The sequence below is a fragment of the Plectropomus leopardus genome, chromosome 16 (genome assembly GCF_026936395.1).
Source record: "Plectropomus leopardus strain MGB_pleo_1.0 chromosome 16, ASM2693639v1, whole genome shotgun sequence".
In the NCBI taxonomy this organism is placed as follows: domain Eukaryota; kingdom Metazoa; phylum Chordata; class Actinopteri; order Perciformes; family Serranidae; genus Plectropomus; species Plectropomus leopardus.
The window spans coordinates 8,305,774-8,430,328 of NC_142191.1; the positions used below are offsets into that span (position 1 = coordinate 8,305,774).

The window sequence follows — 124,555 nt, forward strand, 5'->3', positions numbered from 1 at the left end:
CTGCTTAAAACCTCATTAAATTACATGACAAAACACGCCATAGCATAGAAAGTTGCAAAAATGGCTAAAACCAACATAATATGGCATGTCGAAAAAATGACCCAAAAAGCAAGGCTATAGTATGGCAAAAATGTCAAAAAATGACATGTCCCAAAAACAGCTGAAAACTGCTCAAAACCTCTTTAAATAGCGTGCTGAAACACGCCATAGCATAGAAAGTTGCAAAAATGGCTGAAACCAACATAATATGGCATGTCGAAAAAATGACCCAAAAAGCAAGGCTATAGTATGACAAAAATGTCAAAAAATGACATGTCCCAAAAACAGATGAAAACTGCTTAAAACCTCTTTAAATTACGTGAGAAAACACGCCATAGTATAGAAAGTTGCAAAAATGGCTGAAAACGACATAATATGGCATGTCGAAAAAAATGACCCAAAAAGCAAGGCTATAGTATGGCAAAAATGTCAAAAAATGACATGTCCCAAAAACAGACGAAAACTGCTTAAAACCTCATTAAATTACGTGACAAAACACGCCATAGCATAGAGAGTTGCAAAATGGCTAAAAACAACATAATATGGCATGTCAAAAAATGAGCAAAAAACCAAGGCTATAGTAAGGCAAAAATGTCAAAAAATGACACGTCCCAAAAACAGCTGAAAACTGCTTAAAACCTCTTTAAATTACGTGAGAAAACACGCCATAGTATAGAAAGTTGCAAAAATGGCTAAAACCAACATAATATGGCATGTCAAAAAATTGACCCAAAAAGCAAGGCTATAGTATGGCAAAAATGTCAAAAAATGACATGTCCCAAAAACAGCTGAAAACTGCTCAAAACCTCATTAAATTACGTGACAAAACACGCCATAGCATAGAAAGTTGCAAAAATGGCTGAAAACGACATAATATGGCATGTCGAAAAAAAATGACCCAAAAAGCAAGGCTATAGTATGGCAAAAATGTCAAAAATGACATGTCCCAAAAACAGACGAAAACTGCTTAAAACCTCATTAAATTACGTGACAAAACACGCCATAGCATAGAGAGTTGCAAAAAGGGCTAAAACCAACATAATATGGCATGCCAAAAAAATGACCCAACAAGCAAGGCTATAGTATGGCAAAAATGTCAAAAACTGACATGTCCAAAAAACAGATGAAAACTGCTTAAAACCTCATTAAATTGCGTGCCGAGACATGCCATAGTATAGAGAGTTGCAAAAATGGCTAAAATCAACATAATATGGCATGTCGAAGAAATGACCCAACAAGCAAGGCCATAGTCGCATTTTCATCATTTTTTCGACATGCATGATGTTTTTGGCTTTGTTATTTCAACGTTTTATACTATAACTTTTCTGGACATGCTATTTTATGTGGTTTTAGGCTCTTTTTCTGATATGTCATTTTTCGGCATTGTTTTGACATAGTATACTATGATGTTTTCTTTCTTTTTTTCAACAGTGTATACTGTGATATGTGTCGAACTCTTTCATTGTTGGGACACCAGCCAAGAATTGAAACTCGCATTCAGATCCTAATCAAAGCTGCTCTTTTCCCCCGAAGGAAATGAACCCCTTCATGACCATGCAACAGGCCGCACCCTGACTAATGAGCATGTTTAACATGTTCATGAAACAGCAGCAGCAGCCATTTGAACCACTATGGACAGGAAACCACATGCTGAGGGATGGAAATTCTCCAGCTGCAGGAGGAGGAAGCTTCTACCTGAACATGACACACCAAGCAGGAGTAGGAAGTTTCTACCCACCCCAAGGCCAGCCAATTAGGAGAGATGGAAACTGGAGAGAGGGATGAAACGACGGACTTCCAGATAAAAGAAGAACAGATCACTGTGTGCTTTTGGTGATTTTGCTTTATCTTGCTTACACTCTGTGTTGTAGGGTATATGTAACTCCTGTACTGAGGTAACTGGTGCTTTTGAACTAAGCTTTTGACATTGTTATCTTTGAATAAAGCCTGCCTTGAGCAGTTTTAACCTTTTTCTACCATCCCTGCTTGTTTGCCTTATCATCATTCTCAGAATGTAGTGATTCGCTAAAAAACACAAAAACAAGACAAAAAAAGAAATGAGTGGCTGGACATAGGCAAATGTTTGGTTTGGTAATAGGATTTGGGCAATAAAAATGACAGAAAATGCAAAAAATGTAAAAAAAAATTACATGTCCCCAAAACAAGTTAAAACGGCATAAAAACCCATGCCGAGACAAGCCATAGAGTATACTGTTGCAAAAGGGGCTAAAAACGAAATAATATGGCATGTCAAAAAAAATGACCCAAAAAGCAAGACTATAGTATGGTAAAAATGTCAAAAAATGACATTTCCCAAAAACAGCTGAAAACTGCTCAAAACCTCTTTAAATAGCGTGCTGAAACACGCCATAGAATAGAAAGTTGCAAAAATTGCTGAAAACGACATAATATGATATGTCGAAAAAATGACCCAAAAAGCAAGGCTATAGTAAGGCAAAAATGTCAAAAAATGACACGTCCCAAAAACAGATGAAAACTGCTTAAAACCTCATTAAATTGTGTGCCCAGACACGCCATAGTATAGAGAGTTGCAAAAATGGCTGAAAACGACATAATATGGCATGTCAAAAAAAATGACCAAAAAAGCAAGGCTATAGTATGGCAAAAACGTGAAAAAATGACATGTCCCAAAAACAGATGAAAACTGCTTAAAACCTCATTAAATTGCGTGAGAAAACACGCCATAGTATAGAAAGTTGCAAAAATGGCTGAAAACGACATAATATGGCATGTCGAAAAAAATGACCAAAAAACCAAGGCTATAGTAAGGCAAAAATGTCAAAAAATGACATGTCCCAAAAACAGATGAAAACTGCTTAAAATGTCATTAAATTGCATGACAAAACACGCCATAGCATAGAAAGTTGCAAAAATGGCTAAAACCAACATAATATGGCATGTCAAAAAATTGACCCAAAAAGCAAGGCTATAGTATGGCAAAAATGTCAAAAAATGACATGTCCCAAAAACTGCTGAAAACTGCTTAAAACTTCATTAAATTGCGTGCCAAGACACGCCATAGTATAGAAAGTTGCAAAAAGGGCTAAAACCAACATAATATGGCATGTCAAAAAATTGACCCAAAAAGGAAGGCTATAGTATGGCAAAAATGTCAAAAAATGACATGTCCCAAAAACAGCTGAAAACTGCTCAAAACCTCATTAAATTACGTGACAAAACACGCCATAGCATAGAAAGTTGCAAAAATGGCTGAAAACGACATAATATGGCATGTAAAAAAAAAATGACCAAAAAAGCAAGGCTATAGTAAGGCAAAAATGTCAAAAAATGACATGTCCCAAAAACAGCTGAAAACTGCTCAAAACCTCTTTAAATAGCGTGCTGAAACACGCCATAGCATAGAGAGTTGCAAAAATGGCTAAAACCAACATAATATGGCATGTCGAAAAAATGACCAAAAAAGCAAGGCTATAGTAAGGTAAAAATGTCAAAAAATGACACGTCCCAAAAACAGATGAAAACTGCTTAAAACCTCATTAAATTGCGTGCCCAGACACGCCATAGCATAGAAAGTTGCAAAAATGGCTGAAAACGACATAATATGGCATGTCGAAAAAAAATGACCAAAAACCAAGGCTATAGTAAGGCAAAAATGTTAAAAAATGACATGTCCCAAAAACAGCTGAAAACTGCTCAAAACCTCATTAAATAGCGTGCTGAAACACGCCATAGCATAGAGAGTTGCAAAAATGGCTAAAATGAACATAATATGGCATGTCGAAAAAAAATGAGCCAAAAAGCAAGGCTATAGTAAGGCAAAAATGTCAAAAAATGACACGTCCCAAAAACAGATGAAAACTGCTTAAAACCTCATTAAATTGCGTGACAAAACACGCCATAGTATAGAAAGTTGCAAAAATGGCTCAAAACAACATGATATGGCATGTCGAAAAAATGACCCAAAAAGCAAGGCTATAGTAAGGCAAAAATGTCAAAAAATGACATTTCCCAAAAACAGCTGAAAACTGCTCAAAACCTCTTTAAATAGCGTGCTGAAACACGCCATAGAATAGAAAGTTGCAAAAATGGCTGAAAACAACATAATATGGCATGTTGAAAAAAATGACCAAAAAAGCAAGGCTATAGTAAGGCAAAAATGTCAAAAAATGACACGTCCCAAAAACAGCTGAAAACTGTTTAAAACCTCTTTAAATAGCGTGCTGAAACACGCCATAGAATAGAAAGTTGCAAAAATTGCTGAAAACGACATAATATGATATGTCGAAAAAATGACCAAAAAAGCAAGGCTATAGTAAGGCAAAAATGTCAAAAAATGACACGTCCCAAAAACAGCTGAAAACTGTTTAAAACCTCATTAAATAGCGTGCTGAAACACGCCATAGCATAGAGAGTTGCAAAATGGCTAAAACCAACATAATATGGCATGTTGAAAAAAATGACCCAAAAAGCAAGGCTATAGTAAGGCAAAAATGTCAAAAAATGACATGTCCCAAAAACAACTGAAAACTGCTCAAAACCTCATTAAATTGCGTACCCAGACACGCCATAGTATAGAGAGTTGCAAAAATGGCTAAAATGAACATAATATGGCATGTCGAAAAAAAATGAGCCAAAAAGCAAGGCTATAGTATGGCAAAAATGTCAAAAAATGACACGTCCCAAAAATAGATGGAAAATGCTTAAAACCTCATTAAATTGCGTGCCCAGACACGCCATAGCATAGAAAGTTGCAAAAATGGCTGAAAACAACATGATATGGCATGTCGAAAAAATGACCAAAAAAGCAAGGCTATAGTATGGCAAAAACGTGAAAAAATGACATGTCCCAAAAACAACTGAAAACTGCTCAAAACCTCATTTAATAGCGTGCTGAAACACGCCATAGCATAGAGAGTTGCAAAAATGGCTAAAACCAACATAATATGGCATGTCGAAAAAAAATGACCAAAAAAGCAAGGCTATAGTAAGGTAAAAATGTCAAAAAATGACATGTCCCAAAAACAGATGAAAACTGCTTAAAACCTCATTAAATTGCGTGCCCAGACACGCCATAGCATAGAAAGTTGCAAAAATGGCTGAAAACGACATAATATGGCATGTCAAAAAAAATGACCAAAAAGCAAGGCTATAGTAAGGCAAAAATGTCAAAAATGACATGTCCCAAAAACAGCTGAAAACTGCTCAAAACCTCTTTAAATAGCGTGCTGAAACACGCAATAGCATAGAAGGTTGCAAAAATGGCTGAAAACAACATGATATGGCATGTCGAAAAAATGACCCAAAAAGCAAGGCTATAGTAAGGCAAAAATGTCAAAAAATGACATTTCCCAAAAACAGCTGAAAACTGCTCAAAACCTCATTTAATAGCGTGCTGAAACACGCCATAGCATAGAGAGTTGCAAAAATGGCTAAAACCAACATAATATGGCATGTCGAAAAAAAATGACCAAAAAAGCAAGGCTATAGTAAGGTAAAAATGTCAAAAAATGACACGTCCCAAAAACAGATGAAAACTGCTTAAAACCTCATTAAATTGCGTGCCCAGACACGCCATAGCATAGAAAGTTGCAAAAATGGCTGAAAACGACATAATATGGCATGTCAAAAAAAATGACCAAAAAAGCAAGGCTATAGTATGGCAAAAACGTGAAAAAATGACATGTCCCAAAAACAGCTGAAAACTGCTCAAAACCTCATTAAATAGCGTGCTGAAACACGCAATAGCATAGAAGGTTGCAAAAATGGCTGAAAACGACAAAATATGGCATGTCGAAAAAAAAATGACCCAAAAACCAAGGCTATAGTATGGCAAAAATGTCAAAAAATGACATGTCCCAAAAACAGCTGAAAACTGCTCAAAACCTCATTAAATAGCATGCTGAAACACGCCATAGCATAGAGAGTTGCAAAAATGGCTAAAACCAACATAATATGGCATGTCGAAAAAAATGACCAAAAAAGCAAGGCTATAGTAAGGCAAAAATGTCAAAAAATGACACGTCCCAAAAACAGATGAAAACTGTTTAAAACCTCATTAAATTGCGTGCCCAGACACGCCATAGTATAGAGAGTTGCAAAAATGGCTAAAATGAACATAATATGGCATGTCGAAAAAAAATGAGCCAAAAAGCAAGGCTATAGTATGGCAAAAATGTCAAAAAATGACACGTCCCAAAAATAGATGGAAAATGCTTAAAACCTCATTAAATTGCATGCCCAGACACGCCATAGCATAGAAAGTTGCAAAAATGGCTGAAAACGACATAATATGGCATGTCAAAAAAAATGACCAAAAAAGCAAGGCTATAGTATGGCAAAAACGTGAAAAAATGACATGTCCCAAAAACAGCTGAAAACTGCTCAAAACCTCATTAAATAGCGTGCTGAAACACGCCATAGCATAGAGAGTTGCAAAAATGGCTAAAACCAACATAATATGGCATGTTGAAAAAAAATGAGCCAAAAAGCAAGGCTATAGTAAGGCAAAAATGTCAAAAAATGACATGTCCCAAAAACAACTGAAAACTGCTCAAAACCTCTTTAAATAGCGTGCTGAAACACGCCATAGAATAGAAAGTTGCAAAAATATCTGAAAACGACATAATACGGCATGTCAAAAAAATGACCAAAAAAGCAAGGCTATAGTATGGCAAAAATGTCAAAAAATGACATGTCCCAAAAACAGATGGAAAATGCTTAAAACCTCATTAAATTGCGTGCCCAGACACGCTATAGCATAGAAAGTTGCAAAAATGGCTGAAAACGACATAATATGGCATGTTGAAAAAAATGACCAAAAAAGCAAGGCTATAGTAAGGCAAAAATGTCAAAAAATGACATGTCCCAAAAACAGCTGAAAACTGCTCAAAACCTCATTAAATAGCGTGCTGAAACATGCCATAGCATAGAGAGTTGCAAAAATGGCTAAAACCAACATAATATGGCATGTCGAAAAAAAATGACCAAAAAAGCAAGGCTATAGTAAGGTAAAAATGTCAAAAAATGACATGTCCCAAAAACAACTGAAAACTGCTCAAAACCTCTTTAAATAGCGTGCTGAAACACGCAATAGCATAGAAGGTTGCAAAAATGGCTGAAAACAACATAATATGGCATGTCAAAAAAAAATTACCCAAAAACCAAGGCTATAGTAAGGCAAAAATGTCAAAAAATGACACGTCCCAAAAACAGCTGAAAACTGTTTAAAACCTCATTAAATTGCGTGCCCAGACACGCCATAGTATAGAGAGTTGCAAAAATGGCTAAAATGAACATAATATGGCATGTCGAAAAAAAATGAGCCAAAAAGCAAGGCTATAGTAAGGCAAAAATGTCAAAAAATGACACGTCCCAAAAACAGATGAAAACTGCTTAAAACCTCATTAAATTGCGTGACAAAACACGCCATAGTATAGAAAGTTGCAAAAATGGCTCAAAACAACATGATATGGCATGTCGAAAAAATGACCAAAAAAGCAAGGCTATAGTATGGCAAAAACGTGAAAAAATGACATGTCCCAAAAACAGCTGAAAACTGGTCAAAACCTCTTTAAATAGCGTGCTGAAACACGCCATAGCATCGAAAGTTGCAAAAATAGCTCAAAACAACATGATATGGCATGTCGAAAAAATGACCCAAAAAGCAAGGCTATAGTAAGGCAAAAATGTCAAAAAATGACATTTCCCAAAAACAGCTGAAAACTGCTCAAAACCTCTTTAAATAGCGTGCTGAAACACGCCATAGCATAGAGAGTTGCAAAAATGGCTAAAACCAACATAATATGGCATGTTGAAAAAAAATGACCAAAAAAGCAAGGCTATAGTAAGGTAAAATGTCAAAATGACGTCCCAAAAACAGATGAAAACTGCTTAAAACCTCATTAAATCGCGTGCCCAGACACGCCATAGCATAGAAAGTGGCAAAACTGGCTGAAAACGACATAATATGGCATGTCGAAAAAATGACCAAAAAAGCAAGGCTATAGTATGGCAAAAATGTCAAAAAATGACATGTCCCAAAAACAGCTGAAAACTGCTTAAAACCTCTTTAAATAGCGTGCTGAAACACGCAATAGCATAGAAAGCTGTAAAAACGTCTAAAAACAACATGATATGGCATGTCGAAAAAATGACCCAAAAAGCAAGGCTATAGTAAGGCAAAAATGTCAAAAAATGACATGTCCCAAAAACAGCTGAAAACTGCTCAAAACCTCTTTAAATAGCGTGCTGAAACACGCCATAGAATAGAAAGTTGCAAAAATTGCTGAAAACGACATAATATGGCATGTCAAAAAAATGACCAAAAAAGCAAGGCTATAGTATGGCAAAAATGTAAAAAAATGACATGTCCCAAAAACAGCTGAAAACTGCTCAAAACCTCATTAAATAGCATGCTGAAACACGCCATAGCATAGAGAGTTGCAAAAATGGCTAAAACCAACATAATATGGCATGTCAAAAAATTGACCCAAAAAGCAAGGCTATAGTAAGGCAAAAATGTCAAAAAATGACACGTCCCAAAAACAGCTGAAAACTGTTTAAAACCTCATTAAATTGCGTGCCCAGACACGCCATAGCATAGAAAGTTGCAAAAATGGCTGAAAACAACATAATATGGCATGTTGAAAAAAATGCCCCAAAAGCAAGGCTATAGTATGGCAAAAATGTCAAAAAATGACACGTCCCAAAAATAGATGGAAAATGCTTAAAACCTCATTAAATTGCATGCCCAGACACGCCATAGCATAGAAAGTTGCAAAAATGGCTGAAAACGACATAATATGGCATGTCAAAAAAAATGACCAAAAAAGCAAGGCTATAGTATGGCAAAAACGTGAAAAAATGACATGTCCCAAAAACAGCTGAAAACTGCTCAAAACCTCATTAAATAGCGTGCTGAAACACGCCATAGCATAGAGAGTTGCAAAAATGGCTAAAACCAACATAATATGGCATGTTGAAAAAAAATGACCAAAAAAGCAAGGCTATAGTAAGGTAAAAATGTAAAAAAAATGACACGTCCCAAAAACAGATGAAAACTGCTTAAAACCTCATTAAATTGCGTGCCCAGACACGCCATAGCATAGAAAGTGGCAAAACTGGCTGAAAACGACATAATATGGCATGTCAAAAAAAATGACCAAAAAAGCAAGGCTATAGTATGGCAAAAAGCATTGAAAAATGACATGTCCCAAAAACAGCTGAAAACTGCTCAAAACCTCTTTAAATAGCGTGCTGAAACACGCAATAGCATAGAAGGTTGCAAAAATGGCTGAAAACAACATGATATGGCATGTCGAAAAAATGACCCAAAAAGCAAGGCTATAGTATGGCAAAAATGTCAAAAAATGACATGTCCCAAAAACAGCTGAAAACTGCTCAAAACCTCATTAAATAGCATGCTGAAACACGCCATAGCATAGAGAGTTGCAAAAATGGCTAAAACCAACATAATATGGCATGTCGAAAAAAATGACCAAAAAAGCAAGGCTATAGTAAGGCAAAAATGTCAAAAAATGACACGTCCCAAAAACAGATGAAAACTGTTTAAAACCTCATTAAATTGCGTGCCCAGACACGCCATAGTATAGAGAGTTGCAAAAATGGCTAAAATGAACATAATATGGCATGTCGAAAAAAAATGAGCCAAAAAGCAAGGCTATAGTATGGCAAAAATGTCAAAAAATGACACGTCCCAAAAATAGATGGAAAATGCTTAAAACCTCATTAAATTGCATGCCCAGACACGCCATAGCATAGAAAGTTGCAAAAATGGCTGAAAACGACATAATATGGCATGTCAAAAAAAATGACCAAAAAAGCAAGGCTATAGTATGGCAAAAACGTGAAAAAATGACATGTCCCAAAAACAGCTGAAAACTGCTCAAAACCTCATTAAATAGCGTGCTGAAACACGCCATAGCATAGAGAGTTGCAAAAATGGCTAAAACCAACATAATATGGCATGTTGAAAAAAAATGACCAAAAAAGCAAGGCTATAGTAAGGTAAAAATGTAAAAAAATGACACGTCCCAAAAACAGATGAAAACTGCTTAAAACCTCATTAAATCGCGTGCCCAGACACGCCATAGCATAGAAAGTGGCAAAACTGGCTGAAAACGACATAATATGGCATGTCAAAAAAAATGACCAAAAAAGCAAGGCTATAGTATGGCAAAAACGTGAAAAAATGACATGTCCCAAAAACAGCTGAAAACTGCTCAAAACCTCTTTAAATAGCGTGCTGAAACACGCAATAGCATAGAAGGTTGCAAAAATGGCTGAAAACAACATGATATGGCATGTCGAAAAAATGACCCAAAAAGCAAGGCTATAGTAAGGCAAAAATGTCAAAAAATGACATGTCCCAAAAACAGCTGAAAACTGCTCAAAACTTCTTTAAATAGCGTGCTGAAACACGCCATAGAATAGAAAGTTGCAAAAATAGCTGAAAATGACATAATATGGCATGTCAAAAAAATGACCAAAAAAGCAAGGCTATAGTATGGCAAAAATGTAAAAAAATGACATGTCCCAAAAACAGCTGAAAACTGCTCAAAACCTCATTAAATAGCATGCTGAAACACGCCATAGCATAGAGAGTTGCAAAAATGGCTAAAACCAACATAATATGGCATGTCGAAAAAAATGACCAAAAAAGCAAGGCTATAGTAAGGCAAAAATGTCAAAAAATGACACATCCCAAAAACAGATGAAAACTGTTTAAAACCTCATTAAATTGCGTGCCCAGACACGCCATAGTATAGAGAGTTGCAAAAATGGCTAAAATGAACATAATATGGCATGTCGAAAAAAAATGAGCCAAAAAGCAAGGCTATAGTATGGCAAAAATGTCAAAAAATGACACGTCCCAAAAATAGATGGAAAATGCTTAAAACCTCATTAAATTGCATGCCCAGACACGCCATAGCATAGAAAGTTGCAAAAATGGCTGAAAACGACATAATATGGCATGTCAAAAAAAATGACCAAAAAAGCAAGGCTATAGTATGGCAAAAACGTGAAAAAATGACATGTCCCAAAAACAGCTGAAAACTGCTCAAAACCTCATTAAATAGCGTGCTGAAACACGCCATAGCATAGAGAGTTGCAAAAATGGCTAAAACCAACATAATATGGCATGTTGAAAAAAAATGACCAAAAAAGCAAGGCTATAGTAAGGTAAAATGTCAAAAATGACACGTCCCAAAAACAGATGAAAACTGCTTAAAACCTCATTAAATTGCGTGCCCAGACACGCCATAGCATAGAAAGTGGCAAAACTGGCTGAAAACGACATAATATGGCATGTCAAAAAAAATGACCAAAAAAGCAAGGCTATAGTATGGCAAAAACGTGAAAAAATGACATGTCCCAAAAACAGCTGAAAACTGCTCAAAACCTCTTTAAATAGCGTGCTGAAACACGCAATAGCATAGAAGGTTGCAAAAATGGCTGAAAACAACATGATATGGCATGTCGAAAAAATGACCCAAAAAGCAAGGCTATAGTATGGCAAAAATGTCAAAAAATGACATGTCCCAAAAACAGCTGAAAACTGCTCAAAACCTCATTAAATAGCATGCTGAAACACGCCATAGCATAGAGAGTTGCAAAAATGGCTAAAACCAACATAATATGGCATGTCGAAAAAAATGACCAAAAAAGCAAGGCTATAGTAAGGCAAAAATGTCAAAAAATGACACGTCCCAAAAACAGATGAAAACTGTTTAAAACCTCATTAAATTGCGTGCCCAGACACGCCATAGTATAGAGAGTTGCAAAAATGGCTAAAATGAACATAATATGGCATGTCGAAAAAAAATGAGCCAAAAAGCAAGGCTATAGTATGGCAAAAATGTCAAAAAATGACACGTCCCAAAAATAGATGGAAAATGCTTAAAACCTCATTAAATTGCATGCCCAGACACGCCATAGCATAGAAAGTTGCAAAAATGGCTGAAAACGACATAATATGGCATGTCAAAAAAAATGACCAAAAAAGCAAGGCTATAGTATGGCAAAAAGCATTGAAAAATGACATGTCCCAAAAACAGCTGAAAACTGCTCAAAACCTCATTAAATAGCGTGCTGAAACACGCCATAGCATAGAGAGTTGCAAAAATGGCTAAAACCAACATAATATGGCATGTCGAAAAAATGACCCAAAAAGCAAGGCTATAGTAAGGCAAAAATGTCAAAAAATGACACGTCCCAAAAATAGATGGAAAATGCTTAAAACCTCATTAAATTGCATGCAGAGACACGCCATAGCATAGAAAGTTTCAAAAATGTCTGAAAATGACATAATATGATATGTCTAAAAAATGACCAAAAAACAAAGGCTATAGTATGGCAAAAATGTCAAAAAATGACATGTCCCAAAAACAGCTGAAAACTGCTCAAAACCTCTTTAAATAGCGTGCTGAAACACGACATAGCATAGAAGGTTGCAAAAATGGCTGAAAACAACATAATATGGCATGTCAAAAAAAATGACCAAAAAAGCAAGGCTATAGTAAGGCAAAAATGTCAAAAAATGACATGTCCCAAAAACAGCTGAAAACTGCTCAAAACCTCATTTAATAGCGTGCTGAAACACGCCATAGCATAGAGAGTTGCAAAAATGGCTAAAACCAACATAATATGGCATGTCGAAAAAAAATGACCAAAAAAGCAAGGCTATAGTATGGCAAAAATGTCAAAAAATGACATGTCCCAAAAACAGATGGAAAATGCTTAAAACCTCATTAAATTGCGTGCCCAGACACGCCATAGCATAGAAAGTTGCAAAAATGGCTGAAAACGACATAATATGGCATGTTGAAAAAAATGACCAAAAAAGCAAGGCTATAGTATGGCAAAAATGTCAAAAAATGACATGTCCCAAAAACAGCTGAAAACTGCTCAAAACCTCATTAAATAGCGTGCTGAAACACGCCATAGCATAGAAAGCTGAAGAAACAGCTAAAAACATCATAATATGGCATGTCGAAAAAAGTATGCAAGAAGCAAGGCTATAGTATGGAAAATTTATAAAAAAAAAATAACAGCATGCAGAGGCATATTATAACACACAGTGGTGAAAAAACATCCAAAAACGGACAGATACCCCATAAAATAGTTTGTGGAAAAAATGACAAAGCAAGGCTATAGTATGGCAAAAATGGTGAAAATTGGCATATCCTAAAAACAGCTGAAAACCACTTAGTATAGCATGTATAGGTATATTATAGCACACAGTGGTGAAAAAACATCCAAAACAACCAGAATGCCCTATAAAATAGCACATGGAAAAATGACCAAAGAAGCAAGGCTATAGTATGGCAAAAAATGTCAAAATATAACATGTCCCCAAAACAGCTGAAAACCACTTAGTATAACATGAAGAGTCATGTTATAGTATACAATGTTGAAAAAAATCTCCAAATATTGTCTGAAAACCCAAAAATAGCTTGTCAAAGAAATGACCAAAGAAGCAAGCATGGAGAAAAATGTCAAAATATGAAATTTTCCAAAATCAGCTGAAAACCTCTTAGTACAGCATGTAGAGGATTGTTATAGTAAACAATGTTGAAAACCCAAAGAAACCCCAAAAAATAGCATGTCGAAAATTGACCAAAGAAGCAAGGCTATAGCGTGGCAAAAATGGCGAAAACTGACATGTCCAAAAAACAGCTGAAAAATACTTAGTGTAGCATGTAGAGGCATGTTATAGTATAGAATGGTGAAAAAGCATCCAAAAACGAAAAGAAACCCCAAAAATTAGTATTGTGAAAAAATGACCAAAGAAGCAAGGCTATTGTATGGCAAAAAATGTCAAAATATGACAATTCCTACAAACAGCTGAAAATCAATTTAGTATAGAATGTAACAGTATACAATTTCAAAAAACACCTAAACATGGCTAAAAATAACCCACAAAATACCACGTTGAAAAAAAATACAGAAAATGCCATATTATAGTATGGAGAAAAATGTCAAAATATGGCAGGTCCAAAAAACAGCTGAAAACTATACAATGTCGAAAAAACATCCAAAATCGGACAAAAGGGCTGCTTGATGGAAAATAAGAGTATTTAGGAGCTAAACAGACAGGTAGTTCATTAATTTTTAATCCATTTCACTTGTATAGACACAAAGTTTTCCTGTTTACATTTTTATCACCTTTTTATCACTGCCACTCTTAAACTTTTTTTTTTATCAATTATGCATTCTTTGTCTTTACCTTTTTGTGATCAATTATAGGTATTTAATGGGGAGGTATCTCCATAAGCAAATTTTGGCTTCTAAACTCTCTTGCACAATGTTTCAGTTGTTTCATTTCTTTTTTTTGTCATTTTTCCTTCTTTTTTACATGTTTATGTGCAAATAAACAAAAAATATTTCCGAGGCGAGATTAAATGCCTCTTAGTTACCAGAATGAGAGTCCTGCCGGTGAAGACTTTTCGAGAGGTTGAGGTTTCTCTGTGAGCCGTCATTGTTCACGTTGAAAGCTGCTCTTACTCCCCTCAGCACAGTATTTGAGTCTGTGTAGAAGAAAAACAATAAGGTTAAGACCAATAATCAATCATCCTACTTATCCACTTTCAATTACATTCGATCTTGACTGGGTCAGCTGTAACTACATTACATAAACATCATGCAAGCTGTTAGTTAAGTACATTAGAGACCTGAACATCTCTGGTGATTTCCATCCTGATGACAAAGCAAATTTAACTCTTAGTTGTCCTTGCCTTTAGAGGAGAGTGGCTTTTTGTTGAAGAATATTGATTTTACTTTTCAAGACGTGAAGCTTAATATCATTATTCCTCTTCATTAAAGTTTCAGGTCAACTGTGACTTAATCACATCACAACTAATGCCATGTACTCTGGCCGTTTAATCCCGTTCTTCTTTCTGAGTGTGTGTGAGTCATCGCTTGATCTCTCTATAATGCCCATCTGAGATGTAGGTCATCTCAAGTGCTGCTGGGCTTGTGGCTCACCCATTGCACTCTGGCCCTCAATGCAATGTGGCAACACACAGGCCTGTGGGATACGGATGCACGGGGAGTTTTTATATCACAGCATGGTCGAGTAAAGCTGTCGTTCCATATGCGTGTTTGTGTTTCAGCTCTGCTGGCGTTGCGTGGGAAAATCGGGTTTATAAATAGCACGGCGGTATAGAAGTCTAAAGAACTGTGTATGGACTGGTGTATGATATGAATGTGTCATCTTGGATTGATCACAGAGTGATAAATCACTTTTTCTCTATTCCTTTAACCTGAACCTCTTCATGATCTAAGTTTTTATTTAGAAACAACAAAGAGGAATGTATCAGAAACACACACACATACACAAATGGACAAAAAAAATAATTTTATACCCAGCATCCCACCTAACCATCACAAGACAAAAGAAGGATCACACAGTGGAGGATCATACAGTGGGGGTAGTTAGAGAAAATGTTCAATGAGCTCAAAGGGCGCCATCTATTCCAGTAAAGATTACTGCTTCCCACTCACAACCAAAATACCTAAGAAGAAAAGACTCTTTCGGAAACTCTTTTTTTGCCACACGTTAGATAAATCGGTTAAACCAAACCAGTAAGGAAGTAAGGAAACAAATCTGCAATAGCTGCAACTACAAACCTTAGTGCCCCCTTTAGCTAATGTGCATGACCACAAACACACACCCTCACTCACACAGGGGGAGGTTTTATAGTCATGCAAAAATTTAGCATCCTAGGGCAAAAACTGTGGTTGCCAAAGAGTGGGGAATTTATTTGTGGAGTGACCAAGCAACTGAGTGAGCTACAGAGCTTCTGTTTGCAGCTAAACATTGATAGCAATGAAACACAACACAGTTAACGTAGGAATAAACATTAAGTCAAACATGCAAGATCACAAGACAATAAAAAGGCAATATCGACTTTTTGACTGGAAATGTCAGTTGATCCACCACTTTAGTCCAGACTGAAAAATCCCAATAACTATCGGAAAAATTCCAATTAAAGTCTGTATAATCATTTGTGATCCTCAGAGGATGTTTTCTTTGGTCTTTCTTTTCTCTTAGGCCTCCATTTGTGGCTCAGAGGGGGATATATCAACAACTATCAGATGGATTGTCATGAAATTTTCTGCAGATATTCAAGATACTTGGAGAATAAATTCAAATAACTTGGTGATCTATCTAAATACCTACAAAACTAACTGCACTCCATCAGACTCAGTCAGGTGACGTACAGACCAGGGCCCCAGTCACAGCACTGTGCTTTAAAGCCAGTTTAACATTGTGGCCAACACCGTAAAAAGACTTTTTCTCAATGGTTTATATTATGAAAGAGACATTTATAAATCAATGGATATTTATTTTTTGAGCATCACAACCTCCTCAAAAAGACTCCTTTCTCTATCAGGATACTATCAAGGGATGCATGACAGTGGATTTTTTTTTTTGCATCTGATGTATAACAACACGTTTATCCGATTAACAATACAGCATAGATATATCCACTTTTTTCCTACCTAATTTTAGCAATCAAAGTCTCTTCTGTATTGAAATTAACATCTTATATTATGCATATTCTTATCTTGATGGCCTACCAGTAGATTAAGACATAAAATACAATGTTATTCATTTATGATATTCACTCATTGTGCAAAACAAGAAAAAGCATGTTTGCTGATTGCGATAGTTTACTTTGAAGCGAATATCAGCTGATACAGATGACGTGCCGATATTATCATGCATTCTTGATGTAATACTTTTGGTCCAATAACCTTCTGAAGTCTAAAAGAGCCACATGATTAATGGTTTTATCCCCATTCAAGTCAGTGGAGCGCTAAACTGGAAGTTAGCCGCTCAGACGCCAAAAGTCTCTAGTGGGCAGATCTGGTTCATTTCATAACAGGGAAACAGAACTTTTTTAGTTTCCTTTGAAACGGAGCAGCTTTCCAGAAATGAACGAGTCCTTGCTTCTAACGCTGTATCCAGTTCTCTTTATACATCAATGATAAAGTACGACAAAGCCCGCTTACAGCAGGAGGGAAGGGAGGTTGATGGGTCTAACAAACACAGGACATTTACCCAGGAGACTGGTGTTTGTGCCTCTGTGTGAAACCAAAGAAAACGTTATGTTATTTGAATGACGTGCCATCGCACATATGTCACGTGAGATATGCTGACAACAAAAATATTTATTTAAAGGCTAACCATGATCTTTATTTCTAAATGTAGTTTGTAGTTTTTGTTCAACTGCAATGGTTTCACAACCACATGTTCAAACTGCGACATTAATGGTCAAATACAAGCAATTCTGTTGATCAACGCCAAAGCAGCTGATTTTGGAAACGCCCCGAGGTGTCTTTTAAGCCATATGACCAGTTACGTGGTCATATGGCTTAAAGGACTTGCTTAAAATACACTGTTCTCTGTTTTAAAGCCTCAGTTACAAATTTAACTCTGTGGTTTCATGACATAGATACAGTCGTGAAGGATTTCTCTGTATAAAGAGATAGCATCTTTGCCCCTTTTGTTTATTTACCTGCAAACAGACACAAAAAGCCAAACACGCACGCACACCTCTACACACACACACACACACACAGACCTGTAAAGTCAATACCACAGCAGCAAACGGTATGCACAGTCAACTCTTTGCTCCGACCTTCCTTCACATTCAATTATTGCTGAATGAAAGGCTTAGTGCAAAACACAGATGCACAAACACACAGCGCACTTCATTTCCTCATGTGGGGTTGCCATGGTAACCAAGCACATCTGGGGCAGCGGGTGGGGTGTGTGTCCCCGGTGTTTGCATGCCTCTCTGGTTTAAGTGTATCAGTGTGTGCGAGCGCAGTGATCTCTGACCTTATCATTCTGAATCTCGTCGGACGATCTTATCTCTGTGACGAGGAGCCGGGAGACGGAGGACGAGGACGAGAGGGCGAGGAGGGAAGAACAGGTGTGAAGGGAAGGGGAGAACAGCGGAGATGAGTGCCCAAAGTGACAGATGAAGGTGTTGTCCCTGGCGTCTCGTGTTGATTGCTGTCCCTCCTGAGACAGGATAAAAAAACACACCTGTTTCAGATTGAGATGGGATTCATCTGAAAAATCAAGCAGATAAGAGTGTTTGTGTGTGTGTGTGTGTGTGTGTGTGTGTGTGTGTGTGTGTGTGTGTGTGTGTGTGTGTGTGTGTGTGTGTGTGTTTGGTGAATGCCAGAGAGGAAGCAATTACGAACATAATTGTTGTTCACTGCACAGTAATTAGGATTACTGGAGGACAGAGACAGATGGACAAGGACAAAGAGAGCAGCATCAGATAGTTTTCGTCCCCGCCAATGAAAATCAAGTTTTTAACACCTCTATGTGGTGTTTTCTTTATGCTACAAGACTAGGGATTAGTCAACCGATGATATTTCAGGGCCGATACCAATGGGGATTAATAGTCATTGATGAGACCAATAACTGATATTTGGAGACAATATGCATTTACAAAAAAAAGTAAAATCTTTGTCGATATTTAGAATTTGGAATATAACAAACTTCAACACAAAGCTTTGTTTAAATGCCTATAGCAAATGTTTGAAACTGAAACTTTCAACATCATATACAGCAAGTTCCCAGCAACTTTTTTTATCAAGTCAAGTGACAATTATTAAATAAGATATTCGTCTTTTTTTTTTTTCTTTTTTGTTGTTTTTTCTTTTTAATTTTTGTATGTGGATCATGTGGCTTTGTTAGTTTGTTTGTAAATGTTAATTTTTCTTGATGCAAACTAATTTTTTTTGTCAAAATAACACCTTAATTTCAATAATTCATCACAGAAAAAACTTGTGCTTGTTTCAAAGAATACTGATTTTTTCCCCAATCAAAGCTCACATTGCATTTACTTTGACAGCATGAAAAAGCCTATTGATTAACACATTAAATCTCACATTTGATTAAATTCTTTACGACCAGTTATTGCCGATTAATTGTCATCAACCCTATCATCTAACATTTGCAAAACATTATTAGCTGTTTGATGATGTAGTCAAGCAGAAGGCTATGGGTTACTGTCGAAGGCCTGAGGGGTCGGACACGGAGGCGGAGGCTGATTTGCATGTTCACAGGTCCCTGCATGCTAAATAAACCAAAACCAAGCAGTAGCTTTGCCCAGGGGCCACTTTTGTAAAAAGAGAGAAAGCCAAAGGACATTATAATAATTTATAATATAATAAATAAACATTATAAATAAATGGTATTGTCTCCTAGAAATTTTTTTTTGTTTACAAACCAGCTCTAATTTGATGCTTTTTATGCACTCCGGCATCTTATTTCTTTAAACTTCCAATGTGATTCTGTTTATTTTAATTGCAAATTAGAAAATCGGTGGGCCATCCAGCGCCGTGTTTAGCCTACAGGCAACAAGTTTGTGGTGTAGAGTTACATCTCAGATATATTCAGGTATTAAGGGATTTTTTTCCCATGGAAAACCATCTAAATATGTAATTCTGATAAATAGATTAGTTTTTTGGGGATCTGATCAATGCCCCAGTTGTTTCACAACAAGGACACTTTGTAAGGTTTTACATTTTTGTTTCTATTTCAACTCAAGCTGCACTATTTCAAATTCTATTTTACTGTGATTGACAGTGCAAACGTTAAATATTAAAAGCAAAGCAGACAGAAATCTATCATTTCTATGCAAACGCTCTTTGCAGCTGTACTCTCGCTCAAACTGTTGTGCTCGCTGCAGATTGCTGATTGCCAGCAGCGTGTCTGCAGCTGATTAGAGCTGCTGTTTTTCAAAACTTTAAAGCCATCACACACAACAACTTTGTGCAGTTATCAGTGAACGGATGCTGCTGAAGATGCTGCTCCGAGTGAGGAGTCTGGAGGGTGAAAAAAGCAAAACGAAGAGTCAAAAACAAAAGGAAAGCTTCAGCACAGTGACCAGGGCCTTAATCACAACAATGCAGATTTCAAAAACCTTCTGCTGATACTGGAAGTGAATGTAAAGCACTTTTTTTCAGTGCTTAATCAAGTCATTTATGTAACTGTAAACTATTTTTAATTCACTTTGAAGGAGTCCCACCTGCCTAGTAGCATGTGTGTGTGCGTGTCGCCAGATGGTAGTCTGTACTGCAGGGATATTCAACTTGCTTTGCTTGGGGGCTATTTTTGCAAAATGACAGGACAACAGGGGCCAGTCGCAGCAGCCCCACACATTTCTCGGATTTTATGACATTTCTTGATATTAGGACGTTTCTTGGATTTTAGGATGTTCCCAGGATTTTAGAATATTTGTAGGATTATAGGAATTTTTTGGATTGTAGAACAATTACTGGCTTTTTTCTAGGATTTTAGGATGTTTCTCGGATTTAAGGACATTTTTTAGGATTAAAAGATTTTTCTCTGATTTTAGGATTTAAAGATGTTTCCGGGATTTTAGGACATTTCCATGTTTTTTTTCTTTTAAAATTATTTTAAAATTGTTTTAAAAATTGGATTTTATTACATTTCTTTCATTTCATTTCATTTCTCTTAGGACGTGTCTCCGATTTTAGGATGTTTCTAGCACACTTCTATAGATGTCAGGACTTTTTTAAGATTTAAGAATGTTTCAGGAAATTTTTGATTATTTTAGGATGTTTCCAGGATTTTAGGACAATTGCTGGCTCTTTTTTTCCCTAGGATTTAGGGACATTTCCATGATTTTTTCTTTTAAATTTTTTTAGGACATTTCTTGGATTTTATTACATTTCTTTCATTACATTTCATTTCCCCTAGGACGTTTCTCAGATTTAAGGATTTTTTTTAGGATTTAAGGACATTTTTTAGGATTTAAAGATCTTTCTCCAATTTTAGGACATTTTCAGGATGTTAGGACTTTTCCAGGGTTTTGTATGTTTTCTGAATTTAAGGACATTTGCAGATGTTTCTCAGTTTTAAAGATGTTTCCAGGATTTTAGCACATTTCCATGATTTTTTTTTTCTAGAGCTGTTTAGGATGTTTATTGGATTTTATGAAATTTCTGGATGTAAGGACGTCTTGGATTTTAGGATGTTTCTAGGATTTTAGGAATTAAATGGGTTTTAAGAATGCTTCTCAGATTTTATGACATTTCTGTGATTTTAGGATGTTTCCAGGATTTTAGCATGTTTCTCAGCTTTAAGGATGTTTCCAGGATTTTAAAATATTTGTAAAATTTTCGGAAAGTTTCTTGGATGTTAGGACAATTACAGGGTTTTTTTTCTAGGAATTTAGGACGTTATCAGATTAAAGGATAATTTTTAGAATTTAAGGATATTTTTTTTAAGGGTTTAAGTATCTTTCTCCGATGTAAGGACGTTTCCAGGATTGTAGGATGTTTCTTGGATTTAAGGACGTTTACAGGTTTTTTGTTTTGTTGTTTTTTTATTTCTAGGATTTTAAAATACTTCTTGGATTTTGGAGCACTTCCGTGATTTTTTTTCATAGAATTTTACAACGTTTCTGGGATTTTAGGACATTTCTAGGATTTTAAGTCTTTAGGGGTTTAGCTAGGACCTCTATTTTGATGCTGTTTTATTTGCGTAGCGCCATCAAATAAACAGTTACAAATCAAATGCGCACCGTCATTTTTTAACCATCAGTCTAACGTTACTGTCACGTAAACAGACTGAATTAAACGCATTGAAACAAGTGAAAAAATCAACGTACCAACAGCGTCTCTGAGCGTTTCTACACACTGATGCCACCCTCTGCATGCCGCCTGCGCTTTCTGACACTCACACAGAGACTGTGTACAATCGGCAAAAGGGTTGCGGTATTTGCTTGTTTGTTTGTTTTTTAAGCACAACATTTTTCTCGCCGTGAATATAATCCACCGTCCGTCGGTGTTTACCACCTGTATGACCCGGAAGCGCAAATCCGCCTCAAAATTCACCTAATTGCAGCTCAGCGCTGCCGTCTGGTGACACTCCGCGAGTTACCTCATTCATGTTTTTAGGGCAGGGGTGTCCTATCTTTATTTATTTATTTATATATTTATTTGAGGGCCACATTAGATCATGTGAAAATACTGCTACAGTTACAGCTGCTTCTCGCATCAGGTGGGTTATTAAAAAAAAAACAAATAAAGCAATATATTTTTGAAAACACATGGAGTCACTTTAGGAATTATGTGAAGGATTTAGATCTGTCATATGATCAAGGGATTAACTAATTTTTGAGGAGCATACAGATTTTGTGCCTGTGTAAATTATGTACTTAATTGTTTTTTGTCTGTTAAATATGTCTCAATTCAGCAGTTATTGAAATGATGGTACTACATTTTGTATTGATTACCAGTTTTAACACATATGAGGAGCATTTTGTTTCTGATTTTATTTTTATTTTTTGTTTTATCTTTTATTCTTCATTCTGTGTTATGTCACAACTACATGTTTTGTGTTATGTGGTTGCAAAGATGTATTTTAAAATATGGAAAATCTAAATAAAAATATTTTGGGGAAAAAATCATACAAATGAGACAAACAACTGTTTCATTTTTCAGTGAGTAAAAATTTGCTGTTGACTTTTTATTTCTTTGCTTTAGGGCTGTGCTTTTGCAAGAATCTGGCAGTACAATAAATACTACGTTATGATTCAATATGTTAGGATATATTGCAATACTGTAGGCAAGCTGATATACTGTTGTTTTTTTAAAAAAAAATGAAGGAAAACTGTCATAAAGACCACTCCACCAGAGGCGTAAAATTCAAGGAGAAAGACACAGAATATGTTGTTGGGTCTGAATTATATGACTGAAGACAGATTACAGCACTGCTGCCAGTCAGGGCTTTAAACACAACACATGTAAACCAGTAATTTAAAAATCAACACTGTATTGATTCTCACTTTACATAAAAAAAATATATGTTCTCTTCCCAAATTAACCCTTTGACACCTGGTTTGACATCACTTTTCTTGTGCTGCATTCAGACGTCTTTCAAAAGTATTTAAACATTTGAGCTCTAAGCAAATTGCTTTGATTTATTTTGAAAGCACAGGGAAAATGGTAATAAGGAACTTGGCGAAAAATGTCCCACAAACTACAAGAAATTAGTAGATTTAGAAAATGATTTCTAAAAAATGTCAAGAACTGTATTCATAACTACTAGCTATAATGATATATTTTAAATTATGTTTACAGAATTACTATTTAAAAAAAATCCCCAGATCATTTCCTTGTTGATTTTTGGGTTGTTTGTTTTTTTAAGCTTTTTTGTTGTTGTTTGGACTGTTTTGTTTGTTTTTCATTGATTTTCAGGTAATTCTCTTTAATAATTTCTCACTAATTTCTGGGTCATTTCTTCTTAGGTCTGCTCATGGCCTTCTTCTCGTGTTTTTGAAATAAATAAAGCCAGTTTGCTAAGGTTTCAAAGAGTTAAACCTATAATGGGATGAGAAATTGATATACAAACGGTCAACTTGGGAGGTAAAGTAAAACAACATTTTCCTCCTCTGTCATCAATTGTTGCTAGAATTTTTTTAAAGTTGAAAGCTGCCCAGGAATAAATTGAAAATTTTGAAAGTAGAAATGAAAGATATTGCCCTTAAAAAACTTTGAATGATTACGAGAGAAAAAGGAAATGACAAGCAGAGACAGCAGCTGATATTTGCTGATACTTAATGTGCATGCGCTGCGTGGGCGGGAATGTTTGGGTACATTTGCAAGTGTGTGTCTTGCTAATAGGAGCAAAATCTTTGACCAGCTTTTTATAAATCTGTGCCTTTTTTCCCCTGATTGAGCGAGCAGAGCGAGGAAGGATTATTATTTCAGATTTAATCTTTCATGCCTGTAAATGAAATGTAACTCAAACTGCTTCAAAGACTACAAGCGCGTACACAAAATGTCTCTTGTGTTTCTCTCAGTTTTTGCTCGTTATTTACACATGTATTTGTGCACAATCACACCCACATGCCCGGTCAGATGTTCATGGAGAGCAATTTGCTGGTGACATTTCCCTGCGGCGTAATTTGCAGCGATTATTAACTCTGAGTCAACATAAATCTCAGTCTGCTTCCTCTTTGTACGTCACCTGTTCCCAGTGACTGCGCACATCAAGCCTAAATCAAAGTGCATCATTTATATCTCAGGCTCAGAACAAACAACTATAGCTAATTTATTATAAATCATTCATTCTTTACATTTCTACCAAACAGGTTTTTTGATTAGATTTCTGCCTTCCAGGCAGCGCCATAAAAATTACTCTGCAAAATAAGACTTGCTTCAAATAAAGCAATCTATCACAGTGAACATGCATCTTTTTTAAATGTTTCGTCGGTGTTACATTATCATGATTTGTGGCTGTGGCTGCAGGGATCATTTAAAACTGAAAGCAGCATATACGCAAAAAAAAAAAGTTTCTTATATTAATTTGGAGGCAGTTATACGTTCACTTTGACGGATTATATCTGCAAGTTGATCTTAATGTTGTGCTGAAACCAAGGCGGCCCTGAAGGTAGAGAAGTCAATACAGTGATGTTAAGTTTACTCGATTTGTAGTTAATGGACTAAAACAAAGTTCATTATGGTCCTTTAATCTGTTTCTGCGGCTCAGTAACAAACAGTGTGACTCTGGTTTTTCCTCTCTGTGTTTACACACTCACTAATTATCCAATCTAAGCTTTGATGAGTAGACAATTAATGTAATTCATGCAGTTTGTATAATTGTTTGTATAGTTGTACGTGATTTAACTAAAAAATAAAAAATAAAAATAAAACCTCTATGCCCCTAATTTTCTGGCAGGTGAGTTACAGTTTACAGTGGACCAAAATGCTTCAGCGGATACAAGAAAACCAGAGAGTCCGTCCTGTAGTGTCAGGGAGCTCGGATAATAAAGAATAAAGTAATAGTATTAGTAGAACTAACAAACACACTAGAATTTTCTTTTTTTTTGACATACTGGGTCATTGCAGCTCACACACTACTCATGCTAAATATCCAGATGCATTATTTAAAATATAAATTACAAACTATACATCAGCGCTTGTGTTTCAGACCTGGCTGACAGCAGGTGTTTGTCACAGCAAATTAGCAGAAAATGGCTTTTAAAGGTAATTTAGAAAGTGTTAATACAGTTTGTCAAACAGTCTGTGGTTTACAATGCTGACAGACAGAGTGGTTTATCACAGCTGCAGGCTGTAATGAAGGATAATTGGATAACTGTGCCCTATGTGTATTAGTGTTAATTTTTCAGAAGCTGATACCACAATGTAAAAATGTATGTGTGAATGTCTTGAATTTAAAATGTTAAAGTTCTGATCCAACGACATTTCGGGAGTGTTTAATTTCAATATCTTGTATCCTGTTTTAGACCGAGCATCAGCATGCGTCTCAGGTGATCTGATCACAACTGGATAGCACTAAATAAAGGTCTAAATCTTTGCAGTTGCAGTTTGATGGATATTGTTTGAAACAGATTGGGACTAACTTATGTAAACATGTGATATTTGATTTAAAAAAAAAAAGACATGATTGGATGTGATATAAGAATGCAAAGAAAGTGATTTTTCTAAGGTTTGCAAGCCTGTCATAGTTTGTTTGTTTGCATAGATTTTGCAAGGTCCCATGAATTGAATTTAGCCAAGACCTGAACTTAGAGGTGGGGCGAGATGGGTGGAATGACCCAAAAGGATTATGTGCTGATTCATGACTTTTTCTGCGTTTTTTGTTGTTGTTGTTGTTGTTGCTGTTTTGGTTTTACCAGTTTGATGAGTTTCATATCATCAGTTAGAGACTAATAGAAATAAGAGACATAACCCCATGTCTAAAAATGTTTTAGGACTCATGGCTCAATTTGTGTGTCAAAATTTCATAACATAATTAATTCTTTGACAATTACTTTCTTCGTTGTCAGTTTTATGGTTGACACTAACGTTTTTGCTCTGAAATGTAAATTTGGCACTACAGAAAACATCAATGAGAGCATCTAATGCGAGTTGTTAGCCCTTTATTCCATTAATTTGACTGCTGAATATTTATGGAGCCCATGATAGGACAGCATGTATGTTCCTCCTTCAAAGAGAGAAATGATTCATTAAAGCAGAATATTCCAGGTGTTTACTGTCCATCAAACCTTGAAGGTTTTATCACAAGAGCTTCCTCTCCCTGCAGGATGAGGCAGAGCGTGCCACCTCAAACATCAGTGATGAGTGTGTGAAAGTCATCTGAAAATGAGGAAGCCAGAGTGTAATTAAAGGTGCACTACACTGTTTTTTTTTTCACATGAAGGTCAGCTCTTTGCAGCTTGCAGCTGTTTAATGCCATCTGTTTTGAACTTTGAAATTAACCTTCATGATGTCATCAGGGTTATCTCATTTTTCCAGGCTCCAGTGATGCACAGGTCAGGATTTTTTAACACTTGCACCCCCCTGATATTTATGTGAATTTGCTTCCACCCAACGTGTAAACGCATGTTGTTGATCAACCACCCGAACCTGAACCACAAAACCACCAACTTTATGCTTTATAATAGCACAACCGTCAGACCGGGGACAAGGAGATAAAGACTGAAGCAGCATTTCTCTTAAAGCAAGCTTGGTGCTGGAAGTTTTCTATTTCACAAATAATGGGAGGAATTTTTATGAAATATTATCTGTGTTCATTGAATGGACACATATATGATAATGCAATTTTAAAAATAAATATTACACAAGCCTACTTTATTAAGGCAACTCGTAAAGAGCACCAGTGACAAAATCAGTTTGACCGCACTGCTCTAAGGACTCCTTTAACCCTTTGAAACCTAAACGAATTGCCTTGATTTTTTTTAATCATTTTTTCCAAAAACATAAGAAGGTGACAACTTGAAAAAATAGCCCAACAATTAGGAAATTATAAGCAAAATTTTACAAAAAGTAACTTTGGTAACAAATAAATTAGAAAATGAGCCAAAAAGAGAAGATTTAAAAATAAACAAATAAGTGAAGAACAAAAAAATCAACTGAAAATAAGAAAGAAATAAAAAAGTAAATGCATATGTATATTTTAAAAGAAAACTACCTGAAAATAAATGCTAAAAATTAAATCAAATAATAAATACATTTTCTTAAACATATTTACAAAGATATATTTTCTACTTGACTTTCAATTTTTTTGTGTGTTTTTCTTAAGAATAGTTTTCTTCTCATTTATTCTGCGTGACATGTTTCCCTCACTAAAGCTTCAGAGGTTTAAATATTTGTGAAAGGCATCTGAACAAGAGGTTTCAAAGGGTTAAGAAGAAATTTTTGTTTTGAGGTTAGTTTTATCATACCGGCTTTCTAGCTTAAATTAAAAAACACAGTCAGACACACTGATTACGTTGTGCTGAGCTGTCAAAATTCAGAACAACTAATGTGACAATTTTAAACTTCTTTTGGCATTTAAAAAAATAAAACAATGAAAAAATACAAAAAATGACCAAACTTGGTCAGCGTCCACATGCAGCATGCCTCTGTATGATGTGTTGTGAAGTGTGTGTGTGTGTGTGCGCACGTTGGTGTGTGTTTGTGTTTGCGCCCTCTGAAGCCCACAGGGTTGTTCTCTGCTTTTGCTCTGAAAGACAAAATATCCTTTTTTTACTTTCTACCCTCTTTTCTCTTTCTATTTTAGTCTCAGTTCCATCTGGCACCATCTGCCTTTCTGAACACATGTATCTGTGTGTGTGTGTGTGTGTGTGCAAGCGCGTATAAAACAAAGTGAGTGAGTGGGCTCTATATTCTGTGTCTGGACAGCTGACTATATTTATCCCCTCACTTTCTGCTCTTGTTAGCGCCAAATGTGCACAACACAAACTGTAATGATAATAAAATAAAATCATCTCACCGTGGCCGTGGGCTGAGAGCTGGCAATTATCACAATAATAATTTTAAGAAACTGAAGTGCTGGCAGCGGGAGAGGGAGGGAGAGCCATTCTTTGTGTTGAAGAGCCTCGGCTGCAAGGTGACTCAAACATGACTGGAATATGAACAAGCTTATCCCCCCTCCTCCCCCGCGCACCCACATACAGATACACAGCATCTATTAGGAGGAATGATGCTCGCTCTCTGTCATTCAGGGGAACAGCACAAATTACAGCTCTCTTTTAACGCTGTGGGAACCCACATTATTTTCAGCTGAACAAATATGTGTTTGGCTGATTTAATACAGTAATTAGAATCCGTGTGATACTGGGATTTTTTATACTTCAGGCCATTTATCTGAATAACAGTATTTTTTAACACTGAAGTAAACAGCAATACGGACAAAAATGATTTTCCAGTCATATTTTTTCATATTTTTTAGCTACCTTTTTTCTTTCCCATTTGCAAGTAAATAACCTACATCTCTGTAACCACACAAAACATTCAGAACATCATATATGAGCAAACGACTATTTGCTATGTAAAGATAAAGTGGAGTAATGACGTCCTGACTCACCCTTTAACCTCCTGCTCAACAGTTTGTCAGACCACATTTTGATATCTAAATGGAAAATGTGTTGAATTTAACTCAGTCTGATTGAGTCATCTCTACCACTCAGCTTAGGTTTGTTACGCTAAAAAAAATCCATCCATCCAGACATGAAGGCTCTGTGTGGTGGGATGTTCAAAGGTAGGCATATTTATTTGTCATATTATAGTTTTAGAGGTCTTAATAAACAGACTTATGTAACTTTATACAAAAATAAAAATCTAAAAGACCATTTGCTAAGATATAAGTAAACTTCTGATCATTTATTCTTGTTTAATGATACGTTAAATGCTATCCTTTATAAATATACGGTGAAAAAAATTCAAAACTATGATTGGTAAAACAATAATAAATTAGAATTTTTGTTAAATAAAAGAAGATGGATACTAAATTTCATGTTTTTTTTAATCATTTCTGAGACATCAAAGTACTGCAATGGAAAATATTCATGGAAATAATACTAATACTGGTAATACTACTAATTACAGTGTCACAAATTATATATGTTTGCATACCAATAATACTATACTTCTAATACTAATTTTATATATTAGATGTGACTGAACTAAATTAAAAATACATATAATAAAAATAGTGAAAACTTGTGGAGATATATATTTTTTGATAATTAAATATTCTTTCTTTGGGAAAAAAAAATAAAATAATGTAAAACATCTAGAGACAATTTACACGATCGATTTATATGAATACATGTTGCAAATTATCCTTCGGCTTTCTTGAATGGTCAGTGCAAATTTCAGTGCATTCCAGTGAAAAGAAAAGAAAGAAATTTGTGAGACTTAGAATAAAATCACAAAAATGATTAAATTTAGCTCCAGAGACAAAATTTGAAAAATGGATGTCTACAAAAGTATTTGAAGTAGAGCTACAGGATATAGCATGGTGTTATGAATGTAATATCTAACTTCACATAATTTTTGCATGGAAAATCCATGAAATGAACTGGGAGGTCTGGCTGGGATGGTAAGGAATGACCCTTCTACAGTCGCTGATGCCAGAATTTATAAGGTGGAGAAATCCTGAGTTCCCAAGTAAAGTATAGTCTTTAATATGAAATCTGACATCATTTTTATGTTGAAATCTCTAAAGGTCTCTGCACACCTGAATGTGTGACAGGTGCATCGGAGGAGAGAGCAATCTAAAGACAAAGAGAGGAACTCCTGCACACTGTCCCGTTTATAGCTTACATGTTTGAAAAAAACGGCGTTTCGATCGAGCAGACCTTCATCAGCTACGATGGCAGCATCAGATCATTTCTACATATACACAAACAGAGACGGCCGTCACCTGCCAGTACTTTGTACCATCAGCCAAGCAACAGAGTTCATTTTTTTCCCCATAGACCACAATCTCAGATTATCTCAAATCCCAAGCATCAGAATAACTGAAGCAAACATATCATTCAGCATCTATTCAGTCAGCAAAAAGCTCCTCCAGGCCAGAGACAAAACACAACCAAATGTAAGAGGTTTGTTAAACATCTCTTGGATGGTTGAAATCTAAAATCTGCCAGCTCTGTAACTCTGACATGAAACATAACATCCACATTAACAGAGAGACGTGACTCAGAGGGCAAATTCCAAGAGTCGAGACGATGCTATCTGTCCTCGGATTGTTTCTATGACACTGGACAGGCGATTACAAAACCGTCCTGTGTCCCCCTCGGCCCAGTCTCCGGTCACATCGCCACGCCTCTGACAGTCTCAGTTGGCAAGCTGTTAATTCGAAGTAAACTCTACTCGAAACACTCTGAATCTGAGCCCATCATGACACTTTCTTTTATCACATAAGGTCAGCTGATGACTAAATCCCAGTTATTAGATATGCAGCATTACTCCACATGATTCAACAGATTCTCTCACTACGAGGAAAGCTGTGAAACGAAGGAGCTGGCGGGATTTCACGATGGTAACACGATGGTAAGACCCCGTTTCACACAGTTCACACTGACTTTTTCATCATTTATTTAAAGGACCGATGTGTAACATTTAGTGGGATATACTTTATCTATAACTATACTCAAGTAAAGCACAAATACTTACGTACACTACTTGAGTAAATGCACTTAGTTACAGTCCACCAATGACAATTCACTGCCAGACGCCACTAAATACCCCCAAATTTTACTCACTTTACTTTTAAAGGTGAATCTTGGTGTGAGAAGTACAAAAACTGCAACACTGCACCTTTTATTTATATGTGTATTGTATTTTTACTCACCATGAGTCCCAGTACTGCTGGTACAGCAGGTACGAGGCCGCCTTCATCACTTCTGCTTCAGAGCTCCTAACTGTCTGCAGAAGGGAGAGGAAGGTCATTAACGTTTGTTAAATGTTTCATTTTACTCAGTGTCTGAAAATCTGTGTGATTTCTATTTTTATTTTTTTATTTATTTATTTTTTTTACTTTGACTTTTTGGGTGTGAAACAAATCATGGATCCAAAACAACAAAAGAAAATCACTCACTGTCCACTTATCTGCCTCGCACTGGCCTTTAGGAGTCAGTTTACAGACTTTCTCTTCATTTATTTAAGTGATCTCAATGTGGGAAAGAAAGCAAAAGAAAAAGTACAAAAACAGCAACAATGTGCCTTTTAGTTATGTGTGTGTTGTATGTTTATTCACCATGAGTCCCAGTGCTGCTGATGCAGCAGATACAAGGCCGCCTCCATCACCTCTGCTTTAGGCCTCCTAAATGTCTGCAGAAAGAAGAGGAAGGTACTTTCTGTTTGTCATTACTGTTTTTGCTTTTAATTTTCTCATAAAATCACAAATTTATTTATCGTAAAATTACAATTTTGTCTTGTAAAATCCAGACTTTATTCTCATAATATAACAAATTTATCCTCATAAAATTACAACTTTTTTTGTAAAATTGCGACTCTTTTCTCGTATTATTATCACTTTATTCTTGTAATATTACAAGTTCATGCTCATACATACTTTTTTCATGTAAAACTATGACTTCATTCTCGAAACATTATGACTTTTTTGCTTAAAATTATTACAATTTTATTTTTTAAAATTATGGCTTCATGTTTGTAATATTATGACTTTATTGTCGAAATCTAACCTTTTTAGTTTCTTTTTGCCCCTAATCACTCACTGTCCTCCTATCTGCCTCAAGCTGATCTCAACGAAGGGAAACAAGCAGAAGAAAAAGTACAAAGAGAGAAACACTGTGCCTTTCAGTTACGTGTGTGTGTGTGTGTGTGTGTTGTATGTTTACTCACCATGAGTCCCAGTGCTGCTGCTGCAACAGGTTCGAGGCCGCCTTCAGCACTTCTGCTTTAGACCTCCTTAACGTCTGCAGAGGGAAGAGGAAGATCATTAATGAAAACAGCCAATAGTAAATAGAAAATTGGGGATGCAGCATTTGTCAGTTCCGCCCCAAATCTCTGGGACACACTACCTAAAGATATCAGAGAAGCGAACTCGCTAAATATTTTTAAAAGAAAACTAAAATTTATCTCTTCACGTTAGCTTTTAACTAGCTCTAACTTGGCTGCTTTGTATTCTGCTTTGTCCTTGCATACTGCTGCACAGCTTTAAGATGCTCTATTTTCCTTGATTTTATGCATTTTATCTACTCTATTTTTAGGCTTATTTTATTAATAATGTCAGATCGTTAAATTTTATTTATCTTATTTTCCATTTTATGTTATGCATTCTGTGAAATAAATTTCTGTCCTTATTTTATTTTACTTTTACTAGTATCATCAAGTAGATTTTATTGATTTGCTGATGCATGTCTTTTTGGCTTTTATGTTTTTTTCTTGTAAAGCATGTTGGGCTGCATTTCTTGTATGAAAGATGCTATACAAATGTAGTTTATTAATATTATTATTACTGTGCATGTTAGTTTGTCAAATGTGTCATTATGCTTAATGTGTGAATATCTGCATATCTTGTGTTTTTTTTTGGGGGGGGGGTGAAACAGCTCCTGGATCCAAAACAACAAATGAATATCACTCACTGTCCTCCTATCTGCCTCCCGTTGGCATGACTTTGCCCACAGACCACAAACTGCACCAGGATCATTAACTCACCTCCTCTCCTGTCTGCATGCGGAGCGTCATGTGATACTGTCCTTGTTTTCAGAGTTCCAGTGAAACCAATTATCCACAGGGCAAAATACAGTTGACAAGTCCTCCCGGAGTTTGTCCCACCCAAACACGTCCAGCACAGACAGCAGGAGAGGGAGGTGTCAGGGTGAAATCATCTGTGTAAAAAAACACCCTGAGGGAGGTGGAATTACCTGTAACCCACTAAAACAGCACACGTGGAGAATTTAAAGTGATGTACTCACACAAGAGTCATGTCATACTCACCACTCTGAGCCTCTTTTAAAAACAGAAACAGCAGCTTAATTCACCAATTCATTCCAGCAGATCCACTCTTAAACCTACTGACTTCCTGCACATATTTTCACAATAAAAGAGCAAACATAGTGGACACAGTATGTCAGGTATCAACCTTTTTTAAATATAACATTTACCTAAATTTATGACACTTTTTTGACAGTTCATCTTTTTCTTATTCAAGCGTTCGTATTTTCCAAAATTGTTACTGCTTTACCTATTTCTCACCCAAAATGTCTTCAGAAAAATATTTCAGTGCATTATTGGCTGTAATACAAGAATTTTCTGAGGATGGTGAAGGAAAGACCCATCAGCGAGTACTGTAAGAGAGACATTGAGGCGGGGCATGCCTTCTCTGCCCAGGGAAATGCGAAGAACAAAAATGAATAAAATTAATATAAATTAAAATCATAAAAATGAAACAATAATACAAATAAAATTTAAAAAAAAAAACTAACCAAAACAATAATAATAACTTTTTAGAGCACCTTACAAAGCAAAGCAAAAGCAGAAATGGCAGAAACTGGATACTCAGAGGCCAATACAACAACAAAAAGCCAGATAGTCCCATCGAACACATGGAAGACAAAACAAGGTAGAGTTAAGACAAAATTAAAACAAGCTTGGGGACAAATAATGCAAGATGCAAGACACAAAACGTCAATATAAAATAATACATACAAAAAGACGAAAAACAATAAAAGCAAAAATAAATAAATAAAAAACAAATAGAATAGCACAAAATTAAAGGAAATAAAATGAATAAAAATAAATAAAAATAAAACATCACATAAAAGCAAGTCTATAAAATGGGTATAAAATTTAGATTGAATTCTCAACTGTGGAACGGCCAGAAGGGCCCCGCCTGGCTCAATGCATTCTGGTAGTTGTAGGTTTTCTACCTATTGAGCAGAAGCATCCTTTTCCAAATTTGAAAGTCTTTGCACCTTTTTACTGCAGAGGCTTTTCAGTTTTATGAAAAGAACATCTTTCCAGCAGTGAAATACTTCTTTAAGGAGCGGTGGTATTTACTGTCTCGATATTATGGCAAAATTCAACAGACCGGATCCACTTTATCGTAATAAAATTGGATGTTCAGAAGGTGCACTCTCTCTGGAATTAAAGTACATTGTGGCTAAGTGTTGACGTCACGGTTCATATTTAGGGCAAAAAATTGCTTTTTTGAATACAGCCTGGTGAATCTACCGGCTGCTATTTACCTCAAAATGGATACAACATTTAGGAAACAAATGCTTCCATAACAAGCTGTAATTGGCTTTTAGCTTCCCATCTATCAAAAACACATTAGTCACTAATAATGCTGTCCTTTTACAATATTTGGGCGCAGTCCAATATCACCTCATACAAATCCTCGCAAATTTATTTCTGCCGTATTTCTGTAAAGCGTTGTGTACTCTGTGGACCTGTCTGCACACCCAGACTGAAAACAGGAGACAGAGACAGCACTGTTGGTTTTGAATCTCATATCCTGTTTTATTGTTCAAATATAGCAGAACAAGATCTACAACACAGTACAACCAACACACCCTCGCGGTCAGACGCACACACGGACACATGGGAAGACAAACAGAGAAGACAAATTTGTATAGACGCACACACACACACACACACACACACACACACACGCACACACACACACACACTCAAACACACACACACACAGCTCCGAGTTGTCATGATTGATAGAGACAAGAATTTCTCTGGGGAACGACTGATCAAACATCCTACACACACACACACACACAAAGAAATGCACACACACTCAGAGACAGATGAACAGACTACAGGCCAACAGGACAACTTGTGTATTAAAGGGGATTTTTAGGAGATTAAGGATCCGGTGACAATAAAAGATCAAAGCGTTCAAAGTCCACCTTAAGACAGAATCCACGTTTGTTACTGACATTTCAACGAGCCCGCGGTGACGGGACTTAAGTGGATTTCACAGGGATGAGAGCACATTTAACAGCTCACACCTGTTCACACCACAGAGGGAAATACAACTGCTGACGGAAATGGATTCATCTCAGAAACAGAAATGACATGAATTCTGCTCCATAGTGGATGTTTTTTTTTTAAAACATTTTACTCAAGAATCCCACTCTTAAGTCACAGGTTTATATTTAAGAGACTTTGGCAGATCTCACAGCAAAACGAGCCATTATCGCCCCACATTGGCTGAGAACGTTATGCCCGGGCCACACTGCCTGCATGAGCACCGCGTGTGCGTTGCAGAACACCTACGGTAACACGGCGCCCGTGTTACGAGGTTAGCTACTCTGCCTGTGTGAGCATCGCCAACCCGTTTTCACTCCAAACTTGCTAAATAGCAGCACTCTGTCGGTGCTTTCCGCGTACAAGCATGACGCCAAAAGCCACCTTCTGCATCCAACCCGAACACGAAATAGATATATATATATATATATATATATATATATATATATATATATATATATATATATATATACTATTCAATTATTCATCGCACCAAGCTCTCGGAACGCAGGGAGTACACTGAGTACAGATGGCACAGCAGAACGTCAGGGACATTAAAAGTGAAACTTATCAATTCATTCTGCTGAGTTGCAGCAGCTTGAATTATTTGATCTGATCAGCTCTGAATAGATCGACGGATCAATTATCCACCCCAAAAGTCACAAACTGCTGCTGAGGGGGGAAAGGACCAGCGAAATCCTCTGAAATTCAGAGAGGGGACACAAAATGAGACAAGGGGACTCACTCGTCACTCACACCTGCTTGTAATTGTGGACATACAGTCCTCAGAGCAGCAGGCAGCTCTGCAGCAGCACCGTAGCAACGATGCTGCGTGTGCGAGCGTGCGAGCGGCGACAGCTCAGCGAGGTGGCCGTGTGGCCCGGGCGTTTCCTATGCATTGTCACCTTAAGCACTTACATGAAAAAGTGTATTTGTTTTAGTGACTTAAGGCCACTTTGAACAGAGGTGGTTTGATTTAACAGCATTTTTTATATTTACCTGCTCTTTACAAAGTGAAATCAAAGACAATTAAGAAATCAAATTCTTCATTTTGTGCTTTTTTTACCGTTGAATTTTCTCATTTCAAAACAAAACATGTTTTCACATGAAATTCTTTTCTCTAACAGGGACAGCAAAGCAATATAAACAATAAAAAGGATAAAATAACATATAATGTCAGAGAGTTAACCAATCACCTTCATCCAAACGGTATCATCATCATCATGCTGTCAGTCGAAAACCTCATCTCCACAAAGTGAAAAAAAATCCCCTTAATTTCACACAGTGTGTTTCTGTATAGACTTCATGAGCTGTGGGGTCAAATGCAGAACACAAAAAAGCACGATTATTTAATTTTCAAGTTTAGCAAAAATCAAATGGATGGAAGACACTGAAATCAAGAGCTGTGGGGTTTTCATCTGACAGCAGCGATTGTCTGAGTTAATCTCCTCAACATCAGCATCACCCTCTGAAGAACTTCACAGGCTGTACAGTACTTCAGAATAAAAGCTCCTCACATCAACAGAAATACTCCAAATAAACACTGAGCCTCAAACAGCCAGGCCTCGGTCTGTGTTACAGGCTTTACAGGAGAACTCTGATATTCTTTGACCTGTACACATGCTTTTGTGTCTAAGTGAAAATGGGAACGACAATTTTTGAAATAAGCCCAGTATTGAGTGAAAGCGCTGCAGCTGCTACCCATTAAACAGGCTTCAATGTAAACACTTTGGGCATTTGTGCTCCATCAATTCACATTCACTAAAGTGCTTGTTTTGCCAATGACAGGCTGAGATTTTTATTTTAAGTTTCTGACAACATTATAGAAATGTCTACAAAGATAGACCATTTTGTTAAAGAGTAAGATCTTTTTTGTTTAACCAGAAACAGCCCTGAAATCGCTATCGCCGAACTCAGCAGACGCCATGTAAAAAACTACACTTCATTCAAAGTTGACAGAAAAACAAAGGTATTTTCAATGTTGCAACAATTACCACCTCTGGTTTGGTTGAAATAAACCCTCAATTCACCCGTTACATAAGGAAATATGATGGCTCTATACATACTAAAATTACTATTTATTTAAAAGGAGTTGGGTGGAATTGGCGGGAGCAATTTCAGGGCTCTCTGGGGTTAAAAGGATCTTACTCTTTAACAAAAAGGTCTATCTCTGTACAGATCCTTTCCAAACACTTAAAATAACAATCTGAGCCTGTAAGTGGCAAAAACAAAAACTTCAAGTGGACGTAAACTGACAGTTCTGTAATGCCATTAGTGGTTACCGTTTTGCTGCAGATGCATGCAGCTGTATCACTTGACGTATCACTGGAACAGTTTAAACAATTGTTGCTCGCATTAGTCACTTGGACACAAAAACATGAGAAATATAGTCCAGGTTGAAAAATACTGAAGTTACCTTCTAACATCAAACAATTCATGAACGGATTTAACACAAAATCATCTGTGCATGTTGCTGCTGCTTCAAATTCATTTCACAAAAAAATACAGTATGCAAGCAAAAAATTAATAACAGTTACATATAATTAGGCAGGAAGCTGAGTTATGAAATGAATGCCTACGTGTAATTGTAATTATGGCCTTTCACATAAAAATAGGAGTTTAATAGAAGTTTCATTGAGACAAGCACCAACGTCATTAATGGAGGTTTTGGCATTAAAGGAGTAAAAACGCTTTCTTGGCAACTTGTAGTGTATTACTGGAGTGTTATTACATCTTTAGCATATGCAATTAAGTATCTCCAATTCATCCTCTATGAAGTTAGTGCTATTAGTGGAAATAAATCAATGTGATACAGTCTGCATGCTGATACAGTCTGTAGGCTTCCACAGTGTTTTTGGACCCAACGGAGGAGCCATAACGCTGGTATCGCTTGTTTGAAAATGTAAATTTAGAGCCTATAATATATCTTAAATTGACGATTGTCTTAGTGCTGCCTTGGCAGGACACACATGGTTAACACAACAGTAATATGTAATACTTAAAGCACAGCTGGGGTCAGATCACTTTCCATAAACAACTTAAGGACAAAAATGCAGTGTGGTATGCAGACAAGCATCTTATGTAAAAAGTAAATTTAAATGCTGGAAGTCTGAAGTTTCCTGAATTTGAATTCAAAGTGCTTTGAACCCAGACGTGTTGCAAAATAGGCCTACAACAAAAACTTGCAGAGAAGTCCAACACCTCACGAATCCAGTCACAACACAGTCAAACCAGCTCTTTTCAAACACCTTCTTCAGCCACAAAGATGAGCAGATGAGTAATATTTTTTCAGTGAAGACCGCACTGATTTTTTAAGAGAAATGTGAGCTAAAAAAAAATATTCTTTTCACTTCAAATGTTGAAGTAAAGAGAGTTAATTTTTTTCACAAGGAAATCGAGCATATGGAGTCCCAGTTTACGTGCAGGTGATGGTAAACCAAACTCTACAAAATGTGATTTATCTTATTCCTAAAGGGCAGTTTGTGAGAGGCAAAGTGAACCCTACATGTGTGTCTCTAGAGGCGTGCTTCACATGTTTTTGGGTTTCACCGACAGCTGAGTGAGAATCAAAGGATGACATGCTAGAGCTGGCCTGTCGGGACGGTCACGTGGCACTAAACTCAAGCTACATCATTTATTTAACTAGCACTGTGTCAAGCTAGGTCGGTTGGGCAGGGAGCTAGCATGACTGGCTAGCTGGTGTGGTTGGCTTGCTGGGTTAGCTCGTCAGCGAACTGGGCTGACTGGTTGGCTGGTTCAGGCTTTGTGCCCAGGGCTTACTGACTCTTCTCCTGGTTCGCCAGGCCTGGCTGATGTTTTCTGGGCGGCTGTTTGTTTCAGTCTCTGTACCTCAGTCCGATGATGTCACTTCCTGGTGTCCGTGGTGGAGTTAGCTGTAGTGTCCGTCTTTGTCGCAGTCTCCTCAGTGTTTCCGGGGGGCTGCAGCGCCGTGGCGTTAGGCCCGCCCCCGTTTTGAAGTGTTTCTTGTTTGTACTGTTGCAAGGCGCGATTGACGGCATCCTCCACCAATCGCCTGCTGACCCTCAGAAGCTCCGCCTCATCAGGTTCAGACCGACGACGCCCACCTGGGTAGAACAATCACAATACAACAACGTTAAAATCATTCACACAAACACATTATCACACTATCAGAGAAACTGAGGTATGTTTCCAGCCACCAGACAGATGTGAGTCCAACTTTAACCTCTTTTAGCTCTGGTTTTGGTCCCCTCCAACGCAGAGGGAAATTCAGATTCAGATCAGATGCACTTTATTGTTGCCCTCTTACTTTATTAAAATTGTATTCTGCTGAGCCTAAAACTGTCTTTCACTTACAAAAATCTGCAAATACCTCCTCTCATCTATCGATCTGATCAGCTGTGAACGTATCAACGAGCTGCGAAGGAGATAAAGAGAAATCCACCTGCTGCGCTGCATTCATGGACCCGCAAAAACGGCGGATATTAGTGTGACACCACAGATAGACTGACACTAACCGCTACACCGCCCCCTGCCTTGAACACCAAAGTAACAAAATAACACAAATAAACTAACCAATCGAGGCAGCAGTTGACCAGCAGCTCCTGTGTTCAGCGAGGTAAAATTACAGTTTTTGTCTGTGGAGTCTGGATTTTGAAGAGAGCATAGTTAAGTTTCACTTTTAGTTCAGCTTCCTGTCAGAAAGGGCTGTCCGTGTGGCAATTACTGAGCATACAAGTGGATAAGTGAGACTTGGATTATACTGCACAAGTTGTGTGAGAGTTTGTAAAAAGATGGTTTGATTCAGTGTTGCTGTTGTTAAATGTGGTCCTCTATGACTTCAAATCATCAAGAATGGCTGTTTTTGGATTCTTCGTTCATAGTTTTTTAAGCAAAAAAAACTATTCAAAAATTCAGTGTAACATGGTATAAGTAATTGATTTACAAATGATAATTTGGAAGGCAAAGTGTTCCTTTGATATAAAATTGATTAGTGTGGCTTTAAAGTAAATGAAGTAATATTTCACTGGAATAGTGCTCTGGGAAATGATTTATATGTCATTTTCTAACATATTACTGAATTACGTATTTGAGAAACTTTGAGTTTAAGTCTCTTATGTTTCTGGAAATATATATCTTTGCAATATTACAGTTCTTGCAGTTTATACCACCTAAAGTGGCACGCATTGATGCTTTAAAACCTGCTGCAAAAAGCAGTTCTGAGGGGATCTTCAGGGGAACAGTAATCCATTTCCAACCTTATAAAAAGAGTATAAATTTGGAATTTGAAACCTTTTATCACAGTGGCTTTCCCATTGTGTTTATGCCAGTAGCCAACAGTCTACTCGATTATATGTGACAGGACTGACATGTTTAAAACCTTAACTGCAGTCACATTTAAAGCCATAAAGTCTGTTATGAATTTGATTGTAACTGTAAACCTCCCGTGGTGTTTGGGCGTCTTTTCATATAACACCAGGGCTGACTTCATTTCTATTCCAGCGTGTTCAAAATGAAAACAGAAAATAACTATCTGACAAGGATAAATGAGTACATACTCAGTCATCGTAGCCTGAATACAACAACGATAGATTGGATGTGACGACAATAGACAAGATGTGACAGAGTTGATAATAACAGATGAGGTAAACAAAGATCTCTCGGCTCTTCTATACGTGCATTTCGGATTTAATCTACCTCCTGGAGTGATTGAAAAGAAAGTTAATTAACAAGAAAAGCTCTATAGTGCACGGTTGGCTCTGTTTTTGCGACAGACAAAATGACAGACAAAAAGACGGTGAGATAGACGAGGAGCCAGACCAACATTAAGCCAGTTAAGAAAAAAAGTAAGACGCGCAGACAGTTAAGGCAGGCAGGCTGTACGATGGACAGTCTGCACTGAACCATTCAGAGAGAGAGTAATAGAGAATCATTCAACCATCCAATCTGCCGGACGCGCACATACACACACACACACACACACGTAAACACACACACACACACAGACACACACACACACACACACACACACACACAGACACACACTGCTGCAGAGGTTCGAAAGCCACTCCAACCATCTCAACATTTGATTACCAAGGCCAAAGGCAAACTCCCAAAGCCTATATTTTACACCACAGATCCCAGTGGACCCACAGGCTTGTTTACATTTGAAAGCAGTGCGCTGCTCTGTTATTCATTATAGAAAGTGATAGTTCATAAAGTAGGAGGAAGACAGCGAACAGGGAGGATAAAGGTTTGTGGGGGTCAGAATCATATCCATAAAGTGTATACTTTTCTCTATTGTATAATACTTTTCTTACCAACCTACTGCTACTGTTAATATTTCAGTATTATTTATTATTCTTTTTAAAGGAGACCTGTGCAGTTTTTAGCAGCTACTGGTACTATGGAGCTTTATGACACAAAGTATCAATGACTTTTAGGCATATGGACTTTTACATCAGCTTACGCAGTTATTAATAAAACAAAGTGCATCTCAGGTTTGGTGTATTTTCTCTTTATGTATCATTAGGGACTTAAAATGTATAGTATGTATGATTTTCATAAAAAATGATGTATAGACATGTACAGCATGCATCCAAGAGAAAAATACAAAAATTGTGGACATAGTGCATTAAAAACACAAATATAGAGAGGAACAACATCAAGTGGACGAAGCTAATTCCAAAACAAGAGAGTAAAGGAAGCAGAGGATGGAAAGGAAGAGCGACGGAGAGGAAGCCTGTTTTCTGTTGGACAGGGAGGTGCTGGTGATTAGCTTAGTTAGCTGAAGTATCAGCTTTTCCATGACAACACATGCAACATGTCTGAATAGTAGTGAGTGCTGTTTGTACAAGCATTGTGGGGAGGAGAGGCTAAGTTTAAATGATTACAAAGGGAAACAGTTGCTCCAGTGTATACACTAAAGTTGAAGGGATGGCTATTGTGTCTGAGCTTGTTTATCAGAAAAAGAGTCAGTGGAGGATCCCTGCATCCATCGACAGAGGTCCTAGCTAAGCCCCTAATGTCCTAAAATCTCCAGAACGTCTTAAAATCCTAGAAACATCCGGAAATCCTAGAAATTTCCTTGAATCCTGGAATTGTCCTAAAATTCTAGTAATATCCTAAGATCCAAGAAATGTCCTAAAAACGTCCTAAAATCCTAGACGCATGCTAAAATCCTAGAAATGTCCTGAAATTCTAGAAACGTCCTAAAATTTTAGACATATACTAAAATCCTAGGAACATCCTAAAACCCTTGAAATTTGCCCAAATCCTAGAAACATGTATGAGGCTACTGCGACTGGCTCCTGCAAAAGTGCCCCCAAAGCAAAGCAGGTTCAGTTGAATTTTCCTGCTCCAACGTCTGTTCAAAGTCCCTGATATCAGTGAAATGCACCTGTTAGTTTCCATACAAGGGACAAGGTAGATTTATTTGTCATGTCTTTTTATAATACACAACTTAACAGTTCCAGGTATTGTACTGCTAGGTATAAATTTAATAAGATGTACAAATGCTCTCAGTCCATGGTGACCTGCTACAGATGATTTACTGTTGGCTCATCCATGCTGTGGATATTTTATACACTCCTCTTTTATCCTCCGACTCTCTGCTGGGTTGAGATCAACCATACAGACTACTGGAATAAATTCCAGTTACTCTTACTGCAGCATTTCACCATCGCTATCAGTGTGTGCACATCCATTATGTATCCATGGATTTGTGTTAAACCAAATATTCATCCTGCAAACAACAAGCCAAACAGAAGCACAGCCGCATACGAACACTCATGCTCACTCATCCAATTACGTCACCGTGCGCTCCAATCGGCTTCACCGTCTTATTTTTCTGCTAAATTGATTTGAACCTAACATGGTGTTCTGTTTTTGTACACAGAAGTCACGGTTTATTGAGTTGTTCTGTTGTGAGAAGCCCTGCTGCTGTTGTACTGCGATGATATTTGATAACCTGCAGCCTGCCTGTCAGTTTAACTGACTCAAACCTTTGACCGCAGTTTGATGAGGGATTTGAGCCCTCAGGACTGCAGCTGACTGAATTCATTTAAAATCTGCTTCTCTTTGTGAACCATAAACACACCCATATGTGGAACTAAGAGGATGTTGGCCATTTCTAATCAAGCTGCGTCAACTAAAACTGGAGTCAGTTTAAGAGTGATTTACATAATTTACACCTGATATTAACGTGCGTCTTGACATATTATCTGGATAATGGCCTTTGCATTTACATCTGGAATTAATAAGCGCTCATGTTATCTTGATTCTGCCCACATTGTAATGGAAAGTCAATATGCTAATTATTTCAGAAGGGCTTGTGGATTTGTAAAATAAAAATGGCAGATCCCTGATAAAGGGAAGTAATTAATGCACTTCCCAAAAGGAAAGACTTCTGACAGTACTCAAAGCTACTGCAAGATACCTTAAACTAGCAGAGAGAGGTGTAGTGAGGGGACCTTTCATAACACTAGGTGCATTTTGTACTTAAAGGGACAGTTCAGTCCCAAAAACCCAAACTACATATTTTAACTCTTAACTGTGGGACTATTTATCAGTCTAGATAGTTTTGGTGTGAATTGCTGGGTGTAAGAGATATCGGCCATAGAGATGTCTGTCTTCTCCCCATTACAATGAAACTACACAGCACTCGGCTTGTGGTGCTCAAAGCACCAAAAAAAACCCAACAATATTTGCAAAACTCAACAGCAATGTCTCTTTTCAGAAATGGCTACTTAAAATAATCCACAGACCTTGTTGTGAGCAGTTTCATGCAGAGATTATTTTGTCTCAACCAAACTACATCCGACAACCGCATCACCGCGAAGTCGAAGGTGTGTATCTACTGTTAGCTGAGCTAGCACCACTAAGCAAGGTAACATGTTTTCAGTTTTTTAAAAAGTTCATACTGGAGAGAAGGCAGACATCTCTACGGCCAATATCTCCAGCTAAATAACCTAGATTAATAGATAGAACTAAAGGTAAGAGAAAAATAAGTAATAATAATAAGCCAAAGTCAGTGTCAACTTGGTTCCCTCTTCAAAAAGCCCATTGGATTTTTCCACTGGATTTCGGATTATCGCAGAAAATATAGTCTATGGTAAACAAATGTTTTGAGGCCTAAATGCAATCGCATTCAGCCACAGTCACGACAACTTCCCTACCACACAAAGGCTGTAAAGCCATGTTCGGCGTGATGATGTTCTGTAGTCTCATTTAGCCACTTGTTAGCATCTACCTTTTTTAAGACATATAAAAGCTTCAAAGTTCATGAGTGGGATATTTACAGACAAATTTTATGTTTTAGAACAGAACATGAAAGCCTCTTAAACTTGTGTTAGCCACTAAACTTATTTTAGCCTTTTAAACAAAAACCCATTCAAAAAAAAAAAACATTAACTTTGAGACAAGGGTACCAGAAGCACTAAAATGCTAACTTAATCTCCAGGTTTTTTTGCGCAGCACTCTATGACTGACGTCAAAGTGGCTACGTCCTTTTATTTATACAGTTTATGAGTACAACAGTTGCTTTTTTTGTTTACATGATTTATACTGTATTTACACAATTTTGTAATGGAGGGAGTTATAAAGACATACACGGAGGAATGTCTTAAATAAAAAATTGTATGTATTTGTATGCTACAACATGTGAAAGTCAAATATCAGCAAGTAAAACTGTTGCATTCAAAACCTTTAGGTCTGTAGACACAAACCTTTGGATACAGTTTCTTGTTTAAGTAGAAATGATGAGATACTGTATCGATCTCTGTAAGAAAATCCTTGTATTTGTCCCCTGAGGGACTTCCTCTGTCAAAAAAGCTACAGCAGAGGAGAGGGGGGATGGTTGCCAACACAAGGCCATAAACTCAGTAATGGACAGCCTCCTTAATCACTTCCTTTCCTGCTTCCTTAAACTGGACACAACTGCTTCTGCTTGGATCATTTAGATAAACTCAATTAAACTGATGAGGGAGGTAAAGTGATCATAGAGAAATATGATATCAGCTGAAGAAAATGCAGGCAGATTCGGTGTCATTGGTCGGAATCGTCATGACATAACTGTTATTCTTAGACCAGTGCAGTTTTTAAAATGCTATTGAGTCAAACTACAGATGTGACCAGTTTACTCCAATATGAGTGATGTTGATTCATCATGATTTCTAAAAAAAGATATTCCAGTGATTACATAATGCTTCAGGTGATTATTTAGGGTGAGTCATGGTCCAAAGGTGGGTTGCGAGGCCATTCTGAATGGACCACAAGTGACTCGCGAACATGTCAAGTTTGTAAAAAACACATCATATTTTGATTTGAGAGGGTGGCTGTTTTTCTCCCCAAAGCTACAAATATTTTTCCTTGAGTCTCCCTGTGAAAATGCATGAAATCTACGTTCCACATGATGTGTTCAAGGACCACTGGAAATTGATAATTCACTGACAGTTTCTGTTTTTATAGTTTTGTTTTTGGCTATAATAAATGGTATGATTTTGACCACAACCCGTAGATGTGGAATGCATGTTTGCTCAAATCTTCAAAAATTTTAAAAGAAAAAAAAAAGAAAATGGAAAAAAAAATTACAGAACCACCTCAAAGAAATAATATATTTCACCCTAAAAATAAAAAAAATCATCCTCACCCCCCCAAAAATTACCACTATTTTTTTAAAAAAAATAAATTAAAACTTAAAAAAAAAGTTTTAAATAAAAAAAGTCAAACAATTTCCACATACAAAAATATTGCCAAAAATTGTCAAAAAATTTTTAAATCACCAACATTTTTAACGACAAAAAGGCCATGGAGTTTTACAGAATCAAGTATTGCCAAAAAAAATCAAGGATAAGAAAAAATTAATTTTGTTTTTATGATTTGTGTGAATGTCTTCAAATCCGCGAAATGCCCCTGCTTAACAGAGACAGCAACCCAGTTTGATGACATGACGAAAGGCAAGTATGATGCTGAATATATTAAACTGTGTGGACCTTGAACTGATGACTAAGGAGAAATCTGGACCCATGTGGATAAAGCAGTTGGAAACCACTGATTTGGATGATCTTTTGTAATCAGTATAATCACTGTAATCCAGAGGTTGCTGAAGGGAATCACAGCATTAATCATCTGAAATTGATTGTTTGATGATCAGAGTGAATTTTTTGCCTGTAATCATGAACTTTGACATATGTAGAAGTACATACTTGGGCGTTTGGCATGGAGTGGGTTCACATCTGCAACATAAACACAAACATCGAATATTAAACAAACACACACACACACACACATAAAAGAAGAGATATTTCGCTGTCTTGTGGATTTCATGTACTCCCGACTCAGCAGAGCCATAAAAGCCTCTTTGTCTGCTAACATAAGGGAGAGATTTTTTAGTGCTACACTGCAGTGATTTTTTAAGATTAGGTTTGGACCTCTGGGCTACAGGAGCACTGAAATGGATGCACAAATATTCTGAACAAAATATTGTTATCCAAATCCACTGACTGTCATACTGCCAAAAGCTGCAAGACTCTGCGGTGTATAAATAGGATGCAGGTGTGCAGTTTTTGAGTGCGAGTTGAGACAAACCAGCATAATTTATTACACAAAATTGTGAACTGAAAAAAAAAAAGTCATGAAAAACAACCCTTTGTCAAACGATAAAGTATCTGAATGTTTTTTCAGAGGAGGCAGTGCTTTCAAAAACAAACGGCTACATTTTATGGGAAAATTGAGGACATACAAGGACTAAATCATTCATTCTTCCTCCTCTTTTTTAATCAGATATGTTCTTGCTGATGTTATGAACATAAAGAAAATATGAACCCAACATACACAGACTTCTGCTCGCCTGTTCTATCTATGTGTCTTTTAGAAGAGGCGTGTGTTTGTGAGAATTAGTTTTTTATCGACCTCTTCGATCTTGGTCTGACAAAATGAAGCCCTTTATGGTGGCAGTAAAGCCGCCCTCTGTACCTGTTACACACACACACACACACACACACACACACACACACACACACACACACACACACACACACACACACACACACTAGCAGAGACACAGATAAGCCTCTCTCACTGTGCACTGACTGATTCCACAGCAACAAGGATATCTCTGTCTCTCACACACAAATTCACACAGTCAACAATATCTTTCACACGCACAGACACACGCATATTTCTCAGAGTTTAAAGATCGAATTACTTTGTCGTCACACAACAACAATCACGTTCAGGGAGACAACTGGCAATTGCAGAGGCATAAGAAATTGGCAACTTCTTAAACTTCTGTGGTTATTTTCAGATGTATTTGTAACGTTTAAAGCTGTATAGTTAAATACGGCGGTGCAGCCTAAGTGATGTTTCGACTGTGTTTATTTTATGTGCTGTGTTGCTTTGCTAGTGTCTTTGATGAACCAAATCCAGCGACACCAACACTCAGCAATGTACTGTTGTGGACTGGGGCCGCAGTAAATAAACATATTTTAGCCACTTTAGCAAAACATATTATGAGCTCAGGTTTGAGATGTATTTGAAATAATTTTTCCAAATTACACACCTTACACATTAACCAATCGAGGATGCAGTAGACCAGCAACTCCAGTGTTCTGGGAAGTAAAGTTAGTGTTTCTGTCAATGGAGTCTGGTGGCTTTGAGATAACGTCAGAAGTGGCTATCTGGCAGCAACGTAAAGTGGTGCAAATATTGTAAATATGGTATATACTGGTTCTGAATACAGTTTCAGTGGCTGAAAACCAACCATTAACCACCGTTTTTAAATTAAGTCCCTTACCTTCTGGTGAACAACCATGAAACCTTATTTTGGACAAAATATGTACGTTAGTTAATGGCAAAAGAAAAATCTTTTTTTTTTTTATGTTTCAACTGTGTCATGAATCACAGACATTTTAAAAGATAATTTTGGATCTCAACAAAGTTGCAATTTCTGTTAAACTGTTGAAGTATATAACTGTAAAAACACACAATTAGTACGACTAAGCAAGTCGCGTGCGTGATGTGTATGAAGCCTGTGTGTTTTGTGCTTGGATGTACTCACACCAGCAACAGGTCTTAGTTTCCCAGCTGATAAAAAGACCAGAAGTCGCTGAGTAAAACACATCAGGTCAGATAACGTCACATTCGTGCTTGGAACACAGCTACAATTACCTACGTAACAAGCTGGGTGATGCAGACGAAACTAAATGGTGCTACAACAAACTTTAGACAAAATTCATCTTTCTGGATTTGCGACAATGTCTTTTGTATCAACAGACATCATGAGTGTGTTTCATGGCACAATTCAAATGTGATCAACAACACATTTGTCTCTTGCTGTCAACTACTTATAAGCTTATATAGGGGACATGGGGGACACCAGAAAGAGAAGGTCTTTGCCTCTTCATATCCTCGCTCCTACATCTCCTCTTTCTCTTTATCTTCCAGTGTTGCCAACTCTTCTCCAATTAAAGTAAGTGAACACGGGGCGCCAGCTCTGACAAGAAAGCAAGTGGGCGGCCCATGCACAAAGGCTATATTCTTTCTGCAGCAGCCGCTGGTTCGATTCCAACCTCGACCTTTTGCTGCGTGCCATGCCCCCTCCATCAAAAAAGGTAAAATAACCACAAATTACTAAAAAAATAAATAAATAAAAGAAAGGAGAATATAGCCAGCACTGGCTTCAAAAGTTGATAAAAGTTGCTAGATGACATCATATGCTCATTTGCATATTGGTGACATCATCGCACATTAATGAAAGCAGTCCTGCTGATTTATCTTCCATAGAAAAAGCCTCAACAAAACATCTGCATTGCATTAGAGCTATAGTGCTTAATCATGGCGCACTACTTTCAGGTGCATCGAATCCAGAGCGCGAGAGCGTCACCTTAACCACTGAAGCTGATTACAACTGAACATCCACGGCGAGCATCGCCTAATCTGCTCCTGTTTGTCCCACACCCACTGCACAGCGCAAGAGGAGAGAAGGGGAGAGACCAAGGACTGATGGGCAATAAAACATGGACTGCCATTTCTCTGAGCAGCATGCATGAGAATAAATTACAATAAGGGCTAATATATTTCTGTCTTTTCCCTAATGGTTTGAATTAGACACTAAATTAGTCGCTATTAGCTTTTTAGAAATAAAAATGCAAAGAGGGTCTGAAAAGTCAATTACTTTAGAGAGAAAGTTGCCAAGTTGGCAACACTGGTATCTTCTACTCTTTCCTTCCTTATTTAATCCCTCTGCCTCTTTCTATCTTTACTTTCTACTTTTTTTTTTTCTGGCAGTGTTGTCATGACGACGGGGGGATAAGAACCAGACAGGCACTTCAACTTTTAACAACGCAGAGGTTGTACTGACTTACATCAGGTTTTCTAGCAGGTTTCACTACCTCTTGTATTTAAGTGCGCTCCCTCTCTCACATCTGTTTGACTTTTTCTTCTCCTTTAACCTTTTTGTCTCTTTCTCCCCTCTGACTTTCTCTCCTCTGCGCCTCGCTGCTTCTCTCTTTCAGGCTCATCTTTCTTGTATTTATTGACTGGTGTGTCTCAAGACCTGTTCTCAAATATCACTCCTGATGTCTCGCTCTGTGAACTGGCATCCATTTTTCCTCTAAAAGCAAAAGCTGTATATTTAACTCAAGATATGAAAAGTGAAAAAAAAACTAAAAAGTGGAAGAGCTGAAGCCTCCAAGTATTAATATTTAGATTTCAGTGAATGAGAAAAAAGGCCCGTTTCCACCGCACAAACTCAGGGGCAGTTTTACAGCATCTTGCCCGTTGGTGCATGTCTCTACCACAAGAACCACCCGCGTAAGACAATTTTTGAGAACTTTTATAGGGGTGAAAAAGGTCCCTGCCTCAGGACAAGTACTTCAGAGTGGCCCCGAAAAACTGCAAACGCCTTTTTAATGCTGCATTCACATGATGTAGGAATAATTGGAATGACGACTTTCCCACCAGGACAATTGACGTTAGGAGACTCTCATGTTGTAAAAACAACATGGCAACTTGGAGATAAGTTGCTGACTTGACGTCATAAATGCATGAACATGGTGGGCAAAGGTCAGTGTTTGGTCAATGGTAAGAAACGTATTATTAATTCACATATTAAATATAATTTTTTAAAGATAGCATCCCCCCTCATATCCCCTACTGCTTTTAAAAGGCAGTAGTTTTCATGAATAAAATACTGACTTCCCAACTCCAAAACTACAACCCTCAGATATCACATGAACGCAGCATAAAGCACAGCAGAGGAAGAAGAAAAATAAGTATGATTATGCTGTCTTCACGTGCTCCTCAAAAATATCATAAGTACCGTATTTATAAGTTACAGGAAAATGAACAGCCTTACAAAGTCGTGATTATGAGTGGGAACTGAGTAATTTCGATGATTTGATGAGTTGCTGAATTGTGACATTTGCGTGAGATTTCAGGGCAGCAGAAAGGGCTGAAAGCATGGAAACAGTGTCAACAACTCATGGTAAAAAAATAGATATTTCGTTCTTAGTAGCTATCATTTACTTTTAGCTGTTGCACATTTTAGTATATGCAACTAATAGCTGTAGCAAGGAAGCAAACTTTTAACTATAAAGCGTGCCAGGTGAGTATACGGACATTGATAACGTTATTTCATAACACGAGTTGTCAACTTAAAATTAAACTATTTAAAAATATAAAAAATCTGGAAAAAGCATTCAACCTCTTGTTCAAAAGTTCTTAGCATTAAAATACAACCCCCACCCCCACATCCCACTTTACGACCTCAAAGCACATGAACAAAACAAAGTCGGCAGATAAACTTCCCAACTCAGAAACTCCAACCTTCGGAAATCACATGAACGCAGCATAAAAACGCAGCAGAAGAAGAAAAACAAGTATGATTACGTCAACTCCAGAGTCCAGTGAGTTCTACTGGGGACATTCACTGCAATGGAGACACAAAGGCTGAGAGGACAGACTACGAGGCCGTTCTTGTAAATGTTCCCGCCTCCTTGGTTTTACAGCAAGTTCCTGCGATGGAAACACACCTAAAGAAATCTGAGGGGACTGAATTTGTTTCTTTATCAGTATGCTTTACACAAAACTCTGCCTTAACATACTCTCTGTCTTTTTTACTGGTGTTAATTGAGCCAGACTAAACCTCTTAGCCCATATGGTACAAATCGAGCCAATTAGTAGATTCTGGTTAAACCTGTTGTGAAAATGAGATTAGTCCAGAATATCCTGTCTTCTGTCCAACAGCAGCAGGATGCCAGGATGTGCTTTCATTACTGTCTGTGTTTTTAAGCCAGGCTAGCATTATGGCTGCAGGGATGGCAAAGTCAGTCTGCTTGCTCCAGAAGGATATATCTCAACTATGGCTACGACTAATGAAAACCTTTAACCATTGTTTAATCTGCAAATTAATTTATCGATATATCGATGAGTTTTTTGGTCTATAAACCAAAGAAAATAGAGAAAAAAAGTCTACTATCTTTCTTTAATACTCTTTTAATCTCGCTTCTTCTTATCTTTCTTTTATATCTGGCCAAAATTTGTTTTTTTGGATTATATTTGACCAAGATCTTTTTATTTTTCATTACAGTACAAATAGCACAAATCACATGGAATCTGATCTGTTCATATCTGGTTTGGGTCACTTTCATATGTGTTTCTCAATCGCATACAGGTCTGATTGCAATGTGTGTGTCTCAACAGTCATATCAGAAATCATGCAACTTTTACGCAACAATTCTGAGCTGGTGAGTCTTGTGGAGAGGCGCTGACGGACGAAGTTAAAAGTCATCATGAAACTTGTGATAGAATCTGTTTCATTGAAGCCATTCACATCACAATCCCAAACTCCTGGCTCTGACTCTGTATCCACACACACTTCTGTTCCCAAATAACAGCTGGCGCTCCACAAAAAGCCATAATCAGAAATTTGGCTCCCTTTCTCCTCGTCCTCGTTATCATCTTTTCATAATCTGCTGGCTCCCACAGCACATCAACTTATAAATGAAACAAAAGATACTGACTTCAGTGGCCTCCATGTTAACCTATATACAACAGCATGCTGCGTGTGACGTCTGTTATTGGTTCTTTCACTCATGTAGGTCAGTCCTGTGACCAGTCAAACAAAAAACAAAAAATGGATTTGAGCAATAAATCGGAATTTAGCATGAAGGCTTTCAGAGTGAATGTAGCTTAAATGCTTGCAGGACTAAATGCATTCCTGTCAGTCTTAACTGCAATTTCTGTTAAGTGCTAATTAGCAAATTCTAGCATGCAAAACCAAGATTGGAAACATGGTAAACATCTTTACATTTGCCAAAAGTTGCTTTGTTACTATGCCAAAATTAGCACTTGGCTCAAACAACTGCTGTGCTTAAGTACAGCATAAAGCGATGCTAGCATGGATATATTATCTTAGTTTGCATTTTTTACTACTATTTAAAGTAATCAGTTCCTCTTCTTAAAGCCCTAAAAATTCAATACATATTTTAAAGTTTCTGTGCAAAAAAAAAAATCCCTTCATTCCTTAAAATGGCTTGATGTAACTCTACACATTTGCCTAACTTAGCATACACAAATGTATACATATGCAAATTGCACGGCTTGCCTGCAGCTCGAGTGTACCTGCTCGCATCGACCCTGCTTATCTCTCTTTACGTCAGAGACATAATAATATGACTATGTTGTATGACACCTAATGATGTGTTGCAAATGCTAAATAAACCTCGTTTTTGATTGCAAACACTGAAAAGCTGAAGTGAAAGTAAAACTTAGCTTGCAAATTACAGCTCTGCCTGCGATACACCTTGTTTCGCTGTAGCGTTGATTTGATTGGTTTTTTTGGGTTTGTGACATCACAGACCAGGGAAGTCAGAATCTGTGTTTTTGAGATTTTTATTGGTACACTGCAGTCTCATGGCAATACTCAGTCTCATGGAAATACTCAGTCATGGCAGTGACAGCTTATTCTGCTTACGATTTGTCTTAACACTATACAGGTATGCTAACATTATTAAGAACTTAATTTTCATTGACGGGGTCTTTAATAGTTATTAGTTTCGGCCTTAATTCTGTTACATTATAGTTAATCAAATGAAACCTCCTATTACTTTAGCTTCCTCTGTCAAAATGTTATCCTTTTCATCTCGAACATATTAGCATGCTGACATTAGCATTCAGCTCAGGGCACAGAGCTGCTGGTATATCTGTAGACTTGTTATTTTTTCCTTTCACTGTGTTCCTCTTTCACCGTCTCACTTCCTCCGTCTGTCTCTGATGTCTCTGGGTTTTCTAGTCACTCAGAGGGGCAAAAAGGTTGAGAGGTTGTTGGTGTACAGATGCTGCGTTTGGGATTATGACTGTGCTGTTAGCGAGCTGCAAGTCTGCACTCTGTCAAGTGACAACTACTGTGTGTCTGCTTTGTTTTGATTTCATTCCCGGCGTCACCGTTCGGCTTTGCTTTACTTGGCGCTGAACTCCTCTCCCGGGCTCTGCTCTGCTGTGATTTATGTTGTGCTATGCAAAAACCTTTTAACACCATTACTTCAAAGTCCCTTACACACTTATTCATCCTGTTTTTCCTCCGGATAACTAATAGAGTCCACTTCCTGGTTGGATCTGGGCTGACATACTGCTGAAGTCTGCCAAAATATGTTAGCCGGCCACTTTCAATACTTTGTACTTTCCATGATGGAGAGAGCACTTTGTCATGTTCAGTTCCAGAGCTGCTAACCATACAGAAATACTTCATCACATCTGCATGCAGCATCAAAAGGCCTCAAAATAATCCCATTAATCTGATTCACTGGATACAGCAGCCAAACTGATTGTGTTTTCATTCAGGCTTTTAATCTGCTGCTATGACTAATTCCCTCTTAAATTAACTGATTTTTGAAAGCTCAAGTGGCAGTGTAGGCAGAAAAAGAAGAATGCAGCATATCTTGTTGGAGGATGAAGATAAAGCATGAGAAAAATGGGCAGATGAAGAGAAGAAGATGAAGAAAGGGGGACAAAGAGGAGGAGGAAGACTACTGTACAGTATGTGATGTGAGGAAGAAGAGAGCGTAAACTGAAATGAATTGAAATGAAATGAATTGAATTTAATTGAACTGGTGTGTGCAATATGGAAATGCAAAAACACCAGAGGTAAAATGGAAAAAGAAGGTGAGATGGTGCATCTGCGGACACAGCAGGAGGACCGAGAAGGTGAAATGAGGAAGAATAGACCTTCGAAAAGAAGTAAAAGACAAGGACAGAGGGTGACATAAAGACTGGCGCTGCAGGGGTGAGGTGGGGGTGAAGAGTCCTGATGGTGGAGCAGTTTCCTGAGGAAATACCAAAGACTCTCTCAGACACGAGATTCATACTGCAGCCCAGTTTAACTCATTCATATTCACACTGTTATTCACACTATAGCTCATATTCAGGTTATAAACTTATTAAGAATAAGCTGTTTAAGCTGAGATTTTTGATGAATAATCAGCAGAAATGTCGATACAATGACAAAGTGGGTAAAGGCAAATCATTGAATAGTCTGATAAGTTCAGAAAAATACATCACTTCACTGTCCTGCAACCTTTAAAACTAGGAAAAAGACAACACAATATTTTAATATCCCAAAATCCCTGCGTTCGAGACCCCTTTGCTCTGACTGGTTGTTTTCCTTCAGCTGTGGTGGATTTTAGCAAATGACACTAGAAGCACTACGAAGTGGCAGAGGAACATGATTTTTTCTCACAGAATTTTTGTCTGTATTATTGTATTATTTTAGGAAAATATGACAATTTCAGCAAATATGACAAATTCATTTTAATAAAAATGACTAACTGTAGCTTTAAATGCAAACACAAATGCTCCCAAAGGCTGAACCACATCAGCGTGTTGTGCTTAAAAGTGCACTTAATTGAGATTAATCCACTTCATTGAACAGTAGGCTGGAGGTTGAATGTCAGATCAATAAACCTGAGCTGTTATCCGACGGGAGAGCTGATGGATCCAAACAGCCCTCACCAAATGGCCTTTGAGCTAAAGAGTAAAATTATGCAGCTCTAATCGACATAACTTTCCAAAACTTTCCCTAAAATGCGGCCTAATGAGGCTGCATTTCTTTCAATTCGACAACAGAGAAAAATCATTACATTTCTGGCAATCTCTTCCTTATGCCGGAACAATGGATACACGGTGCTGGTGCCCAGACGAGTGTGAGACTGTTCCTCTCCACCAGCGCCCTGATCGACAATTTCACGGCCGGTAAATTCCTCCATCAAGACGGCGAAGACCATCAAAGCTCTATTTTATCACTCATGCTATTTCACACCCAGCCTCAGGCCCTCCTCAAGTCTTCATCATCCTCATCACATCACTTTGAGGGCATAAAAAGCTGATGTGCTCACTGATAGTTATATCAGCCCTTATATAATACTGACAGGGGAAATAATAGTGTAAACGGATTTGGCAATGCAAAAAATATCCAGTTGGAAACTGTTAATATTGTCTTTGTGACCTGAACATGATGAACCATGTGAAACACAAACATCATTTTGGGAAAAAGGATGGTGAGGTTGGCCTTTTTTTCTCTTAACGAGAGTAACCTCTCCCTCCTTTCTTGTCATTTCTGTCCTTGAATCCAAAGAGAAAGAGTGAAAAGCACTCCTCAGCCAAACTTTTAATAAATTATTTTGGGGAAAAATACAGCAACATTTCAGATGAGAAGACTAAGACACTAGTGAATAAGACAAGATAATTATTTCTCTCTAATGTGTTTTTAAAAAAAAGATTCCAGTGCAGTCCAATTATTTCTTGAATAATATATAAAGTACAACTTTTTTGCTTTAACTTCATTAGTGTTTGTGTTTGTATTTTATCAAGACAAAGAAACTACAGCTATGCTTTCTGCTCTGTGAGTCTCTACTACATCTTGTTTCCACACAGTCATATTGTGTGTCTGTATTTCCATATGGTATACCGCAATGATACTCAATATAACTACGGTGCCAGAGTGTATAAAACAGCATCAAAACAGAGCTTCAAAAAAAGTGCCAGTGGAGGATCCCCCCACGGCTGCCAGCAGAGGTCTTGACTAAGCCCCTAATGTCCTAAAATCCTACAAACAACCCAAAACCAAGTTGATGTGATTTATCCTCTAGGGACCATGAATGTGTATAAAAAAATTCCAGGCATCTCATCTACAAGATGTAAAGATAATTCTGGATTTTGGGACCAAGATTGTAGATTTATCAACTAAAACTGACATCCCTAGATCCATGCAGCAAAAACTACTGAAAAAAAAACATTTTCAGCATTGCTTCTTTCAATTCAAGAAAAAAATCGAGGATCTCTTAACATCTGGGTCAAAGGTATAAAAGCTAATGAAGACACTGAAGCTGTGCAGCTGTACAGGTGCACCGCCTGTGAACGCAGTTAGACCGCAGATCAAACAAACAACGCAGCCCTTCTAGTGTGAATGGACAATAGGCGAAAAAACATGCCCTGCTTTGATTTGACATCTTCACTCCTCTAGCCTGCTGTCACGGCACAAAGCAACACAACCTAGTCTGTAAGCTAAGTTAATAAAAGCATAACAAGGCATGACTTGACTATCAGCTCCGCACAGCCTGACTGTGACTAAATGTGATACAGTGCAATTTCAGAGTGAGGAGTTCAGTGTTTTCATCTCTCAGAAAAATCAGAGCAACACAAAGAATCACATGCCTCTCCCTATTAGCATCGCCCATGTCCAAGCCTTGTCTAAGACACCAATATGGCTTATTACTTACTTAAAGAGACAGTTCAAACTAAAATCAAAAATTACACGTGTCCGCCTTCTCTTAAATATAATGGAAGATGGCACTCGGCTTGTGGAGCTGAAAGTGCCAAAAAAAGCACATTTTAAAAACTCAACAGCAATGTGTCTTTCCAGAAATCATGACCTGGTTAGTCAAGATAATCCACACACCTTGTTGTGAACAGTTTTATGTAGTAACTATTATTTTTCTCCTGAATTAAGATAAGATTTAATTGATCCACAAGAGGGAAATCACTTGTTACAACAGCTCAGTGGAACATTAAACACGGAAGAAAACAAATTCAAAAAGGAGAAAATAAAATAAAAGAAATACAGAAAAGGAAAATATAGATAAAGAAATATGATCTGAATTTAACAACTACCAACATATATATATATACTACTGCACAACAGTCAGTATTGCACAGGGGAATTGCATGACGATGACAAATTACAGTGCAACATTAACAGTGCTACATTATGATCGCGTACCAAATACAACCGACAGCCGTATCAATGAGCAGAAGGAAGCCTGTATCTACTGCTGGCTTGCCTAGAACCACTGAGCAGCTAACATTACCGCTCAGCTGAGGAAGACGCCACTAATGTTTACAGCTCGCACTGTCAAGAGCCTCTCATCCATGAATAGATGCCCACCTCCTTCTGTGCATTGATACTGTTGGTGGATGATGTTCAGTAGAGAGAAAATAGTCCCTGCATAAAAGTGCGCACAAAAAGGTCTGTGGATTATCTTGAGTAACCTGGTCGTGATTCCTGGAAAGAGATTTCTCTGTTGAGTTTATTAAATGCGTTTTTGGTGCCTGAGCACCACAAGCTGAGAGCCATCTAGTTCCATTATATTTAAGAAAAGGCAGATGTCTCTACGGCCAATATCTCCAACACTCAGCAACTCACACCAAAACAATCTGGACTGACAAACAGCACTACAGGTAAAGGAAAAAATATATGCATTTTTTGTTATGTGTTGAATGGTCGCTTTAAATATGTTAATGCTGATGTTGATGTTGTTGCAGCTTTATTATGTGCTAGATGTCTTTATAAAGAGCGCTGGCTGTGTCTGAAACATCTCTAGCTGCAACAGTGTCCGGCTGTAAAGCGACACTGGCTGTGATCCAGTCAGATCTCAGCACAATCAAACAGTGGGGAGACGAAGCACTGAAGAAGTCTCTTATTGATTGCGCTGTTAAGAAGGAGACACAGTGCTGTTTCTATTTGTCTTTCCACAACAAAAGCGCAGTTTCTTATTCCCTGTGGCTGAGCTTTAAGGCCCGTGCGCAATAATTTGAACCCAGCTGTGCCTCCCCTCCGCTGTGTCAGGACCTGACTTGTGGAGAAGAAGCAGTCAGCCAGTACTCAGGTTTGGCTTTTTCTGCTCAGTGACCCAGCTCACTGCGCTCTGGCTGGCTGTCAGACTCACACTTATACAGACACAAGCAGACCTCTGGAACATGAACAAAGAATGTGAATATTTCAGTGTTTTTACATTTCTTAGAAAAGAGACTTTGCGGTAATGAAACGAGAAATCATTAACAAAGAGAGACACCAGAATGAAAGAAGAAATCTCTGCAGAGAGGAGTGAATGGGAGGAAAAGGATGAATTAAGCAGTGCTGCATGCATCTCTTCCCCTCGCTCTACGCCCTCCTCCTCCTCCTCACTGTTCTGCTCTCATCTTTCTCCCCCTCTTCCTCACATGTGGTCTCTGCTGTCTTCACCAGCGCTCTCTTTATTTGTGCATCACTCTCTTTCTTCTCTCCCAAACACACACGTAGCTGAATTTCTAACAATTTTTACTTTAAAATACCACAGTTGTGCAAACCTTGACAGCTAAAAAAGGGAACAAAAAACAGTTTTGATCATCACTTCTGTTCTGTTGCTACACAGGTGAACGGCTCGTGCAGCGGCCAACCAGGAGCTGAACCACCGAGCAAGTGTCACTCTGTGAGGGGTAAAGCTGCCTTTATCTTAACGTTATTAGAAGGGCAAAATACATTGTGATAAGGATGTGGATAAAGGTTAAGTGTAAAGCAAACCAGTGCTATAAAAGGAGCCACGTACACTCATTTAAAAAGACCACAGCATGGCACACTATCCATGTGCATTAGCACAAAGTATTAAAATAATGAAAGTAGGTGCAGTCGACTAGGAACCTCCTGACAGAGGAGTGGTTAACAATAAAACAGAGGAGCTTAAAGACAACATCAGCACAGTTTAGTGACTGGACTGTTAACCCTTTGCAACCTGAGAAAATTGGCTTGATTTCGTTTAAATTCTTGTAAAGAAGGTGATGAGTAACCTTCTTGACACGACACACTGCCACCAACTCGACGTTCCAACAAAAACAGCTTTCTAAACACCACTTTCACCATAGATAACTCAACTTACAGTGCATTGTAATGTTCTACCACACACAACGCATCTATAAATAAATTTAAATAACACATGCACTTATCAGCTCTGTGTAATGCTGCAAAATCTCAAGTCATTTTGCCCGGAAGTGGAAGAGTGACAAATTCAAAAAGGCCATAACTCGGTGGTCATGAGTCGTACTTATTATTGGGTATCATTAAAAAAAACTAACGCCAATCCCAACACCAATGCCCTTAAAGTAGATACCAAAGCACTTCATTCTTTATATTACTACTTCATTTATTATCCATCATATAAAAGGGAGAATTCAGTTGCAAAAAAATACATAATTAAAATAAAATAAATTAAAAATGCTATTAGGTTTGCAGTAAACTATAGCCATACTTTCAAACATTTTGGCATTATTTTCGCTGAACTGCAAACTCTGTCTATTGCTCACAACACCATAAATTGTAAAGGTTGTAGCTGCTGGGGTGGTGGGCAAATCACATGTTGCTTTGAATCAAAGAACGCCTGCGGTGGCTTTGTTCAAAACCACAAAAACAGTTTTTCCCCCCTAGATTTGGGTACCATAATGATTCAATTGTCACATTTTCTTTAAATCTTGCTCATTTCATCCATAAAGCTCTAATATTCCCAAATTATTCTCCCCAGTACTTTTAAAGTTTAGCAGTTTATGTAATGTTGACAAAGATATCAATTACAAATGGACATAATGCTCATAATATTTGTGTAATGACTGGCTCTATTTCTTAAAATACCAGTGAAATGTTTTTCATGCTAAGATATAAACTCTGTGGGCATTTATGTTTTTTGTGTCCTTGCATGTGACAGGTAGAGTGCGAGATATGTTTTTTTTCCCTGCAGTGACTGCTAACACCACTGTGTGACACCTTGTCATGTTGGTCATGGTTGAATTCACATGCAGATACACTGCACAAACACACAGACACACACTCTGCATCACACACGTGTCTTGCTGTGCTCACGAGGGCGACTGTCACCAAATCACAGGAGGAGCAGCTGACCTACACAAACACTCCTCGTCTTTGTCCTCCTCCCTCTCCTCTCCTCTGCCTTTGTCTCAGTATCATCATTTCTCTTAAAGCCCATTCCCTCCATTCCCCCTCATTAGTCTTCATTCCCTGCATCACTCTTTCCCCCCTTCTCCCTCCATCTCTCTGCACTCAGAAGTAGGGCACAGAGGCTCGACTGTTTATAGCAATGCAGCTGCAAGCGGCAAGAGGGGGGAGAGAGAGAGGGCGAGAGAGAGAGAGAAACATGGGGAAAACACAGGAGGGAGCAGGAGCAACAGAGAGGAGCAGGAACAGAGTGCACACAGTAATGTGCAGCCCAGTTTAATAATATTTCTGTCTTTACCAATACAGTCATACAAAGGACTACACTTGCGCCCACACACACACAAACACACACACGTACACACACGCACTCTTATCTTCATAATTGCCATCACAGTCAGTGTCAAAGTCCGCATTTATGACAGGATGATCAGCATCTCATTTACAGCACAAAAACACACACCGTACAGGCCACAAATCACTGGCTCATTTCATTACGGTCTCCCTGTTTAATCATTAATCCAAATAAACAGGTTAGCAGCAGTGCTAATATGAAAACGTTGTACTTTTCTCCCTTTAACTAACAGGAAAACCACATTCATTTAGTTTGTTTGATCAAAAAAACAGTTTCCAAACAGTTGCATGTATCGTCTTAATGGGATCAATTTCTTGCATTAGCATGAAAACTGGGACACACAACTAATCCAATTTACACTGGACGGGAAACTGAATTCTGGCTCAGAAACCATCAAAGCTAAACTATGCCACACTTTTAAAGGGTAACTTAGCAACGTATCCAATTATTACAGTGTGAGACAGACATGTTGCCTTTTTTAAAGGGTGACTTTGGTATATTTCAACTTGCATCATTTTTGCTCATGTTTTTGTGTCCAAATGACTAATGGAAACAACAGTTTTCATAAAAATTGGTCCAGTATTGAGAGAGAGAGGGCTGCAACCATGAAACAGGCTGCAATGTAACCACTTGATCATTTGCGTACTGTCAATTTACATCCACTAAGTTTTTGTTTTTGCCATTTAAAGGCTCATATTGTTATTATAAGTTTCTGGTAACATAATGGAAAGGATCTCTACAGAGAAAGACCTTTTGAATACAGAGTAAGTCCTTTTTGTTTAACCAGAAACTGCTCTGACATCGCTATCACCACACCCACCACATGTCAGTTAAATAAAGAGTAATTTTAGCACGTGTAGAGACAGCATATTTTCACATCTACATGGATGAATAAGGGGTTACTTTAACCAAACCAGAACTGGTGATTGTTGGAACTGTGGAAAGATGAACAAAGACCTTTTTTGGGAGTTTTACTTTGTGTCTGTCTACTTTGACCGGAGTGTGTTTTACAATTATTAAATTGCTGTTGTTTATTTCAACAGAATCTGGTGTGTTTAGCAATGATTTCAGTGCTGTTTCTGTTTAAACAAAAACAGATTTTTCTGTATGGATCCTTTCCATATTGTTGTCAGACAAAATACCAATCTGAGCCTGTCAGTGGCAAAAATGCACACTTTGAGTGGATGCACTTTGCTAACATGCCCTGAGTGATTACCCTACAGCCTGTTTTGTGGCTGCAAGCTACAGCACTCTCGCTCAATACTGGACTTCAACAGTTGTTGTTCCCATTAGTCACTTAGACACGAAAGTTAGCCTTTAAGAAACAGTCAGCATGTCAATCTCAAACTGTAATAATAGCTGCTGGTAACGAGCATTACTAAAATGTTAAATTGTTCTAACTTATACTAATGGCCAAACAGATTTTGTTTTTGTTTTTTCTTATGATGATATGAAAGTAGTGAGTTCGTAATAACAGAGTTGCAAAACAAGTTCTACTCCTACAACATTTAACATTCCCCCAAAACCCAAATTAAGCCACACTTCAGCTGCCGAAGAACAATGAGAGAAATTGCCGCTTAAAACTGCAATCAAAGCACAAGCTGCATAAGTAATTATCCTCTAAAGCTCATTTCATTTCATGTAAGCTGAAGCAGAGCAGCCATCACCATCGCTATCATCTGGTGGAAAATATACTTTGACTTTACTCTGGTCTTTTATTTATCTTCTTTAATTTTCCTTTAGCTGAGCCTTAACGTTGTGTAACAACATGTGTCGGATAACATCAGTGCTCAAACACTCATCCAGAAAATGCAGTGGCTGTAGCGATGTGGAGATATCAGGCTAATCTTTGCCACATGGTCATGTACAAAAGGTGAGTGGTGTGACAACCCACAAGGAACTGTTACAAGTCCTTTCAAAGTCTCCCTCCACTCAAAGATGTGTTTTGCTTCCTGTTACTTTACTGACATTTAAGCTTCACTGTTTGACACTAAAAGGCTTTCACATTTATCTGTTAAAGGAGGAAAGCTCCTCGGTGGTCACTCTAAATCTCAATTTAAGTCATGTTTATATGAGCAGGAGCAGTTTGGTAGCCAATCATTTTCCAATATGAAACTGACACAAGTGCCATTTGGAAACTTAAAGCTTTCAGCACACAAACACTGACTGACGTTTACATAAACAGTATATTCCTTTTATTTGCCTTTATTCCAAAAAAGAAAGTGAATATTCCAGTGATACTCTAATTTACATGCAGCCATGCATACTCTGACTAATGTGCCCTGACATGTGGTTTTTCACATCAAAATGTGAAAAAGTGGAGCAGCTGGAGCTGCTTGTGCATCTTTGCACCTTTTTTAAAAAAGATGTTTTCTGCAGGTGGTGGACTTGTTGGATTATGCAAACACGAACATCCCTCCATCATTCCCTCAACCACCTTCTTGTAAAGTTCGGCCTTGTGATTTTTGTGCATTTCTCAAAACTCGTTGATATCCCAAGTTTTTCAGTTTTTGTGTGATTTTGTTCTGACCAGAAATGTGGGCTTTTCCCTTGTGCATGCATCTCTACTCCTGGATAAGTGCTGCAAATTGCAGTAAAAACCTCAATTGAGATGCATATTCCAAATGTGCCGGAGATGTTCAAAAAATGCTCCTAAAACCCAAATAATATCGTAAATCAAACATGCTTAATAGGTAAATATTACATTGCAAATGCTACATTGCTGAAGGTAGCCGTGCCCAGGTTTCCCTTGTCAAAAAGCTGATGGGATTATTCAATTTGAGTTTGGATCATTGCAGAAAATAAGCTCTGTGATAAACAAACATTTATGATAATTACACGTTTTGTTTAGCAACATAATCTTCACAAATGAAATGCAGTTTTAGGATTTTTGAGGCCTAAATGCAAGTGCCGGGGGTAAAAAGCTATTGTTAGTCCAAAAACGAACTACCCCACGGTTGTATGATTTAACGTCGCCACAACAACAAACCGTGACGACGTTCTATAGTCTCATTTAGCCACTTGTTAGTAACCACCTTTTGTCAGACACATAAAAGCTTCAAAATTCACCAGTGCCACATTTACTGACGTACATGGAAGACTCATGAGCTCGTGTTAACCACAGACCTTATTTCAGGCATCTCACAAAAAAACAAACAAAAACAAGCACACTGACTTAGAGACAAGGGACCCAGGAGTGATGAAATGCTAATTCAGGCTTAGGACTTTGGAGTTTTAGGACTCAGTCCTGAGTCGCTCCATACAGGTCTGGCAGTACTTGTTCATTTGGAAAGAGGAATGGCCAATGGGGCAACACTTTTACCATCACTCTCGCCGACCAATAATGTGATTTCGTCACTCGATCACTCACTTAGTGACGGACAGACTTTTGGCCTGGCACGCTACGATCCAGCCAAAAATTACTGAGAAAAAAAAGCAAAGCATCCACAAAGGTACGGAAGAAGAAAAGCTAGCAAACATGATGCATGGTTTAACATTCACAGCCACTAACCGTCTGCACTCTCCACTTTAATCGACCTCAGCGTGTAAATTACCCTGTGCAATACTGTATATTGTGCAATATTGTATAGTTAATGTAGTAACTTGCAATTTTGTATAAAGGTTGTGCAATGTGTATAGTCTATAATGTTTTGTCTGCCGAAAGTTGTTAAATTCAGATCACATTGTTTATATCTATATTCACCTTTGCTATTTTTTGTATTTTTTATTCTCCTTTTTATATTTTTCATTTTATGTTCAATGTTGAACTGAGATGCTGTAACGGGAATTTCCCTGGTGTGTGAATCAATAAAGGCTATCTTATTTCAAAAATATTTAGAAAATTAGCAATTTCTTCAAGAGAAATACATTCAACCGGGTTAGTTGAATCTTAAGAGGTACACATACTGTTTTGTGGAGAAACACTGAATGTAAACATAATATTTGCTTTCGAGAAAACTGAAAAAAGCAAGTTTTTGTTGCCTGAAGGTTTATATGTATAAGGTCTAAGTTTAGTGCTGACGGCTGATATTTGACTCTTCAGATGGAAACTATTTCATCTTGTTGCAGAAGCTCGTGAATCATGAGCCAGACTTGGCAACCACAGATGAATTGCACAGCTGGAAAATGACCGCTACACACACAAATATAACACTAGTCTGCACACAAAGAGAATTGCATGGTCACACTCTCTCACACGAACACTCCCTGTGTGTCTGTAGGTCACAGACGATCATGGATGTAACTGTATGCACACACACAGGCACCTGGCACAAAGCAACACCCAGTATGTTCTCACACTACATGCATGCAGTCCCTCTCTACATACAGCACCTCTGAGTACATCAATCCAATTGGTTTCTCCTACGATGCACACCCACGCACAGACACAGGAGCAGGACACACTTACTGATTTTCTCCTCCGCTTGGGAGAACGGGAAACAGCACAGTTGACCCATGGCGCCTCCTTCCCTCTCCTCCTGTTCCCCTCTCCCCGCTGTAACCCCTCTTCTTTCCCTTGTTCTAAGACAGACTGATGGAGCGGCAGTCCTGCGTCTTCCCTCTGTCGCTCCCACTCTTTATCTCCCCCTTCTTCTTCTCCCCCCTTTGAAGGACAAATGGAGCCAGTGAGGATGGAGGCAACAAAAACCCCTTCCCTTTCCCTCCGTGCAGCCTGGAGAAGACTGAGCAAGTCAGCCGACGGGGAAAAAAATGAAATGAGTGGCTCCTTGCTCTCGCTCTACTTTGCTTTGCACTGACACAGGGAGGAGGGGTGTGTGTATCAGAGAGAGAGAGAGGAGAGAGAGAGGAGAGAGAGAGAGAGAGAGAGAGAGAGACGAGAGAGAGAGCGAGAGAGAAGAGAGAGAGAGAATGGAAGAGCTGAAGTGTCTGTGCGTGTTCAGGAGACAAAAAGACAAAAAGAGAGTAATTTGTTCATATGTGTGAACTGGGGAAAGCGGAGGAGGGGTATGTATGAGATAAAAAAAAGTGTGTCTGCATTTATGTGTGTGTGTTTGTGTGTGTGTGTGTGTGTGTGTGTGTGTGTTTGGCTGAAAGGGGACAGAGTAGGTGGGGTGTGTTGCACGAGCGATCTTCAGTTACTGTATATGTAAGACTGAGAGACAGTGAGCATGTTTCCGAGTGTGGCAAGTGTGTGGAAGAGGAAAAGGGAGCGGTATATATGTGGCGACAGCAGACCCTAATGTGTGTGTATGTGTGTAGCGCAGGGGGGGGGGTCCAGGCTCCACCTCCCCTCGTCCACACAGCTTGAATAATGGTTGTAGAAAAGCCGGCAGCTGCTGCATGTATCCTGTGTTATTTATGAGACCTGCACTGGTATTTTGTTGCGCACAAATGTCCCCAAAGAATAGACAAAAATTTTTTATTCCATATTAAAAATAGGTCAATTTCAAGATGATGTTCAGGAGCAGAGATGGATGTCCCAAGGTGAGGGTCAAGGGAATATGGAGGCACACTGTCAGCAGTTTTGCATTTCAGGGTCAGTATACTTCATATTTTATTGTTTGCTGCAGATATTATGAATAATACATGCTGCAATGTGGTATTTAAATCCTGAACCTAAGTGAGCCTCAGCCGATGATGTGTGTCTGTTCAGGCTGTTATTTCTTTAATTCCATCTGCCTTGAATGAGCTCTGGTTTCTTTTTACTCACTTGCATTTTGAATAATACTCTAACTACATAAGAGTGTGTGTGTTTTTGACTTCTTAGTTTGCTCTTAAAGCCTGAGTATAAACGCATCTGTAGAGAATATTATTTAAAGAAATACTATGCAGGATTTCCTGAAAAACAGTGTAATGACTCATGCAAAAGTAATCTTTCTCAATCAGCACTTATGATCCGATAGACGTGTGTGACGCTGCATTATCTGCTGAGACTTTGCCCACTGCCTGAATTTTCTTCTTATTTTGTTGTGTTTACAATGTTTTTGAGCGTGTACCCCAGCCAGTCACAGCTGCAGGTCAGGACCAGGACCAAAGAGTATATAAAGATAGACAACGTGACAGTTCCCCCAAAGTGTAATTTTTCAATCTCAGTTGCCCTCTGGTGTCTGACTGCAGCATAGGTCCTAAGGCCTCCATGTTAGTTAATGGTGATAGGCTGAACTAAAAAATAAAAGCACACGCCAAATAACTTTTTCCTAAAGATGGATTCTAACACTGAAGGTAGTTCTCATCACCCTGATGTTTGCTCAAATGTTTGTTTTTATGACAAGTTTGGTTTTAATGAGATATTAAATTATACAAAAGGGGGCTTTTCTGCCATGACTGACAGGTGTTACAGCCAATCCGTGTGCTTGCATACAATGGAGCTGATCGCGATTGGTTGGATGGGTGTTTTGGCAGGAACTCCCCCACTGCGAATATCGCTACTGCGCAGTCTCCGGCTCTCAATGACATCACCCTTGCAAGATGGCAATACCCGTATCTTGGATATTTTAACCTCACTTCAGCATAGCAGGGTTAAGTGGGGGTGTGTCATCCATCTTTATACACAGTCTATAGTCGGGATTTACAAGATAGTGGCAAAGTGCCAGAAAAGCTACAAAAAGCAAGGACAGAGTGCCAAAAAAACCCAAAAAGTTTGAATTATATGTTTACAAACACAACTCACAATTTCCCACACAATCATTTATATTAAAACATCTGCCGATCTAAAAATTTTCATTCACTCACTCTGCACTCTGCTTCTCCTCTCATTCATCCATAATTCAATAATTCATTAATCATTAAGTCATTTATGCCATTTAACTTTTTTTTCCCTACAATGGAGACAGGCTGACATTAGCTCATTACAGGTTTCTTTACATGGCCATCTGCTCCAGGCTCGCCACTGCAAGTGTTTACGTAGCCTACATTGCTGAAGATAGCTACAAGCATGAAACATGTCATCTTGGCTGCTGATGTTAATTTCTTGATTTCAGATCATGTTCCTGTTAGCACATGGTCAGATGTGTTTAAAAGGTCTTATTAGGGATTTTTCACAATAAAAAATGCCGCTCTTCTCCTTTACGTTAATTTGCTGTACAGTGCTACAAGTAGCTACATACTAACGCCAGAGAAACATGTAATTGCAACAATGGTGAAGAAACACCGAGATGTGAAAAACCCAGAAACACTGACCAATCAGAGCAGACTGGGCTTTTTCAAGAGGCTGGCTTAAAGAGACAGATGCTTACACGAACATTTCAGACAGAGGGTGAATACAGGTTCAAGCACCGACAGTATAAGGAAAATGAAGTGTCTTTTTTTTTTTTTTTACTTTATAACATGCTAAAATGTTCTTGTAGAAACTTAAAATACAAGTATGACCCTGAAAATAAGCATAAAAGTACCTCCTATAACAGCACTTGTAGGAATATTAATTTGATAGTTTACTACCTCAACTAAATCGAGTCCTGCCTTTGACTTTTCCAACAGATTCCTGACAGAGTAATGGCTGATACCTGATATCTGTTTGGTTATCCGCATTTGGTCTAATCACGTCACATGTCTTAAATGCCTCATGACACATTGTGAAAACATATGAACATCAGGCTGTTGAAAGTAAACACTGAATAATTCAGTGTTTAAGTGCAGCCATAGATGCCGCAAGCCCATAACTGATTAGTCATAAGCAGTTTCTTCTCATTTTTCTCATTGTTTATCTGTATTCTCATACTGATCGATTCTCAGTCTCAATAGTGGCAGTGTCACCTGCATATTTGCATAATGAAATTAGATGAGCAGTTTTGATCTAACATGCTGTGGTGTCCAAAAAAGACAGACTTTCCTGCTCTCACTGAGCTCAGCGTCAGCACTGCACTCTGATGTAATGGCCTCAAACGAGCGCTCACAGTCAGAGCTCGGTTCAGTCTGGCAGCATGAGCTGCTGACTGAAAGCTCTGACAGAGGAGAGAAAAAAAAATGCTGAGCTTCATCCATTAGTCTACTGCTGGTGAAGTGGATGGTGGCCAACTCAAGAGTCAAAAGAGACCATCAATCTGTGAGTTTGAGTTAATTAAATAAAGTAGCAAGAGGATTATTGCTTAATGAAAGGGGAGTAAAATGGAGTGTATCTGCTGCATTTATGAGTAAAAAATATAAACTAATTTGTGGTCATGTTTTTAAATTTTGAAAAAAAAGAGCGATTCCAATTATCTATTATTATTATTAGCTCTTTGCACACACACACACACACACACACACACACACACACACACACACATATTAGGCTGTCAGCGTTAAGGCATTAATCCCGACACAATTAAGGTCTGTAATTAATGCATTCATTTTTTTTTTTTTTAATTTGTTAATCACTTGCCAACTTTTCCATCTTTAAGAGAATGTATCGGGCTGGATTTGAATTGAGAGTGATGATACTGGTGTATGACACAAGACCTGAAGAATCCAGTGATACCATCCATGTCATGCTTAATAACACTCCAAAGTTAGGCAAGATTTTGGCAATGGAAAAACAGCATAGTCATTTCACAGGGGTCCCTTGACTTCTGACCTCAAGATATCTGAACAGTGCAATGCAAAATAGTGGAATTGAAAATGTGATTTTAAAAAAAGGAATTAATCGCGATTAACTACTGAAATTCTGCGATTAATGCCATTTGGCAGATACATAGACAGACAGACAGACAGACAGAAATAAAGACAGACAGACAGACATAAAGACAGAGATAGATAGAGAGAGAGATAGATAGATAAATGTAGCACAGTAAATCCCAGAAGAGATTTACTGGATCAATGTTACTATTCTCTTTCAACTGTTCAATGACCTGTCCAGTATATTTCTTTGGCGCAATTATAAAAAAAAGGAAAGAAATTCAAAGGAGCCCCAACAAAAAAAGGTTATTTCAGTTGACGCACGGTTCCTGGAGCATTGTCTAACAATATGCCTCTCAGCTCAAGGACAGAGACTTTATTGGGGGGAGAAGAAAGGACACGAGCACCCAATTTACAGTCTTTAACAGTGCAAAAAGGAGAGGAACGTTTCAACACCACTGTGTCTTTACCAGAGTCAAAGCTGACAGACTACAGCTGCACATCAATAATCCTGTTGTATACCATGTGCCAAGATGAAATTTCAGAAAGGTATGAAAAAATAACTTAAAGTAACTGCCCATGCCTCATTTGCACCATTAAAGGCTTAAAATTGATCAGCGTGCTCCAGTCCTTTCTTCCCTCCTAAAGATAGAAATGTTGGCCGGTGAATACTGCGATTAAAAAACAAAAACAAACAAATAAATTTTAAAAAACACTACAAGTACAGACCTTTTTTGCATTGCGATTAATGGGTTAACGCTAAGAGCCCAAACCATTTCTTAAGAAACATTAATTTTATACCAGAAGGCCTTTTGGTTCAAGCCCTCTCGATCAACATCCCCCTTCAGTCCATGACAAATCTAATGAATCCCTTATTTGTAGCTGCATGTGCACAACACTCAGGAGGAGGCCTCGTTAAAAACACACCTCTACTCTTCACATTAATGGAGGATTACAAACGGAGGAGTGGGGTGTGGTAGTGGTGGTGGTGGTAGTAAGGGGAGGTGAGTGTGAAGAGTGACAGAAATGTGAAAGAAAATAAACCTACACACACACACACACACACACACACACACACACACACACACACACACACACATACACACAAGCCACATATATTGTAGTGCATTAGGCACTGAGCTCAGCTGTGTCAGGAGACAGTGGAGCCCTGTCCCCAACAGCAGCATTTATTTCACAGCTGCCACTTTTTACACACACACACACACACACACACACACACACACACACACACACACACACACACACACACACACACACACACACACACAAACACACAGCCGTGATGACTGCTATTTGTAGGGCTTAAGTGTTGTCATTGATGAGGCAGAATTGCTATTGAGCGTTGATTTTAGCACGGCCGTATGTGTACATGAACACGTCACTCCTGCACACACACAGGCATCATCTCATTGATTTGTCCTTTTAACTGGAGGTACATATCAGGATATTGTTATGATTATCCAAAGCTACTGATCAGAACCAGGTAGCGCTTTTATAAACAACATGTCATATGTGGATATTTTTAACTCGCCCGTGCTCATACCTTTTCCTGCCATTTCAACAACAAAAGCTTGGGGACTAATAAACACAGTCGAAATTTATGTTTGTGCAAGTCTGTGAATAAATGTTTAGGAGCCACTTTTGGCACACTCTCATTAAAGGGCTTACAATGCAGTGAGAGAGACGGCTGAAGAAAACACTGCAACAGTGTTGACTTTGTTCAACTGACGGTCGACTCACGTTGCCTGAGTCACAAGACAGGTTATGCACACGTCGAGCATAAGACAACTGCATGCTGCGGATAACAGAGGCTTCAGTCTGCTCTGGTGATGTGGCTTTCTGTTTAGCATAACACGTAAATGCAACTGCAGCACTTAAAGAATGGAAACACCATGCTGTATGAGCACAAAAACAAAAACGTGTTATAAATAATGTTAAGACGTGTGTGTGACATGCCTGCCATTTTAGCATTTCTACTAGACATTTTTTCCCCACACACCAGCCCTCTGAAACCTGGAGAGACATCACTATTCCCGTGCTGCTTTCAGACGCCTTTGAACTCTAAGCAAATTGGTGAGATTTCATTCAAAAACATGGAAAAAAAAGGCAAGTTGGTAAGAAATGTTCCAAAAATTGCAAGAAATTAGTGGATTTAGATTTTTTTTTAACTGTAGGTACAAATTCCAAGGAAAAAGAGACAAAAGCTAGGGAATACTCTATTTAAAACAGTATATGACAGAAAATGAGGAAAAGCATGAAAGGTCCACTTTATTCCAAACGACAAAAAAATGGCTATTTATATGCATCACATATTACAGCCTGGATTTAACACAAAAACAAACAGGCTTGGTAAACAAACACTGTTTCATTGTTATGAGGAGTTCAGCAAAAGGCGAGTTTTTCCAATTGAATTAAGAATTGGCCCTAATGTTTATCATTAAATTCCCCAGACAACTAGAACACCACTCTTATTAGTCATAGCTGCAGCTTTGGGTGGGAAAATTGCCTTTTAAAGCATGTTTGTTTCTCTAAAGTATCTGTCTCTCTCACACACACAAAGTGGAAACTACAGGCCTTAATATGCTGTTCACTGATTTACTGCGATGAATCGATTTCGTGAACATGCATTCGTGGTCTGTGGGCGTTCACTCATGCTCCAGAGAACAAACTAACCATTCAGTTAGTTGCTGCTGTTGAATGTGATTGCTCTGTGGTATTTCGATTTTCCCATCCAGACTGTTCAGGTTGTTAAAGCTTCTCTGAATCAATCATACGGTTTACGGCTGTGGGATTTTTGTTTTATGTTCACTGCTGCGGGTTTACATTTTTACCACATCTTGAGGTTGGTTGCATTATTACGTAGCCTCTTATTGGATTTGATTCAGATGAGAGTAATTTTGGGGTTATTCTTAACATGAGGACTTTGAAATGTATTTGAAAAAAAAACATGTTTCTTGATTAAATTTAGTTTCATGTCCTGCAGCAGGACAAGTTGATTAGTTTTCATTGAAATGTTTGACAGAGCTCAGCTAAATAAATCTTCAAAATGATCAACAATGGAATAAAATGTTTAGGCAGACAGAGAAACAGATGGAGGAAAAATATTTCACTTCTGTTTCGGCTTATTCTCATCACATCTGACAGAGAAAACCTGAGGGACAATTCTCCATTTCTAAACCGTTATCCAATCTTCCCCACTCTCCTCTCTGCTATTATTCCTCTCCCTTTCTCTCCATCGCACCGCCTGACTCTTTCTTTGTTTGACCCATGTCGGCCCCTCCTTTTAATATCAAACTTCAATTCGCTCGTCTGTTAATGTCACCTTTGCTCAGACTCTCAATCTTCTCCCGCCGTTTGTCTGGCCACCCTATCTGCTCGTCTCATCTCTGCCATCCGTTTAATTCCACTGCTTGTGCTGGTCCTTTCTTCTCTCCTCCGTCTCTTCTTTCTCTCCTCATGCTCGTTTATCATTCCTGTTTAATCTCACTTTTTCCGTCCTCCATCCTCTTCGATCTCCCTCACTTGCCCGTCCATCCTCCGATCTGCTCAGTCACTGTTGCTTTATTTTCTTTTTCTTCTCTGGCCTTTGCCCTGATGTCCTCCTTGTCTCATCTGCTTTATCTCAGCCCTTCGTCTGTCCTCTTAACAATCACTACTGCAAGTACTCAGTTGTCAGGTGCTTATTGTTTGCTGCACTTAATGTAGAAGATTTAGAACATGAGATAAGACACTAGTCTCTGAAGCACAGGCTTTGCTGTTCTCGCTTTACCAATATTTAAAAAGCACTAGCAGGGACTTGTTGCTATTGAGGCGTCTTTAGGACTCTTCAGGCGCTCTTGGCAGCAGCCTCAGCCAAGTTCTCTGGAGCAATGTGTGAAGCTGTTTTTGTCTTTGTGTCCCAGATGCTTTGGCGGCTGTCTTCCACCATTATAAACAACAACGGATAAAACAAGCAATTGTCACACCTCTTGGGCCCATAGACTGTCTAAAATTATGAATGTAGCAACCATGACATCACACATTGTTTTGGACTCTGTTTTGAAGCCATGAGTTTGGCTTTTTGGTTGCACAGTACATAATAAATGTAGTTATTATCTTGGCTTTTACATTCACAGAATAAAATTCTTAAAGAAATTGCACTCATGTAATACTTCCGAAAAAACCTGATCTCTCTCTCTCTATATGGAAAAAAAAGTTGAAAATATCTCAGACTCTGAATAGCAATCTTGTAATTGGTAGTTATGACATTTTTAATGATATGACGAAAATGGAGTATGAGCAGGATACACTACATTACGCTCGCTTTTCTCATATTTTCCTCACAGACGTCCAAAAAGGCAGTGCAATACCAGTCACAGATGGATATTCTTACTAAACTAAAACATGAAAATTGTCAAAGTTATATCAAAGTTATACATTTAAAATACTACAACAAAAATCATACTGGTGGAAGCTCTTATTTTTGACATACACATATATTCAAACCTTTTTAATTTCCATCTAAGAATAACGCTTTGCCTGTTGGAGTTTCATTAATAATTCGTCCCTTCAAAGAGCACTTCCTTCAATTGTGAAATTATTATCTGCTGTGTTTTTGAAGCTTTGAAATTAGCAAAGGCTCACGCTTGTTTAAGTGCTATGCTGCTGTCATCAAACAAACTTTGGCAATACCACTGTGGTGTGAGAGAGATATATGCAAAACTACAACAAAGGCCTTATTCAGATGCCCTCGCTAATGAATTAGAAATTCAGATGTCCTCTCACTCTAATGAATTAGAAGAGGGAGACAGGAAGAGTAGGAGGAAAGGAAAGAGGGAGTTTAGTGTCTATTCTGTAAAATTAATTATTAGAAACAGAGCCAGTCGTGATGAGCTGACTGTTTTTTGGATCTTAAAATTTTTTGGTAATATGTTACCTAGTACACTGACACCCTTTCATGTCTAAAGAAAATGGAAATTTTTAGTCACACATTATAAAATTTTGTAAAAGTCTGATCTTGCAGGGTCACTATTTGCAAGACTAAATCTAGATTTCTTTTATGATTATTATTTTCCATTCTATCTACTTAATCCAGTTCCCCCTGCCAGGTTTCTTTCAATACTGAAAGCAGTAAAATTATTTTTTAGTACTGTTTTTATAAAAGCAGAGCAGATCTTTTCTTAGACATGCATGTTGTTTCTTTCAACTCAATTTTAGGCATGAAATGTTTAGTTTAGTTGCTTATTTGAAGTTGGGTGTATGTGATCACTGTTATTTATTTATTTATTTATTTTCCAGTCTGCTTCTGGTGGAAAAAAATCACACAAAACTCCCTCTTAGAAATATGACGTACGAACAGATAAAAGGTGTCACATGTTGACAGTATTCTTGTCAATTCGGCTTTAACATAAACTATAAAGATAAACTGTATTTACAAACTTTACATTCTGGATTTTGTGGCATTTAACTCACTAGCAGCCTCCGTTGAATCAAAAATTAAGATTTCTGAACAAAGTAAGTGCCAGTTAATGGATCAGATACGAGCAAAATTAAACACAGACTCTTGTTCCCTCCTCAACTCCACCAGATCCTCGTCCTTTTTAACAGAATAAGACAACCGAGACCTGTTCACGTTCTTGCGACTCCCTGGAGTTTCCTCCATGTTCACTGTCTATCCAGTTGCTGTTTCCTGTTTGGTGCAGGAGAGAGTGCAACTATTTGTTGTTGACAATCTTCACATTATTAAACACCTGTATCTGCATAAGCCACGGCTAAGAAATTAACAATAATGTTGCTTTTATTTTGTCGGAACGTCAAGATGAGAAAAAGACTTGAGACGGCTTGGACTAAATTTTATTACGACCTCACGAAACGAATGAGATCACAGGAGCGTGCTACAACTCCAGCAAAACCCTCATGATTTTATTCCAACCTTTGAACTTTGTCTATGCCAGTGAAACTGCTTGGAAAGTTGTTTGGTTTAAGGCCAGCATTAGTTGTTTCTCAAGAAATTCTGCTGCAAGAGGAAGCTAATCACTGCTGTTTACAGTAAAAGAGGTCCTCAGAAACAGAAATAGCTCAGAAAATACTGAGAAAAAGGGGAGAGACTGCAAATGAGCTGCTGAGTCCCAGGAAATTATTAACAGTAACACTACAGTGCTCATGCTAGAAATTGTATTTTTAAAATCTGTTATTCACATAGATTTTTAGCAAGCCAATTAATTTTTATCCACTTAATCCCCCCCCCCAGGTTTCTTTCAATACTGAAAGCAACATAATTATTGTTATGCTATTGTTATAAAAGCAGAGCAGATATTTCCTCAGACTTGTTTACTCCATTTCAGGCATGAAATGTTTATTTTAATTTTGTATTTAAAGTTGGCTGTATGTGTTCACTGTTATTTATTGGTTAATGGTGTTTTTAACATATATATTTTTATTTTATTTTTCTTTAATGTTTGAAATAAAATACACTCAATTCTATGCAGGTTTATGGTTTGTGTTCATAGCTCAGATTAGGGAGCAAGATGCTGTTTCACTGTTGACATTTAGACAACTAAACAGCTTTCATTTGAAGCCCTTTCCTGTCTTCTAGTGCACATTGACTCTTAAAAAATTAAACCATCTCCAACAAGACTTCACCATGTCTACATATTTTTACACTACATTTTACATTTAAGGCCTCAGGTAAACCTGAACACTGCCCAAAAGCCATTAACTCCTCAACATTGATGTTTCTAAAGCTGCAGTTTCCTGTTTTAGTATTTCTCCAGAAAGATGTTAGTCCACTCAAATGCAAATTAGGAAATTGCGTCATCTGGCACTGGTGGCTGGCAACTGGAAAACGAGCTCTGCCAACAACTCGCTTTGTGGGAAAAAGCCAAGCAGCACAGTCTGTACAGAAGTGAGTCCCCTTATCTCAATAAAATACCAAAAGGTCACAGAGCGACAAACCACCTTCATCTGTCCATGTGTGCACGCTGCTTGAGTGCTGGAGATTTGTGTAAGTGTGTGTGTGTGTGTGTGTGTGTGTGCGCATATATTTATGCCTGTATAATATAGATGCATTTTTGTATATAAAGCTAAGGATGATACTGTAAATACCAATAGGTCATGACAGGAGCTTCACCAACACTTTACTGGAAGAGCATTATCTCCACTTTACAGATCAACTGGAAATGTCACACCGACTCTTTGTTTGTTAATGTAAAGACACAAACAAGTAGGGATGTGTTATGAAAGTCACGACATTTTCAAATTTCTCAGTCAACATGTTTTTGGCCTTTTCGGGCTTACCAAAAGGAGTTTAAACATTTATTTTTTCCAAACAAGTACCCTCTAAAGTGACATGACGAGTGATGACGCACCGTTTTTAATTACCTCCATTCTTTTGCTTACATTAACATCCAGCAGAGCAAAGTGTGGAAAAAGAATAAAATGAGACTTAAGTGTGTGTTTTTGTTCTGAGATATAAACTTTCGTCCGTCTGTCTAAACAGAAGTGGCAACACAATATTTCAAGGAATTTCCTTTTTTAGTATACAGAACAGAGGAGAAATACACAAGAGAGACGAGAAAGCAGGAGAATATCACTGAAGCTCTAACAGGTTTTATAGTGATTAATAGCTCACTGTTTAGTTGTCTGGCCCAAGGGACTTAAAGGGACAGTTCACCACAAAATCAGAAATGCAGATTTTTCCTCTTACATGTAGTGCTATTTACCAATCTAGATTGTTTATATGTGAGCTGCAGAGTCTTGCAGATATTTGTAGTAGAGATGTCTGCCTTCTCTCCAATATAATGAAACTAGATGGCACTCGGCTTGTGTTGCTCAAAGTGCCAAAATAACATTTGAAAAACTTGTGCCATGAAGGAACTATTTTCTTTCTACTGAACTACACCATGAAATTGAAACTGTTCAAAACAACATCTGTGTGTTATCTTGAGTAACTGAAAGGTTTCCCACATTTTCATTTATTTCTGGTGGTCTGCCAAAAATGTAAACATCTGCCACCACATATTGATTTTATGGAGCTGGGCTGTTCATTAGGAGCACTATTGGAATACCATTTGGTTAATGACTGCAACACACTCTCAGAGCACAGCACACACTCTGGGCACAGACGGAGCAGCAGAACACCAGATGCATTAAAAGTGAAACTTAACAGTTCATTATGCTGGGTCTAAAAGTCTGATTGGATTAAAATATCAATTACCCACCTTGCAACTCCAACTCCTCAAACTCTTCAAACTGCTACGGGAAAAAAGAACTCATGACAAGTGCCGCCTGTGCTGCGTTCGTGAACCCCCAAGAAAGTCTGAATTTAGAGAGGTGAACAGAATGATTACAGAAAACGGGGGGACACATACGCACACAAGACCCACTGTGCTCTACTTACTGAGGTGCAAACAGGAGATAGACACAGTTATCAACTATCCACTGGACATAACAGAGTATCTAAAAAGACAGATACTTTCCTCAGGAGTTGGTAGAGTTGGTATAACTTTAATGGGATCACATATATCCAACGAAAACCTCTTGTAAACCTTTTTCCTCTCACTGTCTATACTCTGTCCCCCTCCCCCATCCCAACACACAATCACACCCTACTGGGTTGTGTATCACGGGCTGCGTTGTGGATTATGTTGTACTGTGGATTATGGGATTAACACATAATCAGACAGTGACCACTGTGCACCACCAGAAAAAGCATACTGAACCTCAGTGTGAGGAACACGGATGTAGAGGAGGATATATGCGGCAATAACTAACCATGAGGTAGTACTCCCTCAGGTGTAATTTGCGCAGTTTGAAAAATCTTTATTCCCCTCTGAGTCACGGTCTACACTGAGCAATAAGATTGTCGAGTGCTGGCAGAGCAGTTAGGTTTATCATGGCTTTATACTCAGAAATTTACAGCTCTACCATTCTTAGACCATCAGCTTTTAGATAGATTATATTCCAACCATCTGCACAGCAGCTGTTTTCCATTCCTAAAAAATGTCTTTATCAATCTAAAAACTACGGTAAGCTTTGGAAGTTCTCCACTATAATCAGTCCACTTCTACTCGTGCGTGAAGTTCATCTGGCTAAATCAGTGCTACCAGTTTTTTCTTCACATTGTCAATCAGTGCTGTAATTACTGGGTCAGTTAATTGATGATCTAAAAATATATCTAGGTCTATGAGTTTAGGATGTGAAAGTTCATCCTGCTGGTGTGTGTTTTTAATTCACATTGTACTCTTGTCTGTCTTTGAGTACCTTGAAAAGTGCTTCGTAAATAAAAGGTATTCTTCTTATTATTATTTACTTCTGTGTGTGTCTGCATGTCCCATGTAAGCCAGCTGCTGTGCCCTCTTCCCTGTACAGTGCACTGAATCTTTTAGTAGCATGGAGTACCGGACCGTACAAGGACCGTACAAGCCTCGTTTCACCCCTGGTTACAAGTCAATATAGCAAAGAAATACACCAAGGGTCATTGCTACTTCCGGTCCAAAACTGACATCCTGCACAAAGCCCCGCCCCAGCTGCAGCACAGAGGTACAGAAGGTGTTTGCTATTTTATTCAAAGTTTATTAATACTGAATGTGATGAGTGTCCAGTTGCACTAAATTTGACAATGCACATCCTTGGGTCCCCAACATCACAACCGCCAAGTATGAAGTAAATCAGATCAACAGTTCTCAACATATGCAGAGGTCTGACAAACACATTCACACTCGCGGACAGAGATTTCTTGCTTTATAGTTAGATTACACCTTCAAAAACCTATGTCATGTATAGTGTAACAGTAGCACAAGTAAAGTGAAAGTCGTCAAACTGACTCAGTGATGTCAGTAACAAAGCAATACAAGGCTGCAAACAATATCTATCATAAACTACATATCACACCAGACCAAAATCTTGTAATGGCAAAAGTTCCTCTTAGAGGACAATTGTGTTATTTCTTATTTCAAAATTCACACCAACTTGGTTTAAAAAAAAAAATTATGTAACTTATAAGCTTTAGGGAGAAAGACACTTCTTTCTTATTCACAGACAGCAAGCCTAGCAGCTTAAACCCTCCACACTGAGCTGCACCGCGCACACTAAGAGAACTGGATTCAGCGCTCAGTTTAACATCCTGTGCGTGCATTAATATGTATATTGTTGTGAAAAACACTTGATAAAAACACAAGCTTTCTTATGACGATAAGTGTGAGGTAAACATCCCCGTCGCTCTGTCACTCACTCCTACTCACACACTGTCGCTCTTTGTTTCTCACAGACAGCCCAGTGATCCACAAAACATTGTGACAGCCTAGTTCCACTCACGCTGACAGCCTCTGTCACACACACACCAACACACACGAACAAAAATCAGTGTAGCTGCTTGACAGTGGGATTTAGGGAGTTCCCGTCAAGAAGCTTATGTGCACTTGGTGGTATACACTAATCCTGTTAACTCCATGGTAACAGTGTAATAATTTATTCATGTATGTTGTTACTGGTGATCCGGAGAGACAAATGCACATAAGCCAGTTTCCTTACTAAGACTTTAAAATGGCACATTCAGGGTGACTTTTTTCCTTTGAAACTGCTGCTTTAGCACTAAATATTTTGCCCCAGCCTATGACCAAATATTAAAAGGCACAAAACCAAGCGTTCTTTTGGCTTAAGGCAGCATGATAATATTTTTCGTTTTGGTTTGTCTGGTGGCTTTTAGGGTTGTGATCATCAGAAGACTGGCCTGGCTGTAACCTCAGGCCACGCTAGCAAGTAGTTCAGAGAGGAAATCCTCAAGTGAGGCTTCTTGGAGGCAGATACAATCCCTGTCATTACACTAAATTTGAAATAGATGACATGGTTCATGGTTCATGTTCTTCTAAATGTTTGGTGTGTAGGAGAAAAAGGTCACCACTCTTGCCTCCAATCTACGTAAGTGCACCAAGTTACACTACAGCACTAATATGTTAATTTACTGAGAGCAGAGACTCATTAGGTTTAGGGCTGTACCCGACTCGCAATTATGTCAGTCAAATCAAATTGACACTAGATATTAAACAGAAGTTATAGACTGTATCATATTGAGTGAGTTTGCTGTGAGCTTAAAATTCACCACTTTAAGCAGGAGGAAGATAATGTCAAAGCCTTTTTTCCTCCAAGCAGCTGCTTCCAAGTACGCAGCTGACTGTACCCACGAGCAGCGTGAAAGTTATGAGTGCTCACTCTGTAGCAAAATCTGGAGACCAAAAAAAATCAAAAGTACAAAACCTCTGACTCTCATGGGGCAGCCATAATTAGGTTTTCATACATTCAGTTACTTAGGGAATTTTTTACAAGAGGGTTTCCCCTCCATCATTCTCAGAAAAATCTAGTCCACACAAGCAGTAAAAAATGTCTGTCCAACTGAAAATGTAAAAACTAAAGCACTGTCAAGAGCATGCTAAACCAACAGGCGGTAATATGACTCCAACCTTAAAGCCACAAAAAGATGTTGGTCAGTCAGAAGCCTGAAGAAAAAAAAAAGAAAGCTATAACCAGAAAGCTATCTAGAGCAGGGACTCCCGTAGCTTATTGTGATGCCTCTGTTCCTCAATATAGTGGAAGAGTAACTGTACATACATGTTTAAAAATATAAAAAGTCCTGTTGGTGAGGTCAGAGCCAGCAATAGTTTAGCCCGTCCACCACTGCATGAAATGTCACCTCATTTGTGATGCCTCACCAAGGAGATAACAGCACACGCTTTGATAAAATCTTTCTTTTGCCTCTACACAACAACACTGAAAACAGAGTTCACTGTTAAATGTTCACCCTGGAAGGAGTTTTACAAAAGGTGCATTTTCAGCGACCTACAACTGCGGTTGTGTTTGGGCAGAAGGCCAAAATGCGTTAAAAAAGGCTCAGTTTTCAACTTGTCGACTAGGTCTTACTGTACAACCTCAGATACTGAAAATGCGACCTTCTCCTCTTCAAAATTCTACTTAGGTCTCTTCCCCCATGCGTGCCTCTATGAATCATATCTAAGCAGTTTAATGATTAAATGATACAAAAAAACATGATTTTTGCATCTCTCCTCTTCTCATTAGAAACAGCAGATATTTAATTTGCCATTATCACTGCCAATCGATTTTGGCTTACAAAACTCAACAGCACTTGTTGCACCTCACGTCCCTGTGAGGTCTGTTGATTTTGCAAACTGGATGAGATGCTGTGGAACAAAGAGTGGCTGCTAAAACTCTGATTCTGACTTTTTGTTTTATCTGCAGACATACAAAGCTAGTAAATTCAATAAAGTAATTGTCTTTCTTTTAGAGATAAAATAACCTGTTGGCTCCTTGCCTGCTGTTACAAGCCTGCAGCATTTGATAGATACTAGACACATCAATACTGCCTGTCTGGCTTCATCTGGCTTCAGCCCAAAGCCCACAGTGGTCAACAGTGCCATCTGGAGTTCATCTTCTAGGTCCATATCAAAGTGTAACAAAAAATGAAACATTTTCTCCACATTTCAGAAAAGTGCACATCAGAAATATCCTCACTCACATTCACTTTTTAGCCAATTGCTGCATCTTGAGGCCCATCAGCACTGCATTCATTCAGCAGCCATTATAGAGCTGCCATTCAACAACGCTGCCAACTTTTGAAAGAACTGGCAGGACAGTGATGTCTAAACTTGGCAGCCATGTCTTAAATGGAAATGAGCTCTTGAGTATCTCCATGCTGTTTGATTAGGGTCAGTCTGCTTCTCTTATAGCTTCTGATACACACACTATTTACACTGTAAAATGATGCAGAAAAAGCACAAAGTTTCATATTTGTCCAAACCAGTGTTGAAATAAAATCTACGCCCTTGTTCTGATAAGCACACAAAGGTTATTACTTATTATCTTACTCAACACACTTCTCTGCCAGTCACATCACCAGCACTCCCAGCTTTGCTAACTGGTATGAAAAATGGTATACAACCGCTCCAAAATAATTTGTAAATTTCCACAACAGATATATTATTTCTCAGCTAATATAATTGGCAGAGATAGAAAAAAATAAGCCATTTCCAACCCCAAAACATGCTGATTTTGTTCCACTGCTGAAGCTATAGAAAACAGCAAAGTGGAGAAAAGCACTGTCCTGAATGTGAGTACAAAGCGCCCTCTGGTGGCTTAATATTGCACCCGACAGCCACATACACAGCAAGCACAAACGCAACAAGGCTCTGCTTGTGTGTGTACGTGTGAGTATGTGTGTACTCACCGAGCTGTAGTGAAGTCTCAGTGTGGTAATATCCGTCTTGTTGCTTCTTTTTCAACATGGAACAAAGATCCACCCGCTCAACTGTCTGGTCTCCAAAAAACCTGAGTGTTGAAGTGAGACAGAAAAAGTGACAGTGAGGAAGACGGCGAGAAGAGCGTTGATGCCTCCAGCAGGTAGTAAAGGCCAATATCAGTCAGTGCAGCTACTTGTCAGCAATGATCACTCAAACTACAAGTGACAACCAAACTCAGCTCCATAAAAATGACAAAACTGGGTCTGAAACACTGCGACACGATGCTGCTCAAATAAAATGGATGCACTTTTAACCCTTTCAAAACTGGAGCGGCATGACTTTTCTTGGGCTGCTTTCAGACACTTTTCACAAGTATTTAAACCTTTGAGCTCTGAGCAAGTACTTGTAATTTTTTCAGAAAAAAAAGAATTATTTCAAATTCAAATGGCCTTTTTCAGGTCATTTGTTTTATTTAAACACGTGTTTCTCTTGTTTGCGCGCGCATGTGTGTGTGTGTGTGTGTGTGTGTGTAGGTAATTTTCCTGTACATTTTACTAATTTCTTGCTTATTTCTTTTGGTTTGATCACTCCTTTCTTCTCGTGTTTTTGATAAAAAATTTTGCCAATTTGCCCAGGTTTCAAAGGGTAAAATTGCAAAGAAAATTATCAGGGCTTAAACAATTCAAAAAGCCCAATATGTCATAATACTGATTAAAGGTATACTTTATTTGCCAAATGACCATTTATATATCAACTCACATTGTGTTACACTAAATTAGTTAGGAAAACTTTTGGTAAAGGCACATCTTGCTTTCACTCAATTCATGTTAGATGGAGCAGCGATGGCAAATATCTGAGGCTGTTTTTTTCTTAAATTACGGGACACGTTGGCCTGTATCCGTCCTCACTTTGGCAGTCAGATAAGATTTTACTGTTGACAGCCAAACTGTTTGTAGGCTACTCAACTGAGGTTTTCTGCATGTTTTATATTTATTATTCTTTTTTGTATCAATAACTTTTTCTCAAGAAGTTAAATACTTCAAAATAACAAATTCATCAGAAGATTCTAATGCTGCAGAAAAGTAACATTAAAGTGACAGTGCACACAACAACTGTAAAGAATATTTTACCTCACCAATGACTATTTATATATTAGTTACTCACCCCATGTTTCACTGAATTTGCAAAGAGAATTTGTTTTTATTGCATGTCTCCACAGTGAACAATGAACCAAAAAACAGAGAAAATTCCTGATGAATTTAAGTCATAGGGATCCATGTTTAACGACAGCAAAAACTGTATCAAAGCATAACTGTATCATGTGCAAAAAGCGAAACTCATCTTTGCTCTTTTCAAAGCCAGACTCCATTGACAAAAACAGTAATTTTACCTCACTGAACACAGGAGCTGCTGGTCCACTGCTGCCTCGATCAGTTAGTTTGTTTGTGTTATTATGTGAGTTTGGTGTTAAAGGTTTAGTTTGGATTCATCAAACTCTCACAATAACACAAACAAACTGTATAGACCGTTGGTCAATGGAGACTGGTTTTTAAAAGAGCACAGATCCGTTTCACTTTTCAGGTCTCCTTCAGAAAGGGCAGTCTTTTGGGGAAGTACTGAACATATGACTGGATAAATGGGCCTAAGATGATACTTCACAACTTGTGTGAAAGTTTGTAAACTGATTTTTTGATATATTTTTGCTGTTGTTAAACGTTAACTCCTAAGAGTTTAGGATTCTTCGTTCACCATGGAGGCATGCAAGAAAAACAAAGTTATCATCACAACTTAAACATAAAACGGGGTGAGTAACTGATGTACAAGTAATGATTTGGAGAGTGAAGTATTCCTTAAAACAAGTTCCAACTGAATTTGTGCAAACAGTGCAGTAGCTCTCTCCTTTTACTTTATGATGCCTGACATGTCATGCTCTCATCTATAGTCAGCATGCAGTATGGACACAAAACATCACACAATGTCCCCATTTATCAAAGAGCACTGGCCTAAAAATAGTCAGTGTACATGGCTGCCTGAAGATTTTGTCACATGAAAAAACAAAAGCACCTACTTGTTCGTGTAGTTGGAGAAGAGGCCTGGATCCACACGTTTTATACCCTGAGAGACACAACAGGAGAATATTTTTCTGTTTCGGTCACATTTATCACACACTTTAGGACGCTCTTTCTTTAAACACACACACACGCACACACGCACGCGCGCGCGCACACACACACACACACACAAACACACACACACAAACACACACACGCGCACACACACACACACACACACACACACACACACACACACACACACACACACACAAAGAAGGAAGACAAGACGCCACCCGGCAGACGCCAGACAGGATATGATGTCTTCAGGCGTCAGAGGAGAAAAAGACAGATGCTGTCTTTCCTCTGTCCATCCCGTCCTGTCCGCTGCTCATGTCTGCTTATCTTTCCATCCTCTAACCCCCTCACCCTCCTTTTTATGTCTTTGTCACACATTCCCTGAATCACTCCCTATGTCATTTTGTTTCTCCCTTCCACAGATACTTTTAATCCTGAATAATTTCTCCTCATAAACTATAAAACTAGTATGTAGAACTGATAATCATATTGATATTGTCTAACACATATAGTATACTAACATACTGAGTAAATCTGCAAACCACATACACTAATCAACAACATAAATGCAACATTTTTGTATTTGCTCCCATTTTTCACAAGCTGAAATAAAATATCGAATAGTTGACCTCTTCTCCAGAACAAAAGAGAATTTGGCAGTACATTTAAAGTCCTCACAACTGCAGACCATGTGAAATCTGAGACCAGGCACCCGGACAGCTCATGTAACAGTTGGTTTGCACAATCAAAGAATTTTGATCTTAAACAATCTTGCACATGAAGAAGCCAGGCAGTGGAGGTCCTGGGCAGGCTCCCTAGATTGGTTGGATGTACTGCCAAATCCTCTGAATCGACCTTGAGAGACAGCTAGTGGTAATGAAATGAACATTCAGTTCACGGGCAACAGCTGTGGTGGACATACTTGCAGGCAGCATCACAGTGACACGCTGCCTTAAAAAATTTTGACGTCTGTGGCATTGTGCTGTGTGAAAAAGCTGCACATTTAAAAGTGGCCTTTTATTGTGACCTGCTGTGAGGTTGAATGTTCAGCCAAATTCTCATGAAAGCCTGACCTTTGATGGTGGAGAAAAAGTAGCATTTTAGATCCTTTATTTCAACTTGCAAAAAATGGGAGCAAAAACAGAAGTGTTGCCTTTTATATTTTTGTTCAGTGAAAATATAATGTGTGTGTGTGTGTGTGTGTGTGTGTGTGTGTGTGTGTGTGCGTGTGTATGTACCTGAGATCGTAGTTTTGATGCTCTGGACAGCTTCATAATGGTGAGGTGGGGTTCAAACCCTCTGTTGCCTTCTTGCAGAAGACCCTGCTCCTCAAAACGACTCCGCAACAACTCTGCAACACACAAACACAACAGCAAACGTTACATAAAACAACAGTTTAAGGTCAAAGAGGAATGCTGTCAGTTGACATGATGCTAAAAGTCACCACATACAGACAGCAGAGATGTGACAGAGGTCATGAGATGCACTGAAGCCCGGAACATCAGCTGAATATCAACCTGCATTTCCTCCCGATGAGCCGTGTCAAATCCCCTTAATGGACTTTTGTAAAAGCCACAACAGAGGACACACAGACACAGATGGCAGAGAATGTGTCAGAAGACGGACAAAAAGCTTTTCACTCACCTCATTTGGACGTAACACATGAACAAGGACATGAACACATAGAGTAAACAACCCGCAAGGACAGACGCCCACAGACAGAGACGCACACACAGACTGATGGAGGCCCGTAGAGGTATTTTTAGAAGAGGAGCTCTACAGGGAGAGAAAGGTTAGTATATAATCAATATCAGAGGTGGAGGGAGCAGACGAGCGGACAGGAGAGTCTGACTTCCTGCCTTATCCTCATTTTGCTTTTCCACAACTAACAATATGGACTCTCAAATTTTTGTGTTTCATCTTCTTTTGTTTCATTTTTCATCTCTGAAATAAAACTGACAAATTAGACTCGACTACTTGGCGCTATTTCCCACATGAATTATGTTTAATAAATGTAATATATGTTCTGATGCCTCTGTTTAACAAATAGGTGTTCAGACAACGTACAAGTATTGCTGTGATTTTGGCCATAAATAGCCATACTACTGACATACTTCACCTGAGGCAGTTACGACAAAATGTCACCACCTAAACGTCAACATGAAATGAGCTATTATTGACCCTTTCACGCCCAGCGTCCCTTGGCTTGTGTTGTCAAACCTGTTAAGCTTTCACACCTGGCATGTCAATATGATGTTTTTAGAGACATCACTGAGATATTCCAAAGGAAATGATGGCAAATTTCCTGAAGTACAAGTACTGAAATATCAAGGACAAGGAACTGACTACAGTAAGCATTTGAGAGCTATATTCACAATATATATATATTGTCAGCATATTGTATATAAAGAAGAGATTAAAATAGATGAAAAGTTTACTGGACCCAGTGCTAAGTGTCACCTCAGGTCTTGACAATTTAGGACAAAATATTCAGGAACAACAATGTTCTTGCACAGCAGGGTAAGTCATTATATTGGTGTTTTTTAAGTAGGGCTGCAAACTAATGATTATTTTCATTATTGATTCATTTGCACTTTTTTTCCAAGTAATAAATGAATCATTCTGCCTATAAAATGTCAAAAAAGAAGGGAGGATGTACACTGTGCAATTTCACAGAGCCAAAGGTCACATCTTCAAATTATTTTAGCCCATTGCCAGAAAAACCAAATTATCCCGCTTTACATTTCTTTAATTTAATTGCAAACAGCCTCAAATGGTATACAATTTCTTAGGTTAAAACATCAGTTATTTATAATTAATTTTCAACTGTGTGCCTTACTAACGTTAAAGATAGCTAACATCAACAAACACAAGAGTTTTTGTTCATCTTTAATGAATTCAGCTGTGAGTGAGCTCTTACACACGGTTTAATCCATATCCAACATCTCTCCTGTTGCATCTTTGGTGAAAGTTTTGGCTGCACACACTCTGCATTTTGTTGTGAAAGCTTGACAAGCCTCTTGTGTCTAGTTTCGGATGTTAACCTAGGATTGATAAGTGGCCGTTCTAGAGAGGGGCTGAAAGTGTCAACTGAGTAAAACTGTTTCTATCGATACTTTTCCAACACACTTTACATTTGCTGCAACGTGCACTCAGTCGCTCAAAGGTTGGTTGTGTTTGATTGAGTCAATCACAGAGGTTCAGCCTCTATTTACGTCGGCTGAGAGGCACCATTTGTTGGAGCAGATCCACATTTAATAATGTTGATGCTGCATGTTATTATGTCTTCGCAAGAGGACACATTCCCTCCATCACTACCACGCCCTTTTCGGCTCATTGGGCTTGTTTCGAGGTGGACAGCCTGGACAGTGGACGAGAGCAGGCGGCCACAGAAGGAGGTGGTGACAAACAGCCGTGATCAAGTCGGATAGATTTCTGACTTTTCCAGCAGCCTTCAGTCTGTACAGGAAGGCACAGAAAAACCCACATCCTGTTAGATTTGATTCTGATTCATTCAAATCTTATCAGATCCGTCTATCTGTTTGTTCAGTCTCCAATTATTATGATTATGTCAAAGTAACCTCTGAACATATTACACAGGCGATCTGTCATTTCTGTTCATGGTTCAACCTTTTACATGAATTCTTATGTTAAACAGCATCATATCAGTTTGCAGCTGGATATTAATCTGCTGAGGGAACCTGTCACCCTCAAACTACATAACATACATCACAAACACCAGCCTAACAGTCACACACACAACCGCTTTCAGTGCAAACAGGCAGCCGACAGTCAGAGCTATTTGTGTTGTTAAACAGTCCCTAAAATAATTAAAAGTCCAGTGTTAATATACAATAGACTACGTTTAGTTCATGATGAATGCATTTACTCTCTAAATACTAAACGTCACCATCAGCCACAACATGTTTTCTGTTAATAGAAAAAAACCTTCAATAAGACAAATAAATCCCAAATCTCTGAAATTCAACAAGAATAAAGAGTTTATCTGAAACATCATATTGTTGAGATATCATCTAAACCAGTCAGCTGTTTGATCAGCTGAGAGCCAGGCGTTTCCCATCCTGCCCTGGGCCTTCCCGTTGGTGGAGAGAAACTCCGATGCCTGGCTCTAAAATCTGTGTCCTCCTCGATGTAGCGAGATTATCGCCGTACCCTTTTGCATGACATCAGAGCCAAGAGCTAAGAAGAGGACGGACACGAATCTAACCCACATGCATTGCTTGTCGATCGCCGGTGACTGATTCTGCATAGAACTGGCACCGCTCTTAGGAGCAGAGTATTTGGTATGAAAAGCTCACAAAAACTCACAAATAACTAATTTCTCATATAAAGACTGACAATTCCGATAAAATGTATAACTTTTTACGATTAAAAAAAAAAACCTGATAGCCAAGGTAATTATGTACAGCCTCTGCCCTTGCAGCTCTATCTCTTTAAAAGCTTAATTTACTGCATTTCCTATTTATATGAAGCCCTGAGATGAAATGCCTTTTGGGATTTGTCTCAGCTTGGCCATCACTAATATGCCAAATGCAGTATTTGCTCTGATCTGAGCAGTTAATACAGCAGATGAGCAGCGAGGAAGTCCACACGTAAGCAAACATGCTGCTCCAATTCTGTATGTTCCGGCATTTTAATATAAATATGTGTGAGCATCAGGATGTCTTTAAGAGCCAGAATTATAGAATTAGTACTTGGTGAATCACATACGCATTCAGTGGGCAATAAGTGTGCCAAATTGCATGTGTCTCCTTTTATAAATCACTGCATTTTTCTTATTTAGCAAATGTTACTTTGTACGTGTGGACAAGTATGCGTGTGTGTGTTGGTGTCGCAGGAGCAATGGAGCGAGAATCCTCTTAGAAATGTTGGCTTAGTGTTGTTGCCAAAAGCACAACACACAAAAACATACACGCAAATACTTCTGCATTCACTCCCACAAATGTATACAGATGCAGAATGACAAATGTAAGAAGATAAATGAAGAAAAATTACATGCAAAACACCAGATATGTGTGAATATAGTATGCAGCTATGCATGCACACACAGAAAAACACACAAACACCCTATTATTTGACCAAATCCACTTAAACCGTTTAAGAAAAAGGACACGGTGGCACTGAAAATCAAATCAGGGCAAGTTGCAAATCACAGCTTACATCTATCAACACAATATGTTCTTTAGGGGTGCCACAAACTGTTGCTTTCATTTTTGATTAATCTAAAGTTTGTTTATACAATTAGTTGATTAATCATTTTGTGTAAAAATATCAAAAAATCAGCAGATGTCAGTCATATATTTCATGCTTTTTAAGACCTTTTCAAGATGATTTTTAGCCAAATTCCAGACACATTTTTGGACAAATAATCCTTTTCTTAAATAGCATCTATGGGGTCCCATGCAGGTTTTATGTAGGAATATGGTTATTAGAGTGAGTTAAGTTCATTTTCATTTTGCCAACAGATTTGCACAAGTATAATGTAAAATATTAGGTTCGGTGGTAGGTCAGAATTGTGGACTTTCCTGAAGAAATTGCTCAATGGAAAATTGAAATTAGATCAAATATTTGGGGCAATTAAGACCTCACAAATTCAAATTTAAGACAGTTTAATGACTTTTAAGGTCTAATATTCATACAATTGCATTTAAGACATTTTAAGACTTTTTAAGGACCCACAGGCACCCTGTGCTCATCACAAATACCGAGAGCCCAAAGTGACGATTTCAACTGTCCGACCAACAATCCAAACCCAAAGACTTTTCATTTACTATCATAAATGACAAAAAAGCAGAAAATTCTCACGTTTGAGAAGCTGGAACGAGCAAATGTTTGACATTTTTGCTTGAAATGTATGTATTTTTTTATTTATACTTGTATTTAACACCTGACTTAGTTATTTTTAGCTTGTTTTTATTTTCTACTTCTGATTCTTTAATTAAGTTTTAAATGCATTTAAATTTCCTTTTCTAATATATATTTTTTTCTGTTTCAATGCTTTTGAAGTTTTATGTGCTTTTAATTGCCTTGTTGCTGAACTGTGCAATATAAATAAACTCTCTTTGCCTTGAAAAAACAATGAATCAATCATCAAAAAGTGTGGCTATAACTTTTCTTTCAATCATATAACTGATATACGGAGTAGTCGTTGCAGCTTTAATATTTTCACTGTTTGTTTTTATTCAAAACCAATATTTTACACACTACATGTGGCGCATGGCTTAATTTAAAGTCAAATAATTCTGCTAAACCTGCTCCCAAAATCAGTCCACAACAAAAATCAGGCTCAGGCCACCTATGAACTTTGAATGTGACTGTTAGAATAGACCCACTCAGTTTATCACACACACCCAGAATATACCCTTCGATCTCCTAAAGCTGTCTAATCTGTGACCTCCCATACCAAAACCCTCCCGACATCCTCAGCTGACCCCGAGTTCAGACGTCCCTCCACAGGGACACAAAACAGAAAGTGCTGTATCACATTAACATCCTCTAATGAAATCTATCCCCTGGTGAAAATACAGCACAAGAGGTAAGAAAACGACATCGACAGCCAGAAACACATGTCCAAGGAGGACAGAAGAAGAAAGAGGGACAAAAAATGACAAAAAAGTGAAATGTTTACCTGCCAGACTGTCCAGTGTGTGTCTGTGTTGTCCGGGGGTCAGCCCAACAAACACCACCTCCTTCCTGAAATGACTGATCCCTGAGAAGGGCAGCACCAGGTCCCGCCCACCGAGCAGCTCAGCCAATGACAGCTCGACCTTAGCCAGCACGGTCGCCGCCCTATAACAAAATATACACAACATACACACACACACACACACACACACGCATCAATTCACAACTTAATCCTCTCTCTCCCTCGCTCTCATATTACATAACGAGAGAATCTAGTGATTACTAATGGCACAATCTTCTACTTGATGCAGCTTAAGCATCAGTTTCATCAAATAACAGGTCTGGCACGTTCCACAGCTGCATTGATTTTTCGTATCTTAAAAGCCTTCGTTATTTGTAGCACTTTCTGATGAAATGTTAAAACTTCAATATACGGGATGAGGGTGTCTGGAGCAACTTCACCTACTTCCAGGGTGCTTCCAGGGAGAATTGAGATATATCAAAAGCGGAGAAACTCCAGCAACACTTGTAGTATTTAGGACAACTTTATCGCAAGACTGACACGGTTTGGACAGTGGCCTTCATCAGGGTCAGAACTTCGGAACATAAAATTTACTTTTTTTGTACCAAATATTCAATGTGGTAAACCGTTTTTTTTTTTGTTTTTTTTTATATTTCTTTAAATTCACCTAAAATACTACAAATTGGTAGCACTTTTCCTCATTGATAATACTGGTTAGGTTTGCAGTGTGTGTCGTGATATTTGACCACTACAAATGAAGAAAAATGTGCTGAATATGTTCATCGGGACAAATTTACAAGGGCAACTTTTCAGCCTAGACTCTATTTTTCCATGTTTTTAGTCTAAGTGGCACATAGGAACAAAGGTTTTTGAAATCCAGATGTCCAGAGAAAGAACATTGGAGCCCTAAACTGCTTCAGGCTGCACTGAAATCTCTGTAGGCTACTGAGCATCATCAATTTACATCCACAAAAGTACTTGTTTTTGCCACTGACAGGCTCAGATTGTGTGTCTGACGACATTATGGAAAGGATCCCTACAGAGAAAGACCCTTTTCTTAGAGAGTAAGATCATTTTTATTCAACAGCCTCATATTCACTATCCCCAAACAAACCAGACTATTTTTAAATAAACGGTAATTATAGCATGTAAAGAGCCAGCATATTTTCAGAACTGAGCGGATTAATTAAGGGTTTCTTTCAACCAAACCAGAGTTGTTGATTGTTGAAACAGTAGAAAGATGAACCAAGATGTTTTCTGTGAATTTTATTTTGTTTCTGTCAACTATGACTGATCTGTTTTAGGATGATAAAATTACTGTTTATTTAAATGGAGTGTGGTGAGTTTGGATATGGCTGTTTCTGATTAAACAAAAATGATCTTACTAAAGAAAAGCTCTATCTCTTTAGGGATCATTTCCAAAATGTTGTTAGACACTAAAAAAACAACACTCTGAGCCTGTCAGTGGCAAAACAAACACTTTTAGCGGATGTAAATTGATGGTGCGCAATTGACCCTAAATGTCACACTGCAGCACTGTCACTAACACAATACCAATATGAAAAAAATGTCTGGATAATACCCTTTAAAATGTTACAAAAGAAAGGGATGAAGCCAGTTTAAAAGGAGCCATTTTATTCAGATTATTAATAAAAGCCTCAGACTACATTCTAGCCTAGGGCCTGTTCTCCTTCAACAGTGTTTTTAAGCTCATTATTGGAATCTAAACCTAAAATATTTATAGACCTATCGAGCAGCTTTCCTGGAAGTGCTGAGAGGAAGAGATAAAACAGAAGCAGCATCTGACGTGACACGCTGGTAATTAGTCTCTGCAGAACTCTGCATCCCTGTCTTCAAGCAGTAACTTTAGACTGTGCATTCATTACTACAACTAGGGCTGCAGAATATGAGGAAAATATTCAATAAAGTTGTTGAATATGGCTATAATGATATTACTTGCGAGTTATAAACAGATATTAAAGTGCCCTTGGTTCTGTATTTCTGCTGCTTTCAGTATACAGCTAAAATAAAACAAATGCATTGTTGAATTAAAAAAATAAATGTATGTATTAGAAATTATTTCAACCTTTTTTTCATTGAACAAATTGAACACTAAAGTGAAAAAAGGCACTGTTAAAAAAGAATGAAGACACATTTTAAACTGCAGTTTTCTATAGATACTCTCTTTCAAAATATCCCAGAGTGCTTTCAGTGTGTTTATCTCATAAGCTGAAATTGCGATTACAGTAATAACAAAACAAAACTACATCCCTAACTACAACAAACATGAGCAGGGCCCTGTTCGACTTTCTGACGTGAACACGTACAGCATCACAGAGACTGAATTGGACAGCAAGAGAAAATAAGATTGTTGCAGTAAACTAATTTGAGGACTACTCTGTTATTTCAGTATCTTAGCATTAATGTGTGTTATGTCCTTGGGGAGCAATAAGAAAAATGGAGAAACCAGGACAAAAAAAAAAAAGACCAATCTTATCCTATTCTATCCTGCATCAAAGGTTACACATCACAACAAACACTCCCTGTAGAAATACAGTGTACAGCACAGATCTGTGTGTGTGCACTTACGTCAAAAAGCTGATTAGTATTCAGCTGCATGAATGACTGTTTGTGCATCAGCGAGCGGCAAATCAATATTGCAATATATACAGTCTTCTGCATTCACTGTTATCGATACACTAGCACCAGTATTGGAATACATTTTGAACTTTGAACTGTTCAATTTTCTGGCAGCTCAGTCTTAAACAGTTAATGAGCTGTTTGGTATTCAAGCAGTGACTCATCTTCATGCTGTTGAGTGTGTTATGTATGGCACAAATTCAATGTAATGTAATTCAGCGCACACCGTTTCATCTCAGCTGACTGGCAAATCAGTAAAACTGAAACTGCTTTATAAAAAACAACCAAAAAAACAACATTATTTGTGAAACCACAGGATGCATTTTCCTCTTCATATTATGATGTCTTGTATGGAAGCCATGCTCGATGTTTTGTGTGTCAGCAATTATCGTGTCCGGATGCCTCTGTCAGCCCCTCCCGGATGTCACGATGTTAAGATTGCAACAATTAATGCCATTTCAAACACTTCCCATGAAATTCATGTGACCTTGCAATTTTGTCCAATCAGCACATCTTTTTTTTGTAAATATGACCATTTCCTGTGTGTTTCACCAATCGCATACATAACGTTACCAAACGTACTTTATAGTTTGTGGTTGTGACGATGCAGACTTGTGCAACACGAATGTCTCACGTTTACTAACAAAAATTACTGCTAAATACCATGCAAGGCAATCCCCTGATGTTTTGCATGAAAGCAGGGGTAAACTGTTTTGTACCGTGCGCAGAGTTGTGGTGGAACACAAACGACATCTATTGACGAACACACCCAAGAATAATTGAAACATGGACGACAAACAAGACAAATCACCCTTACAGAGACTGTTGCGTCCAGATCTAGAAAAAGCACAGGTGTAATTGACATTAATAATGGCCTCACTCTGCTCAGATGAGCCAGTTCCAGGGTTCAGTTATCGTGCACAGGGGCTCTCTGTCGCTGCACAAAATCATCATTAATGTAAATACTAACACCCGTGCCTATCCTGCTACAACTCAGAAATATCTGCTGTGAAAAAGTTTGACTGTTTGAAACAAATTCACTGTATCGAAGCTTTAAATGCTTGAAATTCACCACAAAAATGCTAAAGCCCCAATTATTGACTGCACTTATTTTCCCCAGTTTTTGAGTTATTTATGACATTTTAGAGCTGTGACAGTGTGTGTAAATATTACTGAGCCAATTAGGGACCAGCAGGTGCATCAATGTGTGAATGTGTTGTGTTTGTTTTGTTTGTGTTTGTGTGCATCCACTCACAGGTCTACTTGCTCCTGACTGGCGAGATGAGTGACTAACAGCGTGATGTGCAGAGTTGGGACAGGGATCATGGCTTTGGCCAGCAGGGGCTCCTGCTGAAGCACCGCCTCTTGGACCTTGGTCACAGCTGAACTGATCTGTCATTGGATAAATGTACATTCAATCAACAGCAGCCGGCTGATGCTGTCACATACAGTGATACAGCGTACAGCTCGTTTTCTCGTACTTCATCACCAATCTTCACTTTCTGAGAACTATATACTATTATGCATCCAAAAAACATCTATAAAAATGAACAGCGTGGTAGCCACTCCAGGCTAGTAAAAGGTACTAGGTGTTTAAAAGGGACTAGGCTTATATTTGAAGTTTTAGGATATTTTTGTTAAAATGTTGGAGGTGAAAGCACAGATTGTTTTGACTTTTGGGTAGTTGGTTTAAGTGCAAACATGCAAACATGAATGATATTGTGAATTTGGTTGCTACTGGAGCTGAAACAACCAGGCGATTCACTGATGAATTTAATGATTTTAAAATCATTGCAAAACTTAGACATGAATTGAAAAGTACATGCAATTTTGTAAAAATGGGATACAGTGAGCACAAATTCCAGCATGATTCTTAAAGCAAACAATTAAGTGGACATTTTTTTACCTGTGTGTTGGTGATAGGGATGGAGACAAAGTAGTTGGGTCGCTTGCTCTCTTTCTTTTTCTTCGTCTTCTTCTCTGAATCTTCCTCACTGTCCACTTTCCCTCCACTGTCTCCTCTCTTCCTCTTTCTCTTCTTCTGAGTTGACTCTGAGCTGCAGACTAGAGGAAGAGAAAACATACTTTACACTTGAAATAAGTAAAAGACTTAATTCAAAGATTATATCATAATAATTTTAGGAATATACACACATCCAAGCTCTTTCCATGTGGTGGGGCTGGTGAGAGAAAACGGAAGCTCTGACATTAAATTCTCAGAAGGATCTGCAGACTTAATTTGTTTCTTCAGTAATTTCATCTTCTCCCTCCTCATCTTCCTCTTCATCTTCTTCTCACTTGATCCTGCTGAGAGAAAAGAAATACATTTATTTATTATTTATTTATATTTAGAAACCAAGAGAACCTCCTTACTCTCCACATTAATAGTATAAAGCAATAGTATACGCAGTTTAAGCAGAGATTTGTGTATACACATTGACAGGCACGTTAAGTCTCTGTGTCAAATACACAAAAACTTTCTGGATGATACATTAATTTAATTATTTATTAATTTATTTATTTTACTGAAACATTTCATTGCATGATAACAGCTACATTTAATAAAGCCCTCCTGAACAAGAGAATTGCAAATTTATTAATAACGTACAGGCTTCTTGGACTTTTACTGCTCATACATGAGATTAAAAACACTTTAACACCTGGACTGACATCTGTTTTCTTGTGTTGCATTCAGATGCCTTTTTCCAGAATTTAACCAGAAAAAATCTGGTTTGATATCTTTCAGAAACTCGGAATTGCTAAAATGTATTGATATCAGTGCCATTATTAATTGTGCTTATCAGTTTGGCACTTATTTTAACAAAATCTACTTATTCATTTATTGACTATGTATATATTGTAGTCTGTTTCACAGTATTACAGCTTCATATATCATTTCATTATTTTTAACATATTTATTAATTATTTTACTTTGTACTGTTATCTCATCATTTACCACTCATTTAAAGTTTAGGTATTTTAATTTTTTTAATCTTTTTTATTATTACTATTATCATTTTATCAATTTATTATTTATTCATTTATATATGTCTATTTATAGGTTTTATTCTACCTCTGATGGTAGCGTTTCCCCAGTTCATGGTTTTAATGAGTACTCCTATTTTTTAGTGCTTTACTTAATCACAAAGTTTTGCTTTCATTCATGTGTTTGATTTGGATTCTGGTTTTGCTGTATGAAGCACGTTGTGTTACAGTCTGTTTGTAGGAAAAGTGCTATAAGATGACCTTTTGCATGACAATTTGTGTTTAACTTCCTTTCTTTTTTCATTTTAATTTTTTTATTATTGTTATTATTCTTATTACTTATGTTTTTGTCACTGCCATACACTCCCTTTTGGGAAAGTTCAGTTGTTTTGTATATCGTGTGTTTAAAAGTATAATAGCTTAAAACTAATAGATACATGTTTAAAACAAAAAAAGAGAGAAAAAAAAGTGCTATACACATAAAGTCTGATTGAACATGTGCTGAATCAGTTTTTGTCAAACCCCGTCAACAAATCAGTCAGTTGTACTCACCCAACACTGTGGAGGCTTCAGTGTCTTGCTGGACCTCCATAGTAACTGCATCCATCTGACCTGAACTCAGCATCTTCATCTCAAACTCATCTTTTTTTCCGCTCTCCTGTCCAACCACACCTTCACCTCCACCCTCCTCCTCCTCATCATCATCATCTGAGGCAATGGCAGCAGTTTCTTTGCCATAGGAGATACAGGCAGGCTGCATATTACACACTGATAGCTGGTACAGACAGGACTGTGCCTAAAACAGAGAGATAACATCACCAGGTCACACAATCATTATGTTGCACTTTGTGTTAACAGGGAGCAAGACTGCATTACTGTTACCTCCTCTTTTTGACTTTTATTTCATTACCTTCAATGGGAGCCGATGTGCAGATGGTTTCAGCGCACTGACGTTCAGACACTGACTGGTAGATCTGCTAAATGGTAGTTTAATGACAGCAAAAATCTTCTGCAAACAAACGATACTTGAGCACGTCGATCTGAAGGGTCTGAACAGGAGGCGACCGAGGAGCATGACACACAAGTGTGACAAACTTTAGCTACAACTGGCGCTAACAATTACAGCTAACAGCCTGACAGCAAAAACAGAGAATAATTACCTACATCTTTCTTCGGGATAGTTACCGAAGAGAAACCACGACAGACAGACTTTGCTTACTTGTGGCTAACAGGTAACACCTGTTGAAGTCAAACAGCCACGCTCCCAACATCTGCTAAGCTAGCTAACTGTTAGCTTGCAAGCAAAACTAACCGGAACATTATTTTCGACAACGTGAGTTTGTGTTGTTGGTGCACAAATGTCGCTGTCGACAGTCTTTGTCAGAGAAACATCCAAACAAGTAACGGAAAAGACGTTTTAGCTCCACAGCACGCGCACGACACACGCTAACTTGGAAAGCCGACTGGAAGCAGCTTCTGTTTGTAAACAATGTCACACTTCCGGCCTGGTTTTTCACAGCAAAAGCGCTGTTTTCTTTCCACAATAAAAGCACCTGGTACTTGACATTTTAACTGCGCCCAAAAATAATAAGCATGAATATTTCCATTGTGTTTTAGTAGATGATTCTGTTAAATTGTATTTACACGAATTCGGTATTTATCAGTGTAGCTGTAATTACTACAGTTTAAAAAATATGCTGCCAAATCATTATGACATCCGTATTTAAATACCCTGGTTTTAACTTGAATAAGATATAATATTTTTGGCCTTTGAGATCAGCCATACAGAGAGTCAAACCATAAAAAGATAAAATTATAATGCATGGTTCTTAAAATGTTTTGCTCTAAATGTGACTGCTGCTGTGTAAGTGTGAATTGTGAAGTTGTTTAAGTTCTCCTGACTTTTTAAAAATCCAAAGCCTAAATTTGCAAGATTTTCTATTAAAAAAAAAAATCACATAGTTTGTCTGCAAAGACAAGTTTCATAGACAAAATGCGCAAACTACTGGTAACCTAGCAGCAGACATTTCCTGCCAGGTAACAGACATGACCACAGCAAAGAGGCATATAGTCGACAGCGAGGGCAACTGACTCCAGGAGCAGTGATTGGTTATACAGTTTTCACTGAAAGATAAAACAGTTGCATTTTACTCATTTGAATTTTATTTCAAGTAACTCATGATGCGAGAGACAGCTGTCCCCCAGGTGTTTTTAAATTTTAAAATCTGGCCCCCATTAAAAAATGTTTGGACACCACTGTCTTAAACTGCTACATTAATAAGACACATGTGCCACGTTAATGGTAAAGGACCACAGACACTATTATTACACCCATTATTGTAGTTTATTGAAAGTATCAGGTATAATACTTATCACACGTTTAATATGCTTTCTGTAAAATAACTTCACAATGAAATCCAGCATTTTTTTTTTTGATTAATTGTTGAGTGCCTGTCCTAGATAAATACACAAAGTTAATTCTTTAGCAAGTTACTAAAATTTTTCACAATCTTAAATTACTTACTGCACATTTAAGTCTTAATATATACAGAAAAGATAATAATGGCAAAACTGATCACTGTACATCCGGCTAGAGGAATTCTATTGTAAACTTTTTTTTCTTCAAATCAAAACTTCCCATAAAGTCTGATGGTCGATGGCAGCTCAAGTCCACTTGTTTTTCTTTGATCTATTAAGTGATGCGTATTTTAAAGAGGCTTTGTTTGTTTTTGTTTATGTTGACTGATTCAAAAACTGCCAAAACACAAGTCACATGACGAAGCTTGAGAACTTCAATCGCGCATAATTAATAATAAAACTCTGTGTTATTACATGATTAAACTGAAAAATAATGTGAGCTGAAATAACACCATCAAGACCACCACCAACAATGCCAGTTCTATTTCTTATTATAGCTTTTTTTTCTATTGACCTCCTTCTAGGATTTGAACCAACCACAACCAGACGCACTGCGAGTCGAACCACCCCAGTTAAAGCTCTCCTGTAATGTTTTGTATATCTCGGAGACAGCAGCATTATTGTGCCCACACTTCAGTAATCCGCACACTGTCTCATGGTAGAAAACGCTGACATGCAACACAACTCTTTTGTCCTCGTTCCATGTTCTCATAGATGCCGTGGGCTTGACCTCACGCATGTGGTACATCAGCACCAGAATGACAGGCTTATCACCTGAGGAGAATGACAGAAAGTTGATAAGGAGAGACAGTCAGGATGGAAAATTGAGCTTAAATCTGTACAGACTGCCCACCAATGATAATCAAAATATTAAAATCTCCCTTTATTGGAATTTTTTGTACACATTAACACATAAATATGTCTTGACTTAGATTATATAAGTCAGAGAACCTTTTAACTCATAGATCACAGAGTGGGAAAATCTTACCTTTGACACCAGCCATGACTGCTTCAACATCTGACGCAACGCGAGAACTTATCGGACAGAAGACAAATGTGATCTGGTAATCCTCATTGGATTCAATAAACGGAACTGAATCCCGAATGTGTTCCTTCACTTTCTCCATCAGCTGTTTTTCGGCATTAAAGGTTTTACCACCAATAACCATCTGGTACCTCAATGTGGCTATAGAAAGAAAAAAGGTTGTGCAAAAACAGATTTACACATTCACAAGAGTGGATTGGACCTATTCATTGATACATTTAGGCCCTATATACGTGTATACAGATAGTTTTTAAGAGATATTTCTCCCCTCTGTTTCACAAAAAATAATTCTGTCCACACTAGAAAGAAAAAAACAACCCAAATCACTATCACACAAGCACAAGCTATCTTCAGTGTAACTCGTCACAAAGGTACACTGTAAAATCTGACAAATTGATTTTACTTAAAAAAAATCTAGAAATCAATTTGCCTTGAAAAATCTTAGTAAATATAACTATTAATTTGCGTTTAGTTTATATCCAATTGTTAAGTTTACTTAAAATTTGGTTATATTTATGTATATATTCATGTTGATTTTGTGAGGTTGTTGAAACTTCAAGAAGACAAGTGTAATAAAAATTAATCTTTCTAAGTTTAAGCAACTTCAGCAAACCAACTTTACTGCGTCACATATATCTGTATTCTGCTCGGCCTAAACTAATCAGTCATATTTGAACATATTAACAAAACAGAACTCACAGATCTCCAAACTTTATCTTTGGAAAATTCCTCTTTTTCATGATCAAGATTATTTAGACTAACTTGATTTACAGAAGTTGTTACAACTTCACAAAATCAATTAAATACAGCTAATTTTTAAAAAATGTTTACAATTTAAAAAACAACAAATATATATATATATATATAAACAATTTTAAATAAACATAAATTAACATTAATAGTTATATTTACTTTCCTTTACTTCCAATCTGTTTCCAAGATTATTTTAAGTAAGCTCAACATGTAAACGTTAAAGGCTAACATTAACGCTGGCGGACTTTAAACCGCGGACAGTGAGGTGGAGTGAAAACACTGGGATGCAGCAGATGGCTCCATTAGTCCGTGAAGTGGTGCAGCAATACTAAATTTGTGAAAAATGTAAACAAAACAGTCTGCGGCTGTTGTCGCTGTTTCTAGTGTACGCTCATTACATAAAGCAACAACAGGCATGTGCAAATTTAGGATAACATGTCATTGTTTTACATGTCCACACAAATAAACAGTGAAAAAATGTGCACTTTAGAAGGCATTTTCAAAAGTCTCTGTTTTGGTGACCAAAAACTGTTTGCATGTGGACAAGAGGCCAAAACACAGAGGAAAATATGTTTTCAAAAATATCTGTATGCGTGTAAACAGGGCCTCCTGTTTTAAACAAACAGTGACAAAGTCTCATAAGACCCACTATCATCACACTGAAGAAGACTGAATATAATGTTGCTATAAGGAAGGTTATTAGTTAACCTTTATATTTGATATACTGTACTGACACATTAACACTCAGTGCTAACACATAAAATCTGACTTTTAAAAGCTGAGTGTCTCATTATTATAGACTCACTTTCCTCAAAGTCCTGTGGAGACAAAATGGTGAAGGGCTCTCCTAATTAGAAACACAACATTATCAATCAGTTAGATTAATTTATATCCAGCAAAAACTTGAATTTTGATAACAAGCAGCTGTCAAACAAAGATCAAAAGTATTTTTGTATGACTCACTTTACCAGATTCAAGTTTTTTCAGTATAATATGGTTAATAAAATATTTTATAATTTGTAGATAGAAGGCTTGGCAGACATGGAAACTAAATATTTGAAGCTCAACATATTTTCAGATCTCACTAGTGCAAAAAAGCGCTTATTTTGAGTACTACTCGAGCAAATGATGCACATTAATGTGGCTGCTGTTGTAAACATGAACAAACATTAACATGAGAGAATTTGATACGTCATAAAAACGTGTGAAGAGGAAGAAAGTGAGATTTACCGTTTGCTGCCTCTGGACAGCCACCAGTTTGGCCAGTAAAGGGCACCGTTTGACTGCTGGCATCTGAGATTTCTGTATCTGGGAAATGAAGTAAAATGGCACAAATGCACTTCATGGTATGTGATAAAAATAAAAAAAATCCGAAAGAGACATTAATTTTGAGATTCAATTGAATTCAATTGAAAGTGAATACAACCAATTAAACATGTTATGAAAGTGTTAAATGGAAGAAAGTCAGAATCACCTTGTGCTTCTGGTGGACGGACATCAGTTTGGTCATACTGGTGCTTCGCTGGACCACAAGCAGCTGAGGTACTTGTACCTGGCAAAAAAACTGTTAAGTACATGACATAATGTAATTACTAACACCAAATACTATAAAAACATAGAAAAACTGATTAACAGCTAATTGTAGTATGGTGGACAGATGTTTAGCCTGAATAGTCACCGGGTAAGACAGTCGAGGGCATCATTTGACGAAACATGTTCAGAATACGTGCACCTGGCATGCTGCCTACAATGGCATAAATGCAATTAGTGACTCCAAATCTTATAAGATAAAATTTACAGATCAACTCCAGACAAGACTTTCATTTTGATATACTACATCATGAGAGAGTAAAGTCAAAGAAAGTGAGATTCGCCTTCTGTACCTTGTGGATGTTCACCAGTTTGGCCAGTCGGGAGCATCACTGAACCACTGCTGTCAGAGGCATCTGTACCTGGAAAACCACATTTAGAAATATAAATGCATTTAGTCGCTCCAAATCTTACAATAAAACATATAAAAACCAACTCTGAAAGAGTCTCTCAAAGTTATAATTCAGGTACAAAGTGAAGAGTGAGACTGACCTCGTGCGTCTTGCGGACGGTCATCAGGTTGTCCACAGTGGGACTCCAGTCCAGGGGTTTCTGATTGCCGCTCTGGCTGATTTGTGCTGAATTCTTCCAGAAGGCCGATGTGAGCATCAATGAAATTCTGGACGTTATCCATTTGGTTCTTCATGTCCTTCAGCATGCCGAGGTACTCCACCAAGACGCCATTGTTAGTTAGAGCGTCTGTACGGAGAGAATCAGACTGTGCATGTTAGAATCTGGATGACAGTATAAACATATTTACATATATACATTTACTACATTCCTGTTTACATCCAGTTCATTCATTTGCAATTATTGGTCACCTGTCTGCCATACATTTAAAGGACATGTGACATTCAGTACCATAATGCAAACATGTAAGTGGCAGGCAACGGCAAACAGAAAAGCTTTGATTTCAACACACAAACAGAGGAAGCGTTACTTCATTCTTTGCATGATGTCTTTACGTGCACAGAAACTGCGGTTTGCTGCCAGATTACAGATCTGAATGTTAAATACAGAACCTTTAAATTCAAGTTTTGTTTTATTCTAAATTGTGTACGTTATTTTTGTTCTTCTACTTGTGTATTTTTTCTTTTAATATAATTTTATGAGCATTACAAAAGCTAGCCTGAGTTCAACGCTCAATTGCTTCTCTGTTATTGTTGTGCAAATGTAAAAAAAAAAATTGTGTGGAGTTGCATAAATTGCTTTCACTATCACTATCATGATCCTCCACCCCCAAGTGTCAAATGTAAAAGTGAAGGTAACTGCTGAAAAGGCTGTACTCACCCTTGAGAAACTGGTCTGGGATGAACCCCTTCAAGTCTCTAAGGATCCGGTTAACTGGCTTCCAAAACAAAAATATTCCATTAAATTTGGCTTGTACAATTCCTGGTGACATGTTTATATCCATATCTCTCTATAATCACATTTAAAGTCGTTACCTGTTTTTGAATTATGCCAAAGATTCCCTTTCTCAGACCGAAATTCTCGGGTCCAGGAAACAGATCGCGTAGATCTTCTCGAGTCAGTAACTTGATCTTCGAGTCGGTGCGTAATTCTGCCTCTGAAACAACAAAAGGTGTGGTGCTCGGTGAGCAGAACTGAAAATAATAGTAATAATTAATAATTTTCTAACACTTATGTTTTTTATTTTGCCTCAGTGTAGGAGCATACGACTTTAAATGACTGCATTTCAGGTCTATTTTAATAACAACTTTTAAAGAAAACACGCCTTCCAAAACATGTTTTTCTTTGTTTTTTTTTGTTTTTTTTACAACTATCCACAACGACCCCATTTATGATATCCAGAAACTGTAAAAACAAACATTATCGAAAGAATTTCACATTTCTGACAGTCCTTGAACACCATGTGGGACAAACACTTCCATCAAAATAAAAGAAAGAAAAAAAAGTGTAAGCTTCACATAATGATATTTTATCAACATTAGTTACTTCTGCGTCTCATCTAAAATTTTACCAAAAATAAACCATTTGCACAAACTAACCAACAAGGCATTTTTTTTTTCAACTCCAGGATTTCATCTTCAACTTTTATCTTTAAAACATCAAAAAATAAGCTATTAATATCTTTGCAGCTTTGGGAACATCAGAAATAAATTAAGAAATAAAAAATAAAAACTAAATAAATAAATAAAATGAACTCCCAACCCCCACCCCACCCTGATACATAAAATACAATTCCTTACTACATTTTATTTTCTAAAAGAGAAACCCTTGTTTTTGTTTCCAGCACCAATGTAACATCTTAAAAGTCTCCTGTGCCTATAAATCTGAAGCCACATAGTCTGACTTTGTTTATAGCTTATTTGCAATAACCACAAGCTTTAAAAATGGACACTTACTCTCCAAAACAGCAGCTGCTCCTTTGTCGAAGCACTTTATTTCCTTCAGTAAAGTTGACATGATTTCACCTACAGAAAAAGCTGATTTATCATATAAATTTCAACACTGTATTGCATCTGTTCTTTGCGTTATGAAACACACAAATCTGTTGTATATAAGTTAAACAGGACAGGACGAGAGGAAGATGAGAGGAAAGAGAAAGAGGCTACAAACCTTCGAGCTGATCGAAGCACACGACAGATGATTGACTTCAGTAATTTCAAGTAAATTACTATCTGCTGTTGTTTAAGTTTCAAATATTTAACCAAAATGCAAAGTCACGTAGATCTTATTTCCGCTCTGCGTTTGTAAATATAACTCGCCGTTTACAATAAAGAGAAAGTGAAAGTTAAAAAAAAGGTTTCGTTGTTACTCACGTCGTGACGTCAGGACGCTTCAGACGTTTGCGGAGAGAGACTGTTCACGCAGACGTCTCTGAAACCTTTTTTCCTTTTTTTTTTAACAGAATAGAAATATTTATTAACAAAAATACGTGTGCATGCGTAATGCATTAAAAAGAAATCTGCTCTTTTTTTCTATTTTTTTTCCCCCAACATTTCTAAATCATGGAAACAAACCTGCTCTCGTTTTTCTGAATTTAGGAGAATTTTTTTTCTGTTCAATTTTCTTCTGAATAAATAAAATGATCTGTCATTAATACAAGAAAAAGTAGATTTGATTTTTTTTCCCATGAAAACGTGTTTCATCATTCTGAGAGAAAATTCTTTAATTTCTATGAAATAAATTCTATTCTATAAATCTAGAAAAACAAATTTTTTCTCAAGTGAATGCGAAACACGGCTGTATTTTACAATACATATAAACATACATTTTCGTTGTCAGTGATATTTTTTTATTCAGTTAATAAACGTCTAAGAGACAGAGATGCTCCAGTTTTTCTGCATTAACAAGACATAATTTTGTTTATTCAGATAAAACAAACAGAACAGAAAAAAACTCCTTAATTCAGAAAAAAGAGCATTTTACCCCCTAACAAATCTTGTCTCATAATTCTGGGATGAAAAAAAAATATAGCCAGCAGGGGGAAGCACTACACAACTCTTGTTACCGCACTTCAACATAGTTTCATGTCACGTGCTCTTAAGTTACATAAACACATTTGTTGATTAAAAAAAATCTCTGTTCTGTATTGGTGTATTAATATATTGAATGCCATGAATGATTTGAAATAATAGTCAAAGGGCCAAAATGAGCTCATTAATCTGGGGCACTCCAACTCCAACTGCTGTTATGCACAATATGATTATGATTTAAATGATAATTTAAATAATGATACCAAAAAGTAAATAATAATATAAAGAATAAATAATAATATAAAGAATAAACAATAATATGTCAATAACAATATACTATTACAAATACCAATAACATTAATATTAATACTACTACTACTACTAGTAGGAAGGAAAAAAAGAATCAGTCAGTAAACTATGTGATCAGATATTATTTCTTGCGTTGCACAGTCGTAATAAAGTGAAACGTTTCTGCGTGTGTAACAAAGTTACAATCTAATCATGTTGTCCTTCTCCAACGACACAGTATATATATATCGTGGATTCTCAACTTTGCTTGCCCAGATTCAATTTTTACAAAAAGACATGAAGCCAGGGGCCAGTTCATAAAGAAACATTAGTAATTATTATATAAATAATTAGCCCAGACCTCTGTTGGAATATTTTTGTATAACTAAGTTCTATTTTCTGGTACTTTATTTACATTTTTTTTTACAAGGATGTGAAGTGTGAATCAATTCTTTTCATTTTTAATTAAAAATAAGGCCAGCGGGCTGTACGTTGAGTATTGTTGTTGTATTGTATTTGTTGTTGGGTTAGGGTTAGTGTTAGGGTTAGGGTTTTTTTGGTGTGTGTGTGTGTGTGTGTGTGTGTGTGTGTGTGTGTGTGTGTGCTTTGATTATGTGTAAAGACTATCTTGCCTAAACTTTGGGCCTCTCAGAGGGAGCGACACTAACACGTGTGTCTGTCTGTTGTGTCCGGTGTCATTCAGCAGTTTGTCTGCAGGTGTTGGCGTCTCGTCTCGCAGCAGACACTGTTGGCTGACGCTGACAGTAAGTGAAGTGTTTTTCTCTGCTGTGTGTCTTTCTGCAGGGGGTGAGACAGCTCCTGGTGGTTCTGCTTAGTCTCCTACATGTATGAAGGTGGAATAAAAGACAGTTTTTGTGTGGATCTGGCTGTGTAACATAGCACTCTGAGTGTAATGACATGCAAAGTCTGTTGGAAATGTGTGCATACTCCTTCAACAGCTTAAGAGGAGCAGCTGAGATGGTTTTGATATGAGATTCTGTCTTGTGAAGTCTCTTCAGTGGCATCTTTGAACAGAACGCAAACATTTATCGCGTCAATAGAGGGATTAAAGCTTTATTTGCAGCGTGCACAGCTGAAGTGTTTTCGTATTTTCAGTCTTTTTGGCTTTAATTAATGAATAAATAAAAAGTTGAGACATTTTAGGTGAAAACATACGCTGGTCAACCTTAAGAATTTGGACTTAATTGCTTCAATTAAATGTTTTCTTTTAGATTAGTGGAAAAAACAGACACATTTAGGTGTTTATTGTATGTTTTGGTTATATCTGAACTACGCAAATACACATAGTGCCTCATTTGTGTATTTAAAAATAACATTTTAGAAAACAAAAAAATAAGTGTTTATGTAAGTAATTAACTTGGGAACTGATGCAACCTGCTTTCTCTGCAGCTTCCATGTTGTTCCCACTTTACGACCTCAAAGCACTTGAACACAACAAAGCCACAACAAAAAGACTTCCCAAATCGATAAACTACGGCCTTCCGGCATCACATGAATGCAGCATAATGCTCCATCAGGTTCAGTGCTGCCATATTACAATAATTATCGTATTTGCACGATAATTTTGTGCTCTGTAAAATAAATCATTCCAAAATTGCTGTAATGTGCAGTAATTTAACCATTGTGGCATTTAAAATAAGCACTTTGGTTTACACATTTTAACTCATTTCCTGGCTCCTACATCTGTGTTTGCACATCACTTCTCACATGATCTCCTTAAATCCAATCATGTTAATCAGCATGCTGGAAAAAAACACCAAACAACCTGATGGAGGACAATGGTGATTGTGACGGGCGTACGATAATTCTTCTCAAAATACTATAATTTTGAGCTTCTGGTACGATGGTTTAACATTTCCAATCTGGCAACACTGACCCGGTTGTAATTTGCTGTGCAAAAGCAGAAAAGTATTTGAAAAATTTGTGCACTATGCAAGTAAGTATAGTTTGGCTACACACTGTACTACATGGTCGTGCTGACCGAAGTATTCAACTCCCAATATCAACAAAATGAAACAGGAATTTTGAACCTGCTTTAATGCAATCTTCAGTTTCCTGTTCTAGAAGTGCATGCAAATCAGTGCATATTTAATTAGATTATAATTAAATTTCTTACTAAAGAAGAAATTTAAGAAATAAATATTGTCTTCATGTAAGTAATCAACTGAGAAAGTTTCATATCTTTTGGTTAAAAGTTTGACTCGATTCACTGGTCGTGTCTCAACCATACTGGTTCAGTGGTCTATTTTTACAAGCAGTGACAAACGCTGGCCAGAAGATGGTAATCAGATATCAGAAGTCCATCTGTTTGATTCAGAAGATGCAGGAATATAAATAGAGAAGTTCGAGGGGATGATTTGGCCTCCAGCCTGACTTTCAGATCATGCCAGCTCTGCGGTGCATCAGCAGATTTAAAGACGGAGCCAACAGTTAACACAAGCAGATGTCTCCGTCCTACTTGCTGATCTCATTTACGGCGATCAAGATTATATCAAACATGTTTGATTCTGAGTAAGAGGCTAAAGATTTATTTATGGGTGGAGCTCCTTTTCAAAACAAAAGTGCTTCACTATAAGAGCATCCTGCACAAAATATCAAGGTGGGAGGCTGAAAGTTTAACAAAACAGAAAAAACATCAAGACAGAAGACACGCAGAAGAACAGCGACTGACAAGTCTTCCAAAAAAATGTCCTTTGATGAGGATGATCTAATAAACTATAACACTTGTATTAATGAAGCACTTTTCAAACCAAAGTTTCAAAGTGCTTCGCACACAAGACAGCAAATTTAAGCCATGAAATAATGAAATCTAAAAGCAGATTAAATCAATTCCGGTGACAAAAACAAGCAACAGCAATAAAATACTTCTGTCTGAGAGTCTCAAACCACTTTTACAGACATGAATGGTAATAAAAGGCCAGAATAAGAGTGAAGCCTTGAAGGTTAAAAAGGGCTGTTGCCATAATCAAAGTGTGAGGAGATAAAAGCATGTGAAATGGCTGCTGTGTCTTTTCAGATAGATTTGATTCTTTTAAATATTTTTTAGATGAATTAACAAGGTTGTTGGTGTGCTGCTAAAAACTTTAAGGGAATACGTAATGCTTATTCCTGTTTTCTGCCATATAAATATATATATATAAATATACCTATACATATATATATATATATATATACATAAGTGCATGCAAAAGTAAAAACTGTAAACAAAAGCCTCGCATTTACATCCCAAATTCAACATGCCCAGCCAAATATTGCTTGGTGTTTTTCACGCCTACGTCTACGCGTGTCACTCAACGCCTGTTAAATGTGCATCACGTCTTTTCAAAATACACTTCCATCTTCGTAAGAAATGACAGTTTCTGCTCCTTATATGCATACAATTCAAAATAAACTTTCAATGTCAATGTCGTGTATTTACTTGTATTTATTTCCTTGTGCAAAAAAGCATGTGGTTCTATTTCGAAAAAAAATCATCATGGTTTGGCTAAAACTTTTTAAAGGAAGCAAACAGCGAGCTCCAGGGTGAAAGTCCGGGATTTGTCGGACCCATCCACCACCCCTCCTGCCCACTGTAAAAGGACTTTCCAGCTCCCTATATTACATCATTACTGGTAGTGTTTAAAACCGATCCCATCTAGTGGCATATCTCATCGTCGCACCATGTGCTGTCCAGCCGCGTTCTAAAATTACGTCTCCCGGTGACGTATCATACTGCTGCAACAGGTCAGTTTTGAAATTGGTGTCTGATGACAAAATCACTGACCAAGCAGCGGTATTTGACGCCTTGGTAACGTTTCAACTTAAGAGGTAAACTCAGGTTTCAGACCTTTCTGAATACTTTGTTACATCTGCTCCAGGCACACAACTGCAAGTGTTTACATAACACAGCCCACACTGCTACATGTAGCTACATGCTAACGCCAAGAAAACATGGAATTTTTGCCGATATTGTCAGTTTCTCACCCATTTCAGATCATATTTCTCGGGTAATATGTCTGTTTGTGAAGATCTTGCTTAAAAAGCTTTTATGTGTGATTTTTCTGTTTTTTTTTTTTTTGTTTGTTTTGTTTTGAGAAAGTGACGTTTTATTGGCCGAAATGACACAATGAGGCCAAGAGCATAGATGTGGAAAGCTTGTTTTTTGGGAAGAGGAGACAGGCCCTAAAACTGAGTATTTCAGACGGAGAGGGTGAATACAGTTGCTCAAGCACAGATAGCAAGAGGAAAATAAAGTGTTTGAACGGTAAAGCATGTGAACATGTTCTAGTAGAAACCTTAAATATGAATATGAAACTGCAAAATGAGCAGAACATGTCCACTTTATATAACTATCGATCAAAATACCAAATTTCATGCAAAGCAGAGAGCTATGATTTTACCCTATAGTGCCTGAATTAAAGTGTCAAAACTCTTATTTGGTCAAATCTGGCGTGACTCTGGTGAGGTGACATAAACAGCTACATACATCTGTGAGCACACATCCGCCGGCAAAACTGTCTTCTTTCTGAACCATTTGTTGTTTGCTCAGTTAATATAATATCCCCTGTCTGATCCATTCTACTGCTCAGAGTTGATTTTGGATGCTGGAACACTAAAAGTAAATACAAAGCAAATTGACACTCGCTGAAATGTTTGTGGATGAGCTTAGAATTCGACAGCTTGATCAGAGATATCAGAGTCTTGTTTGCTTTGGATTGAGTCATGATAACAAGATTATATACATTGTGAAACCCCATTGTGTGCACTGCAGTTACTTTACTCGACAGCAGTGAAGTGAAAACATCAGTATAGAGGCAAAAATGTAACAGGTGTGGGTGTTTGTCTGTGACAGTCACAGATACAGTATTTTGGCAACAGCAACTGAGATGAAAGTGGAGAAGAAAAATGTTTACCTGATAATAATCCTTCAGGGAGGTGGAATCGAGTTGCAAGACAGCAAAACAACAGAATTTAGAGGAATAGAAGATAAAATGGACTACTTATTGAACTATGACGTCCACAGCAGGTGCTATACTAGAGGAATTTTGTTGTGTTGTTACTTATTAGTGTGGCCGACACAGGCAAACATGCCAAAACGTCCCAAAACATTTCCATTAGGAGAAACATGCTGCAGCCTCAGAAACTGTGCCAATTCAAAAACTCATACGAAAATCCAAAACAAGTACAACAATGGAAATGTGCCACAGATGAAAACAAAAAAAAAACATGCTGCAGAAAGCCAAAATACACGTTAACAGCAAATATGCTGCAAATACAGAAATGATGCAAAATCAAAAAACACACAAACAAATACAGCAGAACAACAAGTGCTCACACAACGCTTCGTATGATATTGAATAAGTAGATGTATTTCGCCTGATGACCAAAAATGAGGACTTTTCTCCATGCATTTCTACACCAGCCTTGCAAACTGTTGGCAAGTTGGTTTGTGTACAATGTATCCATGACAACGCACAGAGCCGACCATAAACAGATAAGAGCCTGCGTGTCACAAACGTTGGTAAAAAAAAAAAACCCAACTGAGATGCATATTACAAATTTGTTGTATACGTGCCAAAATAATGCTACTAAAACCTGAATAATACCAGCATATTTAAACAAAATATTCTGTTTATATGACCCACATCAAATTGAGAATACTGTCATTTTTAACAGTTATATTTTGGTGTGTGTGTAACTGCAGCCAATCAAGGAATTTGCCTTTGTGCATAACAAAGTTCGAGAAAATGAAATAAAAAAAATAAAATAAAAAAAAAATAGAAGAAAATTATAATAAAATATAAAAATAGTTTAAAAATATGTATAATATATTTTAATTAAAATGATGAAGCAGTTTCATTTTAAAAAATGAAATTTGTGCATCAGTGTACAAAATTGTCCAAGGAATGTGCAGAAGTTTAGAGTATAAAGTATAAAAATAATGTTGATGTAACGCATACAGATAATATAGATCAATAAATCTGAAGACATTAATGTAACACTGTAGTCTGCCGGGGTCATCAGCGGCAGCAACTTACAAAAGTGATAAATATGCCACACAAAAAGCACGTATTCACTTTTACACTTGGCCTTAGTCAATATCATAAATTTTAATGTTAACTTGCTATGTTAAACTTATGCTTTTTTATAATAAATTTATTATCATTTCTGAAGCTGCAGAACATATAGGGAGACATTTGTACCATTGTAGCGCATTTGCCTCAGTTGGCCACCGTAATTTACTGTGTGAAATCCATATCATTTGGAAGAACAGCCATAAAAATCCAAGTGTAAAAAAAAAGAAAAAGAAAAGAAAACTTAAGAAAAGCATTGCCTTTCTCTACAGTTATGCAAATTAGAGATTAGCATGCAATTTGAAGTCACAGCTGCCAAAAAAAGATAAAATACTATTAAGAAACAATTACAGAAAACAATGCAGTTTCCTGCGTGTGCATTCTGGCAAGAGCAAATGATGACCTTTGGATGTTTTACACAAAGAACTGGAAGACAAAGTGGAGAGAAGAAGAAGAAGAAGAAGGAATTCTCATGCGTTTGGCCCTTTGATATCAACATCAGTGAGATAAGAAAAGAAGAGACGCTGCTGTAAAACAGAGAACCAATGATGCAACTCACGCTCCTTCACACCAGGAGTCTCATCTTTCCCCCCTTAACACGCTCAATTATCGCAAAATGTGATTTTCTCTCATCGAGGCACAAGCAACATGTTAGATTAAAAGTCAGGGCTTTGTAGACACAAACTCTCTCGCTAACACACACGCGCGCACGCCCGCGCGCACGCCCGCACGCACACACGCACACACACACACACACACACACACACACACACACACACACTTGCTCACAGTCACAGACATTGCCCTCAGTTATTATGCATTCATAAATCAAAAGGTTGTGACGGGAATTAATCTAAAACGATGGTGAGTGTAAGTCACCGGATGCAAATATGACAGCTTTATTAGAAAACTAGATTGCTTGAATTTGTCTGAATTAATGTGACACTTTTTTTGATTAAATAGCAAACCCCTCCCCTCGCTTACTGAGTCGGGGCTGGAGGAGGGGGGGGATCAAGCAACAGCAGAGAAATATTTGTTCATTTTCACTCTGTTTATTTTCCCTGTTGTAATGTGTTCACAGGGTTATACACATTATAGCAATACCTTTAAATTATGTCTAGTTATTCATTCTGTCTGGATTGTGAGAATTTTACTTTCATTTAGGATCCTATAGTAACTTGCTGACATTTGCTAATCAGCACCAAACACAAAGTACAGCTGAGGCTGATGGGGACGTTATAAGTTTTGCAGGTATTATATCGCAATGTTGGACCCGACTGTTTTGACCTGAAGATGACGCTAGAGGAAACATTAAAGACACAGTTCAGTTACAGCTCAAGAGGACGCCATTAATGTTTACATCTCACACTGTCACCAGCACGCTCCTCTATAAGTACATGCATGCTTTCTTCTGCTATTTGCTTATGCTGCGTTTGATTCAAAGTCGGAGGTCGGCATTTCCCTGTTGAAATTTCTGACTTCCGAGCGTTACAGGTGCACAACACCAAAATGTAAAGAAAAAACACAACAAACGGTGACGAAATGGTGTTTCTGTGGCTGGTCCACAGACAACTGCACCGTCAGCAGGGCCGCCTCCTTATATTTTATTAATATATAAATATTTTATACTGATATTATGAATAAATACTAATAAAGACAAATTTTATACTAATACTAATAATTTGACATTAATATACATGTAGAACAGATTTTACTAAATGATAGTAGAGTGCAGTTCACAAGTAGAAACTCTGAGATCAGAATATCTCGATTTCCAAGTCTGGAACGCAGCTTTACCATCAAAAGTCCCCCTCAGCTGAGCTAGCAAAGGACAAGGTCTGTGGATTATCTTCAGTAACTGGAGGATTTCTGCAAAGAGACATTGTTGTTGAATTTTCGATTTTATTATTTTGGCGCTTGAGCACCAAAAGTTGTGTGCGATCTTGTTACATTAAAAGAGGACAGACATCTCTACGGCTGAGATTACAGATATTTAGCAACTCATACCAAAATTATGTAGAATGATAAATAGCACTACGGGTATGATGGAAAACTGTGTGTTTTTGATTTTGGGCCGAACTGTCCCTTTAAAGACCCAGACACACCAAAACGAAACAAAAGCACTTGTAGCAATGAAGGCCGACTGCGGTGTAGCCTCATTTTCAAAAGAACAAAGTGCGTGCTAGCAAATGAAAACAATTACAAATAGTTTCTCCAAAAAGCTTAATTGTTAAAAAGTAATCTTAACTCATCTAAAAAGTTTGTTTCAAGCTCCCGCCTTTTTGACTTTAGCAGCTTGTTTACTCTCCTCACTTTCCGTTTCTCCTCTCGTGCACTGAGCTGAACTGCCAATCAACGTCTCTACTGCCAATTCAACCTGCTGAATTAGCCCAAAATAAAGCCGACAACAGCAAACTAGTACTATCAGTGTGAGAAACACTTCACAAACAACGCTGACAGACTCTCACCAACGACCTGATATTGACCAACAGCTGACCGACAGCGTGGTGTTTTATGGCACAAAGGGATCAATAACTAATTCTTTATATTAGTTCTCATAAGATTGAGATTTGCAACATAGATCTCTTGCATTTTGAACAAGTTGTGAAGTGGTAATTTCACAATAAAAGACAGCAGATAAACTCCTTCTCCACTCCTTTCTCTCAATGGCTCTTTTTCATGCTTTTCTTCATTGCTTTTCTTCATTGCTCGCTCTCCCTGCAGCATTCACTCACCTTCTCTCACAAGGGAAACAGTCTTTTTTGCTCTTGATTGAAGTCACCGGGAAAGAAAAGCAGAGGAACAACAGTTAAATGACTTCAGTCTTACCTGTCACTGCAGCTTTCTCTCTCTTTTTTTTTTTTTTTTTTTTTACAAGTAAACCAACACAATCCCCGCCTCGTCCAAATGCATGTGTGTCAAATATAAAAGGGAGTCAGAGGTGATGTGATGTATATTGAAGAGAGAGGTTTCTGGGTTATGATAGAAAACAGGGAGTGACTCTGCTGATCTGAGTGAAGTTATTCCACCTTTAGGAGAGGAGGAGGAGGAGGAGGAGGAGGAGGAGAGCGGGAGTGGAGGGTGAGTGATAACCAGCCTGCCGCAGGGAGAGTAAAGCTAAGTGGCAGCTAACGACAGAATGCAGATCACAGGGCCGACGTGCGCTACTAGACTGTGGCCTGGAGGTTTGAGCAATAGAGTTTTGTATTCGATACAAACAGCCTTGTGAAGCCAGTGCAGCGACTGCGGGACGTGTGTGTGTGTGTGTGTGTGTGTGTTGGGGAGGTGATTCTGGATGTAAGGGCTAAAGAGTGCTTTGGGAGACGAGCCAGGAGGGATGTTGCAGCAGCCCAGGCGGGATGACTAAAGCATGAAAGGAGGGTTGGGTAGAGTCCCTTGCGAGGGAGGGGGTGGGGGTCTGTTACAGACTGCAAACCTGCAGCAGCACATCGACGATAAAACTGGAGCATATTTAGAACAAAAATCAGCCTCGGTGCAGGGTGAAAACATCCATGAAACAACCAACAACATGCAACCACCTCCTGCATTCGTCTCATATTTTCTGTGGCTTAGCTGCCGCCTTCATATCATTCAAATGCCTCTCTGGTGAATAAAATCCTTCTGCCTTTAAAAAAAAAAAGAAGCAGCATTTGTGGAAACACTGAATATTTCAGGCTGTCAGCTGTGCACAAACCATATTTGAGCCACAGCGTGAGCAACATCTTCATTTATTTCAATTAAAAGCAACATTAAAGTTATGAGGCTATTAAATGTGCTGCAAAAAAGCATCTAAAATGTTTAAAATTGAAATAATTTCTCTCTCTATGCAGCCTCTCTGGGAGCTTGATCATTTACTCCCTTGTTGGACTCTGCTGTGCTGCTGCTGCTTAGAGTATTGGTGCGTGAGAGTGTGTGTGTGTGTGTGTCCATTCCCACACTGCCGTCTTCACAGCACGAGCCAAGCTTCTTAAAGAAAACCCCCGACATCAAGCGGTGCTGAGATTTGCTTTGTGTGTGTGAATGTAAGTCGCGGTGTTTGTGGTAAAAGTGTGTTTGGGTGTGCACATATGTGTCATGCATGTGTCTTATTGTGTCTGTGTGGGTTGCTGTCGTGCGTGATAGTCATGGGATCCCTTTGATCACGACAGCAGCATGGAGAAACAGATTACCTTTCGCTGCTGCGGCTCTCAGGTTGACAAACATCAGCAGCAAATTTAATATCCTCCTCATTCCACCGACAAACGCTGGGCTACAAGGAGTTGTATGAGGAGCCGGATTGAATTTGTTTGTGAGTATAATGCTAAATAGTTGGACAATATCTGTCTTATTATTCCATTGCTGGAAAATACAGTACTGTGCCGCGCCGGCCTTAGTTGTGCTTTTAAAAAGATTGAACCACAACATTAAATACAGCTGAGAGGAGATTAAAATGGATCCCCAAACTATTGATAGAGCGCAGGGATTATTGGCAGGGAAACTATAATCAACAACAAGGATGCTGGTTATATGATACTGGCAAAGCAGTGCAAATCCTTTCAAATTGAAGAAGTGTTTCACCGATATAAAGAGGATCCTCACATAAAACTAGGCCACCCATGCAGTAGAGAGAAGGAAATACTTTTAAAATTGGTGCTACATGACTAGTAAAATCAGAAAAAAAGGTCTGTGGCTCAAAAGGTAGAAAACCTACAACTCCCAGAATGCACGGCACCATACCGGACCACTAAATGCACCAGCTACTGGCTGACGTAAGCCAACCTCGTTTGTTGAGCCCTTTTTCATTCCGAAATCAAATTTTGACGCTTTTGCAGTGATTTCGGTGCAAGAACCCGATGACAAAATTCCCCTTTCACGTCCAAATAATATGCTGCTGGATCCAACAAACCCAGGATTTTCATCCCACCATTTGCTTGTGTTGACATCACGGTTGCGTCGTCCTGGACCATCAACAGTAGATTCAGAAAGACACCTAGAGCCTGATATGTAAACACAAGTCCACTGCGAAGCGACAATATGTGACGACCTGGGATGAGAACATGTTGATCCATTCAAAACTGGTGGTCGGCTAAACGCTGAGCTGAAGCATGTTTCTGAAAACATTTAAGGCAAGAAATAAACAACGCAGTGAAAGAATCTTGGTTTACATTTGATCGGCGCTGCTTAGTTTTACTGTCTGATCTCAGTTTTTTCAGCCTCTGTTTTTACTGTGCAGGAAGCAATATGGCGCCCACTTGCTGGTAAAAACGGCAAAACGGGACATGAAAATATGATTGGAAAATATGTTTCAGAAAACATTTTAGGAGAGAAAGAAGCAGTGTAGAACTGATTGATTTGTACTCAATCAGTGCTGCCTAGTTTTACAGTCTGATTGAATTTTGGTCCAAATTTTGCATTTGAGGGGTTAACTCTCTTGTTCTGCTTCTATAGTCTTTGTGGGCTTGGTGGTGGGCGATATGAAAACGCAAAAGTTCAGCCTGTAATTTGAGCAACAGTTAAAGACTTAAATAATACCCAGACTATGGAGCTGCTCGCCTGGGGCATACAGCAAAAAAACTTTCTAGTGTCCGTGTTTACTTCCGCAGTATGTTGCCCAGTGAACATGCACAGCAGTGTTTCTCCCATCGGCCTCGCCTGCAACTTTCTGCTCACTCAGCTCAATTTTGTTGTGGAGGTGAGGAGGGAGACCTGGGCTCTGGTTAAATGAAGTAAAGTTTATCACAGTTCATCTACACAAACTTATTTTTATACAGAGCTGTTTGAAAATCGTTGAGGTATCTCTTTAAAAGTAACGTGGTGCGCTAAAGAAACATAAAAATCTTTAAATCAAAGCCTTCCGTCGTAGTCGTCTCTGCTGATTTTATTCAGTTATTCAGAATTATATATTCAATGATTTCCTATGCTGTGCTTTAATATAAAGTCGTTTCTTTAGTGGAATATACAGTCTGACCTTTTCTCTCATGCACACGCGCACACACACACACACACACACACACACACACACACACACACACACACACACACACACACACACACACACACACACAGATGAATTCACTCATTAGTTGAAGCTCAGTCCAATAACAGTGTCCTCTGCGTTACCTCACATAACCTCAGCAGCGTCAGTCTGCCTTTAAAACGCTGGCATTCATTAACAGTTCTGCCTCCTTAAAGGCTTCAGTGTGTAGGTTCAGATGGATATATACTGCAAGAAATGGAATATAATATAATAAGTATGTTTACTTAAGTGTATAATCGCCTGAAATTAAGAATTGTTGTATCTTTGTTACCTTAAAACAAGGGTGGACAAACTTTTTCGATTGTGGGTTATATAGAGAAATAAAGGAGTCATGGGCAAAACAAAAATAAATGCCGTTTTTAAGCAGTTACACAGCCAGAACATCGGTGTTTCTGAACCGTTTGTACGGAGCCTGGGAGGTGTAATGAAGAGAAAAAATATTTAAATAGAGGGTACGCTGTGGAGATGTGGAGCTCAGTCTCAGTGAACCTTAAAAGCCTTGTGAAATGAATATTTTGTCAGGAGTCGGTGGTCTGAATCGCATGGGGGTGGGGGGTGTTGGTCCCTTGAGTGGGACAAATGTTTTATTTGGGGTTTTTTTTAAATTTCGTCTTATTTCAGTAGTTTTGTCTTTTTGATATTGATTGTATGTATTGTTGTTACCTTTTTAAGAATGACCTGTTCATCAGTATATGCTGTACAATGGATGTCAATAAAAGAAAAAATTTGATCACAAAAAAAATAAATCGATGATATGTTTTATTACGTCAAGCGCACAAGATGCTATTGCGTAGCCTCAAGATACATTTCGTTTTCTCATTTTTAATGACTTTGTTACTTTGTTTTGGTTAATTCATGCACTCAAGATAAGTGAAACATTATATAACGTTACGTAAAGCACTGCAGTGAACTTAGTTTCAAGTTAAATTTTCGACAGACATTCACTCCAGACCCAGCAGCGTGTTCGTTATTCCTAAGATCACCTCTGTGATGCTCGCGTTTAACCACCGGAGGCTGACTTGGGGACTATCAATAAATAACTGATGATAAATTACCTGATGCAATAATTCCATTTTTGTTTTCAATAGCTTCCATGTCATGAGACCCAGTGACTCCAAATCAATGCCAAATTGTTTTATCACACTGGACAAATGAGACACACCTCTTTTTGTACTGATTTCAGTGCTTCTTGTATTTTATGTTAATATTTTTAGTAAAATATTTGCCTTTTTCTCAAAAGATTTAATGTCATCTGACCAATGTGGATTTAAATGGAGTCCTGTGGGTCTGGCGATAGTCATTTTTGGGCTTTTTCTGAACAAAAAGGATCTCATGCTTTGACAAACAGGTCTATCTCTGTAGGTATCCTTTCTAAAATGTAGTCAGACAAAATAGCAATCTGAGAAACAAGTACTTTAGTGGATGTAAACTGATGCTGCAAATACGTCCAGAGTGGTTACACTGTAGCCTGTCTGCAGCTGCAGCCCTCGCACTAAATACTGGACTCATTTTAAAAATGATTATTCCTATTAGACACAAACACATGGCAAAAAAGGATCCAGGTTTAAAAATAATGAAGTTACAATACCCTTTAATATTAAAATTCAATACTGGATATATAGAATTATACTTAAGGGTTTGATATTTTTGTGCAGTAACCTGGATTAAGCCATATCCAGTTCTGAAAAGCTCCCAAATTCCCACTGCGACAGTAATAACAGTAATAAGAGTGTGCTGCTGGTCTGCGTGAACGCTCCTGCAAACTCATAATCCAGTCGAATGTTGGCTTTTGTGCTTAGTTTGATTTCTGTGTAATATTCCGGTTTTCGAGAATTAATGGCCGGGGATCTGAAGATGCGTGTACAGTAAACAGCTTATTGTGATTATGATTACTCAGCGGGGCAATGGGCGACATGGTCGAGTGCTGTAAACACCGTCTGTGAACACACTCTGGACTTCTGGCAACATGAGACTCATCATGGGGTGAGTGTAATCAAAGGTTGGTGGCAAAGCTGATCCACAAATCTGTCGTGGATTTACAGGACGAGCGGGAAAAAATATGACGTATTTCAAAAAAAAAAGAATGTAAACGTAACGAGACACATACAAACAAACCTTACGTTATACATTAAACTGAAACTAATTCTGCACCTCTGCCGCTTGTGACACTGATGACACTTTGGACCTGGCAACCGAAACCAACTCTCAACAGCTGCTGATGTCTGATATTGTCAGCACGGGGGAGGAGGTAAGAACTAAATCTGGCAACCCAGAACAGGAACAGGAGGAAGAGTGCTGCTCGTTTTTGGATCATTAGAGCAGCTTCCGTCAGAGTTTTGTTACTCGCTCTTGCCTCACCTGCCAAGTTTAATCATCCCGTCTTACACATTATTCCCTTTCTGTGTTCTGTGTCAGTTTTAACACATTATACATTTTCGTAGTTATTATTTAACACTGAACATTTTGGATATTGTCAAACCTCATTAAATCAAAGTTGTATTCTGACACTTACAGTAAGAAAAAAACAGACAAGAGCAGCTGCTGTTCCAGATACAGTTTTTCCACTTACTGACAAATACTGACAGTTTACAAGTGACAGCTTACAAACTGCATTTTCTCAGTATGCCCTGCACGCTGCATACAGAGCTAAAAAGACTTTTAGCAGCAGTCTGATCAGCTTGTGTGATCTTGTATTGAGAATTTTGCCAATTTTAATCCTCAGATGTCATGGATCAGCTCATGTTGAACATGGTGAGTGTGTGTGTGTGTGTGTGTGTGTGTGTGTGTGTGTGTGTGTGTGTGTGTGTGTGTGTGTAATGCCATTTTCTATGAGCAATAACATCCTACATTTACAAAAATCAGAAATGCTTTTTAAAATTTGCATTTATTTGTCAAAAAATGCGACTTTTTTTCATCTGTTTTAACTGTTTATTGTTATTTTCTACAGACAAAGTCACTACTGTTTTGAATATATGGATCACAGATTTATGGCTAAGTTACAGTTATTAGAAAATAGGGGATGGCAGATTATCAACCTGACTGATTATTGGGGCTGATATTTGGCATTTTTCCAATTATCTGTGTTAGCATTTTAATTTCATAATTGCCAATAAAATTAATTAATGAAAAAGTGCAAAAAAAAAAAAAAGTGTCCAGCATGGAAGGAATTTTTACTTTGTAAAACCCCAGGGAGCTACTTCTATTTATAAATTTTAATTTCAATTTTCACTTGACTTTAAAAAAAAAAAACTGCTGGGAACTTGCTATATATAATTTTGAAAGTTTCAGTTCTGATGAAACATTTGCTAAAGGCATTTAAATAAAGTTTTGTGTTGGAGTTTGTTATATTCCAAATACTGACACAAAGATTTTCTTTTTATTGTAAATGTATGTCGGTTCCAAATATTGGTTATCTGTCTCACGAAGTACTAATAATCAGATCAAACAAATATATAATATCAAATATTTCAAACACAGCGCCTGTTAGCAGGAAAACTCGAGCAGTTCTGTGCAACACGCTGCAGCTCCATCAAACATAGATGAGGTGTGTATTTTCATTATCTTCTGAAACGCACTGCGGTGCATCTGCTGAAAGATTAGTCTAAAGCGACTGAGAGGTCAGACGGCTGTCTGCATTCCACCAGCGTCATTTTTCTGTTTTTTCTACTTTGTCGCTGTGTTCAGGACGTTTCTGGGCATGAAGCCACCAGCCAATAACAGCGTTCAGACCGTAAGCAGCAGCATCCAAAAGGAAGCGACAAAAATCATGGACGCAGTGCCAAAAACAACGCAAATATAGCGAGATGAAATGTCAAGCAGAAAAGCTCACTCCCAAATGAGAGTAAATCTGGCTTTCACTTTTAATTTCCTTTATTTTGGCAAACACTGCAGAGCGGCATGGAGTTGGCCTGTCTTCTGTTGAACAGGTAGGTACCGTCCGTCAGTTTTGTTGGCTTGCTTAAATATCACCTTTTCCTCTACAACAAATGTCATGTTCCTACAGAAGTGCTTTGCAGTTGGTGCCAAGTTTGAATTATGTTTACAAACAATACAATTCCTGCAGAGCGCACCTTTAACATTTACATATTTTTTTATGAATGTGTGAAATACACAGATTTATAAGTCAATGCAAGAATATGTATAATACCTGGGGTAGACGTGTGTGTGTCATATGTGTGAACATGTGTGTATGAATGGTGTCCCTCCTGGGGTGGTTCAGTTTCTGTGTAATGCAGCCAGCCTGAGGGCCGGGGTTGCCAGGTTGTGTAAATAAATTAAAGCAACAAATTATGTTTAAAAGCCTCTCCCTCAGGCCAGGGAAAACTAAGATCCATTATTCATGGCTTTTACTGCTGGGAATCTAAAGGCAGGTGTGTGTGTGTGTGTGTGTGTGTGTGTGTGTGTGTGTGTGTGTGTGTGTGTGTGTGTGTGTGTGTGTGTGTGTGTGTGTGTGTGTGTGTGTGTGTGTGTGTGTGTGCGCGCGCGTGCAATGGTATTTTTTTTGTCAATTATTCAAAGATTAACCGCCCTTATCCCATCACATTATCTTGTTGATGAAATTGAATATCATTTACATTTTGATACCAGTAATAAAAACCACAACAGTGGATGTTGAACCTTGATTCTTCATGCCATAAATGGAGAGATTATTATTGCAAAGACATCTGAAAGCTGACACAGCACTTTTAATATGCATCAGCTGTCACCTCTCAGTAAACAAATAAAGACAGAGTGGGAAAAAAAAGTTTTCTTTCTCATTTATTATTTTGGTATATTTATTGTTTTTTGATTATTTTTCTGGAGGTTAAATTTTGGGTTCATACGGTCATGAAAAACCTGGAAAATTCATGGAATTTACCAATCACAATTTCCAGGCATGGAAAGGTTTTGTTAAATTATATATACTGAAAGTTTTGGAATAGTGATGGAATTTGATTTCACTAACCTGTAGAATAACACATGAAGTGTTCAATGACTGTCAGAAATTTGAAAATCCAACAATAATTTCTGTTTTTACAGTTTCTATCTGTGATAAATTGTATAATTTTTGGATTGGAGGTCATGTTTTCTTTAAAAAATCACCCAATAGTTTTAAAGAAAAAAAGTTGCCAAAATCTTCTCTTTAAAAATGGCCAAAAATTTCCAAAGAAAAAAAAAGAACATACTGGCACGCAGGTCAGTAAAATGAATACAAAATACAGCCATTTAAAGATGTAGTCCACTAAAGCCAAAATAAAAAACTAAAGTCCCTTTCAAATCTTTAAAGAATTATTTGACCTTTGACCTCATTTGACCTTTTTTTGCATCACCTTTTCCATTATAATAAGTAACAAATAATCCCTAAGTTATATTTAAATCAGTTTTAATCCTATTCTGCATTTTTTTTTTTCAAATAAGTCACATTAAAAAAATAAGGAGTAATAATAATAATGAGCACCAATGGTTGTTTCAGAGGATATACAGTCTTTAAAATTAGCTTCAAAATGGAAAAGTTATGGGAATTTTATTGGTAAAAATGTGTACGAACCCTGCACATGTTATTTGAGATGAAGGAGTGCTTTAGAGGAGAGCTGCAGTCTTTTCCAGGTCAGCTGAGTTATAATTCTGGCGGCACGTCTTGGCCGGTACATGGCTCTCCCCCAGCATGCAGTTACCTCCAACAGTACCTTCTCTACACATCGCCAAACCATCCTCACTTCTCTCCTCTCTACTGTGAGTCTAATGTAGTGGAGCCAATATCGAAATGAAAACTCACACGTTAACCACATTTCCTTTGCTTTTACTGTAAAAGAATAATTCTACATTTTGGGAAATACATTTAGATTTCGTTAGAGGAGAAGATGATTTCCACTTTCATGTCTGTCAGGCAGTGTTAATTTTAGCAGCGATTTTAGATTTAGTCTTGACGAAAATGCTTATTAGTTTTAGTCACATTTTTGTCAAGATGTTTTTTTTAGATTTGAGATTTTTTTTGTATTTAAATGAATCTCATTAGGCTGCTACAGGTCCGATAAATTAGAATCACAGTGACAGGTCGTATAAGAAATTTCGTTTTGAGATTATTTTGGAAAAAATGGTTTGAAAATTAATATTAACATATCAAAATCTCTCTACATATGGTCTCAAACACCTGTCTCCTATCCTTTCATTTTGAATGTCCAATAGTCCACTGTAACATTTTCCTCTTGTCCTGTTCTGTCGATGCAAAAAACCCTCATAGATTCTGTCATGGTTTTCATTATGAACATCTATTTTTAG

The 124,555-nt window shown here is 37.8% G+C and overlaps 2 protein-coding genes and 1 long non-coding RNA gene across 10 annotated transcripts; all 3 read right to left on the reverse strand.

Moving 5' to 3' along the window:
• Nucleotides 1-13,102: 13,102 nt before the first annotated feature.
• Nucleotides 13,103-31,173, reverse strand: LOC148186813 (uncharacterized). Its single transcript, XR_015779099.1, has 4 exons — nt 31,118-31,173; nt 30,713-30,786; nt 17,894-18,079; nt 13,103-14,570 (listed from the first exon to the last, which is right to left on the reverse strand). It is a non-coding gene; the product is annotated as an uncharacterized LOC148186813 (long non-coding RNA).
• Nucleotides 31,174-34,322: 3,149 nt separating this feature from the next.
• On the reverse strand, nt 34,323-98,163 carry akap7 (A-kinase anchoring protein 7). 4 transcript variants are annotated; one of them, XM_088089459.1, is made up of 12 exons: nt 97,838-98,163; nt 97,584-97,722; nt 97,226-97,469; nt 95,843-95,995; nt 95,595-95,752; nt 94,944-95,080; nt 91,031-91,191; nt 85,620-85,732; nt 84,321-84,367; nt 82,240-82,340; nt 46,053-46,082; nt 34,323-38,954 (listed from the first exon to the last, which is right to left on the reverse strand). In XM_088089459.1, exons 3-12 carry the CDS (start codon nt 97,431-97,433, stop codon nt 38,734-38,736), a joined length of 1,329 nt encoding a protein of 442 aa, XP_087945585.1. In that variant the 5' UTR covers nt 97,434-97,469; nt 97,584-97,722; nt 97,838-98,163; the 3' UTR covers nt 34,323-38,733. The 4 variants fall into 4 exon arrangements, with proteins under 4 accessions (XP_087945585.1, XP_087945584.1, XP_087945583.1 ...); XM_088089458.1 differs by having other exon boundaries at nt 95,843-95,992; nt 97,584-98,163; XM_088089457.1 differs by having other exon boundaries at nt 97,584-98,163.
• An 832-nt stretch (nt 98,164-98,995) lies between these two features.
• On the reverse strand, nt 98,996-105,245 carry LOC121955100 (uncharacterized). 5 transcript variants are annotated; one of them, XM_042502898.2, is made up of 12 exons: nt 105,060-105,245; nt 104,846-104,914; nt 103,925-104,046; nt 103,770-103,827; nt 102,972-103,178; nt 102,773-102,841; nt 102,568-102,633; nt 102,364-102,441; nt 102,120-102,197; nt 101,695-101,736; nt 100,080-100,277; nt 98,996-99,865 (listed from the first exon to the last, which is right to left on the reverse strand). In XM_042502898.2, exons 2-12 carry the CDS (start codon nt 104,904-104,906, stop codon nt 99,612-99,614), a joined length of 1,233 nt encoding a protein of 410 aa, XP_042358832.2. In that variant the 5' UTR covers nt 104,907-104,914; nt 105,060-105,245; the 3' UTR covers nt 98,996-99,611. The 5 variants fall into 5 exon arrangements, with proteins under 5 accessions (XP_042358832.2, XP_042358830.2, XP_042358835.2 ...); XM_042502896.2 differs by having other exon boundaries at nt 102,364-102,453; XM_042502901.2 differs by lacking the exon at nt 102,568-102,633.
• Between the last annotated feature and the right edge of the window lie 19,310 nt (nt 105,246-124,555).

Coding starts and splice junctions, on each gene's coding strand:
- akap7 (XM_088089457.1), bottom strand. CDS start 97,748: ATGCTCCTCGGTCGCCTCCTGTTCAGACCCTTCAGATCGACGTGCTCA. Junction 97,470..97,583: donor CACATCGGCTCCCATTGAAG/GTAATGAAATAA, acceptor TCTCTGTTTTAG/GCACAGTCCTGTCTGTACCA. Junction 82,341..84,320: donor TTCTCCAACTACACGAACAA/GTAGGTGCTTTT, acceptor TTCAACACTCAG/GTTTTTTGGAGACCAGACAG.
- LOC121955100 (XM_042502896.2), bottom strand. CDS start 104,906: ATGTCAACTTTACTGAAGGAAATAAAGTGCTTCGACAAAGGAGCAGCT. Junction 103,179..103,769: donor CCCAGACCAGTTTCTCAAGG/GTGAGTACAGCC, acceptor CTCTCCGTACAG/ACGCTCTAACTAACAATGGC. Junction 102,198..102,363: donor CCGTCCACCAGAAGCACAAG/GTGATTCTGACT, acceptor TTCATTTCCCAG/ATACAGAAATCTCAGATGCC.